General features: G+C 38.9%; 1 protein-coding gene across 3 annotated transcripts; it reads right to left on the bottom strand.

Moving 5' to 3' along the window:
- Positions 1 to 7,040: 7,040 nt before the first annotated feature.
- TOX3 (TOX high mobility group box family member 3) lies at positions 7,041 to 80,732 on the bottom strand. Of its 3 annotated transcripts, none has more exons than XM_064723216.1 (7): positions 79,956 to 80,732; positions 32,070 to 32,135; positions 27,881 to 28,135; positions 13,535 to 13,804; positions 11,935 to 12,162; positions 10,540 to 10,620; positions 7,041 to 8,920 (listed from the first exon to the last, which is right to left on the bottom strand). In XM_064723216.1, exons 1-7 carry the CDS (start codon positions 80,055 to 80,057, stop codon positions 8,174 to 8,176), a joined length of 1,749 nt encoding a protein of 582 aa, XP_064579286.1. In that variant the 5' UTR covers positions 80,058 to 80,732; the 3' UTR covers positions 7,041 to 8,173. The 3 variants fall into 3 exon arrangements, with proteins under 3 accessions (XP_064579286.1, XP_064579287.1, XP_064579288.1); XM_064723217.1 differs by having other exon boundaries at positions 27,881 to 28,132; XM_064723218.1 differs by lacking the exon at positions 32,070 to 32,135 and having other exon boundaries at positions 27,881 to 28,132.
- Positions 80,733 to 127,603: the final 46,871 nt, after the last annotated feature.

The following is a 127,603-nucleotide window of genomic DNA, read 5'->3' as shown; positions in this document are numbered from 1 at the left end:
TGTCTGTACCTTCTAAACAACATTGATTCAGCAACTCACCTTTTGGACTCACACTCCTGCTTTATTGCATCCAAGCTTATAGACCTTCTGTTCTTTCTGTTTATTGCCAGAACATTTATGCATGTGCTCCAAATCCCTACAGTACCTCCATCCCATCCTGCCTGGGCACGTGCACCCCACATCCTGCCCCAGCCCCTCCCTGTGCAGCCTGATTATGCACCAGCAGTTGACACAGGGCAGTGGTTTCCAAATTCTTGCTGTGAAAAGCTTTTGAGGTGTTTCAGTAGAAGGCTGCTGGTTGTGAATACGAAAGCAGGGGCTTTCCCCTGTGCAGAGGCCCCTTCTTAAGTATAAAGTACAAACAATGAAAATGAAAAGCAATAAAAAAAGAAAGATCTGGGCTTTCAATGCTTCTTAGGGTCAAGCACTAAACCCTCTTTTGACAGCTACACAACCCACACTTGTTCTCCTCAAGAGAATTTGACCTCAAGTAAGGAATTGAACAAAGTGCATATTTTGTCTACAGTGGACAAATACATTGTTCTAAAGCAACAAACTGCAGATAAAATATACAGATAAGGATAGGGGAAAAATCCACACTCCCTAAAATGAAACCCCACTGTAATTTATGCACATTTAAAAAAATAACAAAGTGGTTTTTATTTCACTGACTTTGTATTGTATGGCAGAAGCTTATTAAAGCATTATATTTTTCCTCTGTTATTGATTAACCAAAGTCAAATAACATTATCATTTTGCTTAATGCATTTAAAGCACAAATATTTTCCCAGATGCTCTGCACAGGCACTTTGCAGATTTCAGTGGAAGTTGTTTACATGTTGAAACACTGAGCCTGGATAGAAACACTTTGCTGTGATAGCAACACACACCCAACAGTTTTCATTTTCTCAATTCAGAAGGAAAATTGCTGTTCCTCCCTCTCCTTAAAATTCTCTTTCTCCAAGAAATATTCCTACGTCATTGGAAAAAATTACAAGCATGCTCATAATGGCTGCATTTCTCTGTCCATTTTCAGCTAAGCCCTGCTCCAAAGTATCCTGAAATGATTTGGATTATTTTTACAGGCTTCATGGGCTCTTATTTAGCCCTGAGTGCACCACAAAGCTCGTGTTGATTTCTGTATGCAGTGCTCAGTGGTGCTGCTGCCAACAGGCCCCCCTGGCACCAGGAGATCTGCCCCAGCAGAGGCTGCAGCTGCCCCATGGCCACAGGGACCAGGGGATGCAGTGAACCATGGTGGGCTGCTCTGCTCCCTTTGAAATTATCATTTATACCTTCCTTTGATACCAAAGGGGCATAAAATGAGATGAGCATGGAGCCCGTGCTGCACCCACATCCCGCTGTGCCTGGTGGGACCAGCACCCATTCCCAGTGGGAGCTGCCTCTTGTGCAGCTGAACAGGCAGGGATGCAGAATTGTGCATCAGTTCTTTTTTTCTTTTTTTTTTTTTTTGCTGATCAGCAGCTTTGGAAATGGAAAGAAATAATTGGAACAAACTCCACCTTCAGTTTAAAGCCAAGTACAGCTACAGGAAACACCAACAGAAATGACTGTGAAAGTGTCATGATTTTTGTTCAAGGATGCTTAATTTGTCCAAGCCTGCTAGCAAGTTCTGATCGTTTTCTGAAGTGAAGGATAACTTCATTTGCCTTGGGTTAAAGGAAGAAAGGAAGAAAAAAAGAGATTGCCCAGCTTTTACAGAAACACAAGTATCTAAACTGACACTCAGAATTACATGTATTTCACCACAGGCTCAAGATTTGCTGTAAAATACTTGTCTGCTGTAATTGACCAAAACTCTTATAGATTTATCTGCCACCATTCTATAAGGGAGAAAGTCTGTTTACACAAGGATGATAATTATCACTAGCTTCATCTATATTCTGTCAATGCCAAGGCATGCTAAGCAGTAACCAAATCCTTTGACAGTCCGTGCAGCAAAGCACCTAACATGTTAACCCCAAAATCCCCAAATGCATGCCTAGATTTATGTATATCTTAGACATTTGCCACATACAATTAAGTGCACCCATCTGGACATCTCTTTAGTAAAACAAATATGTATTGTGTATGTGCACAATCTATTAATCTCCTTGTGACCCACAGGAACAGGAGGAACATGAAGGAGGGTGAAAGAGGAGAAGTTCTTCAGGACCAGCTTTCCACAGGTGGTGAGCAGATAGGAGCAGGGCGCAAGATTTTATTTATTTTATATATATGTATGTAAACATGCACATCAGAGCAGCAGTGATAATCCCCTGATGAACAGTCCATACAGCAGAATTTTCCAAAATGAGTTCTGATTTCCAGACACTGAATATTCTTCACTTTCAAAATTAGGAAGAGGAAAGTAAGGAATGGTACAGCTACTTACTATTTTATAAAATTTAATGGTCAATTCTTATGATTCCTGGAATATCAAAACTAATTCCAAGATTAAGGACCTTTAACTACCAGCAAGAAAATTATAACACAAGGGGTTTATTATGTATGTACTTAACTTACTGTTTATTTTGTATGTGCTGATGCAATGTATATGTTTGTTATCAGTACAGTATGGGCTGCAGCACTAAACTAAACCAGCCTGCAGTAAATACACCCTTTAGGTTTCACAAATATTGCCAGCAGGTGCCCTGGCACTTTGTTTGCCTGCATTTACTTCTCTGTTTTGTAAATACAAATATTTGGTTAAGGCATCTGCTCAGTCAAGAGCTGTGACTGCTGATCCAGGTAGAAGTTTTCAGACCTGTGCACAGTAGAATCACTTCTAAATGACTGCAGATACAATTCCTCATCAGGTGGGTAATTCTTTACACATTTATGATGAGTCAGTCATTGAACCAGCATTAAGGTTAGAATACTGTACTGTACTTGAAAATGAGACCCATGACTTGTTTTGAATTGAATATAATAAAAGAAAGTGCAGAAAATATAAGATTACTTTTAGGTTCTGATTATTATTATAAACACTTGGATCTGTTTGGAAAACAAATACAATGTTTTGCAATTAGACCCTGACCTATAAAAGCACTTGAGCAACTGTGTAACAGAGCATATGAGTAGTCACTTCAATGAAATTACTACCTTTATACATGAATTATCAGCTCATTTTAAATTATTTTCTGGATGAAAGCCTCTCTTTTACAATTAGAACAGCAGAGTTACAATGATGTAGCAACTCCAGTCTGGAGAAAAATAAGAGACCAAAGGTAACTGCATCATAAATATATTCCTGGAGAGGAAGGAGAATAAATGATAACTGGAAGAAGTGTCCATATAACTGCAAGACAAGTATAATTTTCTATTCAACTTTTTTTTTTAACCTAGAAGATAAAAATAAATTTAATTTCAAACCTTCTAAGAAAACTGTCCATTGCTTTGGCTTGTTTAGGGCCTGAAGATGTTAATGCTCCAAGAACTTGGACAAAACCCACTATTTAAAATACCACTTCTGGTTTTTAACTGAGGTAAACAGAATTCATTCTAAATCTCCAGTGTAGGCTATTGAAGTGTCACAGCAGCTCGTTCAAAGCAATACATTCACTTCTCAAAGATTTTTGTATTATAATCGAAAATTCTCTCCCTCCGATGCACCTGAGAAGCATTAACTTCTTGGTGACTTTAAGAACCAAATCCTTTAATACAAACCTAGCTTTTCCCACAGGCACTTGAAAATATTTAGCATTTTTTCAGTTGGATGCAATTTTCATAATAAAGTAGCTCACTTGGCTACCTGACACCACAGACAAAGACGCCGAGTGAGCAGCTCCTGCCAACTCAGAGCATGATCGCAGCCCTCAGTCACATATTAAGTAGGCTTTGAGACATCCAATTGCTTTAACAATGCAAGCAATTTATGCATTATATATTAGTGTTATATATTTTTTCATTACTCATAACCCATGTATTTTCTTCTGTAACGTCCAGGCACAAGTCTTTCACACCCCATGTCTTTCAGTCAGCCTTAGCAGAGCAGACAATAGTTCTTATATTTATGTAACATTTAAATTCCACTTCTTTGACCAGTTTTAGGTTACCAAAGCAGCCCTTTGGTATTATTCTGAATGCCTCTGGCCCATCCCTGTGGATGCTGCTCCATACATTTGTTTAAAATTTCACTGGCAAGCCTCACAGAAATGTGTGGGAATGACAAATATTTTTTTCTGTGACAAAATGCTCAGCCCCCGTCTATCAAATCAGAAATGTTCATAGTTAACTGCATTTCTGGCAGTTTCAAGGGTACAATTGTAAAACTACAGTATATTTTGTCAAATCAAACCCTACAATGATCCTGGTTTACTTCCATCCACTTAGCCTATTAATGCAGGCTAATACTGCATGTTCTTGTGGCAGCAAACCCTAAAGTGTACCAGGAGACTCCAGTGATAGATTACATGTACATGCTGTGTCATATCCAATTAACTCAAATTGACTGTGTACTGCATTATGCTGTTAGTGCATGGAAGATCAATAAATATGGAGAAAATCCAACGAGGCGCTCTCCATTCCCATCCAATTCTAGTAGGTCTGAGACAGATCATGCTCCTATGATGTGTGTGCTGCTGCTGAAGAGGGCAGGTGGTGCATAGACACCATTCAAACTTGGCCTATTCAATCTAAACTCCTCTAACTCGCCATTCATGCATAGCAAAACACCATCTGGTCCTATTTTGCCTCCAGCAATCACAGCTGACCAAAAACGATAATAACAGCTGTTGCAAAACAAAAGCCAAACAAAGGGGGGAGGGAAAGGTTAGAATGCAGTCCAGTGCTGCAAAATACTCCATGAAGTGAGAAATGAAAAAGGAGCCATTCAAATAGGAATCCCCATTGAAAAGAGTCAGTGCAAGACTTGTGGTTAAACTTGAGATATTTAATCCATCTGTCCTGCAAACCACAATGGTCAGGTGATAATATAAAATTGAGATTATGTTGCACAGAGGTATTTAAAGGCTTTGTTCTCCAAGTTAGAAACTAATGACCCTGTGTCAGCTAAAAATTAAACCTCCTTATGTTCTTTCATCATGTGTCAACCTGGGTTAATGTGAAAGTAGAATGTGGTTAACCGAGGTGATAAAGCATCTGAAACCTTGGGAAAAGAAGGGAGCAGTTAAGTGCTTGTAAATGCTACGAAGGAAAACATTCTTAAAAACCATGCACGAAGCTGAAACCATACAGATTATTGCATTTTTCTTGTATAAATTGCATATCAAGTGATTTAAACTAACAGTTTTATTTATGACCTATGATAGCACAGTTATTCACTTAGATTTAGGGAACATGAACACAAACTTGCACAGTTTGAAACACAAGATGTTCTGCAATATGCTATTGTGGGTAATGCAAAATATAATTTTGTGGCAAGCAGGGAGATGCTCCAGTTTTTCAAGATTCAAATTTTGATATTTAAAATGTACGGTCCTGCTTGATGATTAATTTTCTTTTTTTTTTCTTTTTTTTTTAGCTGCAGTAATTAAAACTATTTTTCCTGGAATTGAACATCAGTAGTTCAGCAGCTCTTAATCAAATGTGATAAAACCCAGGATTTATGAAACCATTTAATGAGTGTAATAACACCTGCTTCTCGCTGCAAATAGTTGAAAACAGACTTCAGTTGTAATTAACTCTTATCACTTGTGACATTTTTCCAACGATACTTCATAGGTCTTCAAAATGACAATTATAGAACTAATACACAATTACTGTCACATGCAGTTTAGCAATTATTTCTGAAGACATTTGTCTAAAGGTTTCAAAAACGACCATAAAATGGTTTCCTTTGTTACGTAACATTGGTTAAAACTGACACACACGAAATCTCTCCCAACCAGCCTCTGTTGTGCCATTTCTAATGCAGACAGGCTTCCTTGCACTTGGAATAAACACCCTCCATCCCAGGCATTATTAGATATCATGCTAAGGCTATTAGGAGCATGGGTAGCTGTCAACTAACACCTATTATGAAAAGCTTCAATTTATATATGATTTCTTCTGCTCCAAGAAATCTATAAATTTATAATTAGAATCTCTTGCTGTTCAATATTTGTACATAATAAGCAGAGTACCTGAGGATGATGAAATATTGAAAGATGAATTCATTATGAAGAAACTCACATGCTGTAGTACCTCTTCCCTCAAGTCTGGCTGCAACTTTTTGGGGATCTCTACTCCATTATTTTTGGGCTGTGCTCTGAGCATGGTAGCCATGCCTCAAACAGGATTAGGATTCTGCTCAGGCTTGACACTTGCTGTTTTTAATTTTCATTTTATCATAAGCAGTTTAAGATTGTTGCCAGTGGTAATTTGCAATTTTTATCAAGACCTCTTCATTATAGCTTCTGACAGGACAGATGCTGTAATTAATCATGCCAGACAACTGGGGATAGTGGTCAGGCTGCACTCACAGCACAGATACTGCAGGAGAAGAAGGGAAACAAGAAAATAGAGGCTCTCTCCTTTCTGTTCAGAGCAAAAATATAGGAACAGCACTAATAACCTGACAACACATTGGATGTTAATGTTTCCAAAGCCTTCACATGAAAGACCTGCCCCCTCCATCCTCCCCACTCCATCACATTCTACCTTAACGAGAACATAAAAGTCAGACAGCTCAGGAGCAGCCCAAGGCAGGAGCTGGAGCCTTACAGAGGGAGGCCCACAGCAGTAGCTGAGTTTACACCTGGAACTCTCAGATACAAAACCAATTTGTGCTGATTTCCATCTCTGAACATCACAGCTGAGAGACAGGTTCACCTCCCTGTTCCTGCAGCTCATCAGCACGGGCACCATCACTGCTGTGTGACCCCAGCACTTGCTTTCTCTCTCTGGAGTCTCAGACACCTCAGAGCAGTTGCCCACAACTCTACAGCAGAGCATCTTGGAGGGCACAAGAGCCAAGTTCCCATTGGTACCTGTTCACCCAGAATGTCTGATAAAAATCCAAAGAAGTTTAAAAATGTCCAAGAAATCATTTGCAGAAGGAAATATTTCTGGTTTCTCTATCAAAGACTTACAGCTCATCAGTTTTACCGAAATGTGTTTATTCTATAGCAAGATAAAAGCATTTATTTTAGATAAGCAAAATACAAACAACTTAATTGCTGCTATCATAACTCATAAAAAAGTATAAAACAGCATAAAAACACAATAAGCAATGTAGCAATTAATAATTCATGTTACCAGTGTTTACATTAAAGCCTCATTTATGAAAACTTTACAACACATGATATGAAAACTTACAACTTTTAAAGAAAATATTTACATTGATTATTCAGTTGTGGAGTTTCATTTAAATATTCTACTGGTTTTACAGCGTATTAATAACTTGCATTTCTCATCTTAGCTTTCTTTAATAACAGTTTTATTTAAGTGCATTTTCCTTTTAAAAATACAGTGTATTAAATCTGAAACTCATCACTTTGACACAGAATATAATATTCACATTTGTTCTGTAATTGGAATTAACGTAAGAAGGTAAATGTCAATATATATTTTCTTATGAACTATGGCAGGTTTATTGAGAGAAATGAAGTGAAAAGTTGGGTCAAACATTTACGTCCAGTTACTTGCATTTGTTTTTTTGAAGACATTTAGGAGAGAAAAAGAAAAAAAAATAAGAGCTTTGGCAAAAATCTGTGATTTACTCTATTTTTTCATGACAAAAAATGCCATCAACTAACTCATGTCATACAAGTATGATTGTATGAAATCCAATCATAATTTTACAGGTAGTTACAACTGTGCTTTAAGGGTTTCATGAGTTCATACTGCCTTGAAGTGCATTACTCACTTTTAGAGAAAGAAGGGCTATAGCATATAACTCTGAAAGGCCATTTTGCAGTCATAAGGTCCAGGTATTTTTTAGGCCAGTTGATTCACATATTGTAGGTAAAGCTTAAATAAATTAAAAAGGCATCACATGAAAAAGAGAACAGCATTTTTTCTTTTAAACAAAACGATTTATAGTCAGCTAAAAGATGATACACAGCTACATTGTAGTTCTTTATTGCCTATCTAATAGACACTTTAGAGGATCATTTGATCTGTTATGCATCCCTGCATAACTACCATCAACAATTTACAGTTTTCAGCCAAATATGGTTTACCCCTACCCCTCCATCAACACAAAGCCATGTTGCAAGATTGTTTATCTTCAGAAAATACTGACCTGTGACAATACTTGAGTCTGTGTCTGAGATTGTATTTGTGACTGGTGCTGCTGAGGTGCTGGCTGAGGGCTCCCAATGGCAGGGATGGGAGAAGTGATCTGCGGGGCTCCTGGGGAATGCTGCTGAGGAGAAGGCTGGGACTGGTGCTGCATGTGCTGCATTTGCTGCTGCTGCATTTGCTGAAGCTGTATGTGCTGCAGTTGCTGTTGCATCTGCTGTTGATTCATCTGCTGCTGGAGATGCTGCTGCTGCTGCTGCTGCTGCAAATGTTGCTGCATGTGGTGCTGAAAATGCTGCTGCTGCATTTGCTGCTGTATTTGCTGATGCATTTGATGCTGATGTAGCTGCTGCTGCTGCATCTGCTGCATCTGTTGCTGCTGGAGCTGCTGCATCTGGTGCTGCTGGCTTTGCATGGAGGGGCTGAGCTGAGACGAGGACTGCGTTGCCACCATGTTGGAGCCCATGGAGCTTATCAATGGAGCTGCAATGTTTGTTGGCATGTTGGGGGCAATGGTGACAGAAGCTACAATCTGATTCATTGGCAGTCTCATGGTCAAGGGTTTTGGAGCAATGGCTCTGGAAAGGGGCTGTTGAAGAGTTTGGGGAGATGCCGACACTGTGGCGTGCTGAGAAAGGGAACTATTCAGAATGAGAGAGGAAGACAAATTTGTGGATGCCAGTGTTTGCTGAACAGAACGAATTGTCTGGGCCTCAGCAGATTCTGCAGCAGCCTGTGTTTGGAAGAGAAATTAATTGTCTTTTCAACAGAAAAAACATTGTTACTGTTTACATGGTAATAAAAGTAACAGCTACTCAGAGACCTTTGCCATCTTTTGTTTTCTATCAGAAAAGATCAATCTGCAGTCTGAAAACAACCACTGATCAGCAGTACATTGCATCACCTCTCTATCTGCCTCCCTATATGGTACCTCCAGGTCTTACTTGGACAAAAACTAACTTGTGCCCTTGATCAACACCAAAAAGTCACACATGTCACACACATTTTGTCACTGAAAGAGCTAGAACAGGCCCAATATATTTACATGTTTTTAAAAAACCCTGCTCTTTGGGAGGCAGCAGCAGCACACACACACGCCCCACCCCATCAGTTACCAACCAATGATCAATTAACTGACACTCTTTAGACATTTACCTGTAATAAACTGTGCTGCACAAGTCTCTATCCCATCCCTACCCTGAAACATCTCACATGAAAAAGCTACAGCAAGGATGTCTTAATTTAGAGGAGATGAGATACCATGACTTTGAGTGTCATTTCCACCTGCAATCTACCCAGAAGTTACTTGGTAGTCCTGGTCCCATGGATGTGGGGAAAAATACATGATTCCTGATTGTTTTGAAAAGGGAACTTAAGATTCACAAAATAATATCTCTCAAAGGTACTTAGAACTCCTGCTGATCTTCAACTTAGCATTGTGATTCTAAAGGCTTTTGGAATATTATCTAAGTCCCAGAGGCAACAGAAAAACACAGCTTCTTAACACAAGAAGAAGAAATCTTCCAGCTTTCAAAAACACATGTATAATTTCTGATGTTGTATTTTTAATCAATAGCTAAAATACACAGCAACTTTCCATATGATTTACTAATGTTCTGCAGTTGTACATTCAAATAAATATTCTCAGGAGTTGAAACATCATCACCCACTGTTACACCCATATTTTAGATGTCTATAAGCACATTTCCATTTATGGTATTCAGATGCAACAGAACTGCAACCTGTATAGTGCTGCTGTCTAGAAAGGCAAATTCTCAAGTAAGACAGCAGAGCTTTGTTTTCTTCACAGGTTTTATTTTAACTAGGATCCACTAAAATACTCCTTGTGGCTCACTGCCAGCTAGTCCATTTTTTAGTACTCTCCAAATTCAGAGCCACCACACATTTCTTTCCCCTCACCTGCAAAAATACTTAAGCTTTGTCGCACAACAACTGCTCTCCAACTTCACGCAGAGCAAGCCTGTCCTTTGAGAAGCAGCACTTGAGGAAAAACAAACCTCTGCAAACAGCTTGCAAATATTAATGTCAAAAGGTCAGTATATCTTTCATGACTGAATTTTATTTTTGTGGTGAAGTGCCTCCACAGCTTAGGGAAGATGTACAATTACAAAGATGGTTTCTGGTAATCATTAGTATGCCAGGACAGAGATGAAATTATTTTTGCAGAGTCTAAGCAGGGTTCAAGCAGCAGCACAACATCTTGTAGAGCTGTATTACAGAAATGCCATGATTCTGCTTATATTGTGCATAACATCCCCCCCTTGCCCCACATATTCCAATATTATTGTTAAAAGCTAACTTGAATTACATTGAAGGCAACATTAGGCTTACCTTAGAAACAAGGCTTGCTCTGTAGGCAGCAAGTGCCTTTAGGTATTCTTTTTTGGCAGCTTCAGTTTTTCTTTTATATACCTATTAAAAGAGATCACAATTTCACCAACTTCAACTATTAAGATTTTTTCTTTTGCCAGAATGCTCTCAAAATCACTTGCACAGAAACAAAAAACATAGACCAAATCCCCTGAAAACACTCTATTTGAAAGTCCTAAATATTCTTGCAGGTGGTTACAGGCTTTCAGGGCTACTTGCTGGACTTGCAGTACAGTTTATGTTTATTATCAGGAATAACAAAATGCTGCTATTTGACATCAGTCTGAGCAGCAAACTGATTGACAAGACTACTTATGCACTCTTTCCTTGCCCAGAAAACAGTATTTTATTGACTCCAAGCAGCAGGGCTATTAGAAAATTGGGTATTACAAATGCCAAAATGTATCAGCAGTAGGCTAGAATAGTAGAATACACCTGTGCATTTATTTTCAAAACAGATATTTGAACTACATATAAGAAAATCTGTACACCTTTAAAAAAGGTGGATCAAAGAGCTTGGACTTGCCCCAAAGTCAGCATGAGAGAATCCCACTGAGTTAAACAAGAACTGCTAGGCAAAAATTACTAAATCTGTATTTTTAATCATTATTAAATTTAAAGTTCACCTTTAAATCATGTTCATTATCATCTGTTAGATCAGAATAAATTTTCTAAATGTATTTCAGAAAAAAGTACCACTCATCTCTTGCTAAAAGGTGTCCAATCTGGAAACCTGTCCTCCCCTACAAGCTTCTATTAACTCTTATTGGGAACAAACAAGGGGTATTTTTAACCCCCTTTAATCCATGTGCCGCAGTTCCATGTGTATAGAAAGAAGAATAACCCTCAAGGAAGTACAAAACTCATCACTCTGTACCCAGTTGGAATTGGAGATAGCATTTCCCACACAACATTGTAATGAGACTCAGAGGATTGGCTTCAAAGGTTGGAAATCAACACGCTTTGTAACAAATTCATAAGGCAGATCAAAGGAAATGGTAAATATGCTGTACCTTCCTCTTTTCTAACTTATTAATAGGAAACAAGGGCTTTGAAATAGGAATCATCAAAAGATGGTTTTAAGAGGACTCTAGGACACTATAACCTGAGCTCTTTTACAAACTGCCCTTTAAAATTTAAAGACAAATACAGTCATTTAACACTACCTGTCAGCTCTCACAAAGAAAAAAAAATAAAAGATGCCGGGTCTTCAGCAAGTTCAAAACTCAGTTTAGCATTACAGAGGTGGAGTTCTACATCAGCAAGTAGCATGGGCAACTCAGAGAAGAGGTAGGAGGATTTTTCTACATGGATTACTATTGTTACTTCTTGTGAGACAACCCTGCATCAATTTACCTGTTTTTGTTCTTCTCCTAAACTGTCCCACATAGATGCCACTATTTTTGAAACATCTCCAAACGTAGCATTGGGGTTCTGTCCTTTAATTGCAGCTTGTGTGTCCCTGAAGAAAAGGGCATATGCTGACACTGGCTTTTGTGGCTCATTGGGGTCTTTCTTTTTCTTCTTCTTTGGGGTCTTGGGCTTCTTGCCAGAATCTGGGGCAGCTCTTTTTTCTCCAGTAGCCTAAGAAACAGTAAGAACAAGAACAGTCACTAAATGCATTAAGTAAGTCAGATAAATTGCAAAACAATTATTTACAGTCAGTGGTAATATTATATGGATAAAGCTGTTATGTAGGCAACACTTGGGAGAGTCCTGTTGTGCAGGCCCTTCTCTCTAGCAAAGAGTGTTTAGCCTCAGCATAATCTCATTGGAGCTACTGGAACTAAATCATGAGTAGTTACTACTCATTCTAAGCATGGCTCTGAGAGTCACATCTTACAAGACCTAAAAAAGGACACCCCAATGCTAATTTGTATTAAAAATATTAAGATGTAGCTCATAGCATATTTTGAAGAGACCATCTATGTTTTTCCTTTAAGATCCAATCTCAGCAGCTAAGACTCAAAAGGCAAAAGCTCGGAGGCATTTTCCAGTTCCCAGGCTTAGATCGGCAACTTAGACATGGGCCAGGAGTTAAAAATCCCACCCTTGAGGCAAAAAGCAGCAGCAGCAGCACCTGGGCAGTGTGTGCCACCTGCAGAGCACTGGCTGTGCTCCCCCAGGGCAGGGCAGGTGCCCCTGGGGGAGCTCTGTGCTCTGGCCAGGCACTGACAGCCCCTCTCTGTCCTCTGGATGGGGATCCAGCAGCTCCGCTCCCTGTGTGTGCTCGTGCCCTGAACTCTCCTTCGGTGAGCCATGCACAGATTATTGCAACAAGGGGATCAAGTGCATCTAAATATGATATGTAGTATGATATATCTGTCTATGATAGTGATTTACTTTGATATATTGAGGATCCTGTACAATGGGCTTTCCACATGTGTAACTTCCATCAACTCAATGAGAAAACCTTTAATGGAACAGTTTTTAATTAGGCTTTTACATATACTGCTATAAGAACATTTGTTCTTCATTAGGTCAGTATTTTTTTCCTTTTATAAGAGGTTTATTTAAAGGAAGATATAAGTTAACTAAACTTTCAGTTGGAAGAAACCTTATTTTACTTCTCTCCATACACATCCATGTTTTACATGACTCCAGAGAATACCAAAATGAGAAAATTGTCCAAGACTGATGTCTGAAGAGATTCAAGAGATCTGAAAACCTGACTCATATTGGACCAAAAGAAAAAAAAAAATAAATATGTACACATATATATATGTACACATATATATATATATGTACACATATATATATCTATATATATCTGTCTAGTCTTAGGTTCATTATTATGATGATAGTATGGATACTTCTTAAGTAAAGAAGGTAATCAGCAAATTAATCATATTCCACTTTACTGTAATATTTGTGTTTTAAATGACCACATTGCAGCTGCAGCCATGCAAATCCAGTGTGTGGATGTGTGAGGCTTGCAGCACATGGAATAACTTACTCTGTTTGATTCATCTGCATCTTCTTCATTGATGGAGCTAGATGGGGAAGGAGTGGCTGATTTACTTGCAGGAGGGGAGGGAGAGGTGTGTGGCAAATTAGTGCCTCCTAAATTCAGCCCCAGCTGCGCACTCAGCTGAGACTGGTTAATGGTGGTGAGCTGGGACGGAGCCATAATTCCCGAATGAGCAGCATCAGTCATGTGCACAATGGATCTCATAATCAGAGAGTGGTCCTGGCGGTACTGGGAAACCTGGCTGTGACTCTGATCCTAAAAAAGATGGAAACATTGCTTAGATATTAGCAGTTACTATACAGCAGTAGCAGGTGAAGTTATTTTCACAGGCTTACAGAACCAACACCATCAACATGCAGTTTGCTTCCTTTCTTTTTAATGAATTGAATATATTATTAATAAACTAAGTGTAACAACAGTTACTTTAATTGCTCCAGACTTCTCTTTTCCCCTCAACTGAGGCTGCTTATTTTGTGCTTTGACTAGAAATTACATTTGTCTGTTTTTAAACATTTTTTCTCTTGATGTAGTGAGAAATACCCACATAAACAACAGGGAAACAGGATGACTGAGGATTCAGGAAAACATTGCAAATGAAGAGACACAGACTGTTGTCAGAAAGTAAACAAAATTGGGGTGGGATGAGGGGATATATAGAGAGAGAGAAAAGCATCTTCCTCTACTGAGTTTCAGTTATTCTTGGCCATTACAAGTAACAGCAGTGGATACAAACCAGTCCTGTCTGGGTGGGATTTTAAATCTGTTTTAAACACAAAACACTGCCCTGCTGGTCTGGAGTGCACTCACTGCAGCAGGCTGGAGAACCGGTCCAGTAATCCTAAACACTCCTGTTGGCAAGTAGCACATAAAACTGCACATTTTTATCTTTAATCCAACAATCAAACATGTGGAAGTAGCAAAATTTGTACAAATTCGATGTACAAATCACCGACTTTATTTTTCTCCAAGTCTCAGAAACACAAGCACTTGCATGGTTTGGTTTCTACTGTTTCTTGAGGGCACAAACTGTGTCTCCTACATCTGCACAACATTTACCACATTTGTAAATAAAAAGAAGCAAGACCCTGAAGGTAAAGTCAGCTGCAATCTGCCTATGAAAACTATGGGTTTTTTTGGGACCACACACAGATCAATACACAATGAAGGAACATGTAAACAGAAAAGAAGATTTTTTAAAAAGTTAATAAGAGAATAAATAGCTCACAAATTGATTCAGCAACCTGATTAATCTACAGTCATTGTTTGAGCAGCCAGAAACATGAGAAATAAATTAGATTTTGAAAACTCTTTCATTATTAATAAGCCACATTGCAATTAGTAGCAGGTGCAATGATCCTTAATGAAATGACACAGAACAAAACAGCAATTGTGGGAGCCCACTGGACTTCCACAACAGAGTCTGACCTTCCTGGTGCTCTCTTATTAAGTATGGATAAGTAAAAACCAGTTTTGAAAAATCTGTGTCAGCATGGAGGTGAAAGTTTAGCCCAAATGACTTTCCCTTACTTTTTATAACTTTGCCCTCAACAGAGGCAGTGTTTCTGTGCTCCTGGAAGCCTTTCCTTGGCTGGGACAAGGGTGGCCATACAAAGAAGCAACATGTGTTAGAGAAGATGCACACCCTGCCCCATGGATCTTTATACACAAATACTGCAGCTCACGGTTTCCCTGTAACAGTAAATCATATTAATTCTGAATTAGACAGTTGTGTCTCTTTCTGCTGAAGCCTATACAGTAAAAACCAGTCCTTCTTTAGCATAAAAATGCATGTGCAGCTGGGTCCAGTAGAGATCAAGTTAACCTCACCAGCTCATGATCCAGACCCTGTGCCCCAGGGCTCACCCTCATTTTCCCCATGCTTCCCCAGCCCTTGCCAGCTTGGCTCATCATCCATACCCCACCACACTGCTTTTCCTACTTCTTAAATGCTTTTAATATTTTCAGTAAAGGACGGCAGTTCCTTAGAGATGACTGTGTTTGCCAAAAGTGGAGCACTTGATACAGAAAGATCAAAACATCAGACTTATTGGCTGAAATACCCATTTGCTTCAGGGCACCTTTCTGTGAAAATTTACTGCTGTTAACTACAGGGTCATTTTGATTGTGACTTGTATTGGCAGTGGCATCTGGAAGTCATTCAAAGTCTTTTGTGAAACGATATCACTCTGCCCATTACTCCAATCATTTTACAGACATGACTTTATTGCATGAAGAAAAACTCTGCTGGCTTTCTCCAGCAAAGCTGAAGAGGATCAGAATAACCTTCTCTCAGAAAAACTAACTTTCTTCATTATTGTGCAGCCAGTACTTTCTTGGAGGTGTTCTACCCCTGAAAGCCTTGCTTTTGTTCTCCCTTTATTGCTACACAATGCAGGCCTTTCTGGCCTTTACACTCAGGCAACAAAATGTGATGACAAGGGTTACAAACCATTTACTCCAAGTCTTGTCATTTCGGTTGCATCTATGATTTTATTGAGACTAAATTCTCTTGACTTGCACTGACCCAGAATCTAATTTTATACACAAGCCCATGAATTCTTAACTGTCCCTTTTTCTGACACTATCTGATGCTTGTGTGGGTTTTCTGCATCCACTTACTTAATTTCAGTTTTTCTTTTCTGCATCTTTTCCTGATTTCTTTAGCCTTTTTTTTTTTCAATCTCAAGAGCTTCACTAAAATCCAGGAATGGCAACAACAATATTTTGTAACTGGCCATTTAGAACTAAACTGATAACACATATTATGCAAAAGAAAATGTTTCATATAATATCCAGTCCCTTATTATTCATATGTCCATATGAAAACAAAAACCAATGTATTTTCTGCACTTTCAGTTTAACTTATATGGCTGATCAATATTATAAAAAGAAAGGAAAAGGGTGTTCATTTTTTGCTTTGTGGTACAGTGCTGTGGCCCTGAACAACCTATGGTTCCTATACCAGAGCTTTCAGACAAAGAAGTATGAGCCGTTTTTTATGTGTGTACAGTGGTTTGGAAAGAAGGCAGGGAGGCTAGTTCATAGCAATATTAAAGTCCATGGCATTTTCCTATAGCTCCTGAGCAAACAAAAGTCTTCTAAGAAGGGAGCTAAAACCAGGAAAACAAAATTTCCATTAGTTATTTTTACTCTTATTTTTTCTGTGATACTACCAAAGGCCAATACCAAACTGAAGGGATCAGTAGCATTTCATTATGCTTGAGATGTTAATCAGAGAAATGTTTAACAACGAAAATAATCCTGTATCAGAAGCACACATGGAAATACAAGTGCACTGAAGCACCCACATGCCATCCTAATTACGTTACTGTAGGAAAACTGAAAAGCTCACCTATCCAGAAATAACCCACTGAGACTACTGGGAGAATTTCAGAGAATATCACAAGCTCTTCTACATAAACTTTACCCAAAGTAAATGTGATACACAAGTATTAAAAGCATTCAAGATTCTTGTAACATTAAGCAAAAACAAGAGATCAATTCTGACAAAAATTCATGAGCTCCTCAAGCAGACAGTATCAAGTTTTGATTGAGCCTGATCTGCTTTGCAGCCTTGGATTGAAGTTAGACAAAACCTGGTGATCTCAAAACGAGTCAGGCAAAGCTCAATCCTTGCTTTACTCAGCATGATAATCAGACAAGGACATGATGTGTGGAACCAAACCAAAAGAGAAATAACTTGTCTCATTCCTCTGCAGGCTGAAATGGCTTTGACTCAGATCAATCTGTTGTCATCCTACATGAGTGCTACAAACCCCTCAGGTACAGAGACATTTATTGAGGGCAGCACTGGCACCTCTCTGGGCTCTCCAGTGACAGGGCAAGGGGGACGGGCTCTAAATGGAGAACAAGGGGTTTGGATAAGGTGTTAGGGAGGAATTCTGTAATGTGAGGGTGATGAAGCCTTGCACAGAGGCACTCAAGACCAGGCAGGATGGCAGCACCTGGTCTGGTGGAAGGTCTCCTGCCCATGGCACGGGGCTGGAACAAGATGATCTTTAAGGCCTCTTCCAACCCAAATAATTTTTACCCTTTCACAATTCTAATTATATATCTGGATTTAAAAAAACCAAAATATAGTCCAAAATGTTTTCCCCTTCTCAAAACAGCTGTATGGTGACTGTGTAGCCAAAATCTCTTACACAGCTGTCGCCGCCCTGTTGCACACATTATAAAGACATTCAGCACTTGGTTCATAGAAGGCCTCATCAAAGCAACCATAAAGATATCTGTCCATCAAACTGTCCTACTCTCAACATTTCTAATCACTTCAGACAGTCATGCCATGAAAGTCATATTTAGTACTATTGCTAAAGGACACATCTCACAGCCTATGACAAAGGTACAGCTTATTTTACATTCATTTGTAAAAGAACAAGTTCTTGAAACTATATAAAATATCAATGCATCAACAGACACTAGAAAGCAAATAATGGAGTAAGGAGATTTAAAAAAATGAAAGAAAAAGAAAGGAATGTGTCAACTCCCATGCTTTAATTTATACATTTCATCAAAGATGTTTTCCAAAGTACCATGGAGTACTAAGTGAAAAAATTATATTAATAAAAAATAGTTTGCTCTTCTGTTAGCAACTCATTAAGCATCCAGTACTTAGTATAGCTTGTAATAGAGTTAGTATTTATTTTGACAGATAAATGCACCCAGCCATTACATTGAGAGATGTCCTAATTTTCACTTACTTACCCTGCATTTTAAGAATCATTTCCATACAGTAATTCTATCCTGAATTCCTACCCTGATGTAACTTTAATCTCTGGGAACATTCAACAAGACATTTAAAAATATAACTAGGATATTACTTTTCAGAACATTTTTGAGCAATACTGAAGTCTTGATTAAAATCAATGTCTACAGCCTTCCATCATTTAAATATGCAATACCTCCAGTGAGACTCTGGACATGTGAGGACTGATGAAAATGCCCCATGGAAGTGTCCACAGGAGGATGTAGGGCTGGGCTCTCACCCCACACTGCATGAGATAGTTTAAGGGAATTGAGAAATCTGCCATCCAAAATAATTAAGGAATAACTAAGCAAAATCCAACATTTATGGTTATGTTCACTGTGTCCTGGTTTCAGAAGTTGACTTAAACTATTATATATTCTATTGCCTGAGGAATTCATCACTGTCAATGTAACATAAGCTGATGCAATATTTTAAAGGATGTATTTAAGTTGAAGCAAATGCACTGCAATGTAAGGAGTGAAATCCTCAGTTGTCCCTGACTGTAAATTACTCCCTTTTACTTTTAGTCATGTCAGCATATCTCTAGAAGAAATCCTCAATATTCTTTTTCTCCACAAGTAAAGCATAGATAAAAGAATCCATTAATCTAAATTTTTATAGGATTGGACTTCACTGCCAATCAAAACAAATCAAACTAACAGGATGCTTTTCTCTGTCAGAGATTAAATCCTTACTTAATAGAATACAAAACAGTTGCACTTGGTACTGCCACCACTGAAGAAGTGTCCTTCCTCTCCCTTGCACACACACCATCACCACTAATAGAGCTGTCAAACTGCAGTTATCAGGAGATCCTACAAGCAGCAGCTTCTTTTCTCTGGCAGTGAAAAAACTCCCATGTTCCACTTCATGTCTCTGTAGAAAAGTAAAGTTACCTAATTTGATTCCCAAAAAAAGTGTACAAAAAACAGCAGGTCAATTCATAAAAAAGTATGTCTTCATCTGGACCTAAGAGATGGGTTGGTGACAAGAGGATCACACACATTTTATCGCCTGAAAAACATGAAGAACATGCCATTTTTTGGTCTGTGTGCCCATTCAGTCCCTCTACTCTCTTCTGCTAACACATAAACCATAGAAGAAACATGAAAAGAACTTGAGGGTCCACTGATTTATTCCTTAAAACAGAGCAAGTTATTTGGGGGTCATCGGGGCTACTGTGGGGGTCATACAAGACAGGCATTCTCAAAATCAAGTCACTCATTTGTGGTACCACTTCTTGCACTTACACAGACCTGTTATATAACATACTGCATAATCTACTGCATATATATTGCACAGATAATGGAACCTGGCAATGCAAAGTATCAGTTTTGCTCCTGCCTACCCCAGGCCTGAAATTTTGCCCCTTTTTGGTTTGTGCATAGGCATCTGGGATGTTTCCTGCAACAATTTTCACCACTGAGCACTTGTTTAAGGCACACACTGCAAATGTCATTAATGCTTTCCTTGCAGCACTGACAGGGGTGGGAGGTGCAATGTGAGACCAGCAAAGCACGAGTGAAGATCTCTGCTGTGGAAGCACACTCAGGGGTTGGGCACACAGTGACACCAGGCAGTGCAGCAGCACCCAGAGATGTGGCTCCAAACAGGAAGGTGCCAGGACAGGGCCTTGCACCCAGGAATCTGCCAGAACAACCCCACTGCAGGTCCCAGGACTCACTGCCTCTGCAAGGTGGTGCTGTGGCCTGTGCTGGACGCAGTCACTGACAGCATGCTCAGCTGTGAGTCTCCACCAAAACCCTGTGTTACGTGGTGAGGAAACACACAAAGCTCACAGCAAGGTCAGAATCACACAAGTACCAAACTAAGGATTTGTCTCTGAAATTCTTAGAATTCTTTATTCAAATTCTTACTGGAGATGCCCCACCACCCTACCCTGGAGGGTTTTTGGGAACTTTGTTCTTACCCAGTTACTCTCCTGTGAGCCTGCAGATTCCTCACATGATCCCCAACCCAGGCCAGAGAGGCTTCTTGGTTGCCTCATTTGCTATCAAGTCCTTCTGCTCTTGCAGACAAGGGCAGGCTGGTCACAGACCTCCACCCACCCACAGTGGCTGCTGCTGCTGTTCTAGCACCACCCAATTCACAACTTCTTCATAATTTAATTTTTACACCATTTTGTAGAAGCATTTTAAAACAGACTCCCCACTCTCTTCCTCCCAGGCTTCTACCATACTTTAAAGCATATTGAATCACACTCCTCTTGGACAAGGCACCCAACAGTATGATCACAATACATGTGTGACTCAGATCACAGATCTGGGCTCTGATCTGAGGAGTCTCTTGGCATCAGGAGCTTGTCTCCAAATTAGCAGTACAAGCTTAGGTCTGCTGTGTGCAAACAGTGACGACACATTGTAAACAAACCCCGGATAGTTGAAATTAAGTCCCAGAACGTCAGATAAACGCTGTTAGCAGTTTTGTTACAACTCCACAACTCAGGTGCTTCAGCTCCCAAATCAAAGGCAGACTTCAAAGGTCCTTATTATGCAGTAAGGAATGTGGGGAGAGAGTGTGAGAGAGCATGACAACTAACAAACATTATCAAAGGTAACAAGAATTGTGCAAGGAATTGCAGAGGGGCAGGCTCAGGGGTTACATGGCATTTTAATGTTTGAAAATTGCTACAAGTGTTGGTAGCTATGTTCAGGGATATGTTGTCTTTATGTTTTGGGGGATTTTTCTTTTCTATGTTTTTTTCATTTACTTGTTGGTTTCTGAAGTAAATCAGAAACCAGTCTCATTATGTTTTGTATTACCAGACCTAGGCAGGTTTTTCTTCCAGCTGACAACATGGAATAATTAAACACTAAAGAGACTTCACATTTCTTCAATGCAAACTTGAAGTGGAAGCTGAGTATTGGGTAAGCTATTGCCACTCATGTTTCCCCATGTGTCCAAGGGGAAACATGACATCTTGGTTCCTTCTGAGCTCAGTTCTTAGGAACATCAGACATTCAGCTTCAGCTCCAATTCCTGACAGCTTTCCCAGTGAGCTATATCCTTTACCCCAGATTCATATAGCACCTCACAATATTTTCTGGAGCTGATGGATCTTGATTTAGGTACTATTACTGTAAAATAGTCACAGTGTCTTTTCCCAAACTGTTCCAATGTTACTGTGCTTTTCTTCCTTCATGCAGGAGTCCCTCGTGACCTCAATAGGCAATAACCTACTTGTTTCAATTTTTATTATTTTTTAGTTTAGTTTAGCACTTTCTATTCAGTCTTTGGCAACTGCTGCCACTAGGTCCCCTCTAGCAGTTACTATGAGTGGCCTATTTTTAAGAACAGCAGAAGACATTTCCCTCTCTCATTAACAGGCGACCCATTCATTGGTCAATGAGAAGAGAGCATGTCTCAGAAAAATGACTCTACATGAATTGCAATGTCACTAAGGATATGAAAATCTTCACACTATTGTTTAGCAGGCTAGCACCAGCCTCCCATCAGGCCAAAGCCTCAGCATGGCCCTGTGCCAGAGCCTCTGCTGCCTCCAGGGCTCCCAGCCTGTCCCCCACCTGTCCCCAAGGTCCTTCTGCTGGGCACCCAGGTGCTCTGGAAGGCAACTGCAAAACACACAGCTACCTCATCAGGTGGAGAATAAAATATTCCATTCCACACCAAAACAAGAAGGAAGTACTCTGAAAAGACTCTGAAGTTCCTCCACAAAGCACCCAGCCCTGAGCTGTGTCCCAGCCCAGCTGGGAGCAGCCACCAGAGCTGCCAGCTGAGACCTAAAGGTCTCAATTTCCAGAGCATCCCTCTTGTTCTGTACATGGCCAAATGTCACTGCTCAGAGCCGCCCAAGCATCCTTTAATTCAGGGCTGCTTGAGATTAATTTTTCCTGGTACCACAAATTCTGCAAACCAGTGGCAGTAACAGCTGCCACTTCTGCTGGGAAAGGCCAACACAAGCCAGACCAACACTGCTGATTTAAAGCCTGAGCTTAGCAACTCAGCACAGAAATCCAAGAAAAAATAGAAGAGAATCTCTTTTTCTAGTAAGAGTAATTGCTAGTTCTATAAACTAATACCCAGAAACTTGTGAAATTTGTTGTACATTTTGCATCACAGATGACAATAAACACATCCATAACAATAACAAGGGCTTGTTTTAATAAACCATTCCAGGCGTTAAACACATTAATGACCCATGAAATAACTGTTTCATCTGCAACACATTAAACAATGTTGTTATAACATTTTATTAATTGAAAACCTACTCCATCCTCTCCAGATAGGAGATTACTGACTGGGTATTAAAAGAAAGATGTAGAAATAAGTTTCTTTGTAAAGGAAAATGAAAACTATAAATGAGAGGCACCCAGTCATGTGAGTAGTGAAATAACTATCTTTTGCCAATTTCAAACCAACATTTTTAGCTTTTAGTTTTCCAGTCTTATGTTAATCTATTCACTTAAAGTTCATTAGTAATTTGGGAATTTAAACTACTAAGAAAGATTTTGAGCTGTAAGTAAAAGGCACCACTGTTCTGAAACATTAATAGTATTTCTATTGTATGCAGCCTTCAATAAACTCAAATTTGCACCTCATCTCTTTAAAGCCACATTCTTGAGGTGTTTATTTTAAAAGTCTCTTCTTCAAATAAAAGCAATAGTCACAATTGTGTGTTTGATTTGAGCACAGTGCCACTCCTAATATAATTAAAGATGAGCATATTCCACTATGAATTAGCCTTATCTGTGCAGAATCCTGACTGCACTGGCAGCACTGCAACAATTATAAAATATAAACAGGCTCAAATCTTCATCAAATAGGAAACACATTTTCTCTAACAGCATAAGTAATGTAGTGAGCAATATATAAAACTATCAGTTCTGTTTTTCCAACAATTGTACGTTTTTGAATAAAAGAAAAAATCATACTGAAAAAAGACAATTATTTTACTGTCTGTTTCTTAGATATCAGAAAGAGAATTTTGAAATTCATCAAAGCTAACCTTCTGTTATGTACAACAGCCTAAGCTGAAAAGAATGTTAACAAGTTCAATTTTCATTCAATCAGCACTACTGCTCTCTGAAATGTTTCATTGCAGGAAAGAAATAAAAATAATCTATATGGTAATTATGAGGATGAATCCCCCAGTAACTTTCAGCTACATGAAAGGTCAGTTCTATTCAAGATATTTTATCAGTCCCCTGCACATACTCCTGTCCTGTCATTTTAAATCTGAACAGCATTTTATTTTCCCATTTACAGCTACCTGCAGAATTAAGTACTTAAGCCAAATAAGAAAAAAAAAAAAAAAAAAAAGAAATGTTGAATGCTGGCAAAGGCTATAATAGCATGGAGATAAATCGTTCAGCTGCTCTCTCTCAAGCCTCTGGGGCTGCAGATTTTTCTTCTCCTGGTGCACTGTGGGTATTCAAAACTTGTTCAACATGATTTCATTTCATTTCAGGCACTGCCTGAGAAAACTAAATTACAGAATCAATCATACAGAAGGTCAGAGTGAGACTTCATTACAAGTATTGCATGCTTGCATGAATATCTTTCATTTATGACTGACCCAATATGTCACAATAGCTGTCTAGTAAAAATAATCCACTTTCTGAAATTGATGTACTACTGATGTCAATGCTACTCAGCAGGCTGGGCAGATTAGAGAGAGGTGTTAAAAAAAGGAACCCTCAGGAGCAAAACTTGTAGTTTTATAGAATTGCCACAGTTTGCAGATTAAAATATTTTTTTATGGGCAGCTCAACAGAAAACAGAGCATTAATATAAAATATTGGGGGTTGATTTTTAATGAGGGTATTGCTGTTGATTTCTTCTTATTTATATTCAAGTATTTATAGGGATAATATTTGCATCATGTAAATCCGTGCATTCTTTGAAGTCAAATGTACATCAACACTCCATTTTTCAGTGACTCCTTTTTGAACATCAGAATTTTATTTGCATGTTATTAAAATATTAAAATTAATCAAACTGCCTCCGTTTTATCTCCCCTTTTTGTTGCTGTTGACTGTTTTTAAATGGTAAAAAATGCTGTAAAAATAAATGTGTTGTGTTTGTTGCCAATAATAATGAAGTTAATCAGCATTGTGACAAATTGTCACTCTTTCCATAGTACATATATCATAATAGCATAAACAATGGTTAACTCACCAATACAATCTTTAGTAATTGCTAGGTCCCATTTATGCTGAGAATAAATATATAGATATCTTTCTGGCATGATGAATACTATTTTCAATATAATAGTACATAAAGAATATGTTAAACCTTTTTTCTTTCCCTTTTTTGTTTTCCATGTGTGTGTCTTCCTGTGAGTAATATGTGAGATACTTGCAGAAGCATTATGTGGTACCTAGCCAACTCCATACCCTGAGGGAGACATAGGAAAACCTTGACATAACCTATTTTTAACCATGCCTCTGGCAATTCTGCATTCAAGTTTATAGGTGAACATGTCAGGTAGTACATAGAAAAAAGCCAAAGACACACAGTATTAATCATAATTCTGTCCAAGCCCATTTTATTTTTCAACATTTGTGATTTAAAATCTCATGACATTTCTCAAGGTGAAATGCTTCTAGCAGGCTTTGCAACAGGGTAGGACTACATTTACCTAAATTAAATATTGCTTACAGTAAAGCCCTCTAATGCTTCACGAGATAAGCAATAAACTCAATGCAGTTAATATTAAAATTATTTAAGTTTGTATTCAGCCCAAGAAGCTTTAGTGATTAGCGGTACACCATTAATACAGCGTTTAAATAAGACTATCCCAGTATCGCTGGATAAGAACATTGTTCTGTAAGTGTGTACGAACATCATAATTATTTTACAACCCCATCTTTAGTTCTTTCAGATATAGTAAATTCAATTGACCATGAAATGAAATTTCATAGTCAAAATGCCTCCTTTACATTTTTTTATTGCTGCAATAAAGTTTTTATAGCTCCAAGGCAAGGTAATTCATGAAATGTCTAATTTAAGGATGAATTCTAATATTATTAATAAATATTTACCAGTTTAATAAAGTGCACATTTTCTACATAAAATATGATATAATGTTTTCATTTTTTTATTTTTGAAATACAGATTAACTGCTGGAAAATTTGACTGCTGAAGAGAGCTATGTGAATTCAGGGGAAAGCTATGTAAGGACCCTCTGTTAATATTTTTAAACTTCCCAAAGCTACCTAGCATTTATGAGCAGAAGAGAAAAAGTCTACTGAGTAGAATACAATGGCAGGGGCCACTCCATCTCACAGCATGAAACAATCAAGCAGTTGTGGGGAATGTCTGACATACAAACCTCGCTATGTGGCTCCTCCATATCAAATCACACAATTCCTCGTCAATTCTCTGCCACAAAACTGTAGCACACAAGTTCCCAATCCACAGCTTTGAACTGGAAATCACCCTAAAAATGCCACTGGAAAACTGGGATAAGAAGGCAGGAGCTTCTCTACATCTTTTCACTGACCTGTATGGGAACAAATGTTACCAATGCAGCCAATGTAAATTGTGCCATTCATTTCTACATTGCACAGTCGAGGGAAAAGGCAAAGATGTGACGCCTCCATCCCATTCAGCACCAGAAGAGATGAGTGAAGGAATACATAATCTAGAGGCCTCTTCTGGTTGGTACTGTTAAGGTGACAGCATTTACTCATGGAAGAATCACATTCCGTGAAAGGTTGCAAAATTAAAGGGCAAAACTGGGTCAGGTTACAAACCACTCAGTAACACTGAGGTGATACTGGGACACACAACACCAATCCAGTCCACAACATTTTCTGACCAAGTTTCTTTGTATTCCGTGCACACACAGTCCATTACTTTTGTTTTCAGGCACAACATTCTTAACTCTCAGGTTTTATTAATCTGATCTTCCTTCAGAAGTTACCCAACATGTACAGTGCAAAATGAGATCTAAAACAAATACCACATCCTTCAAGGCATGTTCTAGGCAGTGCCCGTTTTGGATCCACAGAATGACTGAATTCTGTATCTCCTAAGTAATGAGCAGCTTGTGCTTCACTCTGCATTAGTGCTAGCTACTCTTCATGACCTCCAAAGAAATATTGAAATTTGCAATGGAGTCAGCAGCCTGTAGAATTACAGAGAAATATTTACTGCCTGTTGGTTTGTAAATCTTTAATTAATTTTCACTTGCCAGAATAATAAAAAAAGAAATCACAACATAACAACACAACCTTTATTACAGTCCAGCAGTAAATATGTATTTTCACTATGCCAAGTTCAGCAAAAGGTCCTATATAAAAGAGCTAATCAGAAAAAAATACAGTTGATGTAAAATATCTTTTCAAGCTAAACATTCACTCGCTCTTCAATACGCAGCACAGAAACTAATTCTAATTGTAAGCACCGAGTTTAAAATGCTGAGTAGGATAAACTGGCTCACAGCTGTGTCTCATGGCTGGCAGAGTGGATGTTACTGCACAAAGCTCTCAGAAACCCACAGGGAGATCCCCTGAGCCCACAGGGAAACACTGCAACAACATGGGAGCTGCCCCACGCACCTCCCTTGGAGACTGCAGCCCTGCACTGTGTATAGGTTCTGCAGGAAACTCCACACAGCCCTGCTTTTGATTGTTCTAATTAGCCCTGGAATTAGCCTCACAGTCCCCACCACTCAGCTCTTGCACACCCAGCCCATGCCTCCCTGTTCTTGAGGGCTCAGACACAGCCCAGGAAGAGACCACCCTGCCTCAGCCTCCATGGCCAGCAAGAGCACTGGACACAACAAAGCCTTTAATGGCCCTATATTTCTGAGTATTGTCAAGGAAATACATCCCTGTCACTTCTATTCTGAGTTTAAAAAAATGAATTCATTCCCTTTTATAAAGATTTAGCCCATGGAATATACAGGATATAAGGAAACACATTGCTTTTTTCCTGCTGCCATACTGTGTCTGGCTCTACTTCTGAACTACTCTCAATACTGCACTCTCAAAATATCCTGAAGGATGTCAGATGTGGGTCCTACACTTCAAATACAGACAAGCAATTCATTCTAAATGTTGTAGATCACCCTGGACAACACTATGGTCTTTCAATTCTTGATGCCAGTGCCAACCGTATAACACATTTTTGAACTTTAGGAGCACTTGGAGGCACATGATGCCAATGGATATGAGCTTCCAAGTCCATTCCAAAAATGAAAATTCTGTGTTTCTAAAGCCTGACCACTTCTTCACAAGAGATCTGTTCACAAACAGTATAACATTGCACTGTACATTAACAAACATGTTTATCTTGCTGAATCCACCAGTATTTAACCCTTAACCATTTGGCAACTGCCTTAGGGAGCTGAGTAATATCCAATAAATAACTGTTTGCTGTGTATGAACACACGTGTCATTGTTCATCCAGATCACGCCTGCAACATGACACAGAACACTGGCAAAACCTTGGCCAGGCACCCAAGAAAGCACACAGATGATCTATCTGAGGGATCAATGGAAAACTGAGATGGCCCAGATCTACATGTGACAGACACCATCAGGCAATGGGAACACACAAAGAACCAGACCTACCATATGCAATCCATTGCTGTGGATGACGCCGTCCTGCTCCACGAGATTCCGGGATATTGTGATAGAGGGAAGATCCAAGCTCTGGGGGGGAAACTGAGGCGTAAATTCATTTCCTTGTGCAGGCAGCTGGTCACCCAGGCCCTGAAAGGGGAGCAGTATATCTGCCATGCCCAGTGCGGGGTCTGACTCGGGCGGGGGGGTAATGGGTGGGATTTCAAACTCCTCGTCCCCAAGGCTCGGCGTATGGAACGTCTGCTGGAAAAGGACAGGACAAGGCAAACAGTGTTAGGGCACACAGGGCTCAGCAGTCACCTCCACACCTGAAGTCCAAATCTTAGTTTTTTCTCAAAAGCAAATTCTATAATAACCAACAAAATTTTTAAGTTTCATATGCTGAATGGGTCTGTGGATCATTCTGATTAAAGATTTAAGTCTCATTATCATATGGCTTAAGTGGAGTATCAGTATTAACAGTTTTTTAATGTGTACTTAATTAGCAACATCTGTCTGTTGTTAGTCCGAATATCAGCTACGTTGGATTTGGCTGAATAACAAACTGCCCCTTTATTGATATGTTAGTAAAATAGCACAAACAGCTTACATTACTCTCACGCTTCATAAAACACTGACAATTTCGTAGCACACACACAACAGGAATTCAGCACTGACCATTTCACATCTTTTGTTTGCTTTTATCCGCTAACAAACATGAAATATGACCATTCTTTATTTCTTTTCCATCCCCAAAATACAGTGAAACCTTTTAAACACAGGTTGCAATTTGGAGGAGAGATGTATGAAAGCGTGAGGGTGATTACAGCAGCTTCCAGTGCTTTCTGAAGCAAGCCAGCTTTGTTTGAACAGTAGGTTTGTTATGAACTAAACACCTGTTAAGATGCCTTGAGCAAAACATTTACTGCCAGTTATCTTCAGGGTTTGTGCATGTTTGTACGTGTGCATGTGTCTGTCAAAGATAATCTTTATTCAGAGTCTGTATCTGGCTTCAATGTTGCTGACTTTTATTTGGGAAACAAATGAGCTACGCTTATTCAAATTTTTTGAGAGTTAAATGAACTTTCATGTATTATTTCAGGTCCACTGCTACTTAATAATAGAAATTCAGTGCTTGAAATTAGGCCATTTTAAATGTACCCAAATCAGGACTGCCTTGATCAAATTGGGCAGTTGGCAATCCTAAAATAGGCACTCTTGTCTTGTTCTGGACATGCAAGGCTGCTCTGGGATTTGTTTGTTTGCATTAGTTCAGGATTCAGGTTGGGGCGGAAGGGAGAATTGTTTTATGTATTAATTACATTGTTTCAAAGAGTGACTTAATGCCAGTTAATTTAAAAATGATAAGTTCAGTGAAAGATCTCATTAACTGCTGCAAATTGTCATCCTTCAAACTGTTAATGATGATATAAATTAATAACCGCTTGAGAGAGGATGGAAACTGAAACACAAGGAAAACCTTTGCTTGCATATAGAACCTGTCAGCTGTCATTATTGGTCTCACACCAGAAATGATGGGGTCCCAGATTGCTGCAGTCTGCAGCACCATCAGAGTCTGCTGAGACGGTGCCCATCTCCGCCAACTGCAAGGCTGTAACTCAATTCTGGATGGGAAGGCTGGGCCTGGATTAGGGAGATGTTTGACTTCCCCACTGCTACATTACAAAAGGTGTGAATTTTTCTTCTCAAGGACCCCGTGGTTCACAAACACAAAGGATGGATTGGCCAGGAGAAGTGGTTGGCTAATGAACATAACCCTATGGCTGCATTTGCAGTTATTTTGGCACTAATGTGGTCTAGTAACAGATGCAACTGTAATTTGTGACTCATTTGCTACCCCATTACTGCTTAATGAAATCTAACATATCACATTAACAATACGGATAAACACTCATTCTTGATATGTGGCATTTGGCTGTTTTCATTACCACTGTAATTAACACTTGAAATATTATTTCAATAAATATTTAAGGTGCTTTAAAATGAGTCGTAGTAATCATGACATAGAGACAGAAAACATAAAGCAAATGTGTGGCTTCTAAGCCTGAATGTGCTCTAAGATTACACTCTTAAGGCATTATTTACAGAAATAAAATGGGATTCTAGCTCAGCAGTGCTCAGGCCCAAAATAATACCGAGAAAGCTACATTCATGTTAATGCAAAACCACTATAATTAAATACATTGTAATGCAGTAATTGCAAAGTAAGGTTCACGCTTTAATATGAACAGTAACACTTAATCATATTTTTATTCCTTGTTCAAGCAAAAGGGTTCAGTGAAATCAGTATTATTATGGTACATTTGAACCTCTCTTTACTTGACATATTTATGAGATATTAGTTACTATAAGAACAGGATCTTTTTTCCCCATCTAACAGAATAATTCCAGGACAGCTGCAGAAATATATAACACAGCCAGATAATAATATATTCTTTTACTTAGAAAGGTAGCATTCATCTTAATACTTATAGCTTAATACTTATAGCTACAAATGGGAGGGTAAATTGATGAATACCTTAACATTTTAAAATCTGAATTTAATTCTGAGTGTGTAATTTATCCAAATATGTATACATCTTTAAAAAAAAAAAAACAACAAAACACAAAAACCAAACATAGACATAAGATTGAGAATAAAATAGATGTAATCTAAGAAGAAATCAAGCCCCTTAGTGAAGTAGCCTGAAATCCAAATCACTGGGCTATTCAGTCTGTAAAAAGAGCCTGAATAGTATGCAATTTGGGACTGCAGAAAGGTGGTGTTATGACCAAAAGATGGTATAACATTTGTGAGATTTATCTTACCAATCACAGTTTTTGAAGTTATTAACTTTTCAAATATTTATATCTTACACATATATTAAAAAAACAACCAAACAAAAAACCTGTGTGCATGGTTAAATGCCATCTGTACTGAAATGTTCAAAACATTTGTTCCTTTTGATAAAAATGCAAATCTGGAGAACTGTTGTATCAACATATAACAGCCAATGTCTGACACGGTGAATTATCACAGCTGGAATTAAATTGTCTCTGAACAGCTGCTGGCAGCAGAGCTTTCATCAATGTTTGATTCAAATGTAGGAAAGAAATTCTACAGAAAGAAACATCATGTTGTCATTACAGATGGGGTTTGTGTTCATTATCACAAATAACACTGGAGCTAGTGCCAAATAATATTCCCTTATCTAAGCAGTCTTGCTGGGTAAAAAAGAAATGGTGACCATTGTATAAATGATTCACAAAATCCTACCCTTAATTCTAACCTTCATATTTATTGTTACACTTTTCTGCTTATTTTCTCTCAGGTCACTGTTTTAGAAGTGCACAGGAATATCTGTGACTGAGCCCCACTTACAACACAAAAATAAAAAATTGGGGCTGCCTGGTTTTCTACCTTTTCTTCATGTTGCAAGAGCATTTATGACATGCACCCTCTAAACACTTCTTGTTCTCCATATTGCTGAGCACATGCCAGACAGTGCAAGGAGTAAGAGCTTGGGTTTCAAGGATGAGCAAATGCAGTTTCTGTCTGGCCTTGGGGTCAGATTAGTGTGTTAATGTCTTTTAACTGCTTATAAGGTGGCCCCACCCAGCAGATACATGGAGCCTGGAGTTCCACACTTTTTCCTGTTTCCATTCTTAAAGGCAGTGATCAAATACATCATCTCCACAGCCCAGCCAGCCTCCACCAGCCCAGCCTCTGGGTTTGTTCTGACCCTGGATTCAAAAGATTCCTTGATGTAGCACATACATTTCAGGCAACAGGGCTGGCTTTGGTTTTCTGTCTCATATGAGTATTGAGAACCCAAATTAAACCATTTGTATCTATAACAAAAATTAGAACATTAGCTAGTAATGACTATTACTAAGCTTGCTTTCAAAGTGTACACCTACTGTGCTTTTTATTTGTTTCCTTCTGTTCATAATTTTTTTCCATACATAAAGCAGATTTGTTTCTATTGACATGCTATGTAAGTAACAGCCTTATGGACAGCTAAATTGACTAGTAATGGAGAGCTGTCAGGTTATTTTCTTTCTCATTAAAGTCTTTATTTTGTGCTCCATAAAACACACAGAAATTCGGCACTTCACTCTTCATCCATTCAAAGTCTGTTAAATTATCACCGCAAACAGCAGAATATGAGCATAGATAAAAAATAAAAACATCTACCTCATTTGCAGCAAGAAATGCATTATTTGCCTCTGCCATGTTCATGTAGTTGTTATTGTTTCCAAACTGAAAGAAAAATAAATATTTGGATTTAATGTATGCTATGATAAACTTTTCTTTACCCCATCACTGGCATAGAAAAGGTTGGGGGAAGAAAACAAAAACAACAAAACCAAAACAACAAACAGATTAAAAGTATTTGCAGATGTTCTTTGAAGTCAGAGCTCAACTGGATTCAACATCATCATCATCATCATCATCATCATTATTATTATTACTATTACTATTATTATATTATACATACTCTGCATCCCCCAGTCTTTACAAGGAAGATATTCATGTGTACCTCTCCAATTTTTTTTTGCCCATGCAGCAAAGCCACCCCAGAGACCTAAAGGTGGCTTTGGAAATTAAGAATCTGTTAGGAAGAGGCCCCCAGGAAAGACATTTCTACTCTACTACATGCTTTTTGATGCACATTTTAACATTTCTGCCAGTGGTACTGACCCAGAGGATTGCTGCAGCCAGAAGTTTGTGCTGTATTCCTACTCCAAGCAGACCTGGCTCCAAAGAGCTGAAGGCCAGTAAGGGGAAGAATGAGAATTTGCAATGCTGTTCCTGAAGTCTCATTCTTTCCACAAAATTGAAAAGCCAAAAAATTCCCCTTTGTTTATCTTTCACTCCAGTGGAACTCCCACTCTCCCAGTGAACATTAACCCCAGAACATTTTGCAAATCAGAGAAACTCTGGCACTGAGACCCCGAGATGTGCCCAGTGCCCCTTGCTCCCACTGAGGAGCAGCTCTCATTCCACATGCCAGTGATCACAAGGGATTTCCTTCAATGCCAGTCATCTCCTCCAAGTTCTCCAGTATGAACATTGGTTGAGGAAGATAGTACTTTTACTTCTACAGACTGAACACAGACAGGAAAGAGAGTTATCAGCATAATGCCGTGCCTTATGCCCTTGAACAGCACTTCCAAAGGCACGTAAGGCTGGTAACCAGCCCTGCACGTGTTCCCAGAGCAGGGAGGCATCCAGACCCTTTGCTTCAAGCAACAGACACCAGGCATGTCAGGCACCTACAGAAAAACAGGGATTTCACATGTGCACCTTGCCCCTACCAGGCACAGAGCAAGGCAGAGTGATAAGGGAGGGGAAGGAAAAGCCCCAATGCTGTCCCTGCCACATCACTGCTGCTAAAGCCACACAGAGAATTCCTCCTCTAACTCCTATTTTCTAGTTTGATAAAACAATATTTTTAGGAAGGCTTTGTTTTATCTTATCTTGCCAGATCTTGGTGGACCTGCACCCCCTCCTCAGCCCCACAACAACAAACACTCCCAAGAGCAGCACAAGCTCTGCAACCAGCACATGGGGATGGGTGACCATGCACTTGCACAGCTTGTTTTTTCCAAGCAAGAAGCTCTGGTGTGCTTTCAGAGCAGCTGAACCTGTCCTGAAAGGAAAACCACTTTGCTTCAGCTCAATTTGCTACAGCTGCACTTGGTGCCTGACTGCTTTTAGCACTGAAATGTTTCAGACTCTCCAGTTTCTCTCTGGAAGGACCAGTGATCCTTTCAAGAAAGGCTCTTTCCCTGAAAATTCAAACATTCACTTCTGGCAATAAGACAAAGTTAAAGGGAAATTAAAAAAAAAAAAAACAACCTGAAAAAAAAAAGAATCGGAGCCTTGTGTACCTGATGAATTGTAAGATTGACTAAACAGGACATCAACTAAATTAGAAGACACTCATAAGGAGGGAAGGAATACAAAATGAGATCCCTCATTCTCAAGTAACAAATTCCATTTGTGTACTTATCATTCTGAATCTTTCAACCTATAACACATGTTAAGCAACAGAGGCCTTAGCACAATATGTAGGCTGCCTCATAGCTATTAAAACTCTGTTATCCCCAGCTATGCAGATACTCAAATAATGTCATCCATTTTTTAAAAGCCCAGATGTCACCCATGTTTGGAGATTAAAAAATTCAAGTAAAATTGCACATTCAAATGACTGTTTTGGCACATAGGGATGTGTGTGTGGATTTGTTGCACAAAGACACTTCTTCAGCTCAACAGTGCGATCGACAGGATAGAATTTTTCATGTCACTTCGTGGCAAACTAAGAATGATTTACATGAAAAACTCAAATGGCTCAAATAGAGCTGTTCTTTCTACAGTAACAAAAAAAAAAAAAGAAGAAGAAGAAATCAAGTTTTCAAAGGATATCTAAGGGCAAAGGTACATTAGGAAGCATTACTCTAACACTGGATGAGTAAGTGGGGACAAACCCTACCCTGTTTTAACGGCCCTAGCATCCTAGGGGCTCCAGAGCCTCAAAACAGAAATGTGGCTGATTTTTTCCTTGAAGAGTAAAATTCTACATTGTTTTGATGGACATATATGGCTCACAGCACAGCTACTGCTTTCTGATTGCTAGGGTGGTTTTCTTCTCTTTTGTTTTATTAAAGTAAAACAAAGGGGAGAGTGACAATTTAATTTTCCATTTTATTAAGACTGTGGAAGCAAATGATGTAACAAAAAATGTCAAAGCTGAAAGTTACAGGTACATATCCTTCAAGTCATTCTGTTCTTAGGCCATAATATTTAAGACCCCATTGTGTATGACTCAGGCAATGATGTCAGAAACTGGAATATTTCAGCTTTTGTTAGTATGGATCACAACTAATATTCTTCACATTTATTTTTTGTCTCTGAACTAGAAATCCATTGAAGGCACATAGCAATTATCAGTGAGTATTTCTAAGATTAAACTTCCATATTATCTAATGGTACCTATAGCAACAAAAGAAAATAAAATGGTTATTATCTTAAGGACCTAAACAATTCAAAAAACAAATTAAGCTTAGAGTGAAATAAGAACTGGGTTAGAAATCCTCTTCTGAACAGTTAGTCTGCGAATGTAATTACTGAAGAAACTACAGCTAATCAGCTGTGAATTGTATCCATTAATTAGTATTTGCCCTGGAGAAATAAGAAAAATCAGTAACAATGTTAACACTGCAATGCACTGATGAGTACTGAAACACAGGGCCCTCAGCATTTAGTCAAGCAGGTGGCTCCAATGGTCCAAGTAATTTAAAAAGCTCTCACCTGAAGTGCAGAGCTGGAATTACAAAGCACTTCTTGCATATCTTTGTATCTATATAAGGCTATAATTAATGGCTTTTAATTTAGAAACACTTTGTGATCAGCTGGGAACAGTTATAAATCATTCTAAATAGAACAACGGGTTCTTCCCTATTTTAGTAAAATATTTTTTTGTGAAAAGACTCTTGTTGCCGGCAATATTTTTCTCTGTTTATTTTCTTAACGATCCCTTGCTCTGACCCCTCATGAACAGCTCAGAGCATTGCTATGGTTGCCAGCAGGGATCCAAATTAAAGGGGAGACCCAGGAATTTGGCCAGCCCAGGCAGACTCCAGAGGCTCCCACCTGTTGGGTTTTCCTAGGACAGAGAAGAAGAAGATGCACACCTAGTCCAGCTGTCTCTGTTTTGGGATGGAGTTGGGATGCTTTGCAAAGAACTTTGCCAGAGCAATTAGCAAGGTTCTGGTTAAACTTTTTCATCTAAAGAACTCAGAGCTCCCTTGCTCTGTAACTAGGAAAGAGCAAAATGTCTCCAGCTTCCTTTGGCAATACACACCATTGCATTACCATGTTTTCATTTGATTTCAGTTCAAACTCTCTCTTTTGATGAACACATTAAGTGGGAGTACCCAGCTGACTGCCACCACCAACCCATGGAAATCACAGGCATCTGCCCATTTCAGGAAATGAGCTGCACACAAACAAAGCCTCTTCTGAACTCACTGTGAATCACAGCTTCCATGCTTCATGCAAATCACTGCATTAAAACTACCACAGTTCAGTCCCCTGCTCTTGTGTTTTGGAAGGGCACCTGAATCCTGGCACTGCTGAAATCCCTCTGGACAGACAGGAGGACTGGAATGAGACGGGATGCTTGGTTTGCTAACACTTTGTATAAAGCACATCCAGAAAACTCATTCATTCCAAAATATCTGGTTGAAGCTCTTCTCTTTGACTGCCAGACCTGGAGCCAAACACCTGGTCTTACTCAGCTCCTCTAGCAAGGCTGTGTGTTTGTAATGCAAGGGGGAAATTCACACCTCTCCTTCCTCACCACATGCCCTAATGAAGCCCAAATCAACTCCTGCCCAGCACTGGGATATAAAAACTGCATCACTGCCACTCTTCTACCAAGTGTGTGTTCTTACACCAAACCTCTGGGGCCAAATGTTGGGCTGTTTGTTTGTAATCAAGGGATAAGGCACTTGGAACTGGCACAGCACAGTGCAATTTGGGTTTTCAAACCACCCTTTGTACTCACCAGAGCTTAAAAATTGTGTTGGTTATGAAACTGAGACTAATGAGTAGTTGTTTTAAGGCAGAATTCTGATATGATGAATGCCACAGAAAACCCTTGGCAGCTTGGGATAAAAATCAGTGATTAAATGTCCCCTGAGTCTAACTGAATTCCAACTAAAAGAAGTCTTCAGAAAATCTCAAATGTTGAACTGTGGCTTCTCTCTGGGCTCTTTGGCAACTGTGATTGACTCATCATAGCAAGAGATAAAACAGATAAAAGAGAACTTCACACCACAAAACTATAATAATTTTAAAAAAGCTTCAAGATTAAAGCAAATAGCATTTGAAGATGTTAGTATTATGGACACAAAGAATAACACTGTGAATTTATAAAAGTTAATCAGAATTTTGCTACTGATTTTCATGGAGAAATCATTTTACTTACAATGTTCAGTCATTAGTATTTTTTACAACCTGTCTTTAAATCTACTAATTTGTGGTGCAATTCTAATCTGAAAAATGTTAGAACTCACATCCAACTATTCATTTGCTCAAGTCAAATACAGAAATGCATAAGCTACGTAAAACCACACATAAAGGAGAATAGACTTTCATCTGAGCATCTCAACAGAACAAAATTGAATTTTTAAAAAATAATATTTTTACACTCAAAAATAAAATTTAATTCAACAGGCAATTTTGTTAAATATGCCAAATAATTATTTTTACAATACTGATGTTTAATTGTGCAACCTCAAGGAAGAACCACCATTGGAAAGATTATTATTCCAGCACAATGATAACAACAAAACCATGAAATGTGAATAAATGTCCCAAATGAAAAACTTAAAATACATCCAGAGCAGGAATGAAACACATTTCATCACCTACTCATACCCAATCCATCAACTTAAATTTTGCTTAAAAGGAATGACTGCAATTCTATACTCAAAGAAAGAATACATATCATATATCTGAGAATAAATAAAAAAATGTAAAGTTATGACAGAATCCACTCCCTGCTGCCTTTTTTTTTTTTAAGAAAACCTTATTCCAACCTTTACTGGAAAACAGAATTTGGACTTAATTATCATGACACTAGCCATCCCTTCATAATAATGAATTAATGTCTAGTCAAAATACACATTTAAAGTTTGTCAGGATAGTATTTCTAGTCAAAATTCTCACTGTCTGTAGAACAAGCTCTAAAGCAGTTCTGTCACAACACTACATGTCCTCTTGTGTATGTATTTAGGCAGTTACATATCCAAATTCTCTTATTTCTGATGCCAATTTACTGCTTATGGAAAATGGCATCCTCAAATGATCACACATACAGTATTTCTGCAGTAAAATTACAACCCATATTTTTTAAAATATAGCTATTACTAAGATAATTCTTTTATGGTGTGAGCATACTTGTGGTTTTCAAATATCAACTAGGAAAAATATATATTATGGCAAGAATCTCAGTTTTATCATCATATTTGGCAAATTAATTCCTCTGAGGTTACACTACCCTTATGAGTAAAATGAAAGATAACAATCCCAAAAGATGTAATTACAGACCAAAACTAAATTACTTTGCAGGTCTAAGTACTGTATCTTAATAATTTCACCGGAGAACATCTTCACTGCATTTGGGCAGATTTGATTTTGCTGCCTGACCAATAATTACAGCTCTGGCAAATACAATGTCTGATAAGGACATCAATTAAGAATGAGCATTGTGTTATTTAAAAAAAAAAAATTCATCATGTTCACAGCCTGTCTGATTGAATGAAATGCCAAATTAAATTAATGGAGATTGCTAAGTCTAGCTGGCTGGTGGGGAACCATGCAGAAAGTGGGACAGCATAGACAATAAACTGTCTGTAATTAAAAGATGAAAAGCTGGACTAATGCTACTTCAGCCTGATTATTCCAAACAAAACAATATACACTAAAATTATTCTGGCAGAAGTAGAAGGAGTGGGAGGAGGGCTGGGACAGGAGACTTTTTCTTTTAAATAGTATTAACTGTCACCATCTACAAACAGCGGTGTCCTCACCAGATGTATTAAATTAAATACTGAGGATGTTCTCATCAGAGAACACAATTTATATACTCAATGAACATAAAAAAACCATACAAGAATTCTCCAATCCTTTCTGTTCTAGATGGATATCCAGCTAATCTCTGTAGAGGATTTACTCCTAAGTTATTATGTGTCCATAGGAGGAATTCTTTTCAGCAAGTCGTTCATAGAAGTTTCAATACTCCAGAAGCAGTAGATGGTATCCATATTATTTTATAAAATACAAGTATTCTATTCTGATTTTGCTGCTAGAAAAAATGAGGCAGAATGTTGAGAGCTGCCACACCAGCAACGTTGTTAGGTATTCATATCATTGTAAGTGAATGAAGCATTGTTTTAACCCTTGCAAATGAAGAAGAGATTTTATTTCAGGATGAATGCAAAATGGTAGCCTTGATTTTGACACTGCCCACAGAAATTTTGGGACTCACTCCTCTGGCAGGATGCCAATGGTTCACCACAGCCAACAAGCAGCTCCAGGAGGGTATGGGTTGAGTCCCTGAGCATGAAGGAGATGGAGAGTTGGACCAGATGCAGGCAGAAGACATTTGGGTCAGCCTCTGAGCACAAAAGGTATCCTGGTTCATCTGAGAGCAAACTGCTCTGTGTGTGTACACACAAGGGTAGGGACAGTGCTTCTATCAGCAAGAGATACCATTTTGGAACATTTTCATTAAATACTGGACCACTGGGTAACATGTACTATAGATGCCAAGTTTGTACTTCGGATTCTCCATTCATAATTTCAGAACAAATTTAAGATTAGTTATTTTTATAGAATATTACAGTAGCAATCTTCTTTCTGGGACAGATTACAGTGTTTTCTTATTTTCAGTAGTTCATGTCTTCTGGAAGAGGGATCATTTCCTGCTAGGTTCTGCCTAGAAGTCAGCTAGGACATGTTTTCATGGACTTGTGAAGAGCCACCCAGTAAGTGCCATCCTTGGTGACTCTGGCCACCAGAACTGCACAGCAGTTATTTCTCTCCATTTCTTTCCCATCAGGGTTCTCTATCCCACCATATCAGGACCCTGCAATGACCTGGAGGGAATGCAGGCCCTGTAGAGAACCACAGGACTTCCTGTAGGGGATTCCATGCCAGAAAGCTGCACTTGCTTACAACCACATCGCTGATGATCAACAAGCCAACACACAGGAGCACAAAAGTTTAAAGTATGAAGTACCCATCTTTGCTGTCACATTCTCAATCCTGAATTTTAGGCAAATGAATAATCTCACTAGTGGTTCATTAATTGTATAATCTGTTCACAAATATGTGTAGAATCATACATGTGATGGTCTTTTGATATTTAAAATCTTTAAGCTTTTAATTCAGGGGACCATTTAGATTCCAATTTTTGAGTCTCAAACATCTGCCACACTAATTATTATATATATCCTTATAAAAGTGAGGCTATGCCTGCATATATATGTACACATATACATTCTCCAACTCTGCTTAGAGCCAAAAAAATTTTCAGTGGGATAAAATACTTGAGTAAGATCCCAAAGAAAAACAGACATTTATATTTTTTTATATAGTCTCAATATCCATCAGACTCACTGTTTGCAGATAGTACAGATTTAAAATTTTTGGAAAGCAATTAGAATGGAAACACTTGATGTTACTTTAAAAGCTCTCAGCCAGCAAATAAAAACTTTGACAACAACAATAAAAAGCACTGACTTAATCTCTGTGGTTCCAGCCAAATGCTTTAATATGAACTCCTTCAGTGAATTCCACAGCCAAAAGCTGTAACTGAATAATATTTTGCAAAGTGTGATACTGAACGAGTCTTAGGAACAGTAGAGAAAGGAATATTTAATGGTCTCATGTTAGACATTTTCAGATCTCTTAAGAAGGACACATTCTATAAATGTTTTTATATGCAAGAAGTAACTTTGTATGAATATGCACAGTATTATTCTGCTGACTGACAGTCAAGGCAATTCAATATATGCCAGACTTTTAATGCTACTTATTCCATATTTCAGTGGATGCACATTTAAAAATGAATATGCATATTTGAAGACCAGTCTTGGTCCTAATATTTACATAAGATTAAGGTGTTATAAAATTAGTTTGGATCTTGATAGTGTTCTGCAAGACAAACATACCAATAATTTTGCTGTTGCATGTTCAAAGAGTTTCAATTTCCTATTTTGACTCTTTGTAGATAAAAATGTCTGTCCACAGTCTGTGCAGCTGTGCATTCAAAGATAATAAAATGGAGACTCAAACATGGATTCTGGGTATACCTCTGTGTCTTCCTACATATGCTAAGACTACTTCTCCTCTTTAAAAGGATAATACAAATATCAAACTGAGACCAGCCCACTGGGTTTCACATTAAAAAGACCTTACAAGATCTACAGATGTTACTCCCCATAGTTCTGAAGTACATTCCCTATTATCACACCCTGTTGCTGCCTGAAGCTTGAAACACAGAAAGATACCAGATGTTAAGATATTCAGTTATAAAGCCAAGGAGAAGCCACTGTAGTTTAAGTCTTTGTTTAAAAATATATGAATATTTAAAGAATTTAAAGAATGTGTTTTCTTGCTTTGCTTTTTAACCTAGATGTGTTTGCAGTGATGAACTACAAAATTATTTTCCCAACCACTTTCATGAGCACATACTTGTTGCTAAAATAAACCAGATGAGGCATAAATGTCATGGAAGGGAAATATTGTTAAAATGCAAAAAGAACTTACTTATATTGCTCCTGTTTTTATGTATTTTTCTATGACTTTGTGGCCATTTTGATTCCACATGAGCAAAGGACTTCTCACACATGCAGTTTTCACATCACCCATTTGATGTATGTATTTTCCATTACTCTAAACAGCTGAAATTCTACAGAAGATTTCATTTCTGATGACATCTGAGGACATATGGCAGTTACAATATGCTCTTTCTACACAGCTGCTCTAAAGAACGATGGAAGGCTAAAGCACAACTGAGCTTTTCCATGGTCCTGTGAGGAGATGGAAATGGCTCTTTGCTTCATGACATCTACCAAAGGAAGAAGGACAGCTTCTCAGAATGGCCTCCAACACACCCACAAAACAATTTGAAACAAGGACCCAAACCAAGTCTGTGGACCTAAAGCTGGGGCTGCCCTTCATACATGGTCCCACAGAGGTTGTGACATGGAGCCCTGGAGCCCCAAGTCCTCTCCCAACTTCTGAGCACACCTTTACCCCCAGCAATCCAACAGCTGCAAGGGATATTCCTACAGGGAGTTTTGTTTGGTTTTTTCCAGGAGGCAAATGCACAAACACAGAACTGGTTTTGCCATAAGAACATTTCTGGTTCACTTCCCTCTTTGAGGCATTAAATTCATACAGTCAAGCTGTTAATCATGTCTACCCCCCCTTTATTTTATATAAACTGTCTAAGCATTGAACCTAAGCATTTCTTAGCATAATGACAGCATTTTATACTTAGGATCCCAAGTAATACTTTTACATCACTATATTCAAGATTACTGTAACATTTTCGCACACGACTTTAAAGTGATGTGATTATACTGCAATTGGGGCTGTAAGGAGCTTTTCTTACAATCTTATATCAAATTTCACTCACTTCAGTGAAAATTGTAAATTCCATTCTAGACTGTGAATCAGCTCTACTACACTAGCAAATTATATCAAGTTTTAAATGTAAAATTGATAGAGAAAGGATGAAGCAGATGTAGACATTTTATAATGATCAGCATGGAGGATCAGTCAAGATACTTTCAGTCTAAAATCAGTACATGCATAAAATCTTAAATATCTCAACTCTCAGCCATGTTCATACCACGAGTTCCTGCATTTTTAAATGAAATTAAATACTTTTACTTTAGAAGCACTAATCATAACCAAATAGATAAATAGTATTTTTTAAAGTCTCCATTAACGCTACTTCACCATATGCAAGGCTATACAAAGCAAGTCTATTGCAAAGACAGCCTGTGGGATATAACTGCTCTTTTTAAACACATACTCCAAGGAGAAACTGAGGAAAGCCACTCAGAAATGCCCCAACCCCAGCACTAGATCTGGTGCCAGTCACCTCAAATGTTCCTCAGGTGATAACATTTTTCAGTTTGGAAACCTTACATGTGTTAGTACAACATAGATCACAGATGCATTTTGTAAACAGGCACGTACACATCACTTCCTCCTGTTCCTTTATTTCACATCAACCTGAAACCAGGAGGATTTCTCCACTATTTTTAGTTGGGGCATCATTACAAGTCCCACAGCAAGGAGGCCTCTGGAGAGTCTTCAGCAGCACCTGACTTTATTTAAACATTCAAGATGGAATTGGATGCAACACTCTGAAATAACAGTGCAGGAGAATTAAATTTAAGAGTGGAATAATCCCTTATGGTGGTTTGTATTCCTAATTTATGCCACAGAGACTAATCAGGCTTAATTTATCTATCTTTAGCTTCCCACTGTTTCATTCCAACCTAAAGGCAACATTTTGGGCAGCAGAAATTTTATTTTGTAGGTGAGTAACCTACTTCAATTGCATTTTCATCCGTTACTACAGTGTAGAATTTTCTTCATTTAATTGGGTCACTGTGTTTCTTCTTGAAAGTGGGCACAGAAATTACTTCTGATATTGATTGCACCCCCTGAGGTTCAGCTGAGAGTTGAGGACACAGAAAGGGTACACAGCAAATTCCATTTATGACAAATGAAATTAATAAAGTTTCAGTCAAACCTTTATATTAGGAAAATCCAGATGTTAAAATATGGAGATTCTCTATAAAGCATCTCACACATGAAGGGCAGGAAATGCCTGACGCCATCACAAAACCAGCCTCTCAAGTCTTCAGGTGATCTTCAGAATTGGTGTATCAAAATACTAATGAGTAATTAGTGTTAGAATTAAGTGCATATTAAAAAGCACACCAGTAATTCCTTCTCATAATTTTCTGATGCCATAGAAAAACCAAAGTCTTTTGAATATAAAACTAAAAATGGTAATGAAAGCTCACTTGAAGAGTCAAGTACTACCCTTCATGTCTTGATGTAAGCAAGCACAAGCTTTGATACATGCAAATTCTTGCATTTCTTTTCTTGAAGTATGAGAGACACCAGATCCTAGTGGCATTTCTGCTGCCAAGCTGTTCCACAGCTCACAACTCACACTCTGAATATATTCTCCTACTTTAGTGGACTGAGATAATTCAGTCTCATGCTATTCATATCAAAGATGTGCAAGAAGTTGAACACTTCTTAGTTGAATTTAAAATGATCAGATGTAGCTTTAGCATGAATTCAAAGTAGATGCATGAATTGTAATCATAATCAGTAGATGTATAAAAGCTATAATCTCTTCATGAGCTTTCTTTGTCTAAATGTTAGAAACTATGCAACATATTCCTGGGGATACCTGTTAATTCCAAGCCAGGTTGATAACTGGATGTCAAATCAGAAAAGCCACAAGTTTATATACATGTAGAACTCTTTTTCCCTGTCAGCTGATGACATGACCTGAGCTGCTCTACCAAAAACATTTCTTTGAGTGTCTCTGAGAGAGTATGTTTGATATAGAAACCATTCTGACAGAACCAAGTAATGCTTTGCACCATAACCACTTGCTTCTGGCAGGCAGATGCCTGCAACAACTAAGTGCAAACTCCTGGGAGTTCTCTCAATTTTATTTTACATCTTGAACCCTACCATTCCATCCCACTTTTAGAATGGAAAATTCCCCAGAGATCAGAAATCTTTGGGGACTAGAAGGGAGTCCTGGAGTCAGGGCACTCTCACAAAATCCTGTATATGCAGGGTTTGGTTTCCCAAACACTCAGGGCTACAGCTGGTTCATTACTATATTATATTCTGGATCACACAATAACTTCAGCCAAGTTTTACAACACAGACATTGTGGTGCTTGTGTGATATCAGAGCTGTGTGAAGGTTCAGAACTTCAAATCCCACGTCCAGTTTTAGCGACCCAAAGAAAGGATGCAGAACCATGCAAGGGAGCGCAAAACATGCAAATGGCTTTGCCTGCTCACAGAGAGAACAAATCACAGGAAATCCATTCAGCTGGTTGCTCATCACCTGCCAAACTGGGGTGATTTTGCTCTACCATAAAGTTTCTCAGTCACTTTTTCTACCTGAATTGGGAAATGCTGCACAGTGTTAGTGTTAATGTAAGGCAGGAACAGGGTAAAAGCACATGATGTTCTGGCAGATTTTTGCTACAAAAAAAAAAGAAACTACTAACAAAGGGTGGGAAAAATAACTAATGTGTCAGTTAAAAATAAAAGGTATTATAAATGACTGCTTTCTCTTCATTTGTAAAAGCATCTAGAACAGTTTCTGATAATAATCGTCCAGTGATTTTAGATTTAGAAAATCCCAAAACAAAGCCATCCTCACACTAATGGTTTTGCCTGTAATTGCTTGCCTGATCTGCCTTGGAATTACAGCAGTTTTCCAGTGAAAGAGATTTACTTTGGTAATCAAAACAAAGTTGCTCTACTATATTTTCAAAACTGGTGAAGAACAATAAATGTATTTTAATGGAAGAAGTGAGTTTTCAATTAAATATACATAGTATGGTTTGAAGAGGAATAAAAAGATATACAAGAGGTATGAATGCAAGGTACTAGGAGGCAGAGAAAGTGTGGAATAAAGACCTGTAGAAAAGCATAGTAAGACAATGATTATCAGAGCAGGATAATAAAATTTAGCTTATGAGATCGATAAGGAAAAGATAAACTGAAACACATAAGAGATTAAAGTGAGATTAAAATAACTTTTGAAGCAAAAAGATTAACACAGAAAGAAAAAATGTTCATAATTTATTGAAATATATTTATATTTTGTAATACATTATAAAGCATGATTTTGAGAGCATCTAATAACAATTCCAGGGACATATTTTTACACACACTTTCATATAAATGCCATTTTTTCATATTTTGAAAAAAATGGACAGCAAATATGACATTTAAATTAATCTCATAATTCCAGACCACCAAAGAGGTCTCTTTCCTTTGCCCCCTACACAATCTCACAGTTTTTCCTTCTCCAGCACATGAACAGTTGTCCATGCCTAAGTTCACAGACAGCCATGGGAAATTCTGGGTAACAAGCTGTGATGACCCTTCTCACATTTCCACATGGGACCTTCCCTAGCACCACCCAAATCACCAAGGACAGAGTCCAAGGGACACAGGAAACTCGTCAGCGCTGTAACCTCACCTTTGTCCAACCTGAAAAAGCACTGACTGTAAGAAACCCCTCTGCTTCTGTGTACATACCACAACCCCAAACCCTCACGCCTCCCATCAAATCAAAACTCAAACAATAATTTGTATAAGAATTACCCAGGAAAAACCAGAAACCTGCTGTGGTATTTACCAGGGAGACAAACACTGAAGGGTTATTTGCCAGCATAAATCAGGCTGTGCCATTTGATTCAGATGGTGGTGCTGGTTTTGTGCCATATTCCAGTAAATGGAGTATCAGCTGTAGCTAAAATAAGTACTATAAAAAAATAAAAGGGTTATCAATTTTCATGTCAACATATAAATATATCATCTTCTGAGACAAGGAGAAAGTTTTTGCATTTTGTTACACCATGCATGTGTGAAAAGGGGCTAAGGAGTATAAACCCTTCACCATTCTCAATTTTAAATTCTCCTTCTACAGTGTTCACTCATCCTATGTTTTCCTTCATAAGCATAAATTTAGGAAAATTCAGGCCCATTTCCAGCCTGTTCCTCCCCTCAGAAGTACAGCCCATGCCACTCGCTCAGTAATCCCTGTTTGCTTCAAAGATATGGAATTGTGTTCAGCTTGAGGATATCACAGCCCTTCAACTTCATTACATGATTGTTTTATTATCAAAATCTTAAAGTGACACTTTCACACAGTCCCCAGGCCAGGAGTTCCTGGGTCATCTGAGCAGAATCATTAACATTTAGAATGGCCATCATCAACAAAGAAAGAAATTCACAGCATTTCCTGCTTCCAAAAAAAGGTTCTATGACATGTAAAAATAAAATGGTTGTATCAGCAGCAGTGGGAACCAAACTAAAAACATTCCAGTGACTCAAACTCCTGATTTCAGCACTGCCACCAGGAGAAATGATGCTAAGTGACCTCAAGTGCCAGAGAATATCTCAGCGTGTGTCATGCTTCAAATCTCCACCCACCTGCTTATTCAGTTATTTGCTCTATAACTCAGTACACCTTTGCTTATGCTGACACAACTTATTTCAGGCCTCACTGCAAAACATGAAACACAGAATTTGGGGAGTTAAATGCAGTTAAAGATTCTTTTTCACCAGGGGCAGAAATGAAGAGTAGATGAAGGAACGCATTGAAATAACAGCAGTGACAAACATGGCACACTGTGGAACCACACATTTATTCACCAGTAGAAATGGTAAAATTTAAAGTATTCATCTCACTGCCATCAAGGCACTTTTTTAAAAAGTCAGCTTTTAAATTGAGGCTGAGTCATTAGAGAGATGGCCCAGAAGGGATTTGCTGGACGTGCAAATCTGACTTACTGAAGTACATCAGAAATTCTGTGTACAACTGAGCACGGAGTAAGGAAAAAGAAATGCACATGACCAAATGGAAGTAGTCATTATTAAGATTTATATACCCTCTAGATAAATTATACTTTGCTGCCATGCACTAGCAAGAGGATTACAGGACAGAAGCAGAATTAGTTCAGGACAAGGGAAATTATTCATGTAGCAGTTAAAGCTTAAGAAAAGAGATCTGCCTTATATCAAGTTGAGGTTTCAGATAAGAGACTGCATTATAACAGGTTATAGTTGCAAAAATAATTTTGATTGGCATATCATTTGTACTGACTACTGCTTGGAACCCGCCCAGAATACGCAGCATATTATAAACTGTAAAGGAAATATATCTGTCTATTGTTCAATATTTACAATGTGCTTTATTTTGTAAATATAAGACTTGGCAGAAAAATTGGAGAGTATTAAGAATAGTTCAGATTAAAAAGAATGCTCCTTTTTCCTATAAAAAGAAGCATTTCACTAACAGTAGTTCATAATTTTGTTCAAAAACGTTCACAGCAGAGCTAAACAAACTTTCAATGAGGAAAATTTGATTGCTTTGTTCAGCTGCTCACACAGATTTCTATCTGTACTTATTTGCATATTTCTGAATATTCTCTTACAAGCCCACACCACTTTTGTTAGCAAAATCAATTTTCTGTTGGACAAAAAGTGAGATTTGCTCTAAAGATTTTAAGCTTTTAAATAAACATGAACTGAATGGTGTAAAGAGCTCTCCTTTAAAGAAAAGATTCTTGCTGTTTGGAAAGAAAAGAATTCTTTGCATTCACAGGTATCAATTGACAGCAACAGATTTTTACATGAAGAGAGAAAAAATATACAAGGGCAAACCAAAAAGAGCTGTAATGCAATTATGTAGCTGTAACAGACTGATGCTAAGTTTCATTTTTCAGGAATGCATGTCCATATACAAAACATTAAAAATATTAAACTCTGATATAAAAGCTTTATTATTAGCTTTATTATTGATTTTCCAAAGCTCAAAGAATACTTATGATTATGAAATTGTATCCTCTGCATTTGAAGAGAAGGATTGTTCTAAAATCCAGCAGTTCTGCAGAATCCTCAGCAAACACCAAGCAAACACAATTTTTTCCAGGTCTCTTCAGCTCTGCTAATAGTTATTGTTTGCACAACTGTAACTAAGTACATTACCAACTAGTTGTTCAATCTATATAAATTTAAGAAACACACATTGCCAAGGAGTGACTCATATATCAGTCTATTATATGCTACAGAGCTGACTGTATTAAACAAATCACTTTCCCTACAGCTGAAGAATAGAAGCTATATACAGAGCAGAGGTTATTGTCTAATTTAAATCTTGGCTCCTTTCCCAGAGCTGTACAAGATTCCAATTTGTGGAAATGTTACTCTCTGCTACTGCCAGAAAGGCTACAGAAAATGGTATTGGGTGCCTTCCAGAAATATGTCTGCAAAATGCCAATCAACAAGTCACTAAAGATTAACAGTATGACTGTACCAAATTAATTTAAATTATAGAAACATATGGCTAGGATGTTTGCACTGCACTTAACACAACACCTGCTTCACAAACAGCTAACTTTTCTTCCACAGTATAAAATAATATATGTCAAACACCTTAAACCCAATTCCTATAAATGGGAAAAAAAAAAAAAGTTCATAAGCAGTAACCACAGCACACCACTATCAGCTACAAGCCACCATTTTGTAGTGGTTAAATCCCTTATTTATTTTAAACTCTACGCCAACCCACACTAGGTAGTCTTTTCCCACCATAGAGAAAGTAATTAGCAACAACAGAAATTAAGAAAAAAAGATGACAGAAATAAACATCTTTATATTCCCTTTTAGAAAGCAAATATTTTAAGTTGATTTTGCTAGAATACTTCCAGACTTATAACAGTCCTTCAAATACAATGTTATTGTGTCTTCTCTCTCCCCCTCATTGACATTCTTCAGCCTCTCCTGAAAGGCTCTCTAAGCTCACAGAAAGTTAAAAGACTAACAATTACAACCAAAAGTTAAATATTTTCTATTTCCTCAAGGTGTTTTTTCCATTATTTTTAAAAAGTTCTCAATATATATGATCATGCCATCAAATAAATAAAAATTTTTTAAAAATCTGTAGCAGTCTCAGAAATATTTACACATTAGGGTATGCCATATTTCAGCTGAAGAGGAAGGGAGCTGTTTTATGTTTCTCTCCACTGCTTTTCTATTATTGCCTAGCTAATGGAAATACATCAAACAAATGTTCTACAAGAGCAATAAATATTAAAGTTGACCTATCCATCTGGAAGAAATGAGAACAATACTGCTCACTTTTAGCCCAAATATGACACTGATAAATGAAGCTGTGAGATTCCATCACACTTTCAGCAACCTGGGCTAAGCGCCCACCACGTGATTCTTGTACCAGCAATTTTCTCCATTCATCTTCATTAGGCACTCACTTGACCTGCCTCCTAACATCCCTGTCAGATCTGAACCTTTAGGGGGCTGCTTGGAGTTTTTAACAACATACTCTAAAAGCTTTACTCCCTTTTGGAAAAAAAAAAAAAAAACAAAACTCAGATGAACATAAAAGAATATATGAGCCATTTATTCTGGAGAGGGAACCATGAGCTGCTTGTCACAAGTAAAGCAGGAGGACACAGCACAGAATGTGTGATGGCAGAACACGTTGGCTGTTGTGACCTTACAGCCCAGAACCAAACCACAGCCTGGCAGGGAGCACAAGTGGGCAAACCATCACCCTTTCAGCCATCAGAACACAATTACATGTTGAAATCAGAATGTGTGTAACCGCATGCCACAAACAGAACATCCTTCACTTCCTCCCTCCATCACTGCTTGAAGAAAGCTGGAACAGGCAGCCAGAACATGCTTTACCCAGCAGAGTAAGAATGCTTCATCACATTAGCAGAGTTACATTACAGCCTCATTATTTCCTTTTTCAACTGTAACAGCACAAATTTGATTATTCTGTAATAGTGAAAATGAATACCAATTCAACATGAATTTGACAGTGTAATAAAAAGCTCCTAACAGGGTTTTTAGCAACTTCCTTAGAAAACTTCATAACTTTATGATCACTTAGGGAAATCAGAAAGGCTAAAAGCACCAAAAGGCATTAAGCTTTTGACATTAAAACTACCTCAGACATTGATGCAATTGCAGTACCTTCATTAGGGTAGCTCTGCAATGTTTATCTGACAAGCATCTGATGTATTGACTCTTTTCTATTGCATACAAGCAGCTTATCTTTCTTGTTTCAAAGAAGTCTTTAGAATTATAAATATTGTAGACTGTCATGGTAATGTAGCAATTAAAATATACCCACATAGATTTCTTTTAGGCAGTAAGTTCCCCAACCCTTTTTCATGTTGATCAGGTCCTACATGAATGGTTCCATGCAGCAGCTAAGCACACCAGGGACTTATCCAGGAACACATTGCTGAGTCCAAGTAAAGACTGCAGAATCAAACAGAAGACAGGTACTCCTGATGCAGGGTTGAGAAGGATTTCACTGTGATCACCAAAACAAGAACAGACCTGACTTTCATACAAACCAAAGAGGGTGTATTCATGGACAGGCACTTCAGTCGTGCTAAGCTGGATTTATACCACCACAATTTTTATTTTCTTTCTGAAAGCAATTAAATATCTTATCCTCTGTCATAATTTCAATGGGTTCTGCAAGTATCAGAAATGTTGCTGAAAACCTGAAAATATTGCCAAAATTGTGGACAAGAAAAGCCACTGAGAGATGTGCCATTTAAAACAAGGCCTTGTACAGGTGTATCTGTGGTAGGTACATTTGACAGAAGACATTAAAGGTAATAAATCATTGCTGATAAGGTGTTGTGCTTCCATGCACAATACAAGGAATACCTGAGTCTAAGCTGGAATGCTGATCTCAGCTTCTTTTTAATCACTATTACATGTTCCTACATCAGCATTAGAGCAAATGCACAACAATCCCTGGCAACACTTTCACCAGGCGGAGGCACAGACAATTCACAAGAAAGCCATCAGTGGCATGAGGTTTCACCTGAGCCAGTTTTACATTGTCCTGGCATTACCTGCCTTATCATCTGTGACTGCAAATGCCTTTATCAACACACACACTGAGCCTCTCTTTGGAGAGAAAATAATGGGATGGGTTCTTGTCTTGCTTGTCTGAGACACTGAAGATTTCAGTTGCTCTGCATCAATTCCAAGCTCAAAGTTTGTCACATTCCCTTCACTGATGACATGGCCTCTGTCATCTTCTCTGAATGAATAGATTATTCTCAAGAATGAACAAATGTCTCTGTGATGATAGAGATCTTCACAGGGGGTTTTCACAAGTGGGTCAGTCTATGACTGCTGCAGAGAGATGATTCTCAGCACAAAGCAACTTGGAAAGATGAGCTTGTAGATCCAATGGTCTTCAAAATCACCCACAAGTCCATTATCTGCCAATTCTCTTTGTCTGAGGTGACTTCCTCCAAAAGATTAACATCAAGTTAATAATGAAAACTGCTCTAAATGGAGTCTCAGTTTACAGGATGACAATGACTTTTCAATATTTTACTATAATCAGTTCCTGAAGGGCACCTGATAGTGACAAGATTGAAAAATATTGTTTTGCCAAGGTTGGGAGCTATAAAAATCAAAACAGAATACAAGGAAAAAGAGAGGACTGAGGCAGTTTTCAAAGAACTTGCTAACAAAAACAAGAGTGAGAGAGATCTCAACACAGCTTTAAAGATGATCCTGTGTGTGGCAAGAGATACAATGTACATGGAAGCCTAAGATATGTCAGGGAAACTATCCTTAGGTCTCTGAAAACCTAAGAAGAAAAGGAAACAATATGTTACCAAGATGTTATATATATTTACATATATAGAGAGAGAATTCCTATCTGTTGGAGTTGAGAGGGGAAAAAAAAAAAAAAACCCAAGCAAACAACAGATATTCCAAGGAGGAATATCCCAAGATATTTTCCCAAGGAATGTTCCAAGGAGGAATCTCCAAGAAGGAGAGTCAAGGAAGTGAAGCCTGTTTTCATCTATAGCTGATGTGTCCTGGGGAATGTCTCATCCAAAGGGATGATGATGTGCTATGATAATGTCAGCTTTACCAACACCATCATATGTCATGCCAGAATTATTCCCTGGCTCTTGGTGATGAAGAGGTTCTTCAATTCTTCAAGACTGAGTGACATTGAAGCAACCTGCAAAAGTATCTGCTGAAGACCTTCAGAAAATGAAGTAAAAGTATTCTACATTGCATTAGGCTATACACATATTAGCACAATGTTCTAGCTGGAATTAGTCTTTGTCTGAGTAGAAACTTCAATAAGCAGTTGTTCCTTGGCCACAGGCAACTCATCTTAAATTTCATTAACTTTTTTCTAAGCTACTTTCTTAACTTTATTCCAATGTAGTTCAGTCATGAACTCCATCATTCACAGTGCAGCATTGTTTGTGTCGAGTCTCTGCAGCAGGGTTATCACTCCAGGTTAATGGATTTGTGTTCTGAGAAGCCATGATTAGAATAGGTGACCTGTGTTCTGCATTATACAGTGAAAAACATATCTAGCAGCACGATTGCTATCAAGTGTCAGAAGAGATACTGAGAGCTGTGTGTACAGACAGCACTAAGCTCAGATGGTTTTCTTACTCCTAGGTATTGTGCAGTGGTTAAATTTGACATGTACAAATTGCTGAAGTGAAGATTTGCAAAGTAACAGTATATATCAAGGCTAATGGCTTAGTTAAGAAAATGATGTGCAGGATTTCAAGCACAGCATGAATATGCATTTAAAATATTTTTGACACTTTAATGGACATTTTTATTAGCAGAGGTTATAACAATGGCAAAAATCTGAAATTTTAGACAAGGAGTGATGTTATTAAAATAATTCCACAAAATTCAAAGAGATAAATTCTTACTGTTGGAGAAGACATTAAAATTAAGACCCTTGAAGTCTGGGGAGATATTCCAATAGAAAAATCAAGTACAAATAAAGGAATAAGTTTTCTTGTCCCTTCTGTAAAATGTTTCAAGCACTATTCAGTAGAAAGTAGTAGAAAACTTAAGCTGTCATGGCTTTTCTCTTCCTCTTTGTCATTACAATACATGAGCTGACATCAAGGAGAAAAAACCACAGAAAACTCATTTCTACCTAAAGTGGACTATAGAGATGCTTGCTATGCTAGCAGGGCATCAAAAGTGGTCATTAGGAGAGCATTTAATAGTAACTATAACATTAGAAAGAAAAAGTATCAGATTCAAGGAAGAAGGCAAACTAATCGCCCAGTGAATACTAACTTCTGTCAGAACAAACTGCACATACGATGCAGTCTTGGACTTTCAAACCATTAAGTATGCACAGCAACAGCCTTTCCTTCCTCAAAATTGGCCTTTCACACATGACTCTTTTAGCAAATACTGTGATGCTGCATTATGACACTGATCCCAATCAGTTATGAAATGTGCATCAATAAAAAAATCTGCAAGGAAAGACTTCAACGGACACATTCAAAATTTAAGCACTTTCATAGCATTGTGCCTAGGAAGTCATTGACTTTCATGAGAGCTATACCTAGCCTGTTTCCAGTTCCTGCAAAGGAAAGAATTCTTTCCAAGTTATGTTCAGTATGCTTGGAACAACCTGGGCTACAAGGAAGAGTGAATTCAGCCTGTCTGCATCAGTCTCATTCACAGACATGGCTTAGAGAAGCCCAGATTTGGACAATTGTTTGTTCACTATTTCAAATGCTTGCAGGCAGGCATTGCTGCACTCCCCAAGAGCAGCAATGATGTTGTGTCCCACGTGCACACCTTCTGTCTGCACAGCTGAGTTCTAACATTGACACTTCAAAATTCAGGTTCCTTTTTTCCTCCCCAATAATCAGCCCTGAATCATCAAACCAGTTAGTTAAGCCAAATTATTATTACAATTAAACAAAATACAAAACAACCACACTGCTTCCCTTCAGAGGCAGCAATGTATTAGCATCTGAACCAAGTTGTCCTCAGGATACAATTTCATTGAGCATCTCTTCCTCATTTATTGTAGTAGCTTAATCTGCCTTAGCTCTTGTTACAGCTTGTTTAAACTGTTCTCAGATTTTTTTTCCTACCTAACACTTTCCACACTGGCTGCAGAATACTTTTGACATGACATGCTGTGCTAGGAGCTGCTGGTGATCATTTCCAGGGCTGTACTGACATAGTGTTTTCAGTAATTCTCATAATAGCACTTTAGAGGGAGCTGATCAAAAACTGCTAGAAAAGGTCCTTTGTCCCTTGCCTGTTTTGTTAGCAGGGAACTGGACTGGTGTCCTCATGCAGCACCACTGCCAGCTTTGAACCAAAACACCTGTTTATGACTTGCCAAGACAGTAACTCCTTGAAGCATCATCTCCCAGACTTTGCAATGTGAACCTCTGCCACAATGAAAAAATGATCTCTGGGATAATGACTCCAAAATAATAACCCCTGTGAAATACTGAAAGACTGAGCCATTAAGTAACTGTCTCAACTTCTGCTGTTACCACAATCAAGTGAACTGCCCTAAAGGCTCTATTTTCAAAGCCTGGAATTTGTCACACCACAATTGGTGACAATGTGTTCACCATCACTTGCTCAATGGGATAGGACAATTCAACCCATTCCACTCAAATAAGCACTTTCAGCATTCTGTTCAAAAGTCATTACACTCATTTCTGTAGCAAAGATGGTAAGTTCTGTCTACAGAAGAGCATCTTTCTTACTTGGAACCACTCTGTTTAAAAAAAGAAATAAAAATCAATGTGAGTGATGGAAAATTAAGGCATTTGGTGAACTGAAGCACCAATCACATAAAACTTTTATTATCCAGATACTTCCAGGCTGAAAAGGCTCAAGATGTCATTGAGTATGAAATATGGATTATTTTTAAAAATCCAGATGCTACAAATAAGCTGCTTTGAAAAAAAAGTGGTATTTTGAATGCCAAGAAATCAATTTAGTGCAATGTGAAGTAGAACACACACTGCAGTATTTCTTCCAGAAAACATTCAGGAACATTACCTTTTCTAATAGGGCTTAGTGTATATTGAAGTCTACATAAGGAAAATAAAACCATAGACTAAAAATTTGATTTTCAAAGGGTAATGTATTTGTCTTTTACTGCTTCAACAAAAAATCTGGTAGTTCAGCTCTATTTTTATTTTGGAGGAAATTAATTTGCAACTTATTACATGCTAAGATCTGTTCTTGAAAGCAGATGGAAAAAAGAATATTAAGAGCACCTAAGCAATGTCCAGTCCAAGTAAATGCACTTTACTAAAAGTACAAATACCCAATAAGAAACCCTGCAAACTTTGCTAATTTGAATCTGTATGTCCACATATGCTCATTTTGAGCTCTTTTTTCTTTAAACAATGGTAAGTGCCATTTAAGTTAAAATCGTATTTGAAGGTGTTTTTATCCCTGAGCAATAACCAAAAGGAACATATTCCTGCGCATTTTTAATTTTTCTGGCACAAGAAGTACTCTCACATCTGTGAGGATTGATTTGGAACCACTACTCTTGGGAGACAGATTATTTTATTTATTTCTTCAACATGATTCCCTGAAGAGTTAGCGAGGCTTCAGAGCCACAAATGGGGTAACCCAGCAAACCCCAGCCTGTGCCAAGGGACTGGGGAAATAGTTTTAACACCACAGTGCAATCTCCTGAGCCCAGGGAACTGAAACTAGCCTGGGGACTTCTACTGATTACAGTCCAAGGCAGCTATTTAATTTCTTCTCTGGAAGCCACTGATACACATTTAACAATCTCAGTGGAGTTACCTGTAGATTTCTACGTCTTGTTAAGAAACACTCACTAGGAGAGGAAGGATGGAATTACAGCTAAGAAAATACATGTACAGTTCCTGCTTCTGCCACCTGAGTCTGCATGACCTTGATCAAGTTACTTAAGTTCTCTGTGACTCTTGGCCCTGAGCAATTAATGAAAACAGTAACATTTCCAACATCACAGGGTATAGATTTTAGGTAATGCTAACATGGAAGTAGGAAAACTTAAAGGACCATTGTTCCAAAGGCAAGGCGAATAAGCCAAAACCACCAAAATCTCTAAGGATAAGGATAAATGGTGGCATTGCTGGCTACTTGTAGAACACAGGAACTTTTTCAAAGTATAAAGACTTTTGACAAAAATTACAAGTTCCTATGGATTGAAAGGAAAAGAACACCAAAGCAGAGAAATTTTAATCTCATACTTCTGGATTTAGACAATTTCCCTCCAGACCTCAGTCCAACACACTAGATATAAACGTTTAAACTATTTAGGTTTCTAAATTGCAGAAAAATTATTTGGTTAATTAGTTCTTGCTCTACAGAATCAGCACTCATAAGAAGCAACTGATGGGTTTTATTGTGGTAACTGATCTGTCTGCCTCAATTAAGACTTGCTTTTTTTTTCCTTAGTACAAGGATGATTATTCCATGCAGGATATAAGGGAATATGAAGCGTTCTTAGCTATACATGCAGTATTCATGTGCAATTTAATATCTTCCCATATATATGTGTGTATATACATACATATTTACATATTTACATATATACATGTATATATATATATATATATATATATATATATATATGCACTGAGCAGCAACTGCTGCCTATGGTAGCACTGGAGAAAGCCAAGACTGAAGACTTATGTTCTTTAAATATTTGCTTAATTCTCTTGAACAGAGACTTTTTTCCATTATTCAACTTGATGATTTAAAATAAAAGTGATACTACCTCTGCACTTTGAGTTAGTGAATGTAATAAATAGTTTATAGAGCTTAAGAATGGCTGCTCCCTTCGAGCCAACAAAGAATGAAAGTTAACACTGGTGAGAGACCACAGCCAACATCCACAGCCATTACTTCATGCAGGTAAGAATTCCAAACGCACTTCACTACCACTTAGTTTTATTCTGGTGTGAAGCTGCTGGCATTGTGTTAATCTAGGAAGAACAAAAATGTCTATTTCCACTGCACAGCCCTGCAAGGAGAGCACATAAGAATTCAGGCATGTTCAGTGTGAGATGATGTTTGTCTCTAAAGCCATGGCACTTGCATGACACGTGTTATCTGTTTACATGGATATGTAAATGCTGGCACAGGGGCTCTCCTCGGGCCAGGAGCAGCTCCAAAACGCCACATTCTGCAGATGAAAACCAAAGTTTGCCAGGGCCAGGAGCTCTCCTTTCACTCCTGTCAGCTGGGTAAGGTGATGCTGAAACTTCCAAAAGGTTGGCGAGGACAGAGGAAGGAACAGCAGAAACTGCTGTGCTGGAAAATTGCACTGCAACAGAATAAATCATAGCAGAGCCACAGGAGTTGCATTTTTTCCTTCCCTTTTTTGCTAAGAGAATGAGACAGAGCTTGGCCCAGGAGACAGACACCAGACACACTCCTTTATCTAAATATGAAGGCTCTAGCACTTAGGAACAACTCCCTTGTTTTAAGATGTGAGAAGTTGGTGTTTTCTCTTCAAAATTCACTTTGTTTGGAGACAATCTTCCCAACTGCATTTGGAACTAATACTCAACACAGAACTATTTACACTGCTCTAAATCCTTGGCTTACAGTGCCTGTTTCCTTTTTGAACTACCTTCACTGCAAAAGGAACCTTGCACAAAGAATTCTTCCCCAGGAAAAGCAAATCAGAAAGCACAAAAAATGCTACCCTTGCAAAAAATGCAGCATTCAGATAGGAGACTATAATTAGGTTTCTATTCCAAGTATTTCAATGCACATTTAACCTTAGATGACTGTGCATAAACCTTTTAATTAGCATGTTATCTTTGGAGCAATTAATATCTTGTACCTCATATGTTATCTTCAAATTAAAACTTCCACTTGCTCAGCATTATTAATTAATCATTGTGAATCTGAGATGAAATAGACATCACTCAAGAGAATGTCAGTGTTTTTGGAATGTCACAGCCACTGACATTTCAGAACAATTATTTAGCTGTCTTCCAACAGCACATGGCTATTGCCTTTAGCTTACATTGTCTTCGTAGAACATACACAAACCCATGACATAAATTACATAAATTGTTTTACATCTCCAAACAAATTTTATTGTTGCTTTGTACAAAACATCTAACTATTGCAGTCAAGATAAATCTTAGTCAAAACTGCAAAAGTACATTTTTTTAAATCCTTAATAATCCCCTCAATACAATCACAAAGATTCTCCTCTATCAGAGCCTGTAGTAGAGCATATAGCCAGCAGCAACAATTCAAAGTAAGAAGCAATATGACTATTTGACCCTGAAGATATCAATATAGATGAAGATCTTTTATAAGCCACCATGCCAACCTGATTTACTGTGATGAATGAATAAATTCATAGCCTAATAGTTTGTCTCTATACGTTTGATTTGAGAAATTAAAAGAGGAAATAATTTCAAAAGGTGAGCATCCTTATAAATTTGGAATATTTAAATTTTTTTTGTATCCCATATCACATTTAATAAAAGTAAATACAAACCAGTGGCTGCTCTCTATTAACAAATAAAGCAATCTTTTATAACAATAAATTTCCTGTGCTTAAGCTAGAAACTGTCTTATGTCTGTTTACAAGCAAATGAATCTTCATCTATATTGTACCAAAGGAAATTAGTGTATTTCAAAGAAAACACAACAGGAATCAGTTGCAAAACACTGTGTTTTCTTGAACTGGCTTAGAAAATGAAGAGCATGACCTGGAAATATTAACAGAGAAGATGAACATTTTCTTAGGGCTGCAGCTCATCTGACTCCCAGTTTTCTTCCACAATCACTTCACTCCATACAGACTTCAACATGAAAATTTTCCACAGAAATAAACATTCTGAGTCAAAACACCTGGGGATTTAAGAAAAAGAATTTTCTCCTACTCCTTACACCTTTATTCTACTATAATCACAAACAGAAACAAAAATTTCAGTAGTATCAGAAGATGCCTCATTGGTGAACTATAATTATACAGGATTGTGCCGAACCCTGCTGATAAAACACACCATATATACATATATACCTCATCTAGGCCAAAATACATTATGCACAGTTATAATATGCATGAAAGTGTAGAAATGCCTGCAGAGCCCAACACAACAGCCAGGAGCTGAGCTTCAGAGCACTACCAGGAGGTCCCTATATACCATCATCATCACCATCATCGTCATCATCATCATGTCTGCTTTCACAGAACAAGTCAGTGAGGGAGGGACAGACACCACAGACAGCGCCCAAGGTCACACAGCCATGGGACAACTGAAATGGGATGGGAACCCAAATGCCCTTTTATTTTAACAACTACACAGTGTTTCTTCACGTACAGTAAAGGACAGAAACAGAACATCTATTGTTTTAAGAGAATACACTTCCTAGCTTGAAGTAATCAGGTTTCATAAGTTTACTTAGAAAAATCTTAAACTCCATTTGGAAATGTAGGATGAAAGAGGAACAGGACAAAAGACTAATAAAAGAACCACCATGAATTTGATAAGGAGCTAGATTTATATCCCATCCACATCAGTGTGATTTTTTCCTAAAAAAAGATACAATTGTTCAAGCATAAAGACTTACAAAAAGTTTTACCAAAATTAATATCTTTTAAATTTCCTACCAAGAAACTAGACAGCTTTTACTAGATGTTCATAATAAAATGCAGAGGAATTCTGATGGTAGTAGTTTTAAATCAAATATAATCTCTATTTAAATGCATTTTCTTTTAAAAAGTCACTCTCTTCACACAATAAACCCTCAGAAATACATTTCCTGCTGAAATTACTCCACATCTTTCATGCCACAGGGAGAAATGAAAGTAGAACAGTCCAAATGAAGTTCTATTCACTTAAACCACAACTAGCAAAGCCCAGAGCCCAAAGGTCACCGTAGTGCTGCCTCACACCCATGCACACCCAGAGCCGTCTATTTGGATACTGCTGCCTTTCAAACATCCCTAAGCCATAAAAATCAGGATAAGGGCTTATTACTGATTACTACAGCACAAAATCTAGATTTTCAGCTTCTGCTTCATACAATAATTTAAATCTAATCTTAAACAAACCAATGCCAAACTATGAATGAATGGTAGACATGATATAAAATATTTAAACCTTATTTTTTCTTTATTTAATCGGCAACCATTATTCTGTATTTTCCTTTCCAAGGACATGATGACTCAGATTAAGAAAAGGAATTTACAGAACTTTGTAACAAACAGTTTTCAATTACCTTTAATAAATCTTTGGTATAAACGTGAATAGCTTCTTATGCAGATGAAGAGCATTAAATAATGAATTTAATGCTACTGAGCAAATGTCATTAACATTTTTAGAAGACTGGATGAACATTAGCTTTGTTGGTAAATGACATTTTGAATATTTAGGATTTTATAAAGGTGGTTCACTTCTTTATACAGCAACAAATCTTCAGACAGTACTTGTGTCTGGTTGTAGAAAACTACAATTGATATCTTTTCCATATATACTTAACCTCCTACAGATTTATTTGATTCTCAATAATTACTATTCTCTGGTAAGAGGCATATGTTATTACAGCACATTGCACTCCCACAAGCTGTCCACTCAGTGTATTTTAATAAATCTCTGCCAAAGCTGTATAAATTTGATCCTGTTTAAATTTAATAAGGATCAGAATATATCAAAGCACAGATTCCCATGAGAGAAATAGATATTTTGCATAGTTATTGAGTGCCCTATTCATAAATACAATGTGTAAGACCTAGACCATCAACCTTGAATTAAAAAGAAAAAGAGATTAATGTGTGCAAAGCCAGCTACTTCTTAAATAACTAGTGAAATTAGTGTTTAATAAAACATTTTCCCCATACAACTGTTAAAGACAGCAGCACTGCCACAGTTTTACTATTACGACACAAATACATAACTATTGAATTTCTGCAGCACAGAAACTTGAGTCCCTTCTCAAGTACCTTTCAAAATTCTTCCGTTGAAGATTTACCTACACAAGGACACAGATTCCTAAACATGCCACCAAATGCTCCTCTCTGGGGCTGTGCTTCACCCTTTCCCATTCCTTGGGTGCACTGTCTTGGGCAGGAAGCAGATCAGCCACCCAAAGCCACAGCTGTTGCAGAACCTGAGCTGCTTTAAGACAATGAAGAGCATAAACATGTATTTGACATCCATTTCCTTCCATTCTCTGGAAGGATGTCTAGAGGAGGAGGAAATTCTCAATGCTCTATTAATTCTAGGTAAATTTCACTGATATTATGTAATAGCCTACAAAATTTTATGTTCTATTAAGTAGCTCACGTTTCAGAGCCTGCTGTGCCAAAATACCAGGACACATAACTGTGTTATTGCATGCTGATGTAGCAGCTTAGGAAGAATTTTGAAAAACACTGTCATAAACACAAATACAGCATGTATCCCAAATACAAATACATTTATATAACTTCAGAATCCAGTGTTTTCTTTGTTTTTGCTTTAAGGAAAAAACTGCTTGCATGTAAGGAGAAAAAAACCCAAGCACCTAAACCAGATTTCCACTAACACGTGTAGAGACCATGCCCAATACCTGCTAGTCACAGAAAGAATTCAACAACCTTCCACTGGAAAAATGCCTTCCTCATCCTCAGTTTCAATTAGCAGTTGTGTATATAACTCTACATACAACCTACGACTTTCAAAATAGCTCCACTTTCTTTTATCACCTTTGCTGTTTACACGCTCACAGGTGCGGGAAGGAAATCAGATTGTATTTATCCTGAATTAAAATTCATATTTTCAGAGTAAGAGCATGAAAGTCAAAAGACAAATCATTTTACATAGAGTAGAGCTCTTTCCCAAGGGGGAAAAAATGTACTAAATCAATTTGCCATTGTTTTATAAGTCAGCTACTGAGAATGAAATTACAGAGGGCTGAAATTAATGTGAGTTTTGCCATTGACTTCCACAAGCCAAAGATGTCATCCTCAGTGTTTTACTACACACAGAAGCCTGATGTCAGAATTGGTACAGCTTTATGAAGTACATTACAACATAATTCAATCCATCAAAGCGAAGACAATCATACCATCACTCAATCACCGGCCCCATGCACATCTACGCTAGGATTCCTTCTTGTTTTCTTTTTCCCTCACCATCATCCCAGTGCTGGAGCTGGAAACACCTCAGCCATGCTTGCCAGCAATATTCCTTTAGTCAAAGTTATGGTGAAAGTGCAGGCGTAAAAATTCAGTTGAAAATTCAAACTATCCCAACTGAAATGTGTGGAAGCCACAGCACAGGAAATGTAGCTTGGCCAGAATACTGTCACCAAAATCACAGCACTGAAGGCACGATTACTTCATACTGTGATCCTGTTTGGTCTCAATTCAACTCTTGATCCTGGGTAAACACATGTCTAGGCCTTCTATGTACCAACTGTAGCCCAGGTCTTTGTTTCCAAGAATTTTTGAAAATTTTAGAAAATCCTGTTGGTTCCACTCATTTAAACATTCAGTGTTTAAGTACAAAGACATCAAGTTAAGAGTATGGTGACTTTATTTCCTTTCTTTTATAGGTTTGGGTCTTTCAACTTTAATGTTATTTCAACAAAGGGCCTTGTGTTTATTATGGAAATATTCTGTTGTATTTCCCTTTTCTCAGTTCATGAAATTTTCAATATAACAAGAAAAAACAGCTCAAATTCTTACTTTAAAAACCATATTGTCGTTTTTATTCAGCCTGTATTTTAATATAGCATCAATATTTAACTACTTCATTAAATGAAGTGTGACTTTTATAGTGAAAATGTCAGTCTTTGCAGTTCATTAAATTCATTTAAAGTATAGCTGCTTGATTTTTTTTTTTCTGAAAGAATAAAGGACTATTAACCAAAGGCATAAACTTAGCATTAGCATTTACTTTTTTCTTCAAATTAACATTCAAGATTTGCAACGGTCTTTACAAATTTAAGAGATTGTTTGTATCCTTTTGCATTATCCTTGTTTTTATAATAGATGTCACTTTTATAGCACACACAACTGTTTATCACAGTTGGATATGACCAGTAGGATGTCACAGAGGATATTAACATGTCACGTGCTATTATGAATCTGTAGACTCCTTCAAGTAATATTAAAAATACATTATTTTTAACTGTGGCATCTGGAAAAATAAACTGCATATGATGTAAAATGTAATAACTCTTGGAATCCAACAGGGTTTATGAGTTCTGCTTTTCTGTTTCATAAAACATTCTTTGATGAGTATCCTTTTTCTTTCAAGGAGGTTTTCTATTAACTAATACAAAAGAACACAGGGAAAGCATCATTTCCACACAGGCAGCACCATGTTTTTGCCATACGTAAGAAGTCCTGCTCCATGTTCTCTAGGGTTTGTGATTTCTGTGACTAATGTCTCTAAAACTGCAAAAGCTAATTACTTCTGATTAATAAATTGATGGGATATTATATTATAATGTGATATTAATATCATAAAATATTTTCATAAGAATAAAAAAGTTTCTTTGAAATTCTTCTAAGATATAAAGGTGGTGATACTTTCTCTTCAACCTACTACTCCTTTCAATGTTTGGAGCAGGTCTTAATGACACTGAAATCTTGAGTTTTGGAAGACTAGCATGAGTTATTTTCCATTTCAGTGTTTAGGTTCTGTCCTTTCCTGCCCAACAAAGCAATTTCATTAGGCCACTCTCTTGTAGTAATGATGTGAATTACTACCATGATGATTTCAGACTGCACCAACGAGTCAAGGTTTAATTTACTACAATACAGGTGGTGACTGGGGGAGGGGTTTGGGCATGTGACATTTTAAAGGACTTCATTGCCACAACCACAAAATCCAACCTCTGAAAGTCAGATCCTTTTCTAGTGCCTTAAATGTAAAATCCAAAACATCCTACAATGAACATTTTTGGTACCATTACATGCCACAGAGATTTAGGTTGGAACTAGGACTTTGAAAAACATCAAATTATCCAATGCATGATTTTAAAGTTCAGCACATTCCCTATTCCTCTCACACATGGGCACTTTCGTCAGTTCATGCAACCAGCACCTGGCACCAGCTACAGAGAAAGAAGAAATGTAGAATACAGTAATTAACATCTACTAAAGTTAAAAGCTTCCTCCAAAAACCTTCTTCCAAGAATGCTGTGCACGATAAAGTTTTATTTTCTAGGAAAACTACTTTACATCTCCAAATTTGTGCTGCTACTGTGATTTGTTTTTCTGTGTATCAAAAGCAACAGGGTTTCTAGGAAATTCTGATGTTTGAACAACCTTCCTTTAGATGAATTTCTCTAAAGAGTACTATAGAGAATAAAAACTGAATTATCATGTGGATGGAATTCTGAAGAAGGAAAGAAGAAACTCTAAAACTTTATTATAGAAGCAACAGCCAAGTCACATATATGAAAAGCTAACGGGTACCAGCGACACCTATTCCAGATTGGAGTTTCAAATAAAGTCTTTACACACTTTTTTCCTACACTGTAACCACTGCCAAACCAAACTGATGGGCTCCATTTTAGAAATCCCTTACAGCAAGGTTACATGGAGCTAAGCAAAAATTGCTTGTTTTAGGATGAGTTAATATGCATCTACAAAGGCAGGGGGATCCAGGCAGCTGCATCAAATCACCATGGTCTGACAGGTCACAGTGACCAGCTCACTGCCCCTGGAGAGCCAACTCCTCCCAGCAGAGCAGGGATGGTTATCCTGGATGGTTATCATCCCAGCAGAGCAGGGATGGTTATCCTGGATGGTTATCATTCCAGCAGAGCAGAGATGGGTATCCTGGATGGTTATCCCAGCAGAGCAGGGATGGTTATCCTGGATGGTTATCCCAGCAGAGCAGGGATGGTTATCCTGGCTGGTTATCCCAGCAGAGCAGGGATGGTTATCCTGGATGGTTATCCCAGCAGAGCAGGGATGGTTATCCTGGATGGTTATCATCCCAGCAGAGCAGGGATGGTTATCCTGGATGGTTATCCCAGCAGAGCAGGGATGGTTATCCTGGCTGGTTATCCCAGCAGAGCAGGGATGGTTATCCTGGATGGTTATCCCAGCAGAGCAGGGATGGTTATCCTGGATGGATCCTTCATTCTCCCACTGCAGGGCCCTGCCAAGCAGAGGCTGAGGCAGTGCCACCCTTCCAGACCTGTTTTCCTACAACAGTGCAAGGAGCATCAAATTGACCTTTGCTGCCTATTCACCCTGTGCAGCCCTAGGAAGGAACATCAGGAGCTAATCTGAGCTCTGCTCAAAGCACAGCCACACCAAACTGAGGAACTTCTTGCTTGGGGCTTTTCCTCATTCTGGTCTTAAGAACCATCAAAGATCTTGGGCAACCTCTTCCGATACTCTGTTATCCTCAAAGTGATTTTTTTCCTCTTTTCATCCAGTCTGTAACTCTCATTTCAGCTTGTGCCTGTTACCACTCTACCTCCAACCATGAACCCTTGTGCAGAGCCTGCCCCATCTCCTCACAGGTACAGGGGATGCTGCCAAGTCCCTGAAGTCTCTCCTTCCCCAGGCTAGTCCAGCCCTGGTCCCTGAGCCCCTGCTCACACAGGCCAAGTGTGCCAGGTACTGGCCACTGTGCAGGCTCTCACTGCAGGTTTTGCTGTTTCTGTCCACCACTGGTCCTTGCTGAGATGTGCCTCCCTGCCAGCCAGACCCCAGCCTGCATCTCTCAAACCAGTACCCCAAAATCAGTGTTTGATGCATTAGGCCAAAGATAAATGCTTTGTTATCAAGCTTCAGGGGTCTGGGAGGCTACAAAAGCCCCAGGTATTCCCTTTTCTAAAGTCCACTTAAGAAGAAAAATAATCTTTCTTTCAACTAGATAAAACACTTCATTACCCATTCTGATGCACAAGCATAAACAAATAAAATCCCACTGTTAGTACTTAGCAGCCAAAGTAGGAAGAATAATTACTTTGGACAATTGAGGTTTTGAAGAAAAACCTCAATTTTTACATCAGCTACAGTCATCTGCTTTAAAGTTTACCTTTCAACTATTTCAACCTACTCTTCAAAAAAGACAAAGTTAGAATCTTATTGAAAAAAAATCTACACTGATTTTTAATCACATTTTAATAGCACAAAATTAATATAATTGTCTTGGGACATACTAAGAATTAACAGCAATGAAATTCGACAATAAGATTTTTACAATTAAACTGCCTTATAACCAAGCAGCACATCTTCACACTGTATTTCAGAGCTCAGTAATTCCCACAAAATCATGCTGCAAATGCAAATAATCAGCTACCTAAACATGAGGCTACTAGTGTTCAGAAGGAGCCATCTAATTCTTAAAACCTCAGAACTAGCAGATATTTACTACTGTTAATTTTTTCTGAACTTCTGAGATTAATCTACAGGTTTTTGAGTCTGAAACACAAAACCAGTTCAGCCAAATGATCCCTTCCAAAAACATCAGTGTGTCACATCTCCAGGGCTATGAATGAGAGGCTTTCAAAGAGATCTGAGATCTACCAGGTCTTTGTGCCACACACTTGGGCTCTCTCTGCTGGAAACAATAACTAAACTGATTCCACTCCAGCTGAAGAATTCTCAAGATACTGTTTGTTGACATACAACTTCTGCAGCTTTACCCTTATTTCATGTGATTTTTCAAAGAAAATTACTTGGATGAAGTTTCAATTTTATATACTCCAACCAGAGGACCATTTCAAGAAACCAACAGATAATCTTTGTTTAAAATGAAAAAACACACTGCCCCATTTTTCTATCATGTAACAGGCCGGGAAAAGGACATAGAGGGAACAAAATTATTTCATCAATTAGAAAGATATGATGTTTATAATAATGACAGCAATAGAGGACAGTAGAAATTTCCCTAGAAGAGTAGATAAATAAGTATGCTGTTAGTTTTTTTTGTGCACTGAACTAAAAATATAATTCAAATGAACACCACAGCACAAAGCATATTTCTTGAGAGTGCTGCATTCTCAAAACCTGAGGCAGCTACCAGTTAGCAGAGCATGGAGGTGAGGAAGCAGATGATTACCTGATGTGCACTTGCAAAACACCCACATCCAGACAAACTATCTAATGATTTAATACCACACTTCTAGAGATTGTCAAAGCTCCAGATGTGGAACATTCCACCACCTCAGATGATTAAAGGCCTTTCCCTTTCTACTCATCACCACCAAGGAAAAGCTCACCACTTCTGAAGGAAGAACTGGATAGCCTCTGTACATTCATTAAGAGATACAAGATAACTACCCACCATCAATAAATCTCCTTTCTAATTGTTTTCCCTTATATAATTAGACTTCGGACATGAATTTTCTTTACTAGCTGTTATGCAATACTCCAAAGTTGTTATTAAGTGTGTATGTAACTATCACATCTGTGGTGGCCTTGTCCAGTCTCACAGACTCCCTCTAAGACTCACAGAGTGCATAACACAAATTCAGAATCACATATTTAGGAATGTAAAGATGAAACCCAAAAGAACATCATAAAACAAGATGAAAAGTACAGCCAACCCCCTGGCCTGTGTTTCACCTAACCAGATGACATTTAGCATCAACCCTGAGCATCAACCTTAAAAGTCATTAGTGCTCCCTCCCTATGCAAGGGCTGCCTCAGCAGCTCAGCCCTCTGGAGAGAAAGGCTTTCCTCTCCTTCTCACTCTATGCTCATGGCCAGGGTTTACACAGCCATGCTTGAAACAACACTCCTTTCTTGCTCACCCTGCATTTCCATTATTAATGTTAGGCCATAGATACTGTCTCTTACATTTTCTTCTTGTAAGAAAAACAAATTCTCCAGTATAAGGCACTTATTAAAAAAAAAACAACCAACCAAAAAACAAACAAAAAAAAACAACAACAAAAAAACAACTAAACTTTTTGCCAGACCTGCAATTTTGTGTGTCAATTCTTTCATGATTCAGACATGAAAATTATTTACACCTTTGCAGATGAGTGCAGCATTTTCCTTCATTTTTGTTGGGTATCTAAGCCAGAGAAAACATAATAACCATTCATTTATTTAATAAAAGTACAGACAAAACCAGTGAAATGTGTTGGTTCTGGTGAGGATGAGAGGTCCAGCAGAAGAGGTGTTTCCCACCAGCCAGAGTCAACACCAACACTGACCTCACATCACATAGCAGCAGCAGCACTGACTCCTTTGTCTTGCCAGCAGGTACAAAGAACTGCCTTTATCCTTCTAGGAAGAGTGGTCCAGTGCCCAAAAACTACTATTTCAAAAATACACCCTGTGAGCTGAATTTTTCCAGGAAGTTTATAAAGCTCAATTCAAAAGCAGATACAACTCTTGTTTAAAGTGAGTACATTCCTATGTGAAGAGCAGGATTGCACCCTTTCCTTTTGAATCCACTGAAGATTTTCTTACAAAGTAAGGATGAGAAAGAAAAAGCTGAATATGTTTTAAATCAGTTCTTACATGAAGTTCAGTTTGTCTCACTGATTGATTATTTTTTTTAAGATAAACATAAATCAGCTTCACAGGGAAAACTTCAGTAGCTGGGATCAATAAGCAACTGGCCTTGCTCTAGCATACATACTGAGATTCATCATCTAAAATCTTCTTATTTCTTACTTGTGCATTCAAAGACCCCTGGATACTTGAGTTTTGGGGAAAAAAGCTGCAGATACAAGCTCCTTTGTTTGGGTGCCATAAACAAACCGAACCAAGAAGCAAAGATGAACTTGGCCTCTTTATTTTGATCAAATAAGAAGCAAAGATCAGTTCTTTAAAATCTAGGGAAAACTTTTAATGAGAATAACAGGTATTTTTACCCCTTTCTATTCCTGCTTCTTGCCAACAAAAGAAAGAAGTTTAAGAACTCAGAGAGACTGAAAACACTTGATCCTCCAATTGTAAATATTTAGCAGTGTTCCCAAAGCACTACTCCCTCTTTGTCCCCAAGGTGTTTCACATCCCTTTTTCTATCCTTTTAAATCAACAAATGGCCATTTCCTTTGGCAACAGATAATGCAAAGACTGCTTCCTACCAGGGAAGTGTGGAAAATAAAGCAAAACTCCAAGAATGAGCAAAATAAGAAGAATCAGGGGAAAAAAATCATTAAAAAGAAGAAGGCCAAAGATTTCTCACTGTTAAAATTCTGTGTCAGATGGGTGGTGCATTGGTTGTACTCATTGCACCTGCAAAGTATCAATCTGATTTCATGAGCCTGAAGGTACAGAATAACTTTCCTCCAAGGACATTGTCCCTTCTACTTTCACATTTATTTTAAAAGAAAAAAGGTTACATCTGGGGGAGCAGAAAGGAAAATGTTTCCTTTGTATCAGATCTCACCCACACAGAGAATCAGAAGATCTACAAATGCTTTATTTAGTCTAAAAGTATATGGATAGATACTTTTACTATTATGATTCCTAGACTTTATCCTTTCATATGCATTTAAAATACTCCATTGACGTCATGGTATTTTAATGGAGTCCTTTTTGAGTCACAGAAACACTCAGAATGAGGCATAACAACAGTGTTCACCTGCAGTTAGTCATAATAAATCAAGCTTTTTATCACTGTCTCTCACTTATGCCTCATGATGGAATAACCTTAAAAGCTTCTATTTAGAAATAATTCTGCATAAACACACAAATGACAGGGAATATGATGCAGAGTGCACTATAATGGAACTCGGGTAGTTAGCAATCCAAATGCTACAAGCCATCATAAGGAGCCCCATGATCTCCAAAGAAGATCTTTGTATCCTAATGTAGAAGTGCCCCTAATGTAAAGCAAAGTGCCCCTCCCCACATTTCCCAAGCAGTGGAACAGTGTTAGAACCGGAGCAAACCAATACACATTGTGTGAGCTTTAAAAATGTGTGACTGTCCAAGAGTCACGTTTTCAATTTCACATTTATTAGTTGCATGTATTACAAGCAATAGCTGCCAATTTTCTTCACAAAACCCAACACAAACCTCAAAAACAAACAAACAAACAAACAAATAAAAAACCCCACAACAACAAAAACCAAATAAACAAGCCCTTTAATATGTTATCAAGTGAAGAATCAGGATTCTTTTCTGGTATGTAAACTCTCCACCAGACTATTAACAGAAGGGCAAATTCTGAGACCTCTCTTGAAAAATTGCTATTTACTAGAGACAAGAATACAGGAGATAGGCAGCATACTCTTATGATATGTTATCACCAGCAATATATTTGTGCTGATAGAAGTCAAAGCCAATCTTCACCATCCCTACTCTCAAACACTTTCTAGCAGAGAAGACAGAAAAAGGCTGCTATCCTATCACAAGTTGTTTGCCAACTAAATTTAGAAAAACAGTTTTCTACTTAAACTGGGCAAGCTATAGCTGCAGATTGAAGCAAAATAAACACAGAAGCTCACACTACCATTCTATAGCTGTTTGTTGTGAAGAATTACAGGTAGAAGAGCACACTGGACACACCACACACCTGTGTATGCACAACACTCAAGTGCTGTTTGTTTGCCTGCTTGAGTAGGTATTTCATGAACACATTTTCCTTTCATATGATGTCTGATTAATCACTCTGAGTCATATTTAGCCCTGTCTTTCACCTGATTCAGTCTGAGCTGCACAAACACCGAGGTTCTGTCCCAGCTGCGGTGGCTCCAAGGATGTCAGGTTTTTGGTATGTGCCATCAGCCAGCCCAAGGCAGAGCCACAGGAGATGAGAAAACCACCCAAGGAATGGCAAAGGCACCCACAAAGCTGATTCCAGGAAGGGAAAACCTCAGAACAAACCACTGTTTCCATCAGCAGGCCAGGGAGAGCAGGGGGCACTGAACCACTGCCCTGCAGCCACCGACACACAGGGATGGCTGAGTCGGAGTGCTGGGCAGACCCAGGTGAGACAACCCTGAGAACTGAGACTGAGGGCTTGTCACATCCTTGAAACCATTACAGAAGCCACACAATACCCAATGCACCTTACAACATCATCCAAGACCCCAGCACAGAGCTATTACATTAAAAGGGGCTTAGATGGAAGTATGAGAATGAAACAAAGGCACTTCTGCTCTGTCATGAACACCAGGTAGATCTCTATCGTGGAAGCAGTGATGCAAGCCACTGTTTAGGAAGCCTGGCTGCCCTGTGTGACACAACATCTGATTTACCACTCTGCATGCTCTCCTTGGGTCTCAGCTGCACCACCACGGGAGCATAAAGATAGCTCTAAGTAGGATTTAAAAACGTCAGGAGGAATGGACAGCAGAAGAATCTGTTAGATCCTTTTATTTAACAATATCCTGAAATTGCAAATTATTTGGAAGGACAAAATAAATTGATACAAATGACTTCATCTTATCATTTGCAACACAGCAATTGGACAGTCTCATAAAACCACAAAGAGAAAGTCACATAGGCATAAACATATTATTTACTCTCATTATTGCTTTGTAGTGCAAATCTATACTAAGCTCTTGTGTTTGAACCTCACAGTGTATTTACATCTATGGTCCAGTGTAGTTTTGAGATCAGTCTTGTTTTACTAAGTTCTGCTGGGAAAAAGAGCAGAGAATGCATCATAAAATTCTGGGGCTTTACCACATGTATAGAATAGGCATTTTTAAATGTAAAGTATTTCAAACTGTATCAAGCAAAACAACAGGAGAAAGAACCATGTTGGGCTGTGGTAGGAAACCACAACTACCAAGTGTTTTGCTACAAAAGATAAATAGCACAACAGCCCCATATTTACATGGCCACCACCTATTATAGTCATCATTTCAGCCACGTGCTTTTCAGGAAACCACAAAAGTAACAGCATAACCTATTAAAGTAAACAAAATTATTATTTTTCCTTGCCTAATAAAATTCTTCTTTATTTAAAGAATGTAAATAGAGGACTGTTAATCCCCTATCAGGTAAACAGTTTACTGATAAAAGTACAGTTTAACAAAAGCATTTTATTAATAACAAATTTTATTAATAACAAGTACTGAAATACAGTATCTCAAACCATTCACAAATTCAACTATTTGTGTAAGCCTTACAACCATGAAAATAGGAGGATAAAAAGAATGGCGGATAAATATGATCTGCTCTGAAAATAAGCTACTCCAACATTCAGCAATTGATTTTTGCATGGTTTTAACACCATTTTCTTATCAAAATTAGACAGTTAATCAATACTGAGGTGTTTAAGTATGTCCTGAACCTACAAACCTTTATACAATTCAGTGACTTTGAATACAGGCATTGTCCCATTGGGATAGAAAGGATGATTCATAAAGCTCATGTTGTTTCCTTACAAAAAATGCACAAAAACCCCACAACAAAAACAAAAAAAAAACCAAACAAACAAAGCTCCACCCCAAAACAAAAAAAAAAACCCCTACTTTATTTACTTGGATGTCTAAAACTATTTAGATTTTAGTTCCCCATCTAATTTCCCTCATATTAACTGCTTAGAGAATTACAATACTAACTATAACCACTTGGAATGCCAAACACAGCGGAGCTTCTCTTGAAAAATTTTCTTAAGGAAATCAAAGGGAGAGATGAAGACACCTCGCCTCAAGTGATCTCAGCCATCTGCACATAGACTTCATTTTCCACAAATCCTACCATGCTGGTAATTTTATGTATTTCCAACCTTTTGTTAGGTTCTCCAGTTGATCAGAACTCTTCAGAATATTCACTGTAGAGAAGGAAAATTCAATGCAAATGTATCTGTCTGAGAAATTGCTGCTTTAACGCAATGATTTAACATAACCATCACTTACATATGTGGTAAAGCAGAGCAGGGAAGAGAGGAGATCCCTGTGCTGCTGCCTCTGCAGCTCTCACCCCAGCCAGCAGAACCTCTGATCTCTTATTTCAGAGGTTACCAGTCCAAGTCCTGCCATTTCACCCCAAAACACCCTTTGTTTTTAACCTATGACACAACCCCACTGTTTTCCACGTTATTCTCAGCTCTCACAAGTCTTTGGCCAGGAACAATAACGTGGCTCTGTGACCCAGACAGTGAGAAGGGCTGTTACTTTAAAACAGTGAAAATAAAACATTGAATGGATAAAAATTTATCCCATGAAATACAAGGTCAGGCCTGATCTAATGCACATGGAAGTAAGGGAAAGATGCCCACATTGAATGGGTCTTCTATGGATGTAAAAACCACTTTGGTACAAGGGATACTTTCAACTTACATTTTTTGAGAATGGATTGCTTTTCTTTCCCTCTTGATATGGAGCTTTTCAACCAAATGTGGCTGCTGGGCAAACTGGTTGTGCAGGAATAAACAGCAAACACTGATGCCAAGAGCTGGAACATGAACTATACAAACAAACTGAAAACTAGATGAACTGTTTGCTTAAAACAGTTTTCAATTATAAACTAACATTGTCTATTTTCAGCAGCACACCTTTGCCAACACAACTCAGTCTGCACCATGGGTCAGTCATACTCCCAGCACTCTGCTCATAAGACACAGTTATTTTTAATGTGATGAAAATAATATTTTCAGTTAATCTGCCCATTACCATGAAGTGAATGAAGAAGTTCATGAAAACATCTGTTTGGATATTCAAGGTTAGCCATCGCAGAAGTAGCTGTGTAATGACAGTCTCTCCCCTTTTGGTTTTAATATTTCAGCTGCCCTGTAATGCCTGTGATTTTGAATACATTGTTTCAGGCACAGAGAGAATACATTCAAAACAGGATTTGGACTGTTTTGACACATGCTAACATCAGTGGAAAAGATGTGAAATAGAAATCTTGTTACAAAAATAAAAAATGAATAACGTGGCAGCAAGCATGATCTCATCTAAGTCTTCATCTGAACAGAGCACAGAGGCAAAGACCAGAAGGCTCTTGTGTGACATTGTTATCTAAAGTCCTGATTAGATTTTCACCTCAGAGTTCTCAATTTTGGTAGCAATCATCACAAAGATACTGTGGTGACTGGCACTCTATAAATACATCACGCAGACAGGTAACAGTACAGAACACAGCTATCAGATAAGAGTGTGAAGCATTTGAAAATTCAACCCTGCCATTAGGTCTGTATAACAGTACTCAATTTTACAGCAGTGGAAAAGTGATTACAGATAAAGAGGTAGGATTAGTGCTGTACAAATTCTTCTCCTCTTAAATTTGATCATCATCGTTCAGTAGCATTACTTAGGTTTTTAAGGAGTATCAGCATTCAACAAATACACAGGCATGTATTAACTGCAAATTTAATAAAAGCTGCAGCACAAACCACAGGTCACAGTTTGACTGGCCTCGCTTTGTCAGACACTGCACAAAACTGCAACAAATGAATCACACAACTGAGAGCCTCAACTGAGTATCTGCCAAAGAATAGAGGCTGTTATTTCCTGTGCTTCTATGTTAGATTTTATTATAAATTTGCAATAATTCATTAAAGGTTAGGCTGGACTGGGTACCCGTCTGTGAAGTTCAAGGTGGTGTACTATGGGTGGTACCATGGGAATAAGGTTCTTGTTATCCCAGTGGATTTGGTCAATGGGAATGAGGTTCCTGTCACCTCAGTGGATTTGGTCAATGTTTCCTTACTCCAGGTGTAAAGTGGAGCTCCGTGTCCATGGCACACACACCCCAGAGTTGTGACTGCTACAAAACATCACTGTTTTAAAAACTCCACCCACTAATGATTTCCATACACATCTTAAGTACTCTAAGTATCTCCTAAGCATTACATTCAAACTCTTCATGGATTACTGTATTCTTGCAAGCATCTCACTGATATGGTTGTAACCAACTGTAATGAAAACATCTAAAAATATTTCTAAAAATTGACTTCCACAAAGTATATTTGTTATAAAATCAACTCTCAACCAGCAAATGGTACATTGAGTATAGGAGCTGAATTATGAATTATGTAAGCAACAGAAGAACTGTACACTGCACAATCCAGTCAGTGTCCCCATTACAGGTGTTCATTCTGAGCACCCCAGGTCCTTGCCCAGCTGTGGCACACAGGGGTTTCCTGTTTCACAGCCAGCTCTCAGCTATGGCAGAAAACCTCAGGGGTGACTCTGCCTGCAAAGCAGCATAATGCAAGGTGGGGTGATGATACAAATTGTAATTTTCATTCTGGTGGACATACTCATATGACCATTTCACTTCCTCTTCCAGGGACTAGGAATTCTATATACAACAATTTTAGTGCTGGACTGGACAGACAAATATTCTGGGAATTTTCTGCTCCCTAGCAGTAGTTGCCTACACAGTCCTGAGGTTTTGAGATATCCAAGGCAGGAGCTGGCTGTTCTGGGAAAGAAGCAGTTGAGCACACTTGCCACGTGTGCCAGATGATCAGTGGAAAATGCTGGTGATAAAATATCATTTACTGAGTTGACACTAAACAGAAAGTTCCCAATCCCCTGCCTGAGCTGTCTCCAACAAGACCTGTATTTGTGTCTGTGCTACACACCTCTCATTTTTGGGAGCTGCCTGGTGCTTTGTGGCCCTGTGCCACCAGCTGGGGCCACCTCTGCCATGGTCAGGCTGTGGACACACACACAGGAGCTCAGCACAGAGCAGCAGAGCAGAGCCCAGATGTAAACAGGCATATCTGCAGGGCAGCTGATGGGTGAGCATGGAGCTTTCCATTTTAGCAACATACACGCACCCATTGTCTCCCACCATCTGCTGCAGGAGAGGAAAACCTAGGCATATAGAGCCACACTAAATTTGCAAGAAGAGTAGTTTTAAATTATTTGCATAACTGTAATCCACTTTTTCCTAACAACACACTAATAAGAATGACTTAGAGCCCCAGTTTAGCTGCTACTAAACTACTGCTGTCTTTGCTTTACCTCTGGAAGAACAAGATAAACTTCCTGAGCTTCCTTTGTAAAATGAAAAATATTTCAGCCAAAAACATCAAGCTCTGACAATCTCATATGTATGGTAGTGCCTAAATTAAGGTATGTATGTTTGAAATTTGTATCCTTCAAGGACAATCTGTGTAGTAGAGATAAACGTTATAAAATGCAGGCAGCTAAATAATGAAGTAAGGATTCTGGAATTTAATATGATAACTCAAGCACTGAGCTGTATGTATTTAGGTTTTGGAGTTTTCACATTTTCCAAATGGCATTATAAGAATTACAGCTCCTTAAAAAAAAAAAAAACACATGTATATGCCAGGATGAATACTAGTTTCCTAAATATTTTTAGTACAAGACATATAATTTACTCAATAAGTGAAAAAGTTTGTTTAGAAAAGCTACTCAACTGTACTGAATGTCCAAAATCATTCTCCATCTGCAGAACCATAAAAGGGCTCAAAACAGAAGCAGAATGTTTTACAACAGCTGGTCTCTTTCAACTTTCTGTAATTTTTATAGCTCCTTTTTGGTGATTTTTTTTTTAGTATACTGCAGCAGGATTCTTCTAGAAGCAGGCAAACCATGGTTTCACTTGTGCAACTCCATGAAGCAGAAGTGGATCGCTGTTATCCTGAACCAGGCACACACATGCAGGGTCAAGTAATGCACTCTCACATCAGGGCTGAAAACTTATCAAATATGGCCCTGATCCAGCAAAGCACTTAAGCACATGCTTTACTTTAAACATGTAAGTAATCCTATTAGAGCAAATGAGATTCAGCATAAACCACTGGACTGAATCTCAGAATACCTTGGTTGTGGCCCTGATTATGTCAGTGACCGACTGGGTAACCTTGGACAAATCACTGCACTTCTGTGCCCCCGTTTCCTCTTCTGCCCTCTCCATGTGCATGCCATGCTGCACCACCTCCCCAAACGAGTCCCAATGGATCTCCCAGAAACTGCTGCACTGCCAGTGGTGGCAGGGATGTGGATGTACACCAGTCCATTTCAAACACCTGTCTTGCACTCAACACTAACTCTTCTCCAAAACACCCCAAGATGATGCCCCTGACCCTCAGGTCTTCTTATCCAGTCCTGAGCACCAATTTCAAAGCACAACGTTGCACTTAGAAAGCAGCTGGGGTGGAATCCAGCCAAGGCTATCTGCACAAGGCCAGCACAGCTCCTCAGCACGCCTGGTTCCAAACCCAGGGCTCAGGATTCAGCTCCCCTCCCATCCCTGACCCCTCCTCACAGGGCACCCTGAGACCCCAAGTGCTGTCTGGGGGTTCATGGGTCAGCCTGCCACATTCCTGCCAGTGCTGCAACCACTGAAGGACAAAAACCCTGCAGGCCTGGGAAATTCTGTTTAAAGCAGGCAGGTGGAAGGCAGCATTGTCTCACAGGGTGCAGTGTATTTGCACTAAAAGGTTTTAAATTTGGTATTTTTAGACACTATGATGCAAGGTACAATTTTCCACAGGCAGGCCATATGCCATCAACTCTGTGTCTTAATGATCTTGAGAATATTTTCACATAAATAATTCTGCTTTTGCACATACATACAACCACCTAGTCTGTTTACTCTTGCCATCACGCTGCTTCCCAGCAGTTGTCACAGGCAATGTCACTGTCACAAGGAGAATACGAATTCAGCTCCTAACAATGAAGCAGGCATGGATGAGTGGGCAGGACACTCAAATGAGTTTCAGAAAGACTTGAGGTGAAATACTGTCCCTAGTGAAATCAATAACAGTTCTCACATTTACTTCAACAGAGTAAATATTTCAGCCCTTTTTTTCAGTGCCTTCTGGTCATCGCAGTATCTAACAGAACAATCATTTCTTTTCCTTAGAAACACAGGGAAAAGGACAGAAGACAAGGAAAGCAAAGCAGGGAGGCAAGATATCAAAACAGATGTACTCTCTTTATCAGAATAATTTAAAACTCCACAAATTTACAATGACTCCTATAACTGCAGATTATAAACAATGCAGAAAATGAGATTAGATTAACACAGTTAGGCCCATCCTTTCTAGGAACTCATTCACAAATTCTTCTTCTGTCCTTGAAACACCTGTACACTACGTTGCTGTTTTGCCAGCTGAGCCAATGAAGAGCTCACAGCAACAGCAACACAATTCTGCGTGTGTCAGCCCGCTCCAGATCAGGCCTGCTGCATACAAAGATATCTATTATAAGGCACAAGCATCATGAGCTGTACTCTGTTAATTAAAATATTTTCTGCTGCAGACTGGAAGCCTGGCCTACGAGGTACTTGCCAAAATTACGTTCAGGAGTACAGCAACTGAAATGTGTTTCTGAATAGGCCAAAAGTTAGTTACTTTTGACTTTTTCTGAATGCACACCCTGTTCTCTTTGTACAACGATGGGAAATACAGTTAAAAGGTTATATGTAACTGTGCACTAGCAGCAAGCTAATGGACATGAGAAACTACCGGTATTCAAAAGATATTAAAAATTTTGGACATACAAAGAAATGTAGAAAGAGCCTACAGAGTAACCTGCACCTGAGCTGGAACTGAGCGCACGCCTTGCACAACACAGCAAAGTCACAGAACAAGTGAAATTTACAGTAAACACGCCGGCTGCCAGCAAGCGCTGCAAGTTTCCAAAATTAGCCGGCTTATCAGCCAGCAGCGGACATTTACGAGGCATTTCGGAGCTCCCGGAGCCCTCAGCAGCGCTCAGAGCTGGGGCTGACATTTATTCCATCCCCACCTCACGCCCTGCGCGCTCCGCTCCGCGCTAACAAAGCGCACCGCGCGGGCGCATGCGCGGGCCCCGCGGCCGGACAGACAGACAGACAGCTGGACACGGGCCGGACAGCTGGACACGGGCCCGACACCGCACCCCGCCTGCCCAAGGCCAGCAGCAGCGGCCCCGGTGGACACCAGCCCGCAGAGCGACACCCACGGCATCCAGCCAGGCGCGATTGCTCCGGGAGAAAGTTTTCTCCAGCTCCTGAGTCTATTTGAACGCCACGTTACTGCTCTCTCTGAATTTCAGCAAAGTTTATCTCTTCGTTTTGAAAAAAAAAAAAAAAAAACAGGATTTAACGCAAGTTCAGGCTTCATGCAGCACCCTTCGTTTTCCCCAGCATCTCATACAGCGCCTCACAAAAGGCCCCAGAGGTTGGACAAACATAGCACCAGGAAAAACACAGCGTGAAAGGGATCTTTATGTGCATGTGTGAGGGCCCAGTGCTAATAGCTCAATGTGCTATTGACACATCACAGTGCAAACAGCTAAGGCTTTTTCAAAATAGCGTGAGTCACAGTGTCATTCTCAACTTTAGGTAATTTGTGGTAAATCATCCCCGTATTATTAAAACATATTTCTGTAAATGAAGGTAAGACACTGGGAGATGACTATTGCTTCTAAGGTTTACTCCAAACACTGCACATGCCGCAGAGGTGTGAATAGACAGAAGTGGTACTGCAACTTCTGTGACAGCCCTCGCCAAAGCGGAGCGCTAGTTACCCTCCTGTACCAGCAGCTGATGCACTTTTGGATAATCCTCCCGTTTGGATAATCCTCTAGTAAGGAACCGGCCGTAACAGAGCCGTGCTGAGCCGAGAGAACAGAGCACAGGGAAGCTCCGTGCTCTCCTCCCAGGGCCGTCCGAGCCCACCGCGCTCTGCCCGACCCGCCGGGAGCCGCCCGGGGAAAGTTCGGCAAGTGCCGAGCCCAGCGCGAACGCTGCGCGCCCGGGACGCGCCTTTGTTCGCCGGCCACGGGGAGCAGCATCGCTCCCCGAGCTCCTCCCGGCTGTCTGCCGCTCGCACCCACTGAACACCGAGCACCGGCCCGAGGGCAGGCTCCCCGGGGCGAGCCCCGCGCCCGGCCCCGCCGACCGCAACTTTGCGGGGCTGCGCATCCCCCGGGCCCGCGGAGAGCGGCGGGCGCACCGCCCCGGGCTCCGCGCATCCCCCAGCCCCGAGCCTCCCGCCCCGACGGAGCTCCGGGCAGCAGCACGAGGAATAACACCCGCGGGAATAATCACCTTGTTGTAGTTGTAGTAACCCAAACACTGGGCAAAGTCCAGGTTGGAGGGGTCTCCGGGGAGAGCGCTGCCCGCCGCAGCCGGGTAAAATCTTACATCCATGCTGGAGATTTGGTCCACTTGGAGAGACCGCCGGGAGGTTTAATAGATCCACCTTCAAGCGCCTTCCCCGGGGCAGGGGCACGGGCGAACCGCCGAGGGAGCGGAGCTGCGGGGCGCCGAGCCTGCCCGAGAGCAGGGACCGGGGGGCGGCGGGGACAGCGGGGGAAGAGGCGGCGGAAAAGTGCAGGTAAACAAGGAGGAGAAGAGAGCAGGATGAGAGGAGAGGTGGGCAGCGGACCCCAGGTGGCTGGATGCCCGTCCACCTCGGCGGGAGGAGGGGAGGGGAGGGAAGGAGGGAGGGCAGGGGAGAGGGAAGGAGGGAGGGAGGGCTGTTGTTTTTTAAAAGCTCAGTGCCAAGCCACAGGCTTTGCCTCCGCATTCAGGAGCAGCTGCCGTACACAAAGGAGCCACGCGCCCGGCGCGGACAGACTGATGGACGGAGCGGCCGCCCGACAAAGGCGGGGGCACCGTCAGCGCCGGCGGAGCGGGGCACGGCGGGGCCGCGGCCGCCCCGCGCTGCCGGGCAGGGGGCGCCTACCCGGGCTCGGTGCAACAGGGCTGCGCTGGGCGGGCGCTGCGGGGCCAAGTGCCGAGCGAGCGGCGCCGCGCTGGCAGCGCTCCCGGCCCGCGCCCCTCCCCGCCCCGCCCGCCGCCGCTCCCCCGCCCGCGCCCTGCCCATGGCTGTCCTCGCTCCCGGAAGGGTCCAGGTGAGTAACTTTCGCCGCTTCCACCAGTTTTCCGCCCGTTTCTGGTGGGGGGGATAATGCACTTTTATCGATTCACACCGCTGCCTTGCTGCGTCAGGTTGGTAGCAGAAGAAACGAGGTTTTTCTAACGTGCTGTCAGGAGCAAGACTTTAAACCTGCCTCGCTTACAGAAACCTCCTCACACTCGCAAAGTCTCCGGGTGATGAGTCAAAGCTACCCGCTAATAACCAAATTTGTTTTGTCAGTCGTAGGCACAGCCCAGCCGTATCTGCTCCCTTGCACAGAGCTTTGCTGACCTGAAAGTCTGCTACAGAACTTTTGGAGAAAACACTAAAGCAGCACAAGGCCAGCTAACCTTACAACTTGAGCCCTGCAGACAAGGTGCAAGGAAGAGTCAAGGCTCCAGTGACAGGGAGAGGATTGCCTTTTGGGTCTAGGGCGGATTCCTGGGCAGTTCTCATGCCACTGAAAGTATGTCCCAGATGGAGCTTCCTCCATTCAGCTGCAAAATAGCAATGGTAACATAAGTATACAAGGCTTAACTGTACAACAGCAGCAAGACCTCTGAAGGACAGACATCCTTGGGCCCATGCTCAGTCCCCCTTCTGATGCCTGCCTCAGGAGCTGAGTGCCCCACACTTCATCTCCAGGCATGATTCTTCACTGTCTAAAAACATCGGGAGCAAACTGTAAAACAGTCAACAGCTACATCATGTAGAAAGGAACATCTTCCCACTTCCATTCCTAGAAATCTTATGTTCAATATTTCTGGTGGCACAAGTAGCTCATGGTTGCACAGGACATGCCAGACCACCCTTATTCAGGATATTGGTTCTGAAGTATCACACTTTGAAGCAAACATCTCTAGCACGGTATTTTGCACTAAGAGCAGAATTAAACATAGCACAGATACATGTTTGTATTTCCATAGAGCATTCAGAGTTTAACTTTCTAGAAAACTGTGTATGAACGGGTAAATGCCTCGATAGCAAAGATAACAGGCATACACTGTCACATACCTAATCCAATTTCATATTCATTATGGCAACTGTTCTTAACCGAAGGCAAAAGACTGCAAAATGTACTCTGTTGCCAGGAGAGGAATGGTTAAGGCACGTACAGCACAGAATATTCACACAGGCACACCCCATATCAGTGGCAAAAAATTACTTATGCTCCTGAGAGAAACAAACTGTTCAGAAAAAGACAATGAAACTGTTTCAGACTGCAACATCACATCAGAGCATTCCTCCAACACAGTGATGGAAAAGTGGTGGTGTACAGGCACAGCAAACTGAGGCAGAAAGTAAAAGTAGAATTCTACCCAAGTGCATGTTATATTAAACAGATTCTTAGGTGTAGGAGCAGATCGTTGCCCTCAAGTTCTGGACTGCTCTGCTCTATGAACACAGCTATTTCCCACTGCCTAGCTCTGGGTCCCTGCACTTCTCGTGACATCTGAAAGCACATTTCCACTGAACTCAGAGGAAGATTACACGAGTGAGGAATGAACAGCAAGTGATTCCCGATCTGGCTTTGGTCCTGCTGCCACACTGCAAGGAGACACTGCAGGGCTGCAGAGCTGTGATCCATGGCCCTGGCACTGTCTGGCAGCACAGCCCAGCCCAGCCCAGCTCTCCTGTCCCCTGCTGGAGCAGCAGCCTCTGCTGCAGGCTGGCTGCAGGTGGGAGGCACAGCACTGGTTGGGAGACTTGGGGTCAGCGCATGTGCAAATAGTGGTGATGGAAATAGCGATGATTTTAAGTATTCTGCTGTTTGCAACACAGTTCCTTCTGAAAGTAATACACACAACAGTAATACCTCAAAATACTCTGTTTTGACATCACTGGCTCGGAAAGTTAACGTAAATTGGGACAGACTCAGTCAGCCTTTAAAAAAAAAGTAATTAAAAAAACCCTCAAGCGAGGCAAAACACCCCCAAAGTAATATTTGGTGAAAAGTTTTGAATTACTCTCTGTTTATACTATAATGAAAATAAAGCAGAACTTCAGTATTTTCAACAATAAAAGAATTACAATTCCTGAGCACAACTACTTTTGTCACTCCTACCTAACGCCCAAAGTCTTTTGCAGAACTAGTATGACTGCAGTGAAATGAATTAGTGATCTAAAGAAAAGCAGAAGAGAAGCTGGCATGTATATGCTAATTTATTTTTCTTTTTAAATAAAATATTATGATTTATGTAATACTATACCAGAGAGAATTGTATCAAAAAAGAAACTAAAGAATTAGGCAAGTGTGTGTTTTTCTTTCTCAACACACCTCTTCAATGTAGTGCATTAAATAAGTAAACTTGAGTAATCTCTGCTATACTTTTAGTGCATATACATGATGTCATTATGTGTTTTTTTATTACAATGCATTTATCTCAGGAGTACCTTAAAGATGAAAAGTGAGCCAAAGTATTTATAACCTTCTGTACATGATGCTTGAAAGGAGTCCAACAAATTCTTCTCTCAAGCCATTCTCTTAAAGGTCCTTCAGTAAAATTATGGCTTTGAAAGTCTACTTTTGTCTCTTTTTTTCTTTCAGAGTAGATGGAGTATGAAGTATTTGCAATTTTGAGTAAGTTTTCTTTTTTTCCCTGCTGGTTTAATAAAAGCAAGTATCTATCTACAGTAAGTGGAGTACTCCAGTAATTTCCCTGGTCCTGGGTAGCCTGAATTTCAAAGAAACTTTTCAAAAGGCCTTGTTTCATAAAGGTTTGAATGTATGCCTACTGATGCCAACAATTATGATTCAGGAAGCACCACACAAATGGTGACTCTGTTCCATCTTCAGCTATACTTTCTTCTGACTCATCATCACAATTCAATTTTAAAAGCCATTAAGAACACTCAAACTGCTTTTCTGATGTAAGAACAGAAATTGTATTGAGTGAATCAGTCATATACAGACTTGAAAGTGTGCCTGCACAAATTCTCACTGCTGCCCAGAAACCTTTCAGCTTGCACAGGTAAATATGAATGTTCCAAGCCTGGCTGATTCCCACACAAGCCTTGCAACCCTTTTTTTTTTTGGTTTTTTTTTTTTTTTCCCATGCCAGGCCAAACTTTGCATCCTTAGAGCCTTTGCAAACCCCATGTCAGTTCAGTAACATGGAAATATTATCTGAGGCTGCACAAGCACTCACCTCAGCAAACCCCCTGTCTCAGACCACACAGTTCCCTCCCACTGGCAGAGCCTTGGAGGGACAGGAAAGTGAGGGAGAAGGGATGGAAGGGCAGGAAAGAAGTGAGGGAGATGGGATGGAATGAGCCAAGGCTGGACTGAAGCTCTCTGCTCCAGTTTACAATGCAGAACCAACATTACAAAGAGCTGAATTTCACTTGCACAGTGCAGGGTCCACCTCTGCCTTCTCCACAGACTTTGGGGAGAGTAGATGGATGTACCCTGGGCAGTGCAGGGAAAACCACCCAAATTCTCTGGAGGTTCAACAACAACTTTTACCCACAAACTTTAGAACTCTTAAGTAGAATAAATTTTAAATTTGGCAAATTTTAAAACATCCAGATGAAGTAAGGCACTTTGCAAGCTGTTAACTCGGCAAACTTTAACCTTTCCAGACTCAACAAAGTACTTACCAGAAATTTTTGGTTCATTCAGCTTTAAAAAGAGAAAAAGGTGGAAGAAAGAAAGCGAAAGGTAAATGTTCATCCTATGACCCACTATTCCTCCAGTCTCCTACACTGTCTTTTGGGTTCTGTAAGAACTGGGAGGAACAAGAGGAAAGGGAGGAACAGGACATCTCTGCTGCCACCTGTTAACACTGTCTCGGCCCCTTCCCCCCAGAGCACATGTGGAGGATGGAAGGGCACAAAACAAAAAAGGCTGGAATACAGAAGGAGAAAAGAAAGAGCACCAAGCAGGTCTGGTTTAGAAAAGATTCTAAAGCCTCCTGAAATCAATAGAAAGTCCCTTTAATTGACTGCAATGAGTTTTGAATGAGACTTATATTCTACTTATCAAGTACAGCTGCTGAGAATCAATAATATTTTGACTAACCTTTCAAAGCAACAACTACACTACTAACTTCTGGATAAGAAAAAGTACAATTAATAGCATATTAATTCATTAGAATTTATCCCACTGAAGTGTCCTCATCAGGTGGTAGAGTCAGATGGTATTTAGAAGTGATCACACATGCATGAATATCCTGTATAAGTGAGGCAATAAAGAAAATACTTTTGTTCCTAACACTAAGTCAGATCAAATATTCATTGATATCTACATCTCTTAGCAAGTATCTCAAGCAGAGATCAATAAACACTTATTAGTCACTGACTATGTTTCCTGCAGTAAAGGAGGGAATTTCAGCCAACACATCAGAGAAGCCAAACAATTGGGGAGCTGGAGTTTAGTGCTTGCTGCCAGATGATCACTTACCTTCTCATTGTCCCAGTTGCCACATCTAGAGAACTGCAGATCAAAGGATTATTTAAAAACTATAGTCCTTCCTTTAAAATACAAATCATTATTTCAAAATACAAGTATAGATTGTTGCAAGGAGGGAAAAAAAATCACAACTGCAAGTTTTTGGTTTGTGAAAATTCTTTCAGGCCCAAATCAGGAAATACATTACTTTGTGAAACTGGGAATAAAATATAATTATTTAACTTTTCAAAGATTTACATGTGCCTCTTTGATGCTCCTGTGGGTTGCTGAGGTCTCTTACCTTACCTGAAGGATTTTACCACCTCAAATCACATACAATATTTCAAATAATATTCTACCAGAAAACCAGATATTTGAGTTGTTTAGAGAGCAGACACAACCATCAATACTGTTGAACTATGTTACAGCAAAAAGGTTTCTGCTGCTTTAAAGAAAGTATTCCACAACCTTCCAAAATAACCTGTGTGTAATGGGCAATATAGAATTACTTTTTGGCAGAGGGAATATCCTGTTGCTATTGAGTGCAGTGTTACAATATCCTCACACACTAGTACACAGCTATTGTGGGATAAAGACCACGTTGAAAAACAAACTGATTGCAGCACTGAAAACAGAAAAGGAACTGTCCAGTAATATGAAAACTCACTTCTTTAGGAGAACAATGACTGGAACAGTGTCACTTCTAGATTAGCATTAAAGAATAAAAGTTTTAACTGAAACTAAGAAATTAATGCATTCCTTTCTTCCAGGAATGTTATATTAAAGCAAGACAGGAAAACTGAGTTAGAGATGGTGCTGTATATGGTTATATATGTACATACACACATAGATATATATAATTACATTTACATATATATAATTTGTATCATCTGTTGATACAAACTGTGTGGTATGTTTCTGGTTTTCTCCTCCAGCTCTCTCCACATTCATACATTTGTTGAATTTAAACTGCTGGAACTATTATGAGGGGAAAAAAAGCCACTGGCATCTACATATTTCAGGACAATGTCTACAGAAAGAAAAATATTCTCACCACAAGCAATCCAAATTCTTCTCTAAATTTCTCTGTTAGTCTAGAGTAATGTGATAGGCAGAAACTTTCATTTTACAGTAGAACCAAATCTAATTACTGAAAGAAATATTTTAATAAAAAGTCTTAGTGAGATGTACTGAAGAGGTGAGAAAGGTTACATTCAATCCTTGTATCTGCAACAAATTCACTCGTGCATGTTTTTCAGATTTAATTTCATCCAGTGTTCTTTTAGCAATGGTTTGAAATATCAATACAACATCTGATGTATTTCAGGTGCACACATAGCAATACAAAGCACCCAGAGAAGGATGTGGGGATGTTCCTGGAGCGATCAATGAAAGCTCTTTCTGAGATTGTGTGAGTTTAATTCAACGCTGCCCATCCCAAGGGCGTACTCACCTGCCTGGGGGAAGGTGAGCAGCAGTGGCTGCCCCAGGGCTGGGGAGTGGCTCTGTCCACCCTCAGTGACCACAATGCACGGCCTTTGTTGGTGCCTGTGGAAGGGATGGGCCTTTGGTCATCGCCTGGAAGCCAGTGAAGGACTTGATGACACTGCCAAGGTACAAGGTAAAAGCAGTGTGTAGTTTCACAGTCATGCCTTAAAAACAAAATGAATAATTTAAAAATGCTGCTGTCATCGTGTCCCTTTCAAATGTAACAGTGACTTACCATGGTATTAATGTCACACCATCTACCAGCACAGGCTATAAGATTAAATAATTAGTGACCAATGCTAGGGAATGTGAAGATATTAAAAAAAAAAAAATTAATAATGATTTAGACATACTGCTTTATTTGGATAGATCAGATCCATACAATAACTGGGAGTAGTCTTCCAAAGGACCCATTAGTTATCCTTTAGGTCTTCTAATTAATGATGTAGTCTTCTGAGAGCATATTAATAACTCTGATATTAATAGCAGCATAATTCTAGCTGAGGATTAAAGAAATGAAGCACTATAAGTACTTGTACAATAGAGTTTGGGACTTAGTAATAGACACATGGCACATACATAAATTCATCAGATTGAAAATTAAGGAACAGATTTCTGAAGGTGTGATTAGGGACTGCAATAACATCTCTAAATGAGCTGCTATACTTTCATTCAGGACTTATGTTCACTTATAGAGCTGAGAGTTTTTTTAACTTTTTTTAATTTGTTTGGTTTTTGAGGAATTTGTGGTGGTGGTGGTGGCTTTTTAGGTTTTTTTAATGCCTCAGTGGCCAGGTTTTCAGTGTCAAAAGGAGAGATTCCAGTTCTCAAGACTATTTCCTGAAGCTCATAAACAGTATGTGCCAAGCTGGTCTTAAAAAATCAGTCCACATTACCATGAATGGCTAATATTTAATAAAGCATCTGATCACAAAACCAAATCTACAAAACCCAAAAAAAAACCAGTGGTACAATAACACTCTGACTTGCTACTAAATGCAATGTTCTTTGATATAAGTCTATTTCAACTTCATTTATTCCAGGGTTCTACAGCAGTCAAAATAATCAATGCAGAATTTTCCATGTGATTTACACATTGCTTTTAAAAATGAATTGTCTGAAACAAAAAATGCTTTTTCTGCTGCCTGGCTTGTTTTCTAAAACATATTCTCTTTCTTCTAAAGTGAGAGAACGACCTCTGCTTCAGGAACAATTTTCTGAGACAGTGTGTTTATCAAATGGCTTCTCTGCTTTCATGAAAACAATTTATTTTCACTGAACTCCTCAAGATAAGCATTGAAGTCAGGAAGAATGTACAATGACATTTATAATTACATTCAAGAAACAAATATTTTGCTAAAGAAAGGATTTGGATTTTTATCGATTTTAGAGACAAAAAATATTTTATTTCTTCCAACATACCATTTAATGATATTGTCTCCCTGAAATTACAAAGTATGTTTTTATATGCATGGAAAGAAAAGCCCAGGACAGTCATCTTCTCATAGAAATGCCACAGGATGCATCTTAAACAATGAAAGCTGTAGCATAGTCCTTACAACCAAATTGCCTTCCCTGCCCCACTCTTTGCTAATAATCTGCAGAAAAGGACAATTTAAGCAGGAGGATACAGGCCCCTTGCAGAGCCTCCTCCAAACAGCCCCTCTATGTCCAATCTTAGAAAAGAGACAAAGCATTTTTCTCTTGGGATGCACATCCTTCTCTCCAGCTTTCCTCCCACGCTTTCCCCTGCTCAGAGACATTTCTGGAGCTCCAAAGCTCAGAGCAGAGCTGTGGACACAGGCCATGGTGCCTCCCATTCTCTGGGGAACTGGGAAACCTTGCTGAGAAATCTCCCTCTGTTTCCTTTTGGATTCAGCCCTGGACTTGTTCTCAGCCACCAACAACAGGAGCTCAGTCAAGCCAGACAATCACTGCTTCCTGCTGTATTCTCAAATACCCCTAAAATCAAGGTAGTCCACAGTGTATCTCATCTTTCAGGACAAAGCAACCACAGATTTAGCCCTACAGTGCCAGTATTTTGAAATGCAAATTCAATAACTACCTATGCAAAAGCTGCCCATGAATATATTTAGGAGTTCCATTTGGGCTGCCTGGAAACGTGGGGTTTACAGGATTAAAAAGACATACTGCTATCACTCCAATGAATGTCCTTTAATTTGTGGGAATTCATTTTAGTATAAAAAATTTAAGATCTGGTTTATTCCTTGTCAGTCAAACATCCTAGCTTTTCATTATCCCATTTTTTTTCAGTGCATGTAGGTAGTTCTCATCATAAAGATCCACTGATAAAGTTCTCCTCCAGAGACATACTCCTTTTGTAGGCTCAGCTAGCGAAGAAATATCATTCATTTGTAATACTCAAAGAGAAGTTGAAAAAAAATATCAAAAGCAGCTGAAAAGAGATTGTATTTCACCAATATACACCAAGGCTTTATTTAAAATATACAGTGTTAAATTTGATCAAATATCAACCCACCATTCAGAGTGAAATAATCTCTTTTAATTTGCATGTATCTGTGTGTGCCAAAGAGAAGTGTGTTTGCTTTCAAGCAGGTGCACATCCTGCTATGACTAAATCTCTAACTCATCAAATTGCTTTACCAGTGTGGGACATGGCCTTTTTCTGGAACAGCTTCAAGTATTTTCCCCAGCATTTCAGCCACCTGTTTACCGAGTTCATACTCCAAAGGAGATGCATGCAATTAGAAACAAGGAAATGAAAATAAATGACCTTGTTTGTTATAAATAACAAAGAGACTCAGCAAAATTAATGCAGTGAAGCCTGACCTCCTGACCTGAAAGAAAGAATCACCTCATTCCTTTGTAGCAGGCTCACAATGCTCCAGCACCAGGCATTGTTGTGCAGCTTTGCCTCTTTTGATGGATCTTAAAGGAGCATATTTTAAATATTAAATGTTTTACAAGTTAGATGAGGAAATTTGCATTAAAAAGAATGTTGAAACAAAGTCAAGAGAGCAATGATAAAGATTATCACTGCTTTATTTAGAGAATCCAGGTAAGCTGTGTGTATGGCAGTTCACTGTAATACAGTTTTTCAATTGAAAAATAAATATGGCATTCCAGGTGCTATAAAGCCACAAAATGTCTCCTTCGGTGTTCAGTGAATTGATGAGGAGAAAGTTTTTAATTAGCCAACTCCAGGAAAAGGAAACATTTTTCTTTTGTTAATTGTTTGTGCTATGATGGTCTGACTTTTGAAAAGAAAAAGCAAAGTAACTCCACAACTACTGCCAAAAATATATATTTTTTTCTCTTCCCTTAATTAGGCAAATAGAAATGCTGCCTTCTGTATGAAGCTTGCTGAATAATGTTTCTATGGGTTACATTATTACTTATAATTGATTCATGTCAGTCTGGAACTGTGTCCAGCTGCAACTGAGGGCAAGGTGTTAGAAATTTGTTTCCCTGCTTGTCTTTGGAGAAAATGAGAACACAGCATTGTTTTCATGGCAGTCCTCACAAAAAGAGCAGTGTGTAATTACAGTGCTGGTTCCCATCTTGTCAGTCTCCCAAACAAGTCTGTTATTAATGAAGCAGCTCAGAACCGTTGCAGAAATGAAAGGAAAATGCGTTTGCATCTCACTGAAAGCAGTTCCCACAACAGGTATTGTTTGATAAAGATTTTTCCAAAACTTGTTTTGTGGGTTTTCTTCCCCTTCTGTCACTTTCAATGACATCCATCCAGCTGCTGAGGTACAGCAACACCCTTCCCAGCAATCACAGCCTCAACTCTGCAGGTTCCTCTTTTGCCCAGAGGGCACTGGTGGGATGGGGCAGCTCTCCCTGCAGTGCCCAGGGACACAGACACAGCCCAGGGACACAGAGAGCCACCTGTACAGGGCCACAGGAGGCATGGCAGTCACTGAGAGACACTGGGAAATCACTCTCACACACAGGAGAGCAGCAGCCAGAGCAGCAAAAGTCACCTCATGCAAGACCAGGAGCAGGAGCATGAGGGGGCAGTGGCCCTTCTCCTCCCCACCGTCTCACCCTTCTTCCATCATTCTGCATCCAATGGAGCCACTCCGGCCCCTTAAGCTCTTGGCATGATTCACTTCCGCTCCCAAACTTCTACAGTAAAAGGGTGGCCTGAATGAATCATTTCCAGCAGAAAAAGAGCTGATCAACACTGCTCATGTAGTCTCATGAGCAGTTTGTGCTTTTGTCCAAATGTGTGTATCATTAAAAACTAAATACTCCACGTGGCTGCAGATAGGGATGTGTTGAAGAGTTTGGTTGAATCAGATACCTTTGGGGAACTATCTTCTTAATCAATCTGTATTTGTCTGCACACATTGAAACCAGAGCACTCACTTGTCTAAACACTGAGCTGTGAGGCCCTGTGTAACAAGCTCCATCTGAGCAAACCTGCATGACAAACAGCTTCTGAGAGCTGAGCCCAACCAGAAGAAATTCTGCATTTGTGGAGCATGAAGTCACAATCCCTGTCCTGCTCTGGGGCTCCACATGCAGTCCAACAAATGCCCAGGCTGGAGAGGGGCTGTGGATCTGTGCTGATCCACCCCTGTATGGTGTGCAAGGGCTGGAAAAGGGAGGGCAGAGCTGGGGATCCATTAACAGGGCTCATGCTTAGAGCATGACTTGCACACAGACTAACACTGCCTTCTCCAGCTGATCACCTTTATTTTAGAGCAATGACTTCTACCCTTCAGTTCCAGCCAAGTTTACTGCAAATTGTGCATGCACAAAACCATGCTAATATGCAGTTCTAACATGCAAGCTGGTTGTGCAAGCACAACCATTGGCTCTGCACCACGTCCTTGAATGTCCTTCATTACCTGGTGAGACAGACCTCACTGCTGGGAGGAGTGGTCCTTTCTGTAATGACAACCAAATACTAAGAAAGACAAAGAACACAGCAGTGTGATATCTAAAAATCAGATATGCAAATAAAAACAGCACTTCAAAAGGCTTGAAATGAGCAGCACCCAAAATGAGTGATATTATAAATTGGGTTTCAAAAGCAGCAATTTTCAGGAGCATTAGTTTACATGAAGCACATGCATAACTGGCTTTGAAATTCAGCTGAAGTCAAGCCTCCCTGGAAAGCAAATGGTGGAGTTTTACTTCTTGGCTGTTTCACCAATTCAGGGAGGGTAGCTACCCACAGTGGAGCAGGAGAGCACATATTTTATTCCCAAGAATAGAGGAGACACATGCTGACCAAGAAAATAGTTGCGAAGAGCAGAGCTCCTACAAAAAACCAGGGCTCACCCAACTGCAGCTCTTGCAATTCACAATTAAAGGCACCACATGGTCAAAGTTATTGTCACTGGCGCTGGGGAAAACCTCAGAATTAAAAAAAGTTTCCTTCTTTCTTCCTCTGGTACCCATCCAAGGAGAGAGCAAGCAATACCACAGACAGCTTGAGGGGACAAAGAGAGTGTCAGGGCCAGTGTCCCTGTCTCAGCACGACAGCCCTTGCTGGCCATGGCTCTGTGAGCCACTGCTGAGCACATAATGATTTTGCACTGAAAGGCTAAACCAGCCATTGCTCTGGACTGAACAACCACAACTCTAACTCATTCCTTCATTAAATGCTTTGCCATTCCTTGAGAATGAGAGGGTCTACAGAAAAATCACATTGTCCTGTATTCTACTGGCAAACAATCTTATATATATTAAACTGTTCTGTAGCAGTCATCTGTTCTTTCCAAGCTGTGACAGGACTTTGAATTATTTGCTCTATCAGCAAGTGCTGCAGTAAATTCCCAGTTATGCCGTGCATGGCAGGCTCATGGAAACCCCCGTGACAATGGAGCGAGCAGAGAACTCATACATGACAGAATCCACTCAGCAGACTGGGTTTTGGGGACAGTTGGGCCTCAACAAACAATCCTTTCTTCTCAGTCTATAGAGGAGCAGCACTGGGGCCTACTTTGGCCATTAGTCTAAGGAAAGCCTTTGTTGAACATATAGCTGCTTCTCACATTGAAAGAATAAATCACATTCTTATTCTGGCTATGTCTGCACTGCATTCACTGATGTGAATGTTGTTCCATTGCTGAGAAACTGGGTAAACAGCGTGCCCTGTGCAGCTCTGAGCTGCTGTGGCTACATCACTGCCTGCACAACCTCATTTACAGCCAGCCTGGATGTGCCTGTAAGAGCAGCAGCCCTGGCAGAGATCTGTTCTTCAGACAGCATACTTTCATACATATTCTTTTCAGGAATATTTCATTCTTCAGGCTGGATTACCAGGATTTGAACCACTTTGGAACCCACTTTGCCTGAGAAGGAGAAGGGAAAATCCTATCTTTTCTATGTGCCTAGCAAAGCATAACACAAACTAGGCATATTTCAGGAATGGTTCTGAATCTATAGGGGTTTTTTAGGGTTATGCAGATATATGTTAATGTCTCAGGCACACATCCTAGAAGAACATATATAGTGCATGTTACCCTTCTTTTAATACTTAAAAACCAGAGTAATTAACGTTCCTAACTGCTTCAATGTCCAGCAATTCAATATTCACAAGCATGCAGCATTCTCCACCTTTCAATGTGCTTCATCTTTTAACTTACGTTTATGTCCATCCTCATATCCTGGGAGGAAAAGGGGAGCTCCAGGTTTCAGCAGACCATAGGGACCTCTGCTGACAGCTTCTGTAGAGGCGGTCATTGCTGGTGAGCAGAAGTGCTCTGGCCTCAAACCTGAGCCCCAGTTATTGCAGATTAACTTTTCCCTTTGGCAGAGTGAGTCTGGTGGTCCATCAGCACTCTGGTGGAAAGGCTCCCATTTCCAGGCAGGATGTTACAGCTCCATCTCAGCCTTTGATGAACTCCTAATACAACAAAATATAACACTTGTTAGTCCATGTACAGACAGAATTCTGCATTTTTACATTTGAACAGGAGTTTGTCTCTGGCAGAAAAAAAACCCCCATGTCCCTTCTGCCCCCCATTTCAGTTAGCACTTTTCCATTTAGTGTGTTACAGAAGAGGGGAGCTCCTGGTTAAACAGGATGCACCAATCTGCTGAAGGGCTCTCACAATTTAAGTTCAGAAATGCAGCATGCAAATTTCTGGGTTATGATACCACACACACATATATATATATATATACATACAAAAAATATGTGTGTGTGTGGTGTGTGCATTTGTGTACTCTTTTGAACAGATGTAAATTTAAATTAATTAAAAAAAAAATGAACACAAATAGAAAAACACAGCCAAACCCAAAAATCAAGTCACTCCTCTGATGACACAATCCCTTCTGCTGTACTTGTTTTCAAACAGGATAAATGATAGACACAGAAGTATATATAGTAAAGTAGTGTTTACTCCCTCTTTCAACACACAATTGACTTGTGCTGTTGGGGAATCATTGTAGGAAAAATTCCAATAACCAGAGTTACAACCACCTCTAAATTAAAATTTCTACTTTGAAGGTTTTCTGCCTTCTTTTATTATTTATTGCAATAGAGCTGCCTTGCAAAAAGATTATGTATAATTATTTGCAAAGAAAAGCTCATTGTAAATGCTAATGTTAAATGTTTATGTTTTTAAAACCTTAGATACACAAACCCTTTAAATTATTGTTTCAATTGTTTCTTCCTCTTGCTGCCATTAGTGAAATATTTTATACATGCAATTGCTCCCAGTTTGTCTAAGGAATTCCAAACAAATACAGTGGCCATTGATTTCTCTTAGTTCATCTCCTTTGTTCTTGCATCTCAAAAGAGTTCAGCTAACCTGGTAGCATTTATCCTGCCTATTCCCTTCAGAATTATCTCTGACTCAATGAGATGACCTCCTAATTTCCTCTGTTCTATAGACCTGCTTTCTCTAACTTAAACAAATAACTAAGGTCTCTCTGCCCTTGTACCATACTAGCAGTGGTTTTGAACCTTTTCTGATCCTACAGTAACTTTTTAAAAAGATAATTGAAACTGGTCTTTCAAGCATTACGATGTTACTGTCATACCTCACCAGCACCAGGTTACATGAAGCCTCTGTATTTGCATTTCACACCTTGATGAACTGATTCTTTTTGCTGTTCTTTTTTTTTTTTTTTTTTTTACTTTTTGTTTTGTTTTGCCACTGAGAATTGTTCAGTCTTACTGCTCTCCATTGGTCTGGGCTGTCTCTGAAAGCAGGTTATACATTCTTTACCTGATTGCAAGATCATGGTCTTTCCTCCCAAGTTCATTGGGTTTAAATACCCAGACTCAAACAGAGTGAGCATGTGGCTCCTCCACATCAACCTCACCTTGGTCTCATTTTGGTGCCCTTCTTTCTGTTGTAAACTTGAAAAAAACCCATGGTACTCAAGGAAAATGGAAACTGCTTTGTACAGAACTATTCTCTTGTAACCACAGACTATCCAAACTGCATGTCATGACTTAAAGTCTGCCAAGAAATCACCGTCCAGGACTACACTTCAAGCCTTCAGGCATTTCCAGCCAGGCACTATTTCCAATAACATGGTCAGCATGTTCATGTCTCCTCCTGAGTGTTTCAGTTTCTCCCAGAATTCTGGGTTGATTTTTAAAGTGCTAATTTTAGTCAGTATTCAGAGTCTATATTAATTCCTTTTTCTGTTTCAGTGTCTCTTCTTTGTATTATCCCTATCTTCATTGAGAAAACTGACTCAAAGAATTTAAGATCTGAAAAATATATTTCTTTCAACCAAAGGTAGGCTACCTTTGCTATGTCTCAAACTCAACTGCATTCTCCAGTGACCTCATTTCTTGTGTATTCAGAAAATCTCTTATTTTTCTTAGCCTTCACACAGACTACTTTCATTTTCTTCCTTTTACTTACACTTTCCCCTTTGTTCTGTAATCTTTCAATCTTCCCCACCTGCTTTATCTTACAGATGATTGATATATGCATTTCAACAGTCTCAACTGCTATTTTATTTATCCCAAATAAGTATCCACACTGGATAACAGGTAGAATTCTCTAGCTACAAAACTTCAGCTTTGAAAATCTCCTATTTTATTTTCCATCCATACCCTTCCATGATCCCCTCATGCTTTTCAGAGCTTTTCTTTCTTCTTGCACTTTTCAATTTCACTATAAACCTGTCTCAGTTAAAACACCTCATATCAAAATATTCTCCCATTCTTACATCTCTAGTCATGCTATATTTATTATGCACACCTATGAAAAGGGTTGTTCCCTTTTTAGTCCAAGCTTTTAAATTGTGCAAAGAAGCAATATTATAACATTCAATCTGTGATTTGAGTTACACACCCAGCCTGATTTAAAGCTAGATGGAAGGGCAACTCAGGCATGTTGTGTGTTTAAAGGTCTCTGTGTGAAATAAAAAGAAATCTATAATGTTACCCTCAGGATTTCAGGCAATGATATCCCAAGTCTGAAAGAGAGGGAATAAAGAAACTGAAAAAGGACACACACCACTGACCAATCAATTGAAAAGTACAGTAAATGGAAAACAGAAGCCTCCCTGGATTTGCCTTATGGGCTGACAGCAGTGGCTTTGTATAAAAAGACAGAGCACTTATGATCCACTTTCTACTTGAGACATTATAAATTAGTTTTTCTGAAGGCATAATCCACCGTAACAGATTCTAAGGTGGTGTGGAAAAATCCCACCACTCCTTGATATGAAGACTAAATGATGCCCTGTCTGTCATGGAGCCCGTGTCTCTTTGCTCAGGCAAAGCCTGTCTGGAAAACTCAAAAGTTATTGAAATGCACCAACCTTTATTGCAAAGCTGAACACACTGAGGATGACTGCAGCCTTTATTAAGACTCAGGGGACTTTGGTTAGGCCTCATGGTAGACAAGTTACAAAAGGCTTCTGTCTTTGTGCTGCTGAGGGCAGGAAAGGAGCCTCCTGCAGGCTCTGAATGAAGGGGAGAGGAGCTCCCTGCGCCCTGAATTCCAGCAGGGATCCTGCAGCCCCAGCTCCTTCCCAGCACACCGTGCTGCCTCACCATGGGCAGCAGCTCCATCTCCTTCCATGCAGACAAATCCACCCCATTGCTTCTGGACCCCAAACAGATCTTGGCAACCTATTTAGTAAAAACTGATATGTAAGAGAGGAACTCTCTGGGTCTGGATTCCTCAAGGTCCTGTTACATGGCTGGAAAAGCACAGAAATCCCAAAACAATAAAAGTGGAAGCGCGTAGTGTCAGACCATAGTGACAGACAGAGAGAAGCTCTCAGAGGATCAGTGGTTTTAGAGCTGGGTGGTGATGCAAGGAGCACTCTCTGACACCTTTTTGAATATCTGTAACACCATTCATTTCTCCTGTAGTTCTAATTTTCTCTCAGCTCCAGGAGTATTATAGTGGCCTCTCTCCTAATATATTAGGCTTTATAATGATGTTAAAGAATTGTCAGCAAAAGGAAATGGAATTACACACTAGAAGAGAAAAAAAGGGGAAATCAAGCCTGCCAGTCAGGCTTCCTACCTCCTTCAAAAACTTCCTTTGGAAACATGGTGGAGAACAAAAGTCTGTGCAGGCAACCTGGGCCTCTCCACACTCATTAGCACTGCTCTCCAGTGAGCAGCACAGTTAAGCTCATCATGACTCCTCTAAAATACTAATCATGATTATTTTCAGTAGGATCCCTTACATAAGGAAGACCATAGGAGACTTTTCAAGCTCAGTTCTAAAAGACAGTAAGTTAAATACTCTCCTCTACAACACTTTTCTCAAACAAGTTGAACTTCTTTTACAAACCCACAACTCACCTTTCTAGTACAGGGACACTTCAGGCAAATATTAAATGAGGTGACTCAAATATTTACGCAAGCAAAACCACTCTTATTTTGTCAGAAAACAAATAAAGTTAAAGTTGGCAGAGTTTTATAAGCCAGCACACTTCACTTTGTTTTCCTACTTCTTTTTCATGGCCCAGACTTGAAAGGCAAGGTAACCTTGGTGACTGCTGAGGTGGCACACAAGGGCTCAGGACTGTCCCACCACCCTCAGGACCTCATCAGGTCAGGAGATGCAGACACCAACTCCTGTGGGCAACAGGAAGCAATGCATTAAAACTGCATGGTGGGCATGTGATTGGGATAAGGAAAAGATCAAACAGAACCTCAGTCTTTTCTCTCATTCTTGCAGAACATGAAAAACAAAATAAAGCTTTGTTTCCTAAGTTCAATACATATAAAAATGTACTGAGGTAGCTTTTGTTTATATTACAGGCATTGAAAAGTCCTACCTCAGCTTCTCAGTCACATCATTGTTTTGCTAGTGGGGTTCTCAGAAAGTGAAAAGAGACAATGGAAAGATAAAATCTAATGGACAGGATAAACACCTTCCTTGGAAATAATGCAAAAATTATACAGGGACTATAAAAAACCTACTTAGTTTTAATGAAAGATTTATGTCAGAACAAATCAGCCTTCATTGAAATGCTTAGCTTAGCTATTTTAGCTCTTTTTGTGTACAACTTCAGTGATATAACTTGATAGAGAAGACATTGACTGGAGACTAGAAGGAGATAGCTCTGTTCCAAAATGAGGCATGTAAAGGTTGTATGCATGTTTGGTGGATAGTGCCCTAATTCATTACAGAATGGGATTCATATACTTACACAGTGAAAAGCTTGGATTAGGCACACAACATAATTTCCATTATGTTAATGTTGCTTTAAAATATATTGCACAGAGTGCTGCAACAATCAAATTATCAATTATAATGTCTACTCAGAGTAGAAAAGTGTTGCAAACAGAGGGCTGATTACTGCTTCAGTACTTCCAATCTGCATACTCATTGTTTAGTACAGGGAAAACAAATTATCTTGTGTTGGCCCTAGTTCAAATTTAATTAAATGAGTGCAAAGCAATTATAATAAAGTACAATAGTATAGTAATGAAAGGAAAATAACTCATTAACCTATTAATCTTTATTTATGTTCCTCTCAAATAAGTATGTAATTTCTTTATCACTGCATCCCATAAGAAATAGCAGCTCTCACTGCTCATGGCCTGCTTTAGCGGGGCTTATTTTGCTAAAGATCATTGTATGACTTCACTGTTACTATTTATATAGATTTTATTTAATGTGTCTGATTTTTCTCCTCTTCCTTACACAGTGTATTTTAAAACCCTTTCCCACATATCTGTGATGTAGATTATAAACCTGTTCGCACCCCCCATTTTCTTTTAACACTTGTCAGCTCTGAAAGGTAAACCTCTCTAGGAGCATTGCTATGCTTCTGTCATTGCAGAAGGGAGGGAGCACTCCCAGAACATCTGCTCCAAAAGAAGCTCTTACATTAAGACATAAGATGAAACTGTATTATTTTTAAGAGGACCTGACACAGCTATTGCTTTACAATCTTTATGGGTATAACAACACATCCCATATTTTAAAATGTGGTTTGTTGATTCTTTATTTTCACTTTTATCTAGGCTGCTGGGTTGTTTTGTGATTCTGGCAAATCTCAAGTTTAAGGAAAACCAATATTTTTAGATGATTAGTCAAATATTACACTGTGCTGTACTTTAATTGTGCTAGCTCTCACTATTACCTTATCTCTCCAGAACTGGTTTTGTTTCCAATGACATCTTACATTCTAGTGTGTACATTTAATGTCACACACCAGTGCTTAGCTTATTGCAGCCAGTCAGGGCTGACTCTGTCCTTTCACTAAGCTGTGCCACCAACGAAAAAAAAAAAAAAAAGAGAAAAAAGAAAAGACAAAGCACAAAAACCACACCAAACCATCACCATAATTATGCCATAGAGAAGATTATGAGCAAAAATACATTCCACAATTTTTTTACTACATAGCAGTTTTGCTGGTTTTAGACTGAGGAAACTAATAACATTGATTTTTTGTTTTCCTACTAAATGAAATGAAGTGACACTGTACCATAAGCAGTGATGGAATACTATCCTGGAGAGTGGGACAATTGGAAACTGCTATATAAACTATAAGAAAAATCAAATTAGAAGGACTACAGATTTAAAATACAGTTTCCACTTCTGCATAGATCAGTTTAATCTCTGGCACTTGCTGAAGAACAGAGGTACCTGTGGGAAATATTTATCCAACAGAAATACAATTCTGAATATGCACAAAGGATGAATGAAGGCTGCTTTTGAAAACTGGGAAACGAAACTTTCACAACAGAGTTTACAGTGTCAGATGTCCTGAGGCTTCTTCCTTTCCATGCACGGACCCTGTGCAGGCAGGATCCAATCTTACTGCCTTATAGGATTCAAGCAGAATAGCTTCCAAAAAGTTATTAACAGATTCTCTGAGAGGATTGTAGAGGTGCAAATTTACAGCTCAGATGGCTGAGAAACATACAAGTTCACCATATCTTTCCTCTTCACACATAGCAAAAAACTTCTGCCTTGCAGAGTGTATTTCTGGTTTCACAATCTGCTGCTGAGAACTCTGTTAGCAAGAAATGGAACTCTTTAATCATAATGACACTTAATGAGTCACTCTATTCTTTGCACATTTTTAACACTCAGTTCTTTATTTCACACTTACTGCTCAATTCTTGCTTTTATATTATTGCAGCACTAGTACTGCACTAATACAAGCAGGCAGAGAGCTGTGTGTAGCCCTGAGGTGTGGTTTGGGACAAGTGGCATTGTTCTTGGTGACCTTGCCACCGACCTGCTGGAGAGCAATCAAGAAGTGCAGAAGCATCACCAATAGGTGGCACATTCGCATTTTGCAGAGCATAATGCCATCATTCTTTTTGTTTGTTTGTGTTTGTTTGTTTGCTTTGACAATGAATCATGTTTTAATTACAGTATTTCAACATGTGAAGTAACTAAATCATTGAAGGAGGAAGAAAGACAAATAAATAAATTTCGCTATGTACAACCATCAGAATCTCATATGAATTGTCATCTTTTTCTGTCCAGAGTTAAATGCTTGTCATCAAGCTAAATCAATGTTTATTCTCTGTGTACCAACCACTAGAGGGGAGTTTGACACTCACATTGCAAGTTCACAACAATATGCTAAACTGCAGGGAAATGTAGATCAGAAATCTGCAGTAATTAAAAAAGACCATCCTGCCAAACTCACGACTTCTCACCATCTTTCCAGATTACTGAGTGAGATGATTTCTATCTGACTTAATAAAAGTCTAAATCCTGCTGCCAGTTGAGCTTTGTCCGGCTTCCTGATACATGAAATGAAGCAATGAAGCTGCAGTGAGCCGAGGAAGAGAATATGAAGCGTGCTCAATAATGAAGACAAATATAAAACAGAATTGCCTGAGATCAGACTAGACTTCACAGTCACTGGACTTTCTGAGCCCTAGGACAGTTACACAAGGAAAGACTCTTCCTGTCTTACTCCTGCCTGCAGATCACTGGCTAAATGGAATATTTGGTGAAAATATACAACTTGAAAATATACAATGATGTCTTCTGCGTGCACCTAGACTGTATGGCTAACTGCCCTTGATGTTTCCTCCTGTTTCTTGCTTTTATTTAAGTGAACTGTGCTGTACTCTGCCAGTCTCCCTTTGCTGTGGGTGCAGTGCACACCATCCACGAAATTTTCCCTCGGTGGAAGCACACAGTTTCACTCAAGTTAACTTACACCTGTAAGAGGTTTGGCCGTACCCATATACCCATAAAGATACCTGCCAGGACATCAGGCATTTTTCAGAATGCTTGGTGGGGGTGGGAATTAGGCCACAACTCCTCAAGTGCCGGGTACAGGGAGCTACAAATGATGCATGATGACCTCCCCAGTCTGATCCTTTGTACACCCACCACTTTAGCCAGCGGGAATACTTTAAACCTAATTGATTTAACCTATGAATCATACACAATCCCATCATAACACAAGCTCTTGTACCACAGCATCATACACAGCTCCTGTAGTAAATAAAACCACAGTCATGGATTCTGCAACTTCTCAAAACTGTACTTTGTATGAGTGTGGATATTTTCAGGTGCAAGCACACATCTGTTACAAGCAGAAAAAAAAATATATATAACATCATTTTTCCATAACTGAGTTTAAATGTACTTCTACTGATCTTCAAAATACTGGAAGAGTGCAGATTCAAAATAATGAAAAAGATAATCTATCTTCTAGAAAAAGGAAGTGAATGCACTGCACATTGCTTGTCACAAAGAATGTATTTAATCCATGCTCTTATTTATAGCATTGAAATGTTTTTGACATAGCAAGTAGAGTAAAAAGTCAACAAACATGAGACAAAGACTAAACAAAACTGCACTCAAATTAACTCAAACAGTACCTAAAGGGACATCAATCATGTAAGAATATATAAAGCATACATTTAAAAGTTAAAGATGTTATTTATTACAATGACACTCCTATTGTGCACCATAACATCTCATTCACCTGATTTACTCTAACACCTACCAGCGTAAATCAGTGGGTTTTTCCATTGACAAAAATGACATTTCTATGGCATACAACTGATGCAAGTGGAGAATTTGACCCTATATCTGAAAACCTTCCATTAAATAAGTAATTAGTGTACACAGGTGTTGTTTTTCCCTAGTAATTGATGTGCAAGTCTAACCATTTCTAAAGCCTAGCAGTTTGCTTGACAGACAAGAATTTATTTTCCTCAGTAATGAGCACAATTTCATATAGATGGGATTTTTTTCCTCTCCAAAGTAGAAAGGCCATGCAGATTTCAGCATTTAATCTTCCTTATGACAAAATGTCAAATGGCCCTTAAAGATCTTCTGTAACTCCTGAGTTTATGCAGGACACTGTAACTAGTCCAACTGGACGGCATCACCTTGGGCACTGGAATACACTTCTGCCTGGAGATCTGGAACTGTACTGAGAATAACTGGAGACTGCTGCCCTCACCATTCACACTGGAAAGCCTCCAGGAACCCATAGGTAGTTCAAGGCAAAATGACCAAAAGGTATTTCCTCATGTTTACAACTTAATGACAATATTTTGCACATCTCTCCCTCCACAGGGAGTGGGACCAACCTTATAGAAGTGACACACTCTGGCCACAGCTCTGGCAGCAGAGAATCAGTACTTCTGTCCCTCATAAGAATCATTCTTCATAGATTAATTACCAGCATGAAAATTAGACATGTCTAGTTTAAAATGAGATTTCAAGATCAGTGAAAGGATTGTGAAAGGACCACATTGTAACACCTAAAATGATCCAAAAGACTTAAAATGATCCTAAAATACTTGATGAAAATAGTCAGAGCACCATGTCAATGCTTTCATAAATACACAGCAAACCCTGCATCTGGAATAGTCCATAGGCTTTATTCTGTTCAATATTCTACATATCAAAGATCATACACAAGACAATAGGATGAACACGAAAATCAAGACCTAAACTTACAAGAACTGGTTAGAATTTATCAGCCTCACCAAATAAGTAGCTCTGGAAAAAAATCCCTAAAGTCGCTATTTACAAAGTGTGATTCCTCTGTTTAATGGTGACAGAGAATTCAGTATGTAGTCCAGATGGTTGGTCACAGAGATAGCAAATCCAGCATGGCTTTTTGGTGCTATGGGCAGGCTGTCTCACTGGCTCACACTGTGACAGACAGAAAGATTGATAGACAGACAAACAATGACATTCTCTTTTTCTGAGTGTTTTGTTGACAATACACATGATTTTAAAAAAATCCAGCTATCCATAGACTTCTCTCAGTTACAGAGCTTACTACAGAAGAGATGGGAAAATATCAGCAGAGTTTCATTTTAAGTTTACAAGTTCAGATGTTTCTGTTGTCCCCTTAGGAAAGAAAAGGGCAAGGACTGAGTTTGAAAACCTATTCAATAATAGATCTTAAGCTCTTAGCTAGAGCAGGACAATTCTGGGCCAGCAGAGTGATTCCCCAACAGCTGGTATACACACTTTGTAGTACTACAAGCTTTTGGCAGAGAAACTCAACTAACACTGGATTCTATTCCCAGTGCTGTCTTTCCCCAACTTCTAACCCAGGGCAATTTAGCTAACTTCTGTCTGTTCCTGGTTAGCCATCTGGTAAATAGATAATATAATTGCATCCTTTATAGGCTTATTGTGGGGCTTAATTATTGAAAGTCTTTAAGATAAGTCAAAGTTCTTGGTGAAGAGTTGTGCAAAGCATTAATAAATAATAATGGGGGCAGCCCAAAGAGGAGGGGAAGCTTAAAGCTGAATTGTTGCATAAGAGAAGTGTTCCCAGCTGAGGCAAGAGAAATATAGACAAGTGATTAGTTGACATGATGTGAAAAGGAAGGCAGCAAAGTCAGTGAACTAATTGCACTAGAAAATGTAGAGAAGGAAGATGGGCTAAGTTGAAATGACAAAAAAGTCAAAAACACTTGGACAAATGGGAAGGGACAGACCTGGCAAAACAAAGTAAGTGACGTGTCACTGGAGCGGTGTCAAGATTGGACTGAGCCAGGAAGCTTAAACTGACTGGAAGGAGAACTTCTCTGTGCTTCACCATTCATGTTTCATTTCTCTCATTTCTGTAGAGTGTGGCTTACACAGATTGCCCTAATGGATGGCACTGCCAGGGGGCATTTGTCCTGCTCTGCCTCAGCTGAGGTGGGAGGTTCCTCAGGGAGCTGACAGCTTCTCCTGGACGTGTGGCATTTCCAGGACAGACATCTGCACAGGCATCTCCAGAACAGCCTAAGGGGAGCAGTGCTGACTCCCTTCACCAGCCTGATCATGTGCAAATTGCATCATCTGCACTACCTTCATTTCCTAAGCATAATTGCCCTAAGTGATCCATTGATTGCTATCTGACACTCAGCTTTTCTGCTCTCATTTCCCAGATGTTCCTGCTTTTGTCATGACTCTCAACTCCATTTTATCAGAGATGTGACAACTCTTATTGGAAGGACACGGTTGTATGCAAAGAAAGAATTATATCAGATACTTACAGTAGAGAACCACAGTGTTTAAACAGCATTATCACAAATTTAATAGTTTGCAAATTAAACACAATACTGTTTATTCAGCTTTCATTGGAAAAGTTGTTTTGTATACTGGATTTCTTTATTGCAAAGGCCATGCAATTTAGATAGCATGGCAGCAGACAAAACCTTGTCCTTTCTTTTTTCGAAGCACCCTAATTTTTTGGGGGGAAGAATAATAGGTATTGACTTAAATAGTGAGGTTTTTCTGCAAGTCCTTTTCTGAACTGGGAATTTTTTGATTAAATTATATCTATAAAACCATATCTAACTATATCTTCTGCTTGTTTCACATAGTTTTAAGGGACAATCTAATGGGGGGGGGGTGGGAGGGAGCCATGTCTACCACTGATCTTGCCTACCAATGTCAATGGGCTCTTCTCCCCTAAGGTACAAAGATAACATTTGGCTTTCCAGAATATTTTAACCATATTGACAAACACCCTTCAAAAAAACCAAAAGCAGCCATTAGGTACATCATAAAGGAAAATACCAACCAGCAAGAAGGAGAAAAGATGGCAGAAGGAAGACTTTCTGGTTATTTTCCATATTGCTGAGTCCATAGTGCACACTCTGAGGAATACTGAGCAGTCAAGTGGCTTTGTTGCACACAATGAGTTTTGAAAAAACATTTGGCCTCCTCACTTGTTACTAAACACTGGGTCCTGCTCAATCTTGCTCTTAGAATTATAAATTACTCAGAAAAAATCCATGCCTTTTAGCAATAAAATATTAAATATGAACATTGAGCTTACCTTCTGTCACTCCACTCATTTCCCTGCTGCTGACAATGAAAATGCATCATTTCCAATAAAACTTCATTCCAGCTTTCATGTTTTTCTCCAAAAAGAAAGCAGGTGAATCCTTGATCTGTCAAAGACAAATGTTATTTTGTTTTAGTCTGCCTGACCAGTCCATCAATTACAGTCATTCATCTGCTGTGGAAAAGTGAGGAATGCACCATGAATTTGCTAACATTGCATCTGCCATTACATTTTTCTTTGATAGTAAGTGAGGCATAATAAACCTTGATCTTTTCCTGTGTGCTGCTTTTTGTTTGAAAAGTATGATTCACTGGGTAATAATTGCTGTTCCTCTCCAGGACCACATTCTACAGTCAAAACAAATTTCTTCTTTGGATTCAACAAAAAACATTATTTGTTGTTCTTAAAAAATTATAAGGAAGAAAACTCCATGTGAACATTTTAGCCCCATGTTTTCAGTGCTGACACCTGCTGAGTGATGCAGAGAGAAAGAGGGCCTATTATCACCACAAGGATTCAAGAAAATTCTTTCTGAATTCCAGTAAATATCTTCCTTTTCAGCAGCTCCTTCAAGATATATGAATGTGATGAAATTCTGTGTTCTTTGTGAGCGAAAGTGTTTTCATTTTCATTCAGCAAATAATCTGCAACCCCCAATGACATGAAAAGGATTATTTGTCTTTTGAGTGCTCCTTGTAAGTCATTTTTACACCTATGTCACAACTTCTCAGCCTAAAAGCTACACTGGTGATCATTTACACAAACACAGTTGATCATTTAGGGACTGGAAAAGGATTCTACAATTTCAGTGAGCCAAACAGAATGTACCACTGAGCTGCATGTTTCCTGTAACACACTCATGACTCACCTCCTCCTATTATGCTTCTTCCAGAAGAACAAAAAAGCAAGGACAGCACCCTTCAATTCTTGTCTTACACTCAAAGATAAACAGCTATGAGCTGTATCACAGATTTCTTTCTTTTCAGATGCTTATTTACATTGTATTTAGAAGCTTTCCCCTATAATCTGGGTAAGATTTTTCACTTTTTTTAAGAAAGAGAATACAAAAAAAAAAGAGGAGAGGCCCAAACCAACATAGACAGAAATCAGCCTACACTTGGGTGTAATCCAATTCAAAGAACAAGTTTCAGCTTGTGCTTATTGCTGTGTCTCACCTGAAGTAAATGGATTCACACTCTCTAATGAACCCAACCCAGGATGTCATCTGTGCACAGATGAACTGACATTAATTAATTAAAATCACAACAGAAATTAGCAGTAATGCCCCTGTTAAATATCTTCTGCCTGTATATATGCAAGTCAGTATGAAGATTACTTGGACTCCACTGCACTTTCCAATGCTGAAATGCATGTGAAAAAGATTTTAAAATAATATGAGGTAGGTTTCTCTCACCCCAACACTGAGATTCCTTTAAAAAATAAGTGAATGGAAAAGTTGTTGTATGACAAAATATTAATTTTTGTTTATATATATATTATTATACTCCCTGTGTTGTTTTCTTATCTTGACCAGCAGAAAATTACAATCTATTCTATAGAAACATATCTAACTATAAGGACATAAAACAAGTAGGTACACGACAAGCTGAGTAATGCAATGTATAATTACTGTATATAATAAAAATGAATACATTTTCTTCTGTTTTGTGGAGGAAACACTATTTCAATACTGTGCTAGTAATTTCTTGCCCTCCAAAAATTGTCTCTTCTAATGTATACACTCTCTAGAGGGAGACTCTAGCTGTATTTATAAGTACACAATGAAACACAATATTCTTAATTGATTTGAGTCAGGAAAAATATTTGGAACAGCTTAGCTCACACAGTAGGTACATTGTGGAGCAACTTTCAGTTACTAAAGCCCTGAAACATAATGAGAATTTAAACAGTAACAGAAGATCATACATGCAAGCTTTGTTTGCTCAGTTAATATTAAAATTCTTTCATGGAATCACACTAAGATACTTTAGTTTTCCTTTTATATATCAAAAACTGGTGAACTCTTTACCCCCTAATGTAACTTTGCATAGTCAGAGCAACAGCAAGAACATGAGAGAAAATCATCTTTATAAGCTGAAGGCCCCATCTGCCTTATATTTCCAAATTACTGTGAATATTGTTATGTAGCTTTCATTTTATGGCAGCACCAAGGAAATCAAACTCTGAATCTGTACTCCCTTCCACAGTGACAAGTACAAACAACAGAGAAGCAATCCTTGCTCCGGAGCCATTACATCTAATCAAATTATTAAAAGTAGTAATAGTGATCATTATGGTCTGTCTGTAAGGCTGCATTTAAATTCATCAGCAGATGCCACATCAAGCACATGCAGTCATAAATTGTTACCTAATCTGCTCAAGGACATGAGACCAACACTTTTGATCCACAGCTAAGGGACTGTGACTGCAATGAGCAGTACTTGAGAAAAATTAATTCACAGAATGCTTTGGGTTGGGCCTGACTCCTGTGGAGTAAATGCAAAAAGTAAATATATAAATATCCTTTTGCAGGAGGATGCAGCTAATGAAAGTTTTTAATTTTAAGGTACACAAACCTGAACTACCTTAGACTGCTGCCAAGTTCCTAGAAAGGCCTGGATCTGTTTAGAATATTAATTGGAGCTTGTGCATTTTCTGAATTCCATCAGGTCTGAAGAGTTTTACTTTAACAGTACCATTATCATTAAATTTCACTGATAAAAAAAAAGAAACAAAGGGGTATTTATATCCATTTATATCCTTAAAGTAAGTGTTGCTACCTAAGTTTCACAATTATGTGCACTTTTTGTGAGTCACCTCAAATTCATAGCCAGAGTATGAGAACTAGGCAGACTCCACTGTAATTATTTAGAATTGAATATTCCATCTTGCTTGTGCAGTTCTAAGATTTTGATTCACTTTACAAAATGTTGGATTTTTTTTTCCTTTTTGTAGAGATTTATACTAATTTCTCACCACCAATAAACAATATTTCTTTAAACAATATGTTTCCTTTATTTTCTAGACTTTTCACACATAAAGGGACAGCCATTAGCCATTCTCACTTCAGTAACTGCAAGGTACCTCTCATGGGTATCGTATAATCTATCATCTAAGCTAGCAGAAATACACTATAAAACATCCAGCATCCATCAGTTTTGAAAACGCTAAAAATTATACAAAGGGTTTGCTGTAAATTTAAAAGCTGAGAATCTTTTTTAAGCTGTGGGGGAAATATAATCATAAAACTGAGTAAGGTTCATGATTTTATTGACATCTGTAGTTATGTTCTTACCAAGAACAGATCAAATAATCATTTCTTGGAATCAGACTGTGGTGAGTTCAGATAAAGAAACCAGAGCAGGAGCTCCAAATGCTGACCAGTAACAATCATTTCCAGAATCTGTCCCATGGAAGCAAGCACTGGTGTTCAAAGCCATGATTACTTCAGCTCTGAGCTCCTTGTGCCACAGTGTGTATTGTTCTATTTCTGAGCAGCTCTGGGAGCTGAGTGTGTAGGGCTGTAAAGCTGCACTCTGTGGATTTTGTGTGAGTCTAAATGTAAACAACAGAACTTACAGCTAATTGCCTTTAAGATAAAGCTGACTTAAGCAATTGAGATAACAGAACCCTACAATACTCTGGATGCAACATACTAAAAATGTGAATTAATAAGTTAGCTGATATTGAGCTCCAGATGTTTCTTACCCTGGCAATGTTCCTTAAGTGATGATAAGCAGATTTACATACTTAACTAATATGCTTATTTAAAGAAAATTTCCAGATCCAGACTAGCATCCAGATTTTTTACTTGGCTTCAGATCAAAATACATACTATCAAGAAGGATGGCATCCAGGAAAACCTTTTCAACATCTGCTTAGAACTAAACAACAGATATTTGATTTCCTGCAAATTTAATTTCAGGCAAAATTTTACTTCATCCAATAATTTTTATATCCTCAAGACAGCCTGACCTAGTCATTTTACATATTCAAATCTCAGAATGCAGCTCATACACTGGAAAGACAGCAGTTGCTACAGAGAAACTCTATTAGTTTGTAGCTCACATTTAAGATTGCTATGAGCAATTTCACTTAGAGTGACACAAGGGCTTTTTTGGAAGGAAAGCCCTTCCATCATTAATAATATCAGTGAACCAAAAATCAGGTTCACAAATATTTTATATTTTACTAGTAATCTAAAAAAAATTAAGTTCCAGCATGAAAACTTAAGCTCTACTTTTTCAAAAGGCTGAGGAATAGAAAACAACTTAATATTATTGAGTCATAGGTGGCATTCTTTGAAATTCTTATGAGAAGTGCTTATTGTCACATTTAAGGCATGATAAGAAAAAACCAAATCCAAGCAAAAACCTAAAAAAAATACTTGGAGGAATGCATGCTATTCCAAATTTCTTCCCAGATTACAGAAAGTAAAACACTAACACAGTGGAAGGATTGTGTATATTCCAGGGCAGAGTAAAAAGAACCACCCAGGAAATACAAAATATGGACTTCATTTTCAAAATAAATTATTTTACAAGAAAAATGAAAAAAAAAGTTTCCTAATAAGCTGAGCACTCACATAAACTTCCACTGAAAGCCAAGATAATGGTTATATAAACACAAAAGAGGTAAATGTTAAACAATGCAGATCTGAAGACTGTATGAGGAATAACACCAAGGATTAGGAGAGATGAGAGAAAAAACTACCCAGTATTTCTTGTGGTTCCTGGGTGCACATGAGAGAACAGGACGTGCCAGGGACTTGGCACAGAGGAAAGCCCTGTGGACATGGCTCACACATCAGGATTGGTCTCTGGTACCTCACACCCACAGCTCTCAACCTGCTTTGCAAAGCATGTGAGTGCAGGAAAACTGCTAATCTGAATCACCCTGCAGGGCCATGGCAGATTCAGAAACATAACAAGAACCTGCTGCACACACTGATCTCACTTCAATGAGAAAATATACTTCTGCACTACTTCTGACAAAAAATGTGACAGGACTACTCCCTGTACTGTACTCATGAAAAGAAAATAGAGGGAAAACAAGAAGTTCTTATTTCATTTAGTGTGTTTTTAATTTATTTATTTTTTGTTAACTGGCATTGAGACTTTGGAATATCTGGCATTAACAGTACTGCTATCAGATGGAGTCAGAGTTTCCCACTGATATTTGTTTTGCCACTGAGTCCTTTCATTCCATTCACTTCCACCCTGAAGACCATGGCTTTTCCCTTTTTAACATCTATACACAGCACTTCTACTTTTGATTTAGCCTAAGTCCCTTGTCTCCCTGCCTTATTACTTTAATTCCCCTTTGCTGAGCTGCAGAATTAATGCTGGATGAACCTGCCCACAGGGCATCCATCCCCGTGAGCCTGAGTGGAACAGCAAACACAAACCAGTAGGGAAGTTTGCAAATGGTTCAATTATTACATGAATTTCAAAAAGCAGCTTCTGATAAGATTAGCTTCTCAAATGTGTTCCATGTGGTTTCACTGAGCAGGCATTGGGGCACATTGTCTAAATCTGACCACAGAGAGACTTGGGCTAAAGCCTGGGCAGGCAGAAACAGAATGACAAAAATCTGTGCTCATTCGCTTCCTCATTTTCCCCAGGATCTGTGTCCTAGATCCCTGTGAGGTTGCACAAATCTGTGGGATGACTGGCTCAGGAGAACACCCTGCTCCAGTTCCTGCCCCATTCCTTGTCCTCTTCCATCCATTATGGCATCAGCCTCCAATCCTGGGGGAGAATTCTGCCTGAGGTTTGCTCTTTGCTGGGAGAGAATTCTGCCTGAGGACTGCTATTTCCTGGGAGAACAGGCCTGTTTTAGTCCATACTAACCCTTGGAATTAGCCAGGCAGTAATGCAATTTTTTATCTCAAGCCCCAAAGAAAAGTGAAGGTATCACAGTATTGGAGAAATGTCCTTTTGAGTGAAACTAGCCAGTTCTGGTTCTCTTGTTGCTCAAACTCCCCAGGGCAGGTAAAGACGCCCCTTTCCTTATTTGAGGACATCCCAAGACATGATGCTGCTTTTTTCCATTTTGCAGAGTCAGCCAGAGTTCAAAGATGTGTACAGCCATGTATAATGAATCTGATCAGATGTGTTCTGGTACCAGAGTCATTTATCTTCTCATACCCAGATCTCAGTTGTGAAGGAAAACAGAGCTCTGCTCCTTGCAAACCATGAAACATTTCCCTCTAATTATCTTGACACCATTAGACACACTCAGTCACCCATAAATTAATGTAAATCATGTGAATATCATTTACCATAAAACAAACACCTGCAAAGCACAGTAAAACCCTCTTTTCCCCCTTCTCAGGCAATGACAAGCATTTCAGTCAGTCCAGAATAGCATTGGGCTGATATTTAATGATCCAACACTGTGCTAGTCTGCTCTGTGACAGACATCTCTGCATAAAGTATTCAGCATAAAATAGATTCAAGGCAAGAAACAAGAACTGGTACACAGCATTTCCCAAACTATTTAAGTGATGGAGGAGCTGCATTCCCAACTTTCACAAGTGAATTAAGATGCATATGAGATTTTGAAAACTGTAATAGACTGACAATAATTAGGCATTTGTGTGAATTATACTTTTTATCTCCATTTAATTATTCACTTTTACTCACTTCTGTGATTAATTAGGTTTTGTTTTGAAACATTACTCCTAACAGCCAACAATAAAAGATATACTAACTACTTGCAGCATAAGGAAGTTTATAAACAAGTCCCTTGACAGGGCTCAGAAGAAATGCAGCCTGAGGAGTCACAGCAGGACAAGGGGATTACAGTGGTGGTCTTCTACCCTGGAGGAAGGACAGCTGTGAATCAGGAATGGGAAACCCACTATAAAAACAGCAAGTAAGAAGAAATACTGTTTTTCTCAGGTTTTGTGAGGGCTGCAGGTGCTGTTGCTTCCTAGAGAAGCTATGCAGGAGCTAGAAAGAAAGATAACTGTAACAAATAGGAGGAGTTTTGTTAGCTGCTCTGGGAAATTAGCACTGTGAAGGCACTTGGGCCATCTGATCAAAAAAGCAAATATTCTGAAGTGGCAGAGAGATTGAAATGAGAGCACTATTGTGGTGTCCTGAAAAAATACTGAAAGACTGTGCTAGCAAAATTGTGCAGGAAGAATGCTCGTGGTGCAGGAGGGAGGGATGGGTGCTCTTCCTGGGCAATGCCTGGAGATTGCCTGCAAGGTTGTGAGCAGCTCTGGCAAACCGACACAAACCCAGCAGCACCCTGAGGTGACTGGGCTGAGTTTAGGAGAGGCTGACCAGTGACACAGGTGTGCTCTGTTTGCTCTCTTGACTCAAATCAGGATTTACCAAAGCTACACAGGGAAGAACCCCAATGAGTGTGACACCCCAGGGATCTCTCCCTTATTTTTCTGTGGAGTGAACAAGCCTCCCCTTTCCCAAACACAATTCCCTTGCTCTTTCCATTGCTTTTATTGCTGAAGGTGCTTTATTGCTGACAAACACTGAAAATCTGAAGTGCTAAAATGGAAAGGAAGATAAGAATTTAACAAACCAAAGTGATTTCAGTATCAGCCTGATTGTTTTGCCAGCCTGACGTGCTAATACACAAGTGTTCCTTTAGTATTAAAAAAGTCATCAAGCCTTGATAAAGGAGTCAAAATCACTTCCAGTCTCACCTGGGAACTTGCAGCTAACAGCACAATTACACATGATACTACATCAGAATATACTAAAGTAAAAATTAGGAGGGTTTTTATTTATATGCATTCTGTCTGTGCAGCAGTGTCAGAGTTGACAGCTCAAAAGACTGCTTTTTCCCAAACTCCTACTTTTAATAATCTGCAAACATGATTGAAGGAAGCAGTAAGAAATCTAATAAAAATGAATGCAGGAAGGATTATGGAGACAGCTTCATGACAATTTACAGTTCTACATAGCAGTCTCTTGCCACGAGTTGTGATAAGACAAATCTTGTTTACAGTGTGTTAATCCCATGTCCCAATAATGCTGGTATGCAGTGGATTCAACTCTTCTGCAGAGTGGAGATGCTTCTGCATTAAATGAACAGCTGCAGGTAGCAGCAGCCTGAGTGAGAGAGCAAAGGCCAAGGGTTAGTCTAGATTACATTTTCCAATGAGTCACACACCTCTCTCTCCCTCAGAAAATGTTTGATGTAAGTTGTTTGGTTGTAAATTGTAAGTTAAGCTTTATTTGAGCTTTTCTGGGTCAATGATTTACTTTTATTGTTCTCTAAAGAGGGAAATTTGGAAGCTGGCTTTCAGTTTTTTTTCATGTAATAGAGATTTATGCATTTTCTATGAATAAAGAGGACTCTCACATTGTGAAATACCTTTAGCCATGAACGGTGTGTTTATATAACACCAGGTACACTCCTAAATCAATTCCCGCTAGGAATGTAAAATTTAGTAATTCTCTTTGCAGAGCTGGTAAAAGATCATGGACTACTACCTTTTTATGTCTGTACAGGTGTTAGGTCCTACCACTGCTTACTCACATCCAATCTCTTCACAATATTAGCTAATTAGGCACTGTCCAAGCTATTGGCCTCAAAAGGTAATGGTTTGACCCAGATAGGACACCTGTCTGGATCTCAGAAACCAGATTACTTTCCTAGATCTGATATTTAATTTTCTGAACACTTTCGGCAGCTCACTTCATCTTCTGTGACTGCTTAATCTTTGACCTTTATTACTGTCTGTGTCAACCCTAAAACATTCTCTTTTTCCATATGGATACCTCTCCTATTTTGTTTGGCAGCATCAATATTCCACTAGGAAACAAAACAAAACAACTTATGAAAATAATTTCAAAAGTTTCCACACACAAATTGGTATCTTCAGTTGCTGCTTATTGGTAATAATCACTACTCTTCTGTTTCAGTGTTTCACTCATACATTTGAGAATGTGAAAATATATTTTTCTGTAGGCTGTACTTTACATCAGTAAGGGAAAGTTAGCTGTCCTTTAGTCAGCTTTTATTTTGTTTCTGACCAGCTTGTTCTTCTTGGAAACAATAACCTGATTTTCTTGCCTGTCTGCCACTGGGATGTGTGCATCCTGGATCAGTGCTAACCCACCCCACAGCCTGGAGATGTATTGTGTGTAATCACATCTGTCATGGCAGGGGATGGTCACCTTAGCAGAAAGATCACTGTAATGGGTTGCTAATGGGCTATTAAGGGCCTTTCAAGTATCAACATGATCATCATAAGTAAGAACTGAGAGTCATTCTTTATTTCTGTTAAGATTAATTTTTCCCAAGTAATTTGGTGGATTAATAATGCAAGGTTTGTGCACCTCAGGAACTGCTTCACAGTTTCTTACCATATGCTATGCAAATTCAATAATTAACTCTTGACTTCACTATTTAAATACAAGGTGCTACTAACTCTATTTAGGCATGGGGAAAATACCAAGCTGAGCAAGCATTCTGAAAGAAACAATTAGATGATATACTTAAAAAGGGTCATTATTTGATGAGCTTTCAGAACTACACTAACACACACCCAGTTATAGTCCATAAACATTTTTAAATGGAAAAAAATAAGAAAATATTTGTCACCTCAGATCAATCTTTATCATTGCTTTGTCCTCAGATTAATTTCTGGAGACTGACACCTCTCAGAGCTTTGCAGCCTATATCAAAATATTGTACATTGTGCCTAAACTGGTTCTCCCAGGGTTGATGTCCTTTCAAATGAAAGCAGAAAACATGAAAAGTGCATTATATGTTCAGACGTGGAATACTGAATTAATTTTGGCTTACATAACAAATGGAAAGGAAGAAAGCAGGTTCTTTCCAGTCCTAGCTGGTTATACATCTTACAACAAACTGTCAAACAATTTGACTTTTATGTCAGAATTATTCCTAGGTCTAGTTCCCAGTTTCTTGTGAGTTGAACAGGTACCTGTCACTAACAGACAACAGAAGTGCTGTCTTACCTGCACTTACACCTTTGAGCTTTACAGGTTATCATTGCAAAGCTGTGATACACACACACAAATAACACATATAAAAAGCTTTTTCTCCTCTCTTTTTTTTTCTTTTTGCCAGCAGTACACTTATTCTCAAACTCTTCTTAATAGTTAAATATTTTTGCCTTCCTTTGGATCTGCTCTCTTATCAATATGATCAGCATGCTCTATATTTAATATGGCTTTTTGAATTTGCTCTGGTGATTCTGCCTGTATTTTCTGACAACCCTGAGCTGCCCCATGTTGCATCTCTTCCTCTCTTTTACTATTCCAGCACTATCTTGGAGGATAAGTGTCAGCAGGTGTAAACAGGAAAAAGGAGACAAGTGGCACCATTATAGCACTGCTTTCACTTGAAAGGGGCTACTTTTAGAAAAGAAAGCACTTGCAGCAACTCTTATTTGATTGGCATCATTGTCTAGTGAAGCTGGCACACCATCTTGTGAGCAGGCACAATGCCATGGGAACAGATGGGCATGTGCATGGGAAGCCAAAAGATAATGTACAAGTACCAAATGTGTGTAGTGGAGGGCAAGTTTCCCAGGCAAGGAACACCAGAATAGCAGTTTGTAAGCTCCTGCACCTATGTTTGAGGGAGATAACACACACATTGAATCTTCACAATGCATGCATGGGTAAAACACTCCAGAACAAGAGACTGGGGCCCAAGAGTCTGGAATTCAGTGACTGCTGAAGGATTATCAAATTTGTAACCCCCTGAAGTAAAGGAGCCATGTAAAACCCCAAAGTGATGCCTTTACAGGTGCAAACTAGGAAACTATTTCTGGCCTTGACATCAACCAGGAGGAGATACCTGCAGGCCAGGAAGCAGGGGTTGTATGGAAGCATCCTCTCCAAAGTGTTCCTTCCAAGCAAAGCATTCTCACATGAAGACTTCATGTGGACCATCACATTTAATAACAGCTGGACTTAATGCCATGAATTTGTGTTACATCCTTGTGAATCCATTCATGGTTTTAGTTTGCAAAACACCTTAATGAACTCTACATGTGGATCATTCATAAAATGAGTGAGCACTTCCATTAATTTCTGTTAAACTTGTCCCTTGACCAGAGTTACAGGGTGGCAGTATAGTCCTTATGTTGCCAGACATAACTGCATCTTATTCCTCTCTTTTACATTGCTTGTGAATATATGGACTTCTACAAGAGCCCCCTCCTGCACTTAGTTATGTTTGTGTTTCACAGCTAGCATTCCAGACCTCCCAGATTGCACAAAATGGACACAGACAGTTCCTAAGGTCTAGTCAGAAATCTGGTTTTGTCTAGTATTTGGTCTTTACATTTTTCCTGCCAACAACACCATCACCATCACTGATCTGGTAAGCAGCAATATTATGTGAAATAAAATAGAAAAAAGACAAGTCAGAGACATGATAAATATTCATGAGTGTTACCAGTCAATTCTGACTTGGCAGAATTACACATCGTCTTTAAATGAGCTTGAATGACAAGAAGAAACAGATCACATCAAACAATACCATGTTGCACTTCAGTATGAAACCACATTTTTTGGACCTCCATAGCACATGCACTTCATCAAGAATTAAAGCACAGTAGTAGAATATAAGAAATAATAATGGACTGAGATGAGTTACCCCAAGATGTGACAATGGGTATTTCTCAGCATCCTTTCCTGTCAGCCCACTGCATACCAATAAAATTAAATAAAAACATCCATTCATATTCTCAACTCATTGCTAAATATTCTCTTAACTGTAGCCTTCCACCCCCCTCCATTAGGAACCAAAGGGTAAACAAGGATGTGACTATTACCTGTTTCCACATCAGCATGGGGATTTTTGATACTTCTAACAGTTATACCTCTAGACACACCTAAGGTAGGACACAGCAATGTTCCCTTTGATTCCCAAGAACAAGAAAAAGGAATAACTGTTCTAAGTCTAAATGTTTAGTATTTTATACCAATACAACTTCAGCAACCTCACACAGCACAGATAGCTTGTAAGTGATACTGGGTTACCTGTACAGAAAGGGCATCTCTTTGTCAGTGTAGCACCTTTGTAGGATATTGCAACACAACAGATCAAATAAAAAAACTAAACTTCAGGGTGTGAGAACACTCTAGTGTTTTCTGTAGTAACTGTAGGTTTAAGGACTCATACTCACATTATTACCTCTGCACTGCTGAATACACGCATATGAAAGCTCTTTGTTTTAAAACCTCTGATTGCTTCCAAACCTTCTTTATTACAATTTTTAGATATTTTAAGAGACATTATTAGGCTTTACATCCTAACCTTATTCCCTGAGAAAAAATCCAGCCTGCTCACCTTCCTTTATACGTGTTTCCATACAAGCACACCAAAGCACATTTTATTCTCAGTCAAAAAAACTTGAAAGAGAAAATCTATGATTTTTTTTTTTGTATGTCTTGGAGCATTTGGCTGTCTTATTTAGCACTCTAGGTAGAATAAGTGATAATCAATAGTGGACTCTGCTTGCATCTGGATGGTTTGATGGAAACACTTTTGAAGCACATCATAGTGCCTGATTTGATGTAACTTGGCCAGCTCTTCTTTCCTCTGCAGCAGCAGCACTGTATCTATCTAACTTATACTAGTTGGTAGTTAAAATCTATTAAATGTTATTCTTAGCATTTAAAAATACAGTTGCACCTCACTGGCTTCTCTTACATTAAATTTACCCAATTTAGCTCTTTGAGCTTCAAATTGGAACAACCCACAGGACAGGCCAGGGTTAGGTATCAACAGCATATGTACAGCCACTGCTGTGCTCTGGTTCTGGGTTCTCACTGTGGGTAGACTTTCCCTCCACCTGCACTGTGTTCCAAACAGAGAGAAGTCAGAGAGGTAAATTAAAATTATGTAGTAGTGATTTTACATGATTTGGATATATAAATGTTCACATAATGCCCTTAGCAACATGCAAAATTTTGATACATTTTGAAGCCTCATAGGATCTAGTACATGCATGCAAAACAAGATTTCTGTGCTATTGTCTTTTGCAATAAGTTCACTTTTCTGGAGAAAAGGTGTATTAATTAAAAAACATTTTTACTAATATTTCTGCCATAGAAAAATGCATATGTGAAATATAAAACCTGTTATTTTTAGTATTCTCATTTTGTTCCAAATTTATCACAGAGCATTCTTTCATAATAATTCTAATGCTTTTATGGGGTACTTGTTTGTACCAAACCCAATTTTAATTCAATGTGAATTTGGATCAGGTAAAGTGCTGTTCACTGTGTGTATCTGCCAGAGTATAAATTGCTCAATACTAAAATGCCCACCCTCTAGAGAGCAACTTCTGCAGGTACTTTATAAACAACTGCTGAGGTTACTCAACCTGTTAATTACCGCTGAAAATTCAGCCTGGTATCCAAATTATGTCTGTTACAAAGAATGTTTATGCCAGAATTGTCAGCAGCAAGCTGCCTTCTACATCCCACCCCCACTGCCACTCTGCAATGCCCTTGAAACTAAGCAGATACAGTGTCAGTGAAGAATAAAATGAGGAATTCATGGGAGCGCTCATATACTGCAGGTACACACTCTGTAACGACACACTCCTGCTCTGTAAGCAGTTCTTACACATCAGATGCTCACAACCTAAGTTACACACCTAAAAATAACTGCTTGTGTCAGGAGGTTGTAAAGCAGGAGGAACAAGTTCTACTTGCACCCAGGTCCCTAAAAGCAAATGGATAAATACTCCAGCTCTAATAATCACAACAAGCACCATTTCAGAGCCCAATTGATCTACTGATGAGATTGGGTTCAGAAAAGGCTACTAACGAAAATCCACACCTCAGGGTAAAGTTAATGAGGCTGTCGAGGGAGCAGCAGGGCCAGATTTAGTGCCAAAAATGCACCAGTGACACTAGAGAGTCGAGGAAGGTGAAGAAAAAGAGTGCTAAGTGATAAGGAACAGTGCAGCTCAGTGACAGGTAGATTTAAACCTCTTAAGTTCAATAACCACATAACAAAGATTGTTAAATCAATTCATAAGAATTATGCTGAATCCTGACTAAGATGCACATCAGACAAATAGCACAGAATTCAGAGCTAGGAAATATAAGTAGTCAAGAAGGTAATCTATGTGTCACATGAAATATGAACAAGGAAGGGGCTCTTGGACTACCTGTGAGCAGTTCAGCGCCTTCTTGCTGAGCTGTAGCAAATTTCTACCATCATGCTGAAGATACCCTGGCACCCTTTTCCTGGCAGCTCAAATGCAGAACACAGGAACAATGGGAGGATGTCAAACTCACAGAGGGATCTTAATCAGGACACACTCAAAGCTCAACACAAAATCCCCAGTTCTGCTTCCCAGGGCTTTTGAATAAAATTTGTCAGCCATTGCTCTGGGGGGTCAGAAATACAGAAATGCGGTGGAATATGCAGTAAATCACTCCCTTCCAATGGCTCATTTACATGACATACAGCTCAGAGATAAATTCCAGTCTAGGCATTCCAATGAAATCCTGAGATCATGGCAGTAGGGGGTTGTTTACAAACCTGGGGTCCCCTCTAAGTGAACCAAACTGGACTGGAAAGTTGATATTGGATCTCATCACTGTAAAGCCAGAGTGAGCTCTTTTTCTTAGTCCCAGAATGCAGGTGTCCAAAACCCACAAAAGATATTAATTCTGTGTCTCAGTTAAACAGTCATGAAAGAATTGCGAATTTTTCATAATTTCATCAAATCTCTTTGTCTTTTTATTTTGACAAAACATTACTATTGCTAAAGGATGACAAAATATGCTGTTTGGTAGAGCTATTGGTGTCTTTCAAATGGCTAAATAATGCAGGTCAAAGCCACTGGAAAAAATTCAATATTGATAAATGAAAATTAATGTACATTGGGGAAGCAATGGGAATTAGTCATTCATCTTAGCAAGTTCCAAGCTGATATAATCCAGGAAAGGCATCCAACCAATATTGTGAAGACCTGCAGCAGGAATGGCAACTCATAAAAAGAAAAGAAAGTTTTACTATATAAGGAAAAGAATGAAATAATGTGAATTAAAACACCTGGAGATTTTCTGCATCTCATGAGGGATATTGAAGAAATGGGGTTCACAGAAACAAGTATGATGGAAGAAAAAAAAACCCTCTTAGATAAGGATAAATTGCCTTTTAAACTTATTTTGTTTATTTTCTTGAAAAGAAGACAAATAGGGACAGGCATGACAAAAAGTGTATTAAGAAGTAATGAAAGCTATAAAGAAGGTCAACTGGGAGCTTTTCTTCTTCTCTTCCATAATACAACAAAATGAGTTAGTTATTAAATTGAAGTGGGGCAAATTAGGAACTGATAAAAGGAAAATAATTTTTCTCACACAACACATAATTAGATTTTGGGACTCCTTACCATGGCATTTTGCTAAGGCCATAAATTAAAAAAGATTCACCGAAGGAATAGACTTCACATAGATAAATTCTTGAGCTACACTGGGGTTGAAACAAAGAATTTTACTTAATGCTGACAAAGAATTATTTGAAGTGGTTTAAAACTCTGGGTTTTAGATATTAAGACAAACATAATGAGCACTTCACGGATGACCCCTATTAGTCAGAATGCTGGACAGCAAATCTGGAACTCTCCTCAGTACAGTAATTGCCATGTACTTGTGTTTCAAACATTACTCTTCATGGCTATAAAGCTGAAAGTATGAGTTTACACTGCCCAGGGAATAAAGACAAGTTTGAGGTCAGGGAGTTGAAGGGAAGGGGATAACTCAGGGAGCAAACTAAGGGGCTTCCCACTTACTCCTGCTTGAGATTTACAGCCGCAGCTGAGGAGAGATTCCGTATGGAAGGAGCTTGCAGAGATTGTTTTTGCCTCCTCCATCTTTATTAGCTACTTTTACTGTCATCAGATCTGTTTTAAATGCTGATCATGGAACAATCCAATATGGCAGTTTTCATACTAGAAAGTACAGTGGTTGCTTTGTTTAAAAACTGGGAAAATGTGATTCTGCACATAGAAAGTAAATGTCTGCTACATTTCCTTCCTAAATGCTCTCACAGTGCCCAGGAAGGTACTGGACATTTCTGTTTTCAGCAGTGGTGGTGCTCAGAATGCTCTTTGGCCAATTCTAGAACAACAACATATACAATTACAGTAGCTAACTTAAAGACCATTTTTTTCTGCAAACACTAATTATTATAGGAAAGGCAGTGAGGAGCTGCTGGAATATTTATTACAAAACACAAAATTGTCTGAATCAGAGCATTTCAGGTACTGGGATGAAGGGAGCCACTTATAGGGGCAATGGCAAGAGAAGAGCATGGGAAATAAATGAAATGGAATGGAAGAAGAAGAAATCACCTGAAAATTGCAAGGACATCCAAAACTGGAGAGATGCTGTAACAGACAATTTGGCCTAGCAGGAATATAGAACTTTCCAAACTAAAATAAACATCTTCTCACAATTATACAGAAGTTGTGTATTAGACAACATTTGTTGTCCCGTGCTCAGCAATATACATCAGGTGTTTAGGTCCACAGAATTTCATTTCTTTTTGCTCTTCTAACTTATAATTCTTCATTGAACTTCAGTATTGATTTACTCCCAAATCACATACTGTACCTTCTCACTCTATTGCTTTGTAGGTAAACGTTAACAACACTACAAGATGGAGCAGATCCAAAGTGTTTGTTAATTCATCAGTAGTGGGAAACCTATGTGTTTTCAAGCAATGCAAATTGGTTTGGCTCTTGCACAGCTCCTACTTTTTCCAAACACTGATGGCAAAGAACATTTCCCAGGATTCATATCAAGTATTCATTTTAACAGCATTAATTTATGATGTAGGTTATTCCATTCTACCCTGAACAACATGACTTATTCAAAAAGCAAGCAATTTTCCAAAGTAAATACTCATTTTCCATTCTAACAGTGGTGTTCTTTGTGGAATTTAAGAGAAAGGGGTTGGGTCTGGAAAACATATTTTCTACATTTTTTTGCCTTTGGGATCATTCATTGTACTATTAGGATATTTTAAATACTTAACCCTTCCCACAAAATTTTAAAACTGTCTCACTACATCTACTGTAGAAGTGGAATTATGAATTAGAATTAACTTTCTAAAAGAAAGTTCTTACTTTATTTTTACTGCTACTATTTTTGTCTGCTTCTCTGGCTTTGGAATTCTGTAGATGATTATAGGATCACTCAGCATAAAAAGAATAGTATTTTTCAATACAATATTGACCTAATTGTCCATGAGTCACTTAACCTCCGCAGTGATTCAGGAAGCATATCAGCGTAACTGTGTCCTTTGTGTTGGAGTGAATTTGTCTCCTGATATAATTGTAAAATAAAGCAAAATTGAAGCTTGAGGTGTTGGCGGTCATGACATGGGTGCATGTTCACAGGCTGGTATGGCCATGCTGACATTAACTCAGTTTTTTGTTGGGATTATCACACAGAATGCAGGGAGAAGGGGCTTTCTGGCCAAACCTGAACTTCTGGACTGAAGATCTGTCACTTGAAATACCAATTAAATAAAAACCTACAAAAGTATTCAAAGAAAAACAAGAACTTGGACAGACACTCAAGGGCACTGTGGATTTTGAATGTAACACAGCAAGATGAAGAATTACCCAGGCAGTTAAACTGAGACAAATGAAATGCTGGCATGTAAAACTAGGGTGTCTGAGGACAAAACACATCTGCGATTTTGAACTAAATATCATTAAACACTTTCAGAAAAATAAATGTTTTAAATGCATTTCTAAAAACCAATCCCTTACAAAATAAGTTCCCTTGTTTAGCCCTTCATTGACCTGTTATCTCAAAATTAACTGCCAAAGAGAAGGCAAAATGCAATAATTCTGTAGCTATGAATGAATACTCATAGTCTGTTTTGATAACTAATAATGTAAGATCAGCTAATTAAACACCCTCTTAAAATGAATGCTTGAATGAATTTTTAATTCACTCGCTGCTACCAGCATAGTTCTTAATAGAACAGAGCTCTGTAGTTTATATCTAAATGGGTTTTCAGAGTCAAACTTTGAGTGCCCTCCATCACCTTAGAGGGAAAAATGTGTGGGTGTATGCATTGTGTGTCTGTGTAAAGGGAAGGGATCACAGAATCGTGTTGGTGGCTCAGAATTATCAGCAAAAATAATCTTAAAAATTAAGCAAGACTTGCCAGAAACATTTTTTCTAGATTGTTGGTGACACAATATGAGTGTTTCCAGTTGATGTTTTACACTAAACAACTTCAAATACCAGGAAAGATAATTAAACACACAAGCAGGGGAAATGTATGATGGTGACATGAAGTGAAGCAAATCTTGCAGCTGTGAACAGACAGCTGCCAGGATATCTCCCCATGTGGGGGAAGCCAGGCAGGTGATAATGCCAAGCCTTGCTATCACCCAGCCTGTGGTGTGTAATGCTGGGATATCTGGGGCTGGGTGACGCTTTGTCTCAGGAATGAGCTTATTAACAAAATGTTAATAGCTACAGCCCCCCTGGTGTGGCACTGTGTCTGATTTACTAACTTATTAGTACTAATAGCATGCTAATAGAAATTGATGAGGAAGAGCCTTGGTGTCATTCACACTGACCTGCCCAAGGACAGCAATGGGCAAAAATGCACCACAGGCATGGAGAACGCAAGTGTTGTTACAATTCTTTGACTAAATCTGTGAGCAACTGATCATCTGATGTTTGTGCAAAGAATAAGCCATTTACTCTTTCTCCAGCCACACCAGGGGGGCTGTAGCTATTAACATTTTTGTATTAATAGTATTTGTTTGTAGGACTGAGTACTTGGACGCACTCATGGTGGGCTGCTATCACCCACTCCTCAATCCTGCAGGGTAATACAGGCATCAACCACCAGGGTGAATATCAACTTGAACCCCAAACTAGCACCTTCTGTCTGAGCTAACTCAACTGACAAAAACAAAAAAAAAAAGTCATTTAGAATAGCAAAAGTAAAAATAAAAGCCTACCTCCCAAAAAAATCTGTGAGGGTCAGCAGATCAGAAGATATTGCTCTTTCAATTTCACAGCAATCACAGCCTGCATGAAGCTGCCAGCATTCAGCATAAATAACACTTGGAAAATTTCAGAAGACAAATTTCCTCCTGCAATGTGACATCAAGGTGGTAAATGGAATTTTATATTCAAATTTTGTTCGCTAAAAACATATTTCAGGTATGGGCCAGAATGTATAAAGGAGCTTTGAATTGAAAAGCAAAACCAGCATGAGCTCATGCACCAAATTAGGTCTAGAATAGACATTTTTGAGAAATAAGCATTTCTTAGTTACTACAAAAGCTTCAGGTGATAATTAAATCAGTACAGCAAATACCATGTGTAGTTTTAAATTAAAATCCTTGCACAAAAACATAGTTTCTGGAAAATTCATACACAACAGAAATTTCAAACACTGGCAGAAGCTTCCTATAGGTGTTTCAAACTTCTACTCAGCAAGGACAATTATCTCTGTTTGAAAGTTCTTTTCTATACAACTAATATTTTGTTCATTTTGAGTAAAGGGAAAATACCAGGCTAAACAGATTGTAACTTTTTTGTTCCCGATATTTATTTTTCTGCCTTTAACAACATTATTTTAATTCTATAAAACAAAAGATGATTGTGCTTAACACTGTTTGCAAAAATGCACACTGAAGAAACAGTTTTGGTTTTATCTATTCTTACCTTTTTTCATCATAAAAACTAATAAAGAAAAAAGTAAATAAGAAATTAATACAGCTTTCCTTTCAAAGCAAAGCCTTAACTGCTTAATAAAAAAGTATTTTCAACATTTTGAGTTATGTACAGATAATGTTTTAAAACATTTCATATGAAAGATCACCTTTTGAAATAGCATCTAAGAAAAAAAATATCTCTGTAGACATTTTGCTTTTGAAATTTCATCCTGACCTTGAAATAAACTGAATAAATTTGATGTGGATCAAACATGTACTAAAATAACCCATTTATAAAGAGGAAGCTACATAGCCATAGAAATATTTATAAATAGATGGTGAATATAGAAATACAAAAACTGATTTTGCAGAAAAAGCATGATTTTAAGAGATCTGCAGCTGTTCTCAACCTTTAGCATTGCCTGTGTGAGCCAAGAGATTTTTGTCTAGTACTGAAGCTAAATTAACTTCATGGCTTGGATTTATCCCCTTGGGTAAACCCCTGACACACACTGTACCAGGCAAAAAGCTTACCCTCAATTTCATTTTCCAAAAATTGAAATGCTTTAAAAAATAAGCATAAATGTATTTCAAAATCCAATTGCTTTGGCCCTAAATCTATCTTTTCTTGGCAGAGTGCAGTTGTTTTTAATCTGAATGCTAATATTTTGCAATGTGGCATCAGATATAAAATACTAATTTACATTGTGCCAGAGATCTATAGTATTTCAATACTAGCCAATCAATAAATGATTACAGTAGTGGGTTTCTGAACAAGGGAACATTATTTAAACTATAAAATAATTCTGCAAATTATTCTGTAGATGATATGCACCAAAATGTCCAGAGCAGAACAACTACATTTATTAAACTGTGTCAAAGAGAGGGGAAGCAGAGTAGAAGAGTTGAGTGATTTCAGATCAACCTCTTAAGCAGGTGTAAGATCCAGAAATGCAAAGGCTTTACCAAAGGAGGATAAATTTAACAAAAATCTGAAGTAAGAATTTAAGTAAAAATACCTTTAATAACTGAAAATTGGAAGTATTTGTAGACTGAGAGTTTCAATTCCAACTTTTATTCCTGCCAGCATACCTTGCAGTTAAGTAGGGAAAAAATTTAACTTGTGTACTATCATGTGAAATATAGGATTTATAAAATTAGTGCATTTTTTATATGCAGACATAGGCAAAATTCCTAACTAGATTTTTTGGGGAGAACTATAAAACAAGAGTAAGTATTAATTCTTGGTGTTGTATTTTTTTTCTTTCATCTATTTGATTGATTTTCATTTATCAGAAATAAGTAACCTAATACTCCCATTCATCAGGCTAATAAACCTTATGCAGGTATTACTCATGTTACAAACCATAAGAACTAAAGAAATTTTCCCAATTATAGCAGGGAAAAGTCTTTATGGAGATAAAAAATTCAGCAGGGAAAAATATGCACATTTGACAGTTTTTCAGCTAATAGTTTTCTCTGCATCCTTCAGGTTTTTCAATCTAATAGAAAAGCTCTTTACAATGATGTAGATGAACTACTGGAAAAATGGATGCACTACTGCTTGGGAAAAACTATTTTTCCTTTAAAAACTACACATTTTCCCTTTTTTCACCAGTTTAAACATGATACTCCCAAATACTAGTTTTTAATTATCAGCCAGGTACTTCCCAGCTTACTGGACAGGCACATTTCCTGCAAATAAAGATTTTCACTGAACATTCCACAAAACTATCCTAATCCAAACAGTTTCGTTATTCCAAGCCAAGGCCCTCGTTTTCTATCAGCCTGAGCTAATGCCTTTTCTAGCATTATTTACCTCAGCACACCTTCTGAGCTGGCACAGCCTCCATGAGATATTTCACGGATCTGCCGCACAGCAGTGCTCTGCTCAAGTGAGGGCACTCCTTCCTGCTGTCCCAAAAATGTGAGATCTCACCCCCAGGTGCACAGAATGAGCTGGGAAGGGAAGGTGTGGCTGAGGGAAGGATAAAGCTGAAATCCCAAGGGTTCCACGACCCTCCTGTGCCATGCAGCCAAGGAAAGGTGGCAGCTGAGGGGTGCAACAAAGAATTTCCTCACAGCAGCTTCTCCTCTTCCCTTTCAAACACTCTGGGAATTGGGAACACCAGCCTTGTGCTCCACAAAGAGGAAAGGGCCAAAGGGCCGTGTGAAATACGGTGTTACAGCAAGGGAGCAGGAGATGAGCACAGCCTGCCCCTTCCCCTGACACCTGCAACCAGAATGATTTAGGAATCTACCCAACAGGGCAGGGTGGGGTCATGGAATGCAGAGTGGATCTGAAGCACTTAAACATTTCATACTGCAACTACAGCCAAACACCAAATTTCTCCAGAACTAGGGCTGCTTTTCTGCAATTTCTGTAGATAGCAGTTGTGCAGGCTTAAGGAATGGCTATTATGAACCAATACTAATTTTTAATACTAAAATATACATATTTTTGTACTCTGAGTATTATACTTGAATTTTTCCATTTCTGCAGTCTTTATTTTGCTATGTAGGGATTTACAGTATACTTTATTATATAGCTACTCTGATAGCAGTAGCTTACTGTATGTATTTTATATGTATTC

Source organism: Zonotrichia leucophrys, chromosome 11 (assembly GCF_028769735.1).
Source record: "Zonotrichia leucophrys gambelii isolate GWCS_2022_RI chromosome 11, RI_Zleu_2.0, whole genome shotgun sequence".
In the NCBI taxonomy this organism is placed as follows: domain Eukaryota; kingdom Metazoa; phylum Chordata; class Aves; order Passeriformes; family Passerellidae; genus Zonotrichia; species Zonotrichia leucophrys.
The sequence above is the reverse complement of the archived record's forward strand: the minus strand, read 5'-3'. Positions and strand labels throughout refer to the sequence as shown.

Excerpts from the sequence above, each read along its gene's own strand:
- TOX3 (XM_064723216.1), bottom strand. The coding sequence starts at position 80,057 with ATGGATGTAAGATTTTACCCGGCTGCGGCGGGCAGCGCTCTCCCCGGA. Across the intron at positions 32,136-79,955 it reads GTTACTACAACTACAACAAG|TTTGGAAACAATAACAACTA; the intron begins GTGATTATTCCC and ends TTTTTCTTTCAG. Across the intron at positions 13,805-27,880 it reads ACAGCAATGGATTGCATATG|GATCAGAGTCACAGCCAGGT; the intron begins GTAGGTCTGGTT and ends CATCTTTTTTAG.